At 39.4% G+C, this 144,179-nt stretch overlaps 3 protein-coding genes across 5 annotated transcripts; 2 read left to right on the forward strand and 1 right to left on the reverse strand.

Moving 5' to 3' along the window:
* Window positions 1-1,080: 1,080 nt before the first annotated feature.
* Window positions 1,081-27,840, forward strand: LOC140270359 (uncharacterized). The gene is made up of 5 exons (XM_072365499.1): window positions 1,081-1,609; window positions 12,324-12,405; window positions 12,547-13,061; window positions 19,327-19,380; window positions 26,714-27,840. Exons 1-5 carry the CDS (start codon window positions 1,541-1,543, stop codon window positions 26,837-26,839), a joined length of 846 nt encoding a protein of 281 aa, XP_072221600.1. The 5' UTR covers window positions 1,081-1,540; the 3' UTR covers window positions 26,840-27,840.
* Window positions 27,841-29,630: 1,790 nt separating this feature from the next.
* slc4a1ap (solute carrier family 4 member 1 adaptor protein) lies at window positions 29,631-38,789 on the reverse strand. Its single transcript, XM_072365962.1, has 14 exons — window positions 37,949-38,789; window positions 36,769-36,970; window positions 36,516-36,644; window positions 36,371-36,431; window positions 36,145-36,284; window positions 35,899-36,059; window positions 35,299-35,368; window positions 35,019-35,208; window positions 34,780-34,876; window positions 34,468-34,705; window positions 33,706-33,792; window positions 31,066-31,145; window positions 30,907-30,976; window positions 29,631-30,402 (listed from the first exon to the last, which is right to left on the reverse strand). The coding sequence occupies exons 1-14, from the start codon at window positions 38,768-38,770 to the stop codon at window positions 30,353-30,355; spliced, it is 2,397 nt and encodes a 798-aa protein (XP_072222063.1). The 5' UTR covers window positions 38,771-38,789; the 3' UTR covers window positions 29,631-30,352.
* A 202-nt stretch (window positions 38,790-38,991) lies between these two features.
* On the forward strand, window positions 38,992-43,794 carry supt7l (SPT7 like, STAGA complex subunit gamma). Of its 3 annotated transcripts, XM_072365724.1 has the most exons (5): window positions 38,992-39,073; window positions 39,843-40,314; window positions 40,409-40,733; window positions 40,976-41,213; window positions 43,302-43,794. In XM_072365724.1, exons 2-5 carry the CDS (start codon window positions 39,884-39,886, stop codon window positions 43,586-43,588), a joined length of 1,281 nt encoding a protein of 426 aa, XP_072221825.1. In that variant the 5' UTR covers window positions 38,992-39,073; window positions 39,843-39,883; the 3' UTR covers window positions 43,589-43,794. The 3 variants fall into 3 exon arrangements, with proteins under 3 accessions (XP_072221825.1, XP_072221824.1, XP_072221823.1); XM_072365723.1 differs by lacking the exon at window positions 38,992-39,073 and having other exon boundaries at window positions 39,735-40,314; window positions 40,454-40,733; XM_072365722.1 differs by lacking the exon at window positions 38,992-39,073 and having other exon boundaries at window positions 39,736-40,314.
* The last annotated feature ends 100,385 nt before the right edge of the window (window positions 43,795-144,179 follow it).

The following is a 144,179-nucleotide window of genomic DNA, read 5'->3' on the forward strand; positions in this document are numbered from 1 at the left end:
TTTGGATTGTGTTGCAGGCCTGAAATGCAGACATGGATGTCCCAACTTTCATGAATATGCCTATGACATAAACAAATATGGCTGTGAAGTAAATCTGGAAATGGATTAATTAGAAGAGAACTTTGCATCTAAGCCAAGGGAATTTTATTTAAGAATTCTATGTTTATTCATTCCAGATCCTTCTGAAATAAATAAATGTGCCATTAGGAAATAAAAGTCTCATGGAGTTAACAGAAGCAACATCAGAACAGAAACCCCAGTGAAAGATACATTTGCTAAGTATATTTAATTTGAGCATACTTGAGTATACTTGCAGTCAGAATAATCCTCAGTTTACTTCAAATGTGGTGATGATTAATTAATTTACTGTTGTAGAAAAACTTAAAAAAAGCTTTTAAGTTGTAAAAGCATTGTAGAGAGGCAAATTTTTAAAATGTATTTATTCTGCTTTTTTGTGTTAAAAATGGAACAACTGTTCACTTATTAGTACTTTACAGTAACTTACCAAAAAACGTTGTTATTACTTTATGGGTTGAAATCCAAGAGTACACTTAAAATACAAACTTTAGGTTATCAAATAAAAACATGCTTTCAATGCACTTTTACTTTAAGAATCCTGATAATATAATCTTGAAATAAACAAAGATAAATTTAACACAAAATTTGAATAAATGCACTTTAGCAATTGCAGATAACGTGACCTGAAAGTATCTTTTAATATTTTTCACTAAAGTGCGCTACAATATGACTATTTCAATGTGTGTGAAAAGTGTTATCGGCATACTTCCCATACATTCAATTTATTGTTGAATATGTGAGAATATTTTAAATATGATGATGAATATTTGAGCATACATCATTTTATATTAATATAAACTTTTTAAAGACATTTGTTTTATTTATCCTTTTGTTTATTTATTCAATTGTTTTTAAAACGACATCCCATGTTTATGAGCTGGAAATGTCAACAGGGAGGACAGCAGTGTGGCTTTAACTCTCAGCCCTCCTCCTCGGGAGAGTATGTGACGTCAGCCCGCAACTCAGCCAATCAGAGAGCAGTACGCTCAGGCCGGAGGAGAACTCTCCGTGTTCGTGTGGCCGATGAGCATTTGGTTGTGTGTATGTGTGTGAGTGTGAGTGTGTGCGTGTCTGAATGCGAACAAGTTGACATTATTTTTAATTTTTACACCTTCCAGTGAAAGCGTAAGAGCAGGCGAAGCTGGAAAAGATTAAAGAAAGCCTTTCCGCAACCAATGAACTCGAAGATACCAACTTTGCTCCAGGCAGCCTGTGAAAACAAGCCGCATCTACGCAGTTTAACAAATTTCGGTGCATCATCTTCAACGACTCCGTTCAACCTGGAGTTTAGGCTGCGTGGCCATAGACGGTGTAGTTTTGTCGTATTTGTGGCTGGTGGCACAGTTTAAGACCCGGTGTGCCGTTTGTGCGTTCGCCAATGAAGTTGCAGTAGCCGTCGTTTAGGAGACAGTAACGTTAAAGTCGGTCATTGAAGGGGAAAGCCATAAGCCACTCATTTAAAATGTTAAAGACGCTGACGAAGAAGCTTAGGAGACATTCACTCAATGAGATACATCCTTTCCAACTGAAGGTAAGTTGGACACAGTTGCTGTTGGAGTACACGGCTGTCAGCACACCTACACTGTAGTAACAGCACAGAACAGCTGAGAAAGACATTAATGTGTGTGTGAGAGCAGCGTGGTTTTACTTCTTGTCTTGTGACAAAGCAGCTATGAGTGCTCAGCTTGTAATCTGGCTGAACGGGTTAATAATAACTTCATTAACGCACTTACTCCTCTCTCTCTCTCTCTCTCTCTCTCACACACACACACGCACACACGCACTCAGGTAGTTCCCCATACTGAGCAGTCTCTCTGGAAATATCCCCTGTGTGCTCTGATATGTAAGCAGGCGTTGTTTGGAGTGTTCTGTCCCTATAAGCACCCATTCATTACCACGTTAGAAGGAATTTACTCTTTGTGGCTTTACAGGATGTTGCCAGATGTTTACAAAAAGATCCACGTCGCTACAAGTGCACTTTTCCTACTTGTATTTGAACTCATAAAGCAACAACAAAATATATTAGAAAGTTACTATTACGTACTTACTTAAAACAATATGATTGACCATACGATTAATAGAAAAACATATTAATGGCATACAGCACAGATATTTTCAGTATACTGGTAGACTTCCACTTTAGCACACAAAAGTACAATAAAAACACTTCAAATTCTGTTTTTCTACCATTTAATTACAACTAAAATACACTTAGCCCAAAAACTAGCTGTTCCAAAATTCTTCTTCTAACATTTAATGTACTTAACACATTTGTTTTTCACAGTTCATCTGTTTGTTATTTGAGACAGTAAATCAAGACAATAATGTGTCCACACACGCTGGCTTGAGCTTTTGTGTTAGAGAAAAGAGCCTTTCATAGCTTAATGTGTGAATACATTCAGGGAAGATGATTTGTTCTATACAAAGAGTAGGAAAACAAACATCGTTTCAGAAACTTTATGGTCGCGAGCTGTAATTGTCCCAACATCTACAGTTGTCCACAACTGAACCCACGTACGTGCTCCTCAATTGTTACTGCTCAGTTTGCATAATGCCTCTTTTTGGTGAGTGGAAAAGGGGAATTGTATCCTGCATGGGTCACTAACTTGCTCCGTTCACAACACTATTGTGCATCAACCAAGTGCATAGACGCATGGCAGCCATTTTGTGCCAAAGTGCTCCCCTTCAAAGGCCCAGGCGTGGGTACAGGGGAGAGTGTGCCATCCCTATTGTCTACTTTTGTTTATGTTTGTGTTTCCCTGCTCGGTGAAAGAATCCTTTCTTCTGAAAGCTGTTAGTGTGATGACAAGTTAGCTGTGAGTAATTCTGATACAGGAGATCTCTTGATACTCTAGCTATTGACAAAGCATTTCCACTGGCAACAGTACTGGTTAGAAAATCTGGAATCCAACCAGTTCAGCCTGCTCCAGTACCTGCATCCATGAAGAAACGTGTATTAGATGCAGTGTTTGACCCTCCACAGTGCAGGGAGACAGTTAATCAGTTTCTTATTTTAAAGATGGCTGAATCATTTTGAGCGTTTTTATTTGAAAGTCAGGTCCCCAATTAAAATACAAACACTGTTTAGAAATGGAGCAGCAAGGAAAGAGTAAACTGAGTTGAAAGTTGAGATTATGAATGCTGTTCTATGTGTCAGCAGTCACGATATTAAACAAATATGCAGGAAAATGAGAGGAGCACTGAGCTCATGTTCCTCCACAGCTGCTTCAACCTAATGTCCACATTAAAGTTAAGTTTTTCATTGTTCCCTCTTGAATAAGCAGACTTGTTGCTACACAGGGGGCTTGGTCGAACATTTTGCTTAGGGACCTTCCTAACTGAGTGAAATGACCCAGAAGTATATGAGCAGCAGCCATGATGAGAGCAGTTCTAATTCTCCAAAAGGCTAAGGAAAGGAGCTCCAATGCTTCCTTTAAGATCTCCTTTAGCATAGAATACACCGCACCATCCTTTATGATAGGGAGAGATCCTTCTATCCCACAATTCCTTGCAGCTGCTAACTTTGATTCCTGTGGATGAATATGAAGACATAAGGGTGAGTGTGAGGAGCCTGTGACAACAATATATTTCACTTTTTAAGCTTCAGCATGTATTATAGTGTGATATGTTTGAGAAAACCTTCTTGCAGCAATGTGATAAGTTTGGATTAAACAAAGTATATAAAGCACTTTTTGTTGAATATTTATTAAACATTATGTAGTCTTTATGCGGCAGATCCACATCTTGGCATGTTTGTGTGGTTGAATTAGGATTTCTTCTACAATCTTTCCTTTACACCATGTTTTCTATCAAGGTCAAGGAAAAGACGATTTTTTTAACTATTCGACTGAACCACTGGCTCTGGATTTTTGAGCATGACTGTCACAACAGTTTGGTTAGTCTAAAACTCCACCCTCAGCCTGTTATGTAAGAGTTGGTGCTACTGTAAGTGCAGTTTTCCGGGGCAGGAGTAAATCATTTTGGCAGTCAAAACTGAAAGAACTGGTTCTAAGTTAGGCTCTGGCTCCTAACAAGCTGTATAACCGATTTCCTGGATGTAAAACGCAAGGATGTATTTTTAGTGCTTATACTTACATTGATATTTGTGAGTGTAAACAATATAACGAATTGCCTTGGTTTCTATCTTTGTACAGAATCTTTAGGTTTGTTCAAACTGGTCTGGTGTTTATCGGCCAACATTTTGGCTCTTCTCCATCACCATATGTGGCTTGACTTGAACCAACTTATCAGGTACTTTTTTTAACACTTTGTCAGGGGAGGGTCCAAGCATTGTCGAAACACAGCGGACTACCGATTGGTCAGAGAATTCTCACCTGTGGGCATGACAACAATCTCTATTCTGGAGCATGAAAGTCCTGCACACCGGCACATTTCCTTGTTGTCTGAAGAGAAAAGGGATTAGAAATTAGTGCGCTTGCTTTACAAATCTGTGGGTTTGGTCTGCAAAACATGCAATTTGGATTTCTCACCTGTGTGCACGGATGGTTCATCCATGTGATAGATTCATAAGTCCAAGAGCACGTTTCTAAACCAACAGTAAGGAATTACATCTCTTTTTTTATCTTCTGACCTGAGGTGAGCTTTGTGGTGCACAGTTGTGATGCTCACTGTGAGATGATGTCACATACTGAAAGCTCTACTCATATACAAGGACGTTTTGTGACCCGTGTCACATATACATGTACAGTCTGAGTTTCAGAGAACAGTGAAAAGAAGTTGATCCAGCCCACATTTAGGGGACACTATCTGCAGCTGAGTTGTGTTGACTTGGATAGATGGATGCTCCTAGCTGCCCCTTGTGCACATGCACAGATAACTTGTTAGAGGCTTGGGATTCCTCACTTCCCAAAACAGAGTTGCACTGCAGCGTTTTTAGACCTTCGTGCTTAATAAATATCTGTGTAGTCGTACTTTTTCAGTTAGTAATGCAGGCTATCTGTTAGGAATGTGTCTTGTTTCAATCTTTTAGGAGATTGCTTCAGTGGTTATTTTCCAGGACGTGAAATTACTTCCAGAGCTTTGGAACACATTTTGCAAATGCTTTCACAGACGGGGTTGTGCTCCTAATGACATGTAAACTTGTATGCTTAAACATCATTCATGTGCCTCTTTAAAACGAGTCTGACTAACAGCAGGCACTGTTCCAGCAAAATAAAGTTAGTTTATATCTTATTAGATGACTTTAGTCCTCAGTTTGCTGACTTGTATGAACCCATTTCAGTCCATATTTCCAGTAGTCACCTTTAGTACAAACAGATTTTAGATTCTGGTTTGATTTAGTCTGGTTTGCACATCGCCCTGCTTTTCACCTGTAACACAGATCATATTTGAGTTTGAAGTTTGTGCAGTGGTCAGAGTCACTGGCTGAGTCCAGAATAACAAATTCAGTTCAGATTAAATTGGACTAAAGGTCTCATGAGGTCCTGTTACAGTGCTACTCCCAGGAGCTCACAATGGTCAACACTGCTTAAATCCACACCACGAAGAAAATCCAATCATGTGTGAGAAAAAGAGATTCAGCCATCTCTGACCTTGTGTTGTGTGTTTAATGAGTGGCGGAATGGAGTGTGACAGTGTCCATGTCAGCGTGGAGGGACGAAGCAAAGCAGATATGTGTGTGAACTTGGTGGTGTGTGTACGCTGTGACATTGCCATTGATCCAGCTTAGCAAGCTGCTCAGTGTTGCAAGGGACTGACAAGGATTTCATTCAACTGTTCTTGACACACAAACACACAACTCTTTGTCCATCTTTGCGTGTATGCACAAAAGCAGTTTTCATGCGTAATTCATTCAGTCTTCTATTCACTTTGCTTTTTTGTCTGAGCTCCATGAAGTATTCTTAATAGGTACCGATATAAGATTAGGATAGAATTAAGTGTCCATTGAAATTTATATTTCATATCTGGATTTTCTAATGAGCCTTTCTAGCAAGAGTAGACATGATAAAATCTTAGTTTGACCTCCGAGGAGACTTAACAATCCCTATAAATTGGGGGAAAAATATATGTTCACAGGTCATGGTCACAAATATGGTTTACAGGACTACACATGAGTCAAGGTTCAGATATGTTTTAGAGTACTTTAGTAGAGTAGATAATTCTCAGAATTGAGAACTGGCTTTAATCTGCCGCCAAGGCAGTTTGGTACAGCTCAGCACGTCTGCAGACGCCGTTCAAATCCTCGGCGCCAACATAAATTGAATAGTTGTTTTGTAAAGTAGTGGGTTCCTGTAGATTATCTGGAAAAAATAAGAAAATCACCATCAGTGCTCAAGTTGAAGACAATATTTGAATGATATGTGAGCAGAAAATAATGTATTGTCAGGAAGGGGCTGGCAGTGCTCAGCATTTCCGATACCATCATTGTTGAACTGTGTGATGGCAGTTGAAACTCACGTCCTCCTTTTCACTGGAGATTCATTGCTCTCTGAAGCTCAGACCTGTTTGTGCAGCAGCCAGTCAGTGGACTATTTAGCCTAATCCATGCCCAACCACGACAAAACTATACTCTGAAGCTTATTTGGTTCCCTAACAGGAACTAACAAGAACTTTCTTTCCCTGGGGCTAAAAGTACTCGGATTTGTTGGTTATAATGACGCTATTTTGTGGTTACTCTTTTACACATACACTACCTGACTTGGAAAAAAAATTCACAGCCTGGGTTGAACTAATAGGTAAGAGTCTGCCATTAATTAGCTGTGATCAGTGAACATTCACTAAACGAGCATGTCAGAAGACACATACTGCTGCTGTGGAGAAGACATTACACTCATGGATAGACAAGTAGATAGATAAGATAGATACAATATTTCATTTATTTAGAAGAGTCTAATTATTGATCTGCATCAAGCAATCAAAACAGCTAATGACATGGGTGAAACAACTAAAACTGGGTTAAGAAGTCTCAGACACATTATTAAAACGTGGACAGACAGTGATGAGTCGTCATCTTCAAGGAGGGAAACGGGGTTGGAAAAAGTTATTAATGATTGAAGATCGCTTCAAGGTTTGGTAAAATCAAATAAAAGTAAAAAATCAACTGTAGAACTCAAAGCAGTGTTTGGTAGTGAAAGTAGGGTCATTTCAACACTTCCACATGCACTATGTGAAGAGAACTCAAGGTATTGGGACTAAACAGCTTTGTGGCGTTAAGAATAACCCCGGCATAAAGATGGGACTCTGCAGCAATGGCAAAAGGTCGTGTGTTATGATGAGTCCAGCTGTACTCTGTTCCAGAGGGACAGGGTGAGAAGAGCGGTCCAGTGTCGACTACACAAGGCCGTGAGGGCAGCGCCTGCCTGAATATACTGAATGTCCATTTTTTTATCAATAGATTGTCTTCTCTGGTAGCATGGTCATGTTACAAGATGGCAATGCTGTGATTTACTGGGCTGAGCTAGTGAAAGAATGATTCAGGGAGCATGAGACATCATTTTCACACATGAACTGGTCACTATAGAGCCTAGAATTTAATCCCATTGAGGATCTTTGAGGTGTGCTGGAGAAGATGCAGCGATCTGAGATTCCCATCATCAGTACAAGATGTTGGTGCAGAATTGCTGCTGTTCTGGACAGAAAGTAATGTTGTGACATTGCACAAGCTTATCAAAATGACAGGGAATGTGTGCTATAATCAAAGCTAAAGACAATCCACCAAAATATTCGAGTGAGACTTTTTTTAGCCAGAACATAGATTTAGAAAACTTTAGAAAACAAAAAGGGGCAATTAACTCAAACATTTTGGTTTAAACACGACTCAAGGTGTTTAAAAATAAGTAATTTAAGATGATTGCTGTTATCAGTACTGAAGAGCCTGACAGTCGAAGGAATAAAAGATTTCATATGGATGTTTAGAGCTTTCTGTGGGGAGAACAATGTCGGCCAGGAGGCAGTGAAGAGAATGTGCTGGACAAGATGTGAAAACTAATGATAGTTTTTGTTTTGTGATTCACGGGATTCTCCCAGAGAGATGGCAAGCTGTTTGGTCAAGCTCCAATAATCTTGTAGCAGACTTTAACTGTACTTATAAGACTGTTCTTGTCAGTCAGTTAACCAACAAATAAAGACAAAAAGGTTTTCAGAAGAATAAAAGAATTAAAAAGAGTTACATAAGATAATATTACAGACCTTGGGAAGTGTTATTTTCTCTCTGTGCAGTGATATCTGTCATGTGACCAGTAATCAATTAAATATTCAAAGTAAAACGATGGTGCTGATTCTCCACTTAAGTTCTATTTAACCACAATAATGCCAGTCAAACTTGTAAAAACTGTCAGATTAATCCTGCTGCTGATTTAAAGGTGATTGGAAACGATTATGAGCTCAGTTAATTCAAGCAGCCTCTGTTTCTCATATTAGTGAAAACAAAAGATACTCATTCAGAACAGCTGTTCCCGATACTCCAGCATACAAGACTTCCACATTCTTGTCCATGTGTTGGAGGTTCCGGTATTTTGTTTTCCTATTTCTCACCTGTGCTGTGACTTCACCAAAATGTGGGAACACTGCAGCCACAAGCATTCGAGTTGTGCTGTCCTTCAGCTGAAACTGATACTTTTGGAAAAGTGATATTGATGGTTGTGAATCCAGGCTTAACCACAGAATCTCAGAGGGGCTGGAAATAAATTGTACATTTTCAGCAAATCTGTCAAGCCCTCTTATATTCGGTTGCTGTTAAACTGTTGCTGACTTAATCTTTGAACATAAGGTTAGTGATATATTGTGATTGTTTTAAGATGAAATACCATGAAAACATTCCCAATAAGCACCATATTATGGGAAAGTGGTGCTATAGTAGAGTGTGATGAATAAACCTCCTTAACTCCTATCTAACATAAAACTTTGCCTAACCATAAGCTGAGTATCAGTTTGGCAGGATGTTGTGTTTGTTGCAGCAAGCAATGCCAAACCAGACGCCATATCAGGTGTGGGTGACAGAAGAATGCATGAAACGCTGTGTTGTTGTCTCTCACACTTTAATAACCCCTCACATTATGATTAGATACTGTAACTGTCGAATATACAGTCATAATGTGTTGAGGCAATCCAGTTTTGACCTGATCTCGCTTTGCATAAATTCTAACCTTTCAGATACTGTATATGTTGTTCACGTGGCTGTAATGTGTGAACGTTTTTATGTATCAGGACACAATAAACACAGTCCGCTTCTGAGCAGGTCTTAAAATTAGAAAAATACAACCTCAGATGTTCAACAACATAACGTTCAGCTATCAGTGCCGTCATTTATTTACAAAAACTAAACCAAAATGCAGAAGCAATGCGTGATGAACAAAGTACACCCTCACTGCTTCCACAGGCATTAAGAGAGGAAGTAGCAGCCTGGTGCTCCTAATAAAATGTACTCATGCAATCATCAGAAAGTATGAGCGCCTCTTTGAAAGCAGTCAGTTCAGGTGTGTGTTTAACACAATGCCAAGGAGGAAAGACATCAGCAATGATCTTAGAGAAGCAATAGTTGCTGCCCATCAATCTGGGAAGGGTTATAAGGCCATTTCCAAACTATCTGGAGTCCATCATTCTACAGAGAGAAAGATTATTCACAAGTGGAAAAGATTAAAGACAGTTGTCAAACTTCCCAGGAGTGGACGTCCCAGCAAGTTCACCCCAAGGCAAGCGCACCAAAACATTTAAAGCTGTCAGATTGGACACAAAAACGCGTTTTTAGTTTTTAGCTGGGGTTCAGCATTGAGTGTGTACGATTGTGTAGATATGTGAGCTAAAGCGATTCAGATTCTGAAACACATCATTACTAAGACGTGAATCCACATCCTACATGTACTTTCCAGTCTGTGAACAACAGCCTCTGAGGCACTCCCTGGGGGGAAGGAAATACCAAATCCTTACCGTCAGCTTAACTTCTTGTCAGACAGACAGTGGTCGCTCTGTGGAGAAACTTCTAGAAATTCGGGTCAAAGAAACCCAAAAACAGAAGCTGCTAAATCTGTAGCTGTATGTGGTAAAATAGGAAAAATGAGTAAAGAGTGTGCTGATCTCACTGAGCATGAATACACATTTCAACTCATGTCTGCAGTGAATACAGTCAGGACTAGAATTTTACGAACCACGGACTTCACCTCATTGTTAGCATCCTGCTGCATCCTGACATTTTTTAATAAGTTATCTGATGTTTCATGGATGATTTCCAACAAGAATTCACTGCAGTTTACAGTGTAGCCAAATCCCTGAGCCAAAATACATTTCCTGCACACAGTTATCCCTCAGCATAATTTTCCTACAGAGTTCATGAAGTAATGCTGCACAACTCGAGACCACCACAAGGTTTCATGTCTCGAATGCTGGCGCTGGGCCTCTTCATTGAGAATCTCTCCCACAGCTCATGTGGCTTTGAAAAGCAAGAAGGCTGTACTCGGGCCACTTCCAAATATCTTTTTTGTCTTTAACATACTCTTGGGTTTTGTGCTTGAAGAGTGGTTATATATTACCACTCTTGGTATTATATAAGTTATATATTAACATTTTCTGTGTATTCTCATGCCATAAGTAAGTCATCTTTCTGTGGTGAACATTTACATCAGTCCACTCCATTTAAAGGTAAAGATGTATGTTCTACTAAGAAACCTTTATGTTTCAGTGGAACTAGTTTTAGTTGTAATATATTTAGTATTTTTTCAGTTGATTTTTGACGTTAAAACAGGGAGGTACAGCCATATGACGTAGCAAACAGATTAAGATATAATTATCCTGAACTATCTTTGAAACTAAAAACTGGATTTTCTATTCTATTGTGAAAACTCTCTTTTACTTATTGGCTGCTTTCCCCCCCTTTTCACACTTTTTGAAGAGCTTCAGAGAGAAGAGGAGGCGTGCGTGTGTGTTTTGCAAACTGGATGGGAGGACACTATGTCTGTATGGATGTGTGTAAGCTCACACACATGCACGAGCACAGATGGCAGCTGCTCAGCGAAGCCTCAGAGTGGTAATTACTGAGTGTGAGGCGCATTACTTAACTCTTAGCGTTGCAGACTGCAGGGTATCTGTATTGTTGCTGCTGCTTGTAAAGGAGGAATTGATTTTAAAGGGACAGACTCGTTTAGGTCGTGGGAAAAGAAAAAAGAAATGTACATTCTGACAACAGTGTGGCTTAACATTGTGCCAGGCTTGCTTTGTTTATTGTGGAGTGAAAGAGAGCTTAATTTTTTTTAAACTTTCTTGTGGCATTACCTAATATTTTTTGGGTCAGTTGCTCAAAACACCTTAAATTTTCAGCATAAGTGTGACACTTAAAGCTAAGAGCTTGTGTTTAGCTGATGGGCTCCCTTGAAGTCATTAAGGCATTTATTATGTTTTAAAAGGTTTTACAGTAGAAAAGCTTCATATTTTCCAAACTCAGAGCACTTTGATGGTAAGTCACTCACTAATCAAAGTACTTCATATAAAACTGTTAAAAATATATATATTTTAAGACTCAATAAATGAAGCAGCACACTGTCCAATTACTGACAAGAAAAAAAATCAGTGACATAAAACAGTAGAGCAATCATTGACTGGAAAGTGGGTGGAAAAGCACCACCTTGGAAAGTAACGTGAGCTGAAAGATCATAAATCATCAGTCAGTCAAATCTGAAGTTATGGTTTAAACGAGTACTCAAGGTCCAGGAACATTCTTCTCTGGTTGTGTTCATTTCCTTAATTTTTGGTCATAAACAGCCAAGTCGTGTTTTAGATTAGTTATGAAGTTAGATGAACCTTACATGTCGTTGCTAAATTCTTGAGAGATTACTTCAGTAGAAGATCAGAAGAAAGATTACCATTTCCAGCAAATCAGGAATCTTAAGGACAAGATTCAGGGGCGGAAAACTAAACTGGCTGTAACAAGAGTTTTAATGTAAGGTGTGTATGAATCTCAGTCATGTGCTTGAATGGAAGGCAACTAGACTTCTTTTCTTGGTTCTTGAAGACTTTTTGCTTCCTGTCTGAAAGGGAACTATCAGAATGGAAGAAATTTGTCTGGTGAGAGGTGAAACATCTTCAAGAAGTACAGTTTCCTTTAAGTATTTAGGGTTAAATGTCTGTTGTCTGGCATCCATTCTCTGATTTTAGTTAGAATAGATTAAACTAAAAACACTGCAACATTTATCCAAAGAAAAATGTATTTGACTTGAAAAAGGAGAATGAGGAGAAAGTCAGGGGTTAATTTCTCATGGCATATGTGTGCGTAAGTAAAGGCTGAATCCTTTTCCCAGATTTCTTACCATGGCGGTGGAGAGGGAGTTGAGAGCGATGACTCAGAAGGCGAGAACCAGGAGCTTGCACAAATTGACAGAGGTATGTGCTCAGAACCATCCAAGTTATTTTCTTGTAAATAATGATTCACACATGTTACAATCATGTGTTTTACATCAACATGATAGGTCTGTAAACTGTTTGTCTCAACCTTTTCCTTTGACATTTCTTGGCCTCCTCTAGAGAGACGGAGAAATTGCGCCCTCACCCCTTTGGCCACCAGTCAGCAGCACAACCAGGGTCCCCTCTCACCTGCCCGGTTGCGACGCCTCCGCCTCCTTTTAGATGCCAATCTGGATCGTCACTCATCAGAGGAAGAGCTTGAGCGAATCAGCTGTGGTGATAACAGGAAGTGGGTGTCTGTGCTCCCACAGCGCCACAGCGATCACCACAGCAGCGCCTCCAGCGATGAAGAAGTGCGAGACCTGTGTGGCTGCAGGTCGCCACCTGGCTCTGCCAGGCAGCTGGTAGAACCTGGCACTTGCTTGGCTGCCTCTCCCAGTCCTGTGCTGTTCAGTTCCAGCCCACCACGAAGCCTCAAGGCACCCCCGATGAGATTTCAGCTGCAGGTGGTGCAGCCAGTTGCACGGCCCATCATTTTGACACACTTTGACCAATCAGCACCTTACAGAAAGCATCGGCACAGCTACGGCGGGGAGCCAGGGAGACCCAGCCTGGATCTGGAAAAAATGCAACAGGTTAGTACCAGTTGTGCAAGACAAAACACACTCCGATAGTTGGGAAATTGCATGTTTGCAGAGCACTTTAAAACTATTACAGGTCATAACCAGTTTATTCTCCAACTCACAGTTATATCTGTTAAAGCAAATGATTAGAGGTCTTGGGGCCAAAACTATCTCAACCTGTTCTCAAACTTTAGATGGATAAAAAAACTGCAGAACTGGCACTGTCAGATTAACTGAACGTTGATTAAGACACCCAATGGCGATGCTCATCCATAGTTAATACAATATATTCAAGCCTGAACAAAACTAAGTACGTTTTGATCTCACTAAATCCACATTTTTTCCACTCTGACTAAATCTTTTAAAGGTTTAATCATTTTAACCCTCATAATTTCCTCAAACTCTGCGCTTTCTGCATGGTCCACGAATTCCCAGCTTTACTCCACCTTTGGATGGATTTGTGCTCGGTTGACAGAAACTGCCAGGTCCGAGTCATTTAGAGGTGAAGTAAGTACCAGTACAGTAAAAACCAGTACAGGTCACTGACACAGAGATCAGATGGCAGACGCAGTTGTAAATGACACTGAAACACATCAGAGACTCTCAGCTTTTTCTACATGATTATTTTTATTTAGTTTCAAACTTTAACCTGTCAACGTGGCAGATAGTTTCCTGATAGTTACTTGCCAAATGATAATCTACTTTGGCACTTGACAGGTGTTCGTTTCAGTTTCTAAAAATACCATTGTGAAACATTTTAAATAGCTGTTGTTTGTTTGTCAAGAACTTACATTGATGTGATATCAATGACATCAATGTGATTTTGGCAGAAACTGGAGGTTTGGGTTAAAATTCCCATGAAATAGTTATATATTCCATGAATGTATACGTTTCCCATAAAGCAAATGTAAGGGAAAATCATTCCATGTCAATTCTGTTGAAATTCAAAACTTAAAAAGGTGTTTGATTGGGTGCGTTTCATTAAAAGTCCCATTACTTTTTAAAAAAAATTTTGTTAGTTTTCTAGGAAATGATAAACTCATAAAAACCATTGGATACAAATGCAAAAAAAAAGACTTTTTTTTGTTTTAGATGGGACAGATTCTGGTGTGTTTGTGCTCTGTAAAACAAAGCAGATAAAATAAAAACATTTCAAACTTAAGACGTGTGAGAGCCGTCCAACATAAACAGTAATGGTGTAAGCTGCATTCAACAGCCTCTGCTGTAAGTTGCTCAGAAAAGGAAAACGATGGATGTTATTTCACAAAGTTCAACAAAGATCTGAGGACAAATTTTATTCATACTTTTGTATTAGTATAACATCTGTTTGATAATGTTTTAGAAATAGTAAATTTTACGTTTATAAAGTCTAAATACATGTAGAAAAGTTGGAAGTACAGGATGCCCATTCACATTTGATAAGATTAGAAGTATAAAGTGACATAAGATAGAAATACTCAAGTAAAGTTAAGGAGGGGTTATATTTTACTGCTGCACTTTGGTAAATATGCATTTGGCTGTGCAAGCTGACTTTTTTAATCAGTTAGTATTGCTGGAATTATCTCAAACATTATCTTCTTCTTACCCTCAGTGGGATGCTTAACATGGGGATTCAACTCAATTCTGGATAACCGGGGTACAGAATGAAGTCATTCTGTGTGTTTCATTGTGTTACACATTGTATTAGAAGATTGTGTGGTGACGACACTGAGTAGCCAGATTAATTTTCTTCCTACAAATACTTGGAAACCTCCCCAGGATGTAATTTTCTGCACAAATATCCATTTCACCCAGAGCTGAAGTTTATTTTTCAGTAATAGCAGCGCAGCTGTCACATGTAAATAGATATTTATCCAGACACTATAACAATAATCGAGGCGAAGAGCCAAAATCACAATGACGACTACCTTCAAAACTCAAACTCACACGGCCACACAAAACGCTCGCACAAGCAAACAAAGTCTTCCATTTTCATCGCCGGACGCTCACCAACACGGTGGTCTGGCTGGAGAGGGATGAAGGAGAGGGAGGCTAGGACGGCAGATGTCCGCCCTCATTTCTCACAAAGGCTGGTGAGCGAGGGGAAACGATGGAGGGGTGGAGGCAGAAGGAGAGGATTAAATAAACAACAGAAAATTGACAGCCACTAATGAGTCATGGAGAAGCTGGTCCACTAATCATTAAAATCCAATAGACTTGTTGGCCCACACTGTGGATGGGAAAGGGTGTGTGTATGTGTGTGTGCACAGGGGGAGAAACTGCAGGTTTCAGGGGTCCATATGTCTATGAGGTTTTTAGAGGGAAAGAACAGATGATGAGAGACAGCGGGCAGCACTGAGGGGTGAAAAGAAAAAATGATAAAGAGTGCATGTGTGTGCATCTATCATCCTGCCTGTCTGTTTGTGCCTGCATGTGTACATCCTCCTGTGTGTGTTTTTATCCTATATCAGTGTGTTTATGTATGTGTGAGAGTGTGTGCACACTCAGTCAAGTGGAATGGACGGTGCTGCAGGGAATACAAAAGGGGGCCTACAGAGGTAGCAAGCACACCCAGCCGGAGTCTCCGATTAACCCTTTAGATGAACAGCCTCCACTTACAAAATCGGCTTCAGCTTCTACACAGACTCCATGTAATATCTTTCACAGATGTTCTCCAGGAGGTTAAACCAAAGAAAGAAGTTGTTAAAAATGCAATTTAGAGGTGTCAGAAGAGCCAAGGGAATGATGTGTGAGAGGTATAGGGAGTGAAAGCTGAAATCCTTTTACATATTTGACAGTCAGTTAAATATGAGAAGCTTTTTTGCATCAGAAAACTCTTTAATGTTAGATTCACACTTCTGTGCAAAAGTGTTGATCCAACCCTTATTTCTTTATGTTTTGTTTAAAATCAACCAGACAGTTTAAGACATTGGCTGTTTTTGGCTGACCTACGATTTTTTTTAAAGCATATAAAGGCACCTAACTCAAGGGATGAACCAGTGTTGTGTTCAAACATAACAGACAGCTCATCAGAAAAGGCTGAGCTGTGCCAAATGAAAATCAGTGGCAACAGGTCTTATGGAGGGATGAATCCTCCCCAGAGCCCGGACCTCAACATTATTGAAGCAGTGTGGGATCATCTGACAGAGAACGGAACAAAAGCCAGCCAACATCCAAAGAAGAGCTTTGGTATGTCCTTCAAGAAGCCTGGAGAACTATTCCTGAAGACTACTTAAAAAATGACAGAAAGCTTGTGAAAGAGGGTTCAGACTGTGTTTGAGAATAAATGAGCTCAGACCAAATCGTACCAAATATTGATTTACTTATTTTTTGATGATTTTTCATGATTCAGTAAATCACTGCACTTATTTCCTGTTTTACTGGCAGTATATACAGAAATGAGGGGTGCCTCATAACTTTTGCAAAGAAATGAGACTAAACTCCGATCCAGTGCTTCTTAAGATTAATGGCTGGCAAGTTTGGCTATAGTACCCACGAGAGACCAGATGGGCCTGGAGTTGTACATTTATGCCCCCAGTTTCCCTGAAAGAAAGGGTTAAAGGGTCAGTGAGTTGCTTTCTTTTAGTGTCTGATAATCCCTGTTAATCCACGTCACAGATGAGGCTGCGCCATTTGTTGATGTAATTACCTCGGCAGAGCAACAGTTTGTGAAACAGATGCTGTTTATGGATTGCAAGAGAACAAAATGTGTTAAAAGTACAAGCAAGCAAACACTTGTTGCTCAGGTGTCCAAAGAACTATTTTATGCGGTCAGTCTGTTGGCTAATATATCATCTTATTTCCAAACAGTAGGCTGTGAATGCATTATCATCTACCAACTACACAGCGTTTGCACCATAGAAGACTCACAAAAAAAATATCAGGCTTACTTTAACACAAGCATGCTGAACCTTCCCTTCTTTGTGTTATATTTAGAACTTTATTTGTTGTTACAGTCTACTTTCTTTTCTCCCATCTGGTATTTTCTTTGATTAGAAATCAATTATTTTTTATTGTTCATGCATATGATGCTTGATAGCACAGCATGTGACTGCGATAACCAAACAGAATGCTTACAGCTGTGTAATGTTGCCAGGTTGGTGGGAATTTCCACCCTTTGCAATAAGAATTCATTCAAACAACCAAGCAAAACCACAACTTCCATCGCTGTGCTTACAAGGCTGCCAAAACTGTCAGCTTTGAAGTGTGTGTGTGTGTCTGAGCCATAACATTTCCTGGTTGTAATCTATGCTGTCTCCTACATATGCATAGCTGTTTTTAATATTTTTATTAATGATCTGTATTGGCAGCATTTCCATTAAGGCAGCCACACAAGCTTCATATTACTACTAACAAGTAAAACTACTGTAAAGGATTAAAGCAGACAGAAGTTGTCCCAAAGTATTCATAGTTCTCATGAGCAAGCAGCGGAATGTGTTTTTAATATCAATAAAGTTTAGACTCAACAGCAAAGGTTCGAATGTCTTTCCTGCAGGTTTTTTTATGATAATCTCAGCGATCCTGCTGCGCAAGCATAGGAGAGTCGAATCAGTTTTAGACCTGTCAGGTAAACAAACAGAAAGAACTAGAGGCTGATGTTAGCGGCTCAGCTGTTCACAGCAGGGAAAAACTGAACCCCACATCGAGCCCTTGGGTGCCTCACCTGGATAAAAGGCGATAGCGACGCTGTAGTGCACCAAACAGTGGATACATTTTATGTTTAAATATCTGCACGGCACAGGGGAAAGTCTTATAAAACACTTTTTGCTTCAAAGATAAACATCTAAAAATGACTCTTAACATATAACATATACGGTCAGTACATTAACATAAACAGCTGAGCTGAGACAACTGTTCTTGTTTTAGTATATTTACACCGGCGATGAATTGACTTGTTTACTGAATAAGAACGACAGTCTGGAAATGCTTTAAGTAACTGTGAGTTGACACGTAATTTTAATGGGCTGGTTTTATGTCACAGTTTCTGACACTTCAGCTGTCTGACAAAAGAAAATATGTGAATGAGAGCAGCTTTATTAGGAATTCAGCTGTGTTAACATACAATTACACTTTTTACAAAAAGGTGGAGCTTTGGAGCATGTGTAAAGCGCCTCGGCCCATTTGAGTCTAGTTGAGCATACACATACAGGAGTGATTTAAACCCCAACCACATTATCTGGCTTTATTAGCTGGTTTTGAGTAGCTTGATTTTGTATAATTTCGGTCAAACCAACAAGTTTACATGTATTCTGGTTGGACTAATGCAGTAATTAGTATTCTCTAGTGTCAAAAAAACATGCATAGTGATTAAAGTTTCTATTAAAGATTAGCCTACATAGTTTGAACAACTTTATTTGTTTTGCAGCTTTCAAGTTTATCAGCAGTTAACTGATATTGAAGTTATTGAAACCACTAAATAAACCACCACACAGAGACAAAAGCTATAAAAACCTCCTTTTGTTTTGCATGAATAACAACGATCTTTAGAAGAAATATTCAGTGAGTTTGCTCTGACTGTGCAGCGATAAAGCTGAGGTGTGGGGCTGCATGTGTAGGATGATGCAAGAGGACAAAATTATCCCTCGCTATTGTTTTGGTATAGAGTGAGCGTTATAGTGTTTAAGCAGCCTGCTCTCAGATGGACTTTTGTGGCAATGATACAGACAAGATGAGGGTTGGCAGGAGGTGAGCATGAGGGCAAGTGAACAGCAGCTTTCTCCCACATCACAACAGCAGGAGTCTTGTGTTTCCATTCTTTCCTGTGTTCCTTAGAAGCTGCCTCCCCTACTTGAGACAATTCAGTGATTGTGTGGTCCCTCCACCCCCACTGTTTTTCTTTTTTCTCTGAGAATAGCAAAACTGCGTGGATGTGGAGGGGAGTGGGAGACAGGATATTGCATAAGCTTCATTGACCAACTGTTTAGTTTAGTGAGACAGCTGGATTTGCTTCTCTTCCTCCTTCAGCCTGATTCAGCCTCTTGTCACGTCATATATTGGTATTAAAATAACACATTTAAAACGCCTGAATGTAGTATGATACTGAAATTGAATCAGTACTCACATGCACATAAGCCTGGAGCAGCCTTTACACACACACAAACCACTGCAGTGTGAGGTTTTACATTCGAAAAATGTAACTGTACAAGACAAAGTGTCCAAGTTACATAAGAATGGAGACTTGAAACCATTTGTGGATTGTCACATTCAGCCACAGAGAAGCTGCTGCACAGTTTTCAATGTGTAGACAAAGAAACTTTGCCCTTCCACAGCTGTCATTGAGCATTCCTTTTCTCCACAGAAAATGCTGCTGAAAAAGAACTGTGGAGGGAAAACGCGAACCATGAAGATCCGGGTGAGTTTATTTTTATCCATTATTTACATACTAAACAAACAGACTGCGTCTAACCAAATAAAACCAACATATTATTGTACAGCAACAGGTTTCCCCAAGGGCAGGTCTTAAAACACCCTCAAAAGAAAGTTAAGAGGGGAATGTCTCTATTTTGAAACTCATTCCATTTAGGAGGAACATAAAAGTGAAAGCAGCTTTACACAGTTCATTCAACCGCAACCTCTCGGTGTTAAAACCATGACCTGGTTACTCTAGGACAGCTACAAACTTTGTTGTGTCCAGTCTCAGGTAGGAACTTTTTTTTCTTTTTTTTTTTTCTTTTCCTACCAATCCTAAGCTCTGCCACTGTGAAAAGGTGTGCATCTGCAACGCTGCTGAGAGCATACATGGCTGCAAACGTTAAAGTTGTCGTCCTTCGGTGAGCTGCAATGTTTGCTAAAAATACTACCCTGCTGGTCTCCTTTTCCAGCTGAGTTTTTGAATCTTCTAAAAGCCTCCAGAACCGAACCAATGAGTCAGGAAGTTCCTTTCTTTGGTTCTTCCTCGATGAAGTAACTGCATCACTTTGGATGTTTCCTCAGGATAAAGTCTCTGCACTACAGAGATTCACTTTTAAGACAGCAGTTGCTTGCATTTTTGACAAGATAGTTGTTGATTTCCACCAGTTGACTCAGGTGTGGCTTTCTTCACTGGTTTAGTGGCCACTTTATTCATATGTGTCTGTTTCAGATTAGTATGGCTGAACAAGATCATTTTCAATGCCATCCTGAAGTCTAGCACTGCTGCCATGTTTAGATAATAACGAAGTTGATCCCACAACTTATCCAGTTTTGGTTACATCCTGCCACAGTATCACAAGCACAAGCCTTAAATAGTTTCTAAATTAAATTGATAACAAGGATTTTCTTGAGTAACCAGTTCATGCTTTAAAGGGTCAAGTAAACATCTCTGTCAAACCAAAACAATCTACAGGAAGTATATATATTAAATGTCTTACAGTCGACGAGACACATTCCACTTTTAGTTAGAACCCTAAAGTTGTATCTATAAATGGTTTTAATTTGATTATCAAAACAATTTTAGCTCTACTGTCCGATGCTAATTGACACAACCAAATGTTTATGGCAGGTATGTATCAGAAGTGGAAATTTTTTTCCTATATGAGCAACAGGCAACATGATGACAAAGGTGCGTGCTCAACAAGGGGCCAAAAAGCAGTGCTCGTCAAGGTTTGTCAGGCAGCCAGGCTCCTAAACGGAGATGATAAGGCACTTACCTCACCAGAAGACATGGGTAGAATGACCTTTTTGCTAAGAGCAGAAGAGGATAGTTGATTCAGGCCAGTAAAAGAGTCCCAAAGACAGAGAAGTATCTGCAGCATTTACTTTGTGTCTCAAAGTGCAAAACTCTCTTCTCACAACACCATGAACATCATCATGTGCATCATCATGTGCATTTAGGGGTTCTTATGTTTAAACACTGTGCATGTATATATATCAGTCGATGCAGTTTCTCATCGGGACATACTTAATCACTCTTTGTGCTCAGACGGGGTCATTTCTCCAAATATATCATAACAAATATATTTGTGTGGTCCAAGCTAACAATGTGATCAGCTCCAGTCACTGCCCCAGACTAAACTGGCTGTTGCTCAGGTCTTGTACAGTATCTTCGCAGTAGACTCGGTTTCTGCTAATCGTGGCAGGTTGTAAAGTACAACTCGTGCCGTCATTTATACTTCTCAAAAAGCAGGAAAGATAATTCTGAAAAATCACCAGCTTACATTTTCCATGAAGTTTTTGTTAAACCTCTAAACTATGAGATGATATTCTAGGATTTAGTAATTTCATCATTGGATCAAGAAGAATTTACAAACAGAGAAAATACATGTTGACTAAGTTCATTGCAGTCTCCTGCTGTGGTTTTTGGCTGACACCGTTAATGTTCTGGGGTTGTGAGAACCAAATGTCTGTCTCATGTGTTTCTTTGTGGCACTTTGGTCACTTGCTCTTATAATTTATTTATGCAGGCATGACTGACATGTAGAGGACTCAAGGACTCATGTAATACCATCCCTCAACATCAACAGTGATTAATATTTTTCTTGCTTCTTGACGGGTGAATTAATATACTTTATAAAGGCTACTGGCAGCTTATTTGCTTGTGTAGCATCACTTTTTTTTCTTTAAGTGCTTTATATAACAGAAAAGTCCTCTAAATACAAGATGGACACAGTAAGCAGTAAGTGGTTTGGTTCTAAATAAAATCTTGAAGATTAGTTTGAAGTGTGAAACAATAGCTTTACTTTCTATATCTTTTTGCATCTTTAATAGTAGAGTTTTAATTATAAAATTATAATGGTCAGAGAATATAAACACAGATTGCACACAGAAGCCTCCGTCTTATGCAGGTGGTCCAGGATCAGGGTGTCAATTACAGCAGCGATAAGGTCGCTTGGTTGCCCTGTGAACAGCCAGGCCTGTCCTGTCGCCAACACCTTGATCTCCATCCAACTTCATATTGGGACAGCATCTGGCTTCAGTGTTTGTTCCCATGCCCTGCTAGCTGCAAAGCTGTGCATGAGACGCCTGAAAATCTGATAGCATCATGGAGTTATCTTGCAAATGGCTGAACACTGCAGTGAGAATTAAAACAGAGAAAAAAGAAGAACCTGGTTCAGGTTTGGTTTATCTCACTCAACAACATTTCAAAGCACAGGCCTTGTACCATTAGTGGTCTGGGAAGTGCTGAATAGCTTCGTAACTACAAAACTATTTTCCCAAGATTGAGTCCTGATTGATCCAATAATCATCTACCGGCTCAGCACTGAGCTGTGTGCGTGGTAGTTTTGTTTGAGGGAAGCTTGCAGGAGTGTCGACTGGAACGAGCCTCGACATCTTGGCAGAGCAGGGTACTCCAGAAGGATCCACAGTGTGGTGAGAAAAGTGACGTTATTATCACGTTGTGTGGGATAGTGTGAGTGGAACCTTATCACACACACGCTTATGTGTACACACACATGCACTAACTGTAGCAGCATCTCGTGCTGAAATCTTACAAAAGTTCTGATTCTGCCCTGAGTGTTTTATATTTTGCTTCCAAGCAGTCAGACGTTCTTGTAATCTTTTGAAGTGGTCTTGAGCAATAGTTCTTCAGGCTTTCTGAAGGTCTTTTCTTTGGACATTGGCTACTTTCAGAGGAATGTGTTTTCTTATTAAGGCACTAAAAAAACTATCAACAGCAGAGGATCAGCATCTTAAAGTGACGTCCTTACGAAAAAGCAAAAAATCCAGCAAAGACCTGACAAAGGACCTGAGAGATGCATCTGTTCCTTAAGACTAGTTAAAGAAATGACAGAAAGCTGTGTTGAAGAATAAAGGTGCTCATACCAAATATTGACTTTCAAGTTCGTTAGAATTGTACAAACTGATGCCTTATTAACTATATTTACATTCATGTTTGCACGTTTTAGTTAAAGACTGCACTTCTTCCCTGCTTTCCTGAAAATATATAAAGAAACGAGGCTGGCTCAACACTTTTGTACAGTACTGTTTGCATTGAAGTTTGTATGATGAGCAAAAATGTGAGGAGAAAGGAACTGAGGATGATTTCTAAGTGAGTGGCGATGAGAGGTAGAGCAGAGGAGGAGGAGGAGGTGGAGTGCTTGTGGTTCCCTTGTGGTGTATTTCCAGGGATGGAGTCATTTTCCATTTATAGCCTGGCCGGCTGTTTAGCTTCTCTGAAACATACAAGTATTGCTCATTATCCTCTCTTCTCACTGGTGGAGCTGGTAGTGTTGTCCCTGTCAGTGACGTCTGCGGGCACTGGGTTTGTTCCAGCTCATAGATTTTACTTGAAGTGAGTACACAGTGAGTATTAGAGGCATTTGGAGGCTTGTGTTGACTCTCTACTCTTTGTGTCACTCTGTACTGTGCGGCACTCATCTGTCCCTCACTCTTTATCTGCAAACCCTTGGTTTCCTGGACACGAACCAGAACAGACACTGGATCTGACAGGGCCCCTACATTTCAAGCATTCAAGCATGGGAGTAGTTGCAGGGGTTAAGGAGGTCGATGATGGTTAGTGTGTGTGTGCTTTAAGAGGAGGGGTCATGTGGAAGCAGTTGGGGAAAAAAAAGATTTGGCTGCAGTTTCTGCTGCTGAGGCCTTTTCCCTTCAGGGTTTGGAGTTGAATAGGAGTGTGAGTTGAAGGCTGCAGCAGGCAGGAATGATAGCGTCTGGTTTCAGCCGCCATAAAGAGGAGGTGGCGAGCAGGGCGACGATTGATCGAGGTGACGGAAATGGTGCAGATATGGAAAAAGTGGACAGAGGAAACTGCTGCATGTTCTTTGGTTTTGATTGAGGTTAATTAGATGGGTGTGATGCAAAGATATGTGTGGCTCCTGCAGGACAAACACGATCATGCAATGATTTAACAACTTATCTTGAAGTTGGATGATAGATTAGCCTAGTTTATTTATACTTTTACATAACATTTTATTTCAGTCAGGACCACTTGCATCAAAAAGATAATATATAGCCATTTATAAACCATTTCTACAGGAGAACATGGAATGCTTGAGGTAGAGAGCAAAGAGTATTCAGAGTTCAGAGTGAGCAGACAAACATGACAATCAGTGCGGTTACATGCAGGCAATCGGATCAGATTAATGGCTAAATTACAATAAGATTGAGTCATTCAGCTCATGTAGACAGCTTAATCTGACAAGAAATCGAATCGGATCGGGTTACTTGTGATCGAATTAAGACTCCGAGATAACGATGAACGTGCATGTAGACAACAGTGGATCGGATCGAGCATTCTGCGCAAAGGAACAAACAACGCGATGGAGAATGCGCCGTTGTGCAGCGTGTTTGTGCCATAACCAGCTCATCACAAATGTAGAAGGATGTAGCTTCATCTTGCTCTTCGTTCGCCATATTTCTCGAATGCCTTAATTCTATTGTTGTTGGTGGTGAAGACGTCAACCGGAAGTGGCTCTATTAGCGATAATTGAAATGAGTACAGCGCCACCTATCTACTGTGGTATTGTATGCTTTGTGCCAGTGACTCGATTCATTCCCCGTCATATATCCAAGAATAATTACCCTTGCTCATATAAGGAGCATAACCCAACTATAGCTATAATTGAGTTAATCTCATCATGTAAACCCACTGAATGATACTAAAGAAGAAGCAGATCGAGCAGCTGATGCCCCTAGTGGACTAATGCTGTATTGGATTTCAGTCATGAGGAACAATGACAATATGACAATAACAACTTTATTTTAAACTTTTTAAACTTAAAAAATGAATCAGTTTTTTTATTGTTATTAGTTAAGAGATATTTTTCTCAACTCACATTTGACAAAGAAATAATTTATCGTTTCATATAAACAGCATAAATGTGAAACTCTACAGTCTGTGAGCTTCCACCATAAAGGTGGCAGTCAAATACATAAATGTGAAAAAATGGCAAACATTTTGCATGATTTAAGAATTATAGCTTCTACTTAGATGATCAGCTCACTGATAGTGGGGATGTGGGGCCATGTTTAAACACGTGACTGTTTAATTCAGTGAATTGAGAGAAGCCCGAGTAGCTTAAATTCTCTTCTTAAATCCCCAATATACAGTGTTTATTTACTTTGCCAATTCTAATAATTTCAGGGCTAAATGCAAACATTTTTCCTCTTCTCATAGACCAGGATGCCCACTAAACTTTACCTATTGAACCCAATCTAGGCCTAATTGAGCTTGGATGTCTGTGGACCATTTAGTTGTATTTGGTGTCTTCTTAACCAAAATGTTGTGGCTAGGGCTCTTCCCTTCTTACATGTGAGGAGGAATTGGAGGATTCATACAGTTCCAAGTCTACCTTCTTGATTCTGTGTCCTAAAATACGATGCATGTGACCGTTTCTTTGAAAAGGGTTAAGAAGCCTCTCATCAGGGTACACTTGAAGATACATCTGAAAACACTCACATCTACTTAGTATTGAGGTAACTTGGGTGACGCATTCACATAGGACTTCACCTGCATTTGTTCACAAGCTTAGTTCAGAAGTTTATTGTAGCAAATCACAACAAACGTCGTATAAATTCAATTACAAACCAGTTCATTGTAATGCAATAATGTTAGATTACATTGAAACTCTTCAATTCAATCCCCCATCTTGAGCATCAGTAAGAAAAGGTGCATCATGGGAGGTCCCCCAGCAGTCTAGGCCTATAGCAGCATAACTATGAGATGTTTCAGGGTCACCTGAAACATCTTACTATAAACTTACTATAAGTTTTATTAAAAAGCAAAGTTTTAACCCTGATTCTTAAAGGTAGATCGTGTTACTTTTTCAAATTTAAAACTAACACGTAATACGTGCTTCCTAAAAACAAACCGTGTCGTGTTTTTCTCGGAGGACAGTCTGGAATCCTCTCATCTAAGTCCTGCTAAGTCATTTATCAGCAAAAAGCAAATTATAACACAAAAGCTCAAAGGGGTTTAATTTAAGCCTCCCACTGCTGGTTTTTGTGTCTTGCTTACTTTGGCTCGTATACGTCAGTCATCCTGCAGATGTGAACGCAGGATGACTTAACATTTATTGAGAGCCGTCCTGATGTACGACTTCCCCTCCTGCAGTTGGACTGGCTTGCAGCTACCATATGGAGAAGTTCTTTGCAGAGTTCACATCTTTCATGTTTACTACAACTTCTAACTGGACTGTGATGTTCCTCATGCCTGACTTTTTGCCTGTTTAAATCAACATTAGTGTATGAGACAGCTCTGACTTGTTTTGGGATTTGTTGCTGAGTTACTGCAGCTTGGTCGTCAGTTATGGATCCCTAAAGATGTTGGCTGAAGTCATAGCAACACCTGTGGCCCAAATACATGGGATTTTTTTAAATGCACTGATGTCACTGGAGTCAGGTACAGTGATGCATTTGTCTCACTTAGTCTGCATGTAATCAGCTCATTGCAGCTTCTCACAGACTTCAGCAGCCTCTGGAGAAAGTGCTGCCTCACTGCCAAATCCAACAAAGTCATTTCCTGTCGTTTCCTGTGGGGAGGAAAATGACTCGGGCTAATTTTAGACGGGGGGCCTGTCGAGCCACAAGAGGGGGAGGAGGTGTCTGTGAGTGGAAAAGCATTTATGTCACTAAACCTGCAGTGAGAGTGAAATAAAATCTGTGTGAAAATGTTCTCATGAGGTGTAGTTATTTTCCACAATGACCAGAGAGGTTTTCACTTCTCTCTTAGGTTTTAACCTCGCTGCTCGTTTAAACAGTGACTGAGCAGTACCTCTGACGCCTCTGTCAACTCTTTGTGTCCTCAGAATCTGACCAGCAATCGTCCTCCGCCGAGATACACCTACGACCCCTCCATCTTCGCCTTCCGCTCCTTGAGCACAGCGCCCCCCTGCAGCCCCCTGACTCCATCTGACGATCCTCCCTGCTCGTAAGCCAGACACCGGCCCACACACCCCCGCCTCTTCATTCCCAGACAGCTGCTTTTTTGTGGCTTCTGCAGCAAGATCAAGGAGTGACTGTTCTGAAACTGACCGCTGGAGAGACATTTGTTTGATTGTGGAACTGTTGCTCTCTCAGGTAATCCCTCCCTGTCACTTTGATCATCGCTGAATAAAAATGGCAAAACACTACATTTCTGCAGATACGTCAGGTGTTTTCAGGCGGTCATGAAACAAACATGAACTGCGGACCAAAAAGGGACAAGACCACCCATTCTGAAGCCTGAACTCCGTTTTAGTTTGGATCAATATTCAAGGGAAATAAAGCATGTTAGACAATCAAATGGTTCCAGGGTTTCTTCCTCTAAACAAGGCGAGGTGAGTCATGTGCTATCTTGTATTTGTTGACATGAGACAGTGGTCACATGTATCTGTCTGAAAAACTACTTCTTTGGATGTGTTACTGAATATGCAGGTCATGAGCTGTACCAGACATGTATGACCGTAGTTGAATTGTTGACCTTTGATGATGTCTCTTAATGAATATGACACTTGTAGTCCAGGTCAGTTACTCATACCCTCTTTTCTTGCATGAATATCACAGTTTTGCAGAAAGAGAGATCTGTGAAAGGAAGTATGATAGTTTGCTGCACATTCGTTTGCTAAACGGTGCCGCGTTCTGCATAGCCTACTTGTAGTGTGCCATTTCTTTTTTTTTCAATATTGTACCTCATTACTTTCTAGGTAGAAGAGGACCACTGGTCATAGCTACAACATCCCAGTGTTTCTAAAGATCTCTTAATGCCTTGAAATGACATTCCTGTTGTATGAAATTAAACTTGAGGTACTTCTCAGCCCCTGAAATAAGCTGACGAATCGATTGAACACAATGTCACCACTGTAACTAAGATTCCGCCGAAGTGAATGTAACATTGTGACATGTTTTCGTCCATTGTTGCACAAAAATGAATCAATAAAAGCCTTGTGGCCCCTTGTTTTGGAGGTGATTTTATTTTATTTAGATGGTATGCAGTATGAAATGGAAACACTATGTTGGATAACAGTTTCATTATTCAATATTGAGTTGGACCTAATTTGGCAACAATAACTGCTTTAATATGTCAAAGAACTAAAAAACGTTAAGGACAGTGGTTAACAGAGTTTTAATCCTCAAGCAGAACCTGTTCCAGCTCGTTCAGATATGGTGGAGGATGGAAGTAGTTTTTAAAAAGTAACTAATTAGGTTAATTAGCAACCGGGCATCATCTACAGGCCAAAATATCATCAAAAGATTCAGAGAATCTGGAGAAATCGTTGTGAACAAGGGACACAGCAGAAGAACAATATCAGATGCCATGATCTTCAGGCTCTCAGGCAGCACTAATGCAGAAATGCACAGATGGGGGTTAAAGCTCCGTCATGCAATGAAAAAGACGTATGTGAACATGATCCAGAAATACTGCCATCTTCTCTGGAGCAAATCTCATTTATAACAGACTGAGGCAGTGGGAAACTGTACTGAGGTCAGATGAATCTAGAAATCTTTTTCTTCTTGGAGATCAAGTATGCTGCATCATTCAGACAGAAGAGGAGTGGGACCATCCAGCTTGTTATCAGCGCTCAGTTCCAAAGCCTTCACCTCTGGTGGTATTGGGGTTCATTAGTGTCTATGGAACTGGAAACCTGCACATCTGGAATGGAATAAACAGGTTTTAGAGCAACATGTGCTCCCATCCTGAGCTGCTGAGCAGCTAGAATCAGACAAGAATGGAACAACATCCCTCTCCCAAAGGTCCAGCAGCTGGTCTCATAGATCCCAGATGTTCACAAATGTTAGAAGAAGAGGGGATGCTACACAGTGGGAAACATGGACCTGTCCCAACTTTTTTGAGACCCGTTACTGCTATTTAATTCAAAATGAGCTAATATTTTTTTAATGAAATATTAAAATATGTCACTTGTTCTACAGTGAATAAATATATTGGTTTATCAGATCATAAAATCATTGCATTCTGTTTTTATTAACATTTTTACACGGTACCAACTTTTAGAGTTTGGGTTTGAGCTCATGAAACCAGCTTCCCTTGGAATACTGACGGCGTAGCATTTAATGACAGTTCAACAATGCCTCCCTTCTCTTCAGTAAGAGATGATGATTTCTACGCGCAGGTGCCAGAGACTCACTCAATCCCACAGAAGTTCTGTTTATGCTCCTGCAGTTTGTTGTGGGTTCATGCAGTTGGTTGCAGTTTATAATGTGTACCACTACATGTCCCTATATATACACAGACCCTTCAATAGATCTTTTATTTCATTCAGAAAACGCCACGAAACACTGGAGAAAACGAAAACCTACACTGGATGAAATTAGTGGTGCTGAGAGAAGGAAGCAGAACTACAGCTGCCACTAACGAGTGATATCCATGTGATTTTGATTATACTGTTAAAGGTCATTTTTCTAATCTAATCAGATGAGTGTCATGAGCCATCACACCAGTTAAAATGAGAAAGAAAGCTGCAATAGAAACATTTTGTTCATTTGAAATTGACGTTTTTTTTAAGAGAGCTGGCTTAGGTTTTATCACATTCATCTGCTGAGTGGAGGGACAGGGCTCCACTCAGGTTGGAGACTGGAAGATTGCTTTCTATCACAAATTAGTCGGTCACAGCAAAGACTACGAGACTCTTTGTGCCAGATCACACCTAGAGACACACTCCAAGTGTGAAGGAGCTTCAAAGAGAGAACAAACAAAGTTGTTGGGTGAGACTTTGGCAACAATTTGCATTATGTACAGACAGTTTTATTATACATTTACAAAATACAGTTTACATTTGCTGTTCGTGTTGTGATGAAAGACAACGGGAGCGAGGCTGGGAAGTGTGGCAGCAGACCAAGACGAGCGAGGAATCCTGCTCCGAGCAAACACACCAACCGCTGACTCGCTCATGAAGACAATCTTGTTAAAAAGAGAACTTTGAGAAGGTTGGGTTGAGTGTGTGTCTGCGTGTGCAGAAAGAAACACACACTCCACTTAGCTTGAGTCATTATCAGCTTACGTTTCATCCAGTAAGCCATCCAAGTGTCCAGATGGTCAGAAAAGCTGCTTCAATGCTCTCACTCTCGTTCTCCCTCCCTGCTTCGGACAACAACAAAAAAAAAGGTTACGCCAGTGATCGACTGAAGCCAAACAAGGGAGGGATGCAGATTGGATGTCATGTTGGTTTAACTGCAAGAGGAGCAGCCAAAGACCAGAAAGCTGAATTCAGATCAGTTGCTGCTCCTGCTCTGCCTCCTCCTATTTTCTGCTCGAATTCAAATAAAAGGAATTCAAGCAGTCTCGATTACTGTCGGGGGAGAAGTGCCAGCAGGACGACTGCCCAGAGTCTCGTCTCTCAGAACCGAACCACATGCAAGGACGGGGATGGCTGGATGGGGTTAATGGTCAGAGCTGGGGAAACAGGGGCCTTTGTGCTGCAGGTTGTAGAGGAGATCTCTTATATCCCCCCTCAGTAGCCGTACTTCTCATTTAGGTGGGTGCGACCATCTCCGGTCTGACCTGAGAGAGCAGAGAAGGGATGTTTTGAAAACACACGTCGACTCAAGTGGTGAATCATTCCAGAGCTGCTGACGTGCATGTTTGCATACCACATCAGCAACATAATCGCAGCTCTGCACCATTAAATCTGACCCTGAATAAAAGCCCAGTCTGGCAACTGTTTCAGAGTTGATTTCTTTCAAGCTTATCTCATCTTTCTCAAGTCACTTTGATCTGCATTCCTCAGGGAACAATGAAATTGTCGTTGTGATTTTGGCTGTTCGAATGGACCACGAGAGCCTATTTTTTTTCTCCATCCTGTCAGGAAAATATTTGTTCCTCACTTCATTTCGAGCTCAGCAGCCCGGGAACACTCAAGTTTAAAAGCTTGTTTCTAAGAAATAAAAAAAAAAAAAAAACCTAAACAACTTGAACTTATCAAAGGGTTAAAGACACTGCTGCTTAATAAGCTTGACTGTGATTTAAGGACACGGTCAGCTGATCAGCTGCATGCTGGCTGTTTACCTGCAGGAGGAAGCCACACTGAATAATCAGGGTCATCCTCTGGATACTGCCCTGACAGCTGAGCTGGTGGCTATGGAAACAAACAAAAGGAAATCACTTTAAACTGTACGCCCACTGGATGATACACATACATACTGAATGCTGTGTGGCGGGACCTACCAAGCTGGGGCCCATAACTTTCTTCTTCTTTTTGGGACTGGGGTCTGCTGGTGGCTCTTTTTCACCCTCTGCTGTGGACTCTGTGGAGACACAGTTAAAGTATATTAAAGTTGGTTCAGCAGTACATGAGCTACTGTGTATCACTGCATCAACATGACATCACGTGATGGTTATTTTGGGCTAATTTGTTTTGTCATGCTGTGAGGACTGACCTCTCATCCCATTTCACCTCCATATAACCAAATACTTAACAGATATCCCCACTGCAAGTAAAAATAATAACTACAAATCTCCAATGTCAATGACTTGATCTGAAGCTGAAGGGTTTTGGAATTTTTTATTGCTGGTTTTCTTTCATGAATGGGCCAAAAAACAGCTTTGGATTCAGCATAACAGCAGTTTCACAGTGAGCTCATCTTAGACCAAGCTGCTAAAAAAGAAAGGTCACAGGATTCTCTTTTTAACTGTTTAAAGCTAAAGATGCACCGCTTTTCAAGGCTGATTCCTAATTTTTCTGATTCTGAGCTCTTTATGAACAATCGTTAGCATAAAAAACACTATTTCTAATTTTTTTTTGCACGTCATCAGACATTTATTATTTAACTTTTAGAGTTTCTGCAAAGCAGCAAAAACTGCATCTTCCCTTTGTGAGAGGAAAATAAATTCCCCGTTATACACCAGATCAGAGAAGTTATTTTTCTAAATTACAGCCTTAAAAATAAAGAAAATGGCATTTTTCAACAAAGTCTCCACTTAAATTGAAGCAGCATACACATTTTGGCTCTATTCGAATGCCACTCAGTATTCTATGAAATAAAAAGAAATGTTTCATTTGACCAAATATTTGGTAAAACTTGGGCCATTTGAATATTTGCTAAATATGTCAAATTTACAGCGTGGCTGAGCTTTTACGTTGGGTCTCTGGAGCCGCCTTCTTTCATCTGCATGACACAAAGAGCATCTTGTCTGAAAGCGACACTGAAAAACTGGTCCATGCATGTGTCACGTTGGCTGGAGCACCAGCTGGCTGTCCAAGTCACTCCCTCAGAGGACCGACCGGTACTGCCAAAAAAGATCACATCTAGTTTTGGCCTCTCTACATCGGCTCCCTGTAAAGTTTAGAATAGGATTTATGATCCTTCTCATCACATATGAAGCCTTTAATGGCCTAGCTCCTACAAATGTGAAAGATCCTCCTGCTCTCAGCACTCAGGTCTACTTCTTGTTCCCAGAAACCATCCGACTATAATGGCAGGCAGAGCCTTCAGTTTTCAGGCTCCTCTCCTGTGGAAGCAGCGACCCGTTTGGATGTGGGACACCGACAACATCTCTGCTTTTAAACTGAAGCTGAAAAGTTCTTCTCTTCTCCTATTTGAAAGAGCATCTTCTTAATTCATTGATAGACCTGTGAGCTACATGTTAAAAAGCTTTTGTTTGTCTTTTGTATAGTTTGAATCTATTTTCTTTAAGTCATTGCTTTTATTGCTCCCATGACTGAATTCTCATCTTTGTGCTCTGGCTGGTTCCCCTTGTACTTGAAAGGTGCTACATAAAAGTAATTTAGTGGACATGAGACCGTTTGTGTCTTTTAGAGTTTACTATGAGGTAAATCATGATCATTCATTCATCTATCTGTTCATTTATTGAGGTCTTGTGTGTTCATGTGAGGTATGAGGGCTTTTTTTTGGGTGTCATTCTGCTGCCGTTTGTGTGTTTCTTTGTATAAAATACTCTCACTACTAGTCTAATGAGGACCAGCCATCTGTGAAGTCAACACAATTCTTAATGCATTTTGTCATTTTGACAGGATACGCATTAGCTGAGCACACACTTTGAAACAGGTTCAGGATGTGTGGGTGGGTCTGACAGAGGGGAGCGTTGCTCACGCTGTTCTGAAGCAGAGGCGAATGTTTTTGAATTAAAGCGCGATAGTCTTAACTGTTGTATATAAGTATGACGTCTCCTAAAGCAGACAGCTGGACCTGAACGAGTCATGTGTTTAAGTTGTAGCCTCCTCCACACACATCATTTTCAAACACATAACAAGTGAACATGTAACCGAAAGAAAAAACTGGATTCCTGACAGTCAGAAACTAAAAAAACTGGCCATTTCTGCAGCTGCTGAACAATCAATGCATCACCATTTCATTCTCATCCAAACTGCATTCTCCACCGTCAGCTCCCTTTTCTCTCCCCATCTTCATCAGGTTGGACAGATTCGACTAATGTTTTAGCCAAACAGATGGTTACCATGGTAATATCTGCTGGTAACGGTGGGCAGACCTCAGTGTAAGGTGAATGAAAGGTGCCAACATTTCACCTGTGGAGCAGTCGGTTCCCAACGAGTGAAGCGTAGATTTTAATGGAATCATAATTCATTTCCTGAGTATCAAAAGCACATGAGAGCATGAAGCAAATACTGCTGGTTTGGGTTTTTTGGGGATTAAAATGACCTCACAGTCACATTCATGTCTCTTTCAAGACAACTTCAGGGGCTTCATAGAAAAATGTTCGGGCTGCTGCTTCATGCATGGCTCACATGTTGATCTCATGACTTTTGCTAAAACCACACCTTTACAGGAACTTCTACTTGTGGTAGAAAATCGCTTCAAATATTGAAAGCAAGAAAATAAGACACACCTGGACTCCTGGGGGCTGCTGACTTCCTGCTACGCAGAGGAAGCTGCCGCACGGCTTCATCGCTCCTCCTCGGTTTGTGGCTATGAACTAATACGAGGTCAAGCAAGCAAACACAAAATAAGTAATGATAAAACCACCCAGAAGTGTTCAATTTTCAAACATTGTGTTAAGAACTCAACTTGGAGCCATAAATCTAATATCAGCAAATTGGAAGTTTGGCCTGTAAGTAAGATTTTTTTGGTCTCCTGTTTTGCCATTCCTTGTTGTAACGGCTGTTGATTAGCAGCTTTGGTGTATTTTTGGGAGTCCTGAACACGTTCCTTTGTGTCTCTGTTATTCTGTGTAATGTTGGCAACAATGTCACATATGTTTTACTGTCAAGAGTTAAATACGAATATAAAAAGAGCAAACAAATGTGAGTTGTGGACATTATATCAGAGCAAAGAGTGACAACATTAAGGTTGCTATGAGCATTTTTAAATCATATGCTTTAGTATAAATAACTTCATCTGGAAAGCTTATTAGTTTAAATGTCCTGAAAGCTGAAAATTCAAGACCACAATTCCTTTATGGAGCGTCAACAGTTTCAGTTTGGCTCCATCTAAAATAAGTGTAAAATCACCATCTGTGCTGCTTGTGTGTGTTATTTACTGCCCCCGAGTAAAATGTAAAATGCTTCTGAAAGTGTCTGTATGTACTTTGAAAATGAAAAATCAAAGCAGCATCCTACAGATTCTATCAGGCATAAAGAGCCATTTTTACCTTTGGGCTCCTCTGACTCATCTTTCAGACGCCCCAAAGCTGCAGCTTCTTTAGATGTGGATGCAACAGAGTCTTCAGATTCAGGTTTGGACTCAGCAATTCCACATTCATCACCATCACCCTCCTTTTTCTCTGCTGCATCCACCTCTTCCTCCTCCTCCTCCTCCTCCCCACACGGCGGAAGCTCTTTCATGTTGAAGAGCCCTGCTGGAAGGTTTGGCCGCTTAGGAGGCAACTTCTGCAGGGAAGAAAAGAGCGTCAGCTGCAGGTAACCGAGGCAAAAAGGTTATTTCAGGTTTCTGGAGCACCCACCCCGATGGTTCCAGTTTTAAGTTTGAATTTGCTCCCTCCCTTCATGGCTCCAAACAACGGTAAGGTCTTCTTAGGCTTCTCAGGCTCTGAGCTTCCACTGTCACAGAAACACAGCTTTAAGCATGGCTTTATATGAAATGAGATAAACAACTCCCAACAGGGATCAAATTTACAGGAAATAAAATGCACAAATAAACTCTGATTTTAAGGAGAACTGTGTAGCTCTGCTGCTGTCTAACCCAGGCTGTAGTGAGGGCATCTGAGCCGGCCGCGTCAGCTCCACCAGTTTACGAAGCTTCTGAGCATCTTTACGCAAGTCTGCCAAGTGCACGTGGAGCTTCCTGCGCTCCACAGCATCCATCGCTTCCTCGCTTCTAACTGCGGTCATGAAGGCGTCCAGTGAGTCCTCAGCAGAAGAGCCCGAAGAGTCTGTGAGGAATGAAAGTTACGCATGCCGACCAGTTGGAGCCAAGACTTTTTACGTGCTGCGGTATCTGTCAGCAGGTGACAGTGACTCACCTCCTTTACCAGCATTGAGCTTTGTCTGAGTCTCTGCCAGCTCCTTCTCCACCGCAGACAGTTTGGCAACCTGCAGAGCAATGAACAACCATCCAGACATCTAAACAAGCTTTAAAAGTCAAATTACTCATATTTGGACACTCTTCAAGAAAGGAATTCCAAGAAAATCTGAGTATCTTGTTTTTCAGATGATTAAATCTGCAGCAACAGAAAGATGCAGAAATAAGCATAAGATGCACTCGACTGGACTGATTTAGTCTTTTAACAGACTGAGTTGTCTCAGCAACATTTCTGTACGCTTTCAAAGTTCTGCACCCCACTACAGGTGTGGTGTGGTGAGTTTAGTGGTACCAGTTACAGGTTTAGTGACTGGGTCACAACAGCTTTGTTGGACCGTACCTCCCACTTCACATTTTAACAGTTCTTTACTTCAAGGTGGAGCAGCTTGTGCAGTAATGTGAGGAGAGAAAAAGGGAATATTAAAGTATCCTAGAGTCAAATGAATGTCTGCTTAAAGACATTTTTTTCTTATCGATTAGTGTCTTTAGTATCTTTCTTTTGGACAACCCTAGTTTAAGGTTAAAAGGCACAGATGTTTACCAATGACTCGTAGGTCTCGGGCCGCTCTTCGATCTTTCCCGCCTTCTTCATCCGTTCCTGCCTCTTCCGCTCCACGGTGCCGGTCCGATCCAGGAAGGTGTCATCATCACTATCGTAATAGTCTTCATCTTCCCAGTTCTTCTTCTTACGCTTGCGTGACACTGAAAATAAAACACACAACACTTAGTGAAATCTACACAATCAGTTCTGGCCTTCTTGGAGGTCGTCCGCGGGCTGAGTCCTCACCAGCTTCCTGCCGCAGCAGCCCTCTGGCTTCCAGCATGCGACAAGCCTCAAGGCAGCACTGGATGGCTGCTTCCTTCTTCTTCCCAGTGTGGGTGACCTCGGCCACCAGCTGACGACCCGATGCATCATCCACCGGCAGCCTGTAAGCAGAATGAACATGAACTCTGCTGACACTTTGGAATCTTTTAGAAGGAAACTCATAAAGAAGACACTTCAGGTCCCTTACTTTATCCTGCAGAGCCAGGAGCCGTGACTTTTATCTTCATACTCAAACTCCAGCTCCTCCCCTGAGAAACAGAACATCCAGGTTAGAACGTCAGTGGAAATTCAAAAGCAAGAAGAAAAAAAACAGCAAGTCTGCAGAGCTTCACCTTCTCGGTCATAGAATCCCTGCAAAGCCTTCTTTGGATCTTTCAGGTATGCTGCTTCCTGGTCTTCTTGGAACTCTGTTGAAAAAGGGTTTTCCTCATTCTCATCTTCCTCTGGAGCTGCATCTTCATCTGCAGGATGGATTTATGGACACAGCGGGGGGGGGAAGAAAGAACAGGGGGATTAACTTGTGCTTCATCTAAAGAGAAGTCTGACACAAACATCCTGCCAGGAGAGCACAGTGGAACAGCTCACCCATCCCCCATGTGCACCCGGAGTCATCATTTGACACTTTCTTGTGGTCCTTGCTGTCTTCGCCTTCCTTTTCCTCCCCCTCTTCTTCATCAGAGTAGTCTCCCATCATCTTCTTCTCCAGCTCTGCTTTCTGTTTACGGGCTCGTTCCCTCAGCTCCGTCACAGTCAGGTCAGACTCCTCTTCCTCGTCGAACTCTGGGCCCTGTGGAAAAAAAGCAAAGCTGAAACATCCTGACGTACTTTGATTTTTAGGAAGTCTATTTTTAAGCCAAACATCGAACAAATTCAAGCAGTGACTAATTTTCCATCACTTCAGCACCGATTTTAAACTTTTTTTTTTTAAACCTTTACTTATAATACTCAAAATACTCATCCAATCAAACATTTATTAAACACATACATTTATAAACATATGTATCAGCAACATTATTAGGCAGCAAACAGAAGAAGTTCCTGACATGGTTTCATGTGCCTTCAAAAAAAAGAAAAAAAGAAGTGACTGAGTTAACTGAAACTCTTGTTCCACCCAACTGGTATCGACCCTTCTTAAGCCGTTTGGTAAAAATGAGCTAAACAAGATTCAATTCAAGTAACATAAGTGAAAGAAACAATAATTCCCATCATGACAAATATGTGGGTTGAAATTGTTTGACCCTCATTCAGTATTTTCCTTCAGTATAATCATTTTTCTGAGGTGACAACAAGTGGACCTTCCTCTTCAACACATCACACCGAGTTTCAGTAACATTTAAGCTCAGTAAGCCTTTATAAGAGCCGCTTGAATTCTTTAAATACTACAGACAGGTGCTCCAGTGCTTTCTTTAACATACCATTTAACACATTCTTTATGCAAGAAAAGACTAGATTCAGTCCCACAATTTGCTGGTGGTGCTCAATTAAACTGAACTAATTGTGATTTGTGTCCATGCATAAGATGGGTGAGCAGGCTGCAACAACATCTTTCATGTTTTTTGTCTTTTCCGTTCTTTCTTAAATAACCAACTTTTACAATCAAGTAATGTAAATTATACTATATTACACTCACGTTATATATCTTATAGCCTCTGTATAAGGTCAAGATTACACAAGAAGAGGTTTTTAAAGAGTACAGTAGTTTCTTTTAAATGGAGGCCCATTCAATTAGGACTTAGTATCTCAAAAGATGAAGTAAACCTTTTACCTGGAGAACAAACAGCCTGGTGCTCCCCCCAAACTTCAGCACGTGCCCCACACGCAGTCTAATGTAGGTTTTCGGGGGGATCTTATTCTTGTTCACCACCGTGCCGTGTGTGCTGCCCAGGTCGTGGACGTAAAAGCCTCTCTCCTCCCCGACACAGCCCTCTTCTCCGGTCTGGCCGCGGTACTGGATCACCGCGTGGTACCTGGAGATGGACGGGTGCTCCAGGGAGACGTCGCACACCGGTAGACGACCAACCACGAAGTAGCTACTGTGAGTGAGGGGCACCGTGTCCACTATGGCACCGTTTTTCAGGATCTCAAGAGCATAAGGGATCTCTGATGGAGTGCCGCCCCAGGGAGGCTCTGTGTATGGGACGGGGGGGAACTTTCCTACTGGGGGCCCTTTGACAGGACGCACCTTCGACTTGGCTTCTACTTTGGGTTTAACTGGAGCTTCGGTTTTGTCTCGTTCGCCGTTTTTGTCCTCTTCTTGGCCTTTTTCTGGTGATTTACCTTCAGAAGCTGCATCAGAAGAGGCGTCACTGGTTGCCTCCACAACATGACTTCTATTGTTATCGTTCACGCTTCTTATTTCAGCTGATGAAGGTTTCGACGGAGCTGCAACGTTGCTACGTTTATTGACAGAAGGCGCCGAGAAAAGGGCAGGTTTCTTGAAAGGTTCCTCGGTCTCTGTTTTATGTAGTTCTTTCTCGGTTTGTTCGCCTCCATTTTTTGGCGCCGAACACTCGTCGCTTCTCACTGTAGAGCTTATTTCTTCATCTTTATTTTTCACGCTCACGTCTGTTGGCGGGGAGGCAGCCATGTTTATTTGGTGCAACTCTTAAATTTGTTCGGGTCTTGTAACCCTTTAAAAATTTACAAAAGCAACTGATAAAGAAAAAAATACTAAAAAAAAATAAAACGGACATATTTAAATCCCTCTAGTCTATATTAATAAGAAGCTTCCACAGTCTAGATAAAAATATTGATGCGGAACTAAATGTCGAATTCAAATGTTTAATGGGGTTTTTTGTAACAAGGACGAAAACGGTTAGTTTCCGTTCAGCTTCCTTTAAACATACAGAAGTGAGTGGCATTAAGTAACCGCAGTTTCATCCATCTCAGGGTAAATCATGCGTTTCAGTCAATGTGTGTATTTAGCTAGCCAAATGTGCATATTAGAAAGTTAACTTGCCATTTGATAGCTTAGCTGCTACTCCCTTCTGAGTTGTTTCCGTTCATGCTTTTGTATGCTCACGCAGCACGAAGTTTCATTCAGGCACATGACATTTTATCTGTTTTCTTGTCATTCGACAAACAGATAAACTTCGTACGCCTTTATTTCAAATATGAAACAAATCAGTGTGGTTAACTCAATTCGGCAAACATAGGACACATTATATATCCATCCGTTTTGTTTTCCAGTAATCTGTTAGATAATGATTAAGATGTCTTGTTTAATCACTAGATCAGTCGAAATGAACTGAATGCAGTTTTTTTTTGAGGAATCGATCACATATATGTGGGAATCATCAGGAAATTACAGATTTTAAAATGGAGAACATCGATTTGGGTCCGTTTTCCATAGTATAATTTTTGATCAATTGCGCGGGGATTGTTTAGTTTTTGGCATATTTTGCTCTTAAATCAACCAGGGACTCGTCAGCGTGCCCTCAAATATAACAAGAAATGTGGATTTGAAATGGTTGAATGTGTTGAAGGGATTGTACGGTTTGTTGTTCGAATTGCATGGAAAGCAGTTTACCCACTTTTATAACAGAAAGAACAGTAATCTAAGTGAGAAGATTCTTGTATCAGTGTTTTTCTGGGAAAAAGAAATGTTGTCCTTGTGATTACTGTCACTTATACATTTTGTCCCCTTCGCATGTTTTCAGCTTCTGATCCAAGTCTGAAACCAACCTGTGTCTTAGTCATTATGATGCGCTACTGGGGTGAGATCCCAGGACCTGCAGGAGCTCCCCCCAGTCGCAGCTCCTTCGACTTGCTCCAGCGAGAGTTTCGCTCCGTGGAGATGCAGGACCCTCCTCTGCACCAGCCTTCAGCCCAGCGTCCAAGGCCCACCACGATGCTTGACGTCCCCTCAGAGCCGTGCAGTCTCACAATCCACACTGTGCAGCTGTGTCAGCACGCCCGCCGCCTCCGTGCTCTTCTGGCAGCAGCCCAAGCTCAGGGTCAGAGCTCTGCATCTTCTGAAGGTGGCAGCCGAATGGAGGAGGCTGATGCCAACCTGCCCCTTCGTCCTCCCACCCCACCTGTTATGCCAGATGATCTCCTACCCGTGGACAGCAAAGTCCCGCGCCAGCCCTTTAAGCTCTGCCATAGTGACCCTGAGAGTGACTTCTATAAGTAAGTCTGTCTACAGTAGCTGCTAAATTGTTTCAGAGATTAAGGTAATTTATCAACCAGTTTATTTTTTCATCTGTTCTATTTCCCTCATCAGAGGTAAAGGTGAACCGGTCACAGAACTGAGTGGGCCCTCTTGCAGGCAGCTCCTCTACCAGTCCGTTGCGACAGTGTTGGCCCATGCTGGTTTTGAGTGTGCTCAGGAGAGTGTCCTGGAGACCCTGACTGACCTGGTCCATGAGCATTACCTGCGACTCACTCGTCTGCTGCGGGTGGCGGTGGACCGCGAGGCTCGGCTGGGAGCCAGTCCCTTTCCAGATGTCGTGGAGCAAGTGTTCCATGAGGTGGGCATTGGCAGCGTGCTCGCCTTGCAGCGGTTCTGGCAAGTGAGGATCAAGGACTATCACAGCTACATGCTGCAGGTAAGGCTCAGAGATTTATCCATGTATTTATTATCTCTAGTTTTATCAGTTACTTCCCTCACTGGTTTGGTACTTTACACTTCAATTCTTAACTAGTCTACAGTTCAATTTTGTTTTTGTGGATTCATCTAAAAAAAAAAAAAAAAAAAAGTAGCTCTTAACACTTACTCAGCACCATCAATGCTCAGATTTTGCACTTTAGTACCGCAGAAAAGCAGGATTAACAAACCTCCCTCTTCCAGGTCTGTAAGGATCTGTCGGAGGAATATGAGCGGCTGGTGAATCCAGAGAAGGCTCTGGAGGACTCCAAGCCCCCAAGGATAAAAGAGGAGCCCATGAGTGACATCTCCTTCCCTGTTAGCGAGGAACCAGAGGCCGACCTAGCCTCTGGGGACCAGGCTTTGCCTATGGGGGTCCTCGGGGCCCATGCCGAGAGGCTGGCTGCAGGCCTGGATAGTGACCATTCTCCTCATACTTCAGGTGAGGCTATTAGTACAAATCGCTGGGATTCCTGTATAGAAATTGTAAATATGTTTCATACAGGGATCAGTTAATGGGGCACCTTCCAGATGAATTTTGCAGCCTGTTTTCACAGGCACATTATTTGATCTGTGCAGTTAGTTAATTTATTCACCATTATTTTATCCGAGACTAATATGAGACCAATAACCCGTTTCTGTACAGTAAATATTCTCTGAAAACCAGGAGACAGTTTAACATGGAAAAATACTGAATGGAGGAGAAACTGATTTGTTTCCCCACACACAAACATGGAATACTTGCGGGCCGTCATGTTTTTTTGCTGCAGCCACTTTTGATTGTTTTTATGTTCACTTTTATTTGAAATTAGCAGAAAAACTGTTAAATTACCTCATCCTTTCATTCTTTATTTTAGGATTAAAATGTTAGGCAAAACAATATTTGAGCATAAGTAAGAAATGCAAATATTTGTAGTGCAGATAATCACAATTATGTAAAAGTGTACTACATGAGTAACTTTCATCAAAGTATGCTGGGAAGTATTAAGACTCATTTATGCTCCCTTTATGTACGTAAATAGGTACGTCTGATTCAGACTTTGGCAATTGTCACTGCCCACATGCGCCCATGGTTGCTTTATGTCGGCACAGTTGTTAGATAATACATCCACCAGAGGGCAGTGCAGAGTTCACTTCCAAGTTCCTTTGCTGTCTTCAAACTCGCACCCAATTCACATCCAATCTCCTCCACTCTGTTTAGAAGTTCTCTGTCCCTGTGCCCAGGTGAGTAAACATCATAGATGCGTTTGTAGCTCCCAACACATTCACCACATCACCCCATAAAACCCTCTGAGGTCACATCAGGTTTGAAGGGGAAAACGTGTGTGTGTTACATCGGGTCTTAATGGGTTAAAGGCGATGTTGAATATGGAAAGTGTTCCGTGGGAGTTAGTCTGGTAACATGCAACTACATTTCTTTTAGTGATTTCTCAGGTCAATTAGAGAACTTGTTTTCTCAGATTAAATTCAAGGCTGTTAAAACTCAAAAGTCAGTGATTGATTTTTTTTTTTTTTTTTTTGAGTCCTCGCCAGTATAGATTGACCTAATGTTGTCTTGTTCTGCTGTAAATTTGTCATTCAGCAGGCCGAGCCAGCGAGTGATTTTAGCTAATGATAAGCTGTTGGTGGTAAATGAGAGACCAGCAGGATCTCCTCCTTATCTCACTGACTTAGCTTTTCATTCAGCCAGCAGTTCCCACGCCGCGGTGTGCTGGATGTGTCAACGATTCTGATAATCCTGCATACCTGGGGCAAACTACCACCTAATCTGATTTTAATGTGCATGTCAGTCCTTTTATATAAGAAAATGAAATACATGTTTTAATAATGACTAAAAGTCCATTTTTTTGTGTGTCAGGAGCTACACACTTGCTGTACTTGCTGTTTTGAGTGATTCGGTGTGTTAACACTGATGGGTATAATGAGTACCTGTATGATGTAATCAACAGTCTAAATGCTGAACACCTCTGTGGTCATCACCTTGTAGTGGAAGATGACTATGCAATCACTATACAGCCCTCCATCATTTCAACGCCAACGTTGGCTAAATGCAACCATGAGGTTTTAACTTGAGTGGGTTAAAAATGTAGTAATCACTTTAAATGTTAAGCGAGTGGTTTGTTAGCCTGTTTGGTTCCTTTTTTATTCTGACTTCCTGGCACACTCCGAAATCCATTACAAAAGTTGAAAAAGGTAAGGCTGAATTTTGCAGACCTGCTGGAGAGTGAGTCCCACAGGAGGGAACGGGCTTGGTTGGCTCACATATATGCACATGCACATATGTGCATGACCAGGTTGATCAGTGAAGTTTGACAAATGGAGCCAGTGAGTGAATAGAAGTCTTTACTGACTCAGTAAGAGGCTAAATTCTGCTGATAGCTCTGAAGTTTTGTGTTTAAAACCTGGCGTGATGGATTCTCACGTGATTGTGGCTCCTCGAGTTGGTCCTCCTGCAGGCTTTCAGGGGTCACATTTCTAGGTGGTCATGTTTTTTTTAAAATCACCATTTTTATTTTGCCTCTTTCTCAAGGTGGAGGCGTGGCCAATATCTCCCCTCTGTGGCCCCAGGTAAAAATGGAGCCGCAGGATGGTGAGGAAGGCCAGGGTGCGGGCCACCATCACCATCACGGGGTCCTGGGTGGAGACGTGTTCGAGGAGGGGGGGCCCATGTCCACCATGAGTGAGTCCGGAGCCATGGCACCCTCACCGGGAGGGGCAGTGTCTGAGGGCAGCTACGCCTCACACTCACCCGACTCCCTGATGGGAGCCTCTCCCGTCTTCAACCAGAGGCCCAAAAAACGGATGAAGAAGATGTGAAGACGTGTAAAAAGCTCGAGAGACTGACTCTGAACTTTTCGTCCACAAGAATCAGAGCAAAGAAACTCAGATGTACAGTAAGGACTGAAATGATGGTGTGGGAGGGAATTTTGTAGCTTCTCTTCAAGAATCTGCTTTCAAATAGCTGTTTGTACTGAATATATTCATGGAGTTTATCATCAAGTAAATAAACATGTTTTTAGAAACTGATTCTGATGTTTTGAGGCAGTGATTGTTTTTACTCAACTATGCAAGGAGTATTAGCCTAATGAACTGAAGAACAGAAAAGAATTGGGTCCAGAAACAAATAATTTAGTCAAAAAATAGATAATTTTTCTGTTTTCCTGAACAACTAAGGCTCCTGCTCTTCCCGTACCAATTATCGCAGGTTCAATTCATTATCGTTTAAAGACGCTTCATCAAAAATGAAAAATATTCCTTCCTCATGCCTCCGCATATTATGATGTACTTCCAGCTTCTCATTTCCCCACCTCAGTACTCTTTAGGTGCAGCTCAACACAGTGGAACCATCCACACACCTGTCAACCTGAAGCTGCTCTGCCAAATTAGCATCTGTTTCAGTAATGAGGCAAAGCTGTGAATTCAACACCAGAGGCAATTATGGCTTGGTCGTCTGCATCAGGAAGGCAACATCTATCCAGCCATAATGGCAAATTAATTATGCCATGCATAACTTTGCATCCTGAACGCACGCCTGTTTGAATACAAGTGATTTTCTCTGTGTGGATTTCATTTTCACTCATTTTCTATGCCTATGGTGCATAGTGCTGTTAGGCATCATGTATTGATATTCAGTTAACTGTATTGATTTTTTATTTTATTTTGAGTGGTGTGAGCAAGTTACAGGTGAAGAGCATCTGATAAACAACATTAGCATTCAAGACTCATGAGTGAGGCTTTTCCATGCTAATGCTAGTAGCTGTAAGTAATGTCACGTGGAATATTTTCCTCTCTGCAGGTAAACTTTAACAGGACCATCAGTCAAGTGTATGATTTTGTGGGCATGCTAAAGGCTTGGCTCTAGATTGCAATGTCAGTCCACAACTTTGACCTTTTTTGAAACCGCTGTAGTCACAGTTTGTCTCTTACGGTGATCACAAACTATATTCTGTGTAAGAAGTTCCACATGTGGTTGCTGCTGGTCCTTTTGGAGCCAAAAGTGAACATATTTGGACAAGAGGGTGGAACTGGATGGCTATTTAAAACAAAAATGACTTTTTAGTGCTAACATGGCCCAACAAAACAAATGTAAATAAATCTTGTAATTTTCGGGACAAAGTCAACACAACAGGACTTGGGGTCCTGGAAAATAATCAAGGCCTAATGTACGATTTTACAGTGCAACTGTCATTGTCATGGATGTCATCTTTACAGCTGCTCTTATGACCACTACAGGTTGCAAATTATAGGTTGTTTTGGTCTGTATGAGCAAAAGGTTTCCTGCTTTAAAATCCTTTCAGGAGGCGAAACCACAGTGGAACTGATTACATCGTTAGCCTGGAGCATAAATTAGTTATCAAATACATTGAGAGGTCATAGTAAAATGTGATATGCATGTCGCTGTGAAGCTGCTTGCATAAGAATCCTAAGGTAGTATAGATGTTATCGGTCTAGTTAGATGTATTGCTACACAGGTAAACCCCATTTAAAAAAAAAAAAAAAAAAAAAAAAAAAAAAAAAAAAAAAAAATCTGTTTCATTTTGGTTATCCATAGAGTTGAGGATTTAGAAAAAAAGAAAAGAATATTTGTTGAAACTTTAAAAGTCGAGTAATCCCAGCCTGATGTGATATTGTTCCAAGGACCTCTTGTCATGTCAGGAATCTGTGGGTGGTTGAGGTCAGGTGACTGTGGAGGAAAGTCTGAGAAAGTCTGCTCTTCTTGGTGGTTCGAATTCAAAGTTTTGAGATGTGTCTGACTTAATTATCCTGCTGCACAAAGACGCAAAACAGCTGGAGTGAGTCGGTGTGAAGTCACTGCAGGTGTCCCACTCCAGACTGGAATACCCCCCCACTGTGTTTTAAGCTTGTTTTGATCCACTGCTGCTGCTCTAGACTTGTTTTTTTCCAATCATAATCTGAGTATTCCCTCCTGAGATGCGACAGAGATGCAACACATCCTTAGACACGACAAGATGAGCTTCTATTGACAGAACATTCGCTGATTGGGCTCTTATCTTCTGATGACATCTCATTTTAGGCCTGCCTGATCTTTTAGTCTTTCACATCTCCATGCACTGCCCCCTTTGAAACCTCTGAGTCTTTGTATGACTTAATGCTAAGAAGGCCCATCATCCCTGTGATTTTTGGCACTTCCTGACAATTCCCATGCAAACCTGACACTTTGCAGTCACTGAGACTACTCTAGAGTCAAATGTGAGGCCATCTGTCTGACAGATAAAGCTGGGCTGAAACTGGCTCATCAACAGGACAATGATCCCAAACACAGCAGCAGATCTACAGCAGAATGTGTGAAAAAGAAAAGAATCAAGATGTTGCAATGGTCCAGTAAGAGTCCAGACCTCAGCCTGACTGAAATGCTGTGGTGGGACCTTAAGAGAGCTGTGCAGAAACCAATGCTGCAAACCTCTGTGAGCTGAAGCAACGCTGGAGATAAGAGTGGCTCCACAACCATGTGAGAGACTGATAACATCACACAGAAAACCATTACTTCAACTTATTGCTGCTAAAGCTGCTTCTACAAGCTGCTGGATCATGAGGTGGACTTAGTTTTTGTTAAAAAAGAAAAAAGAAATATTGGCAATATATGTCACGTGTTGTCATTTTAAGGCCATAATACATTTTTCATCATGTTGTGACACCTTAACCTGGATAACTGAGCGAGGTTATACTTTGATTTGACACGACTATCAATGAGGGATTAGATAAGTTTTAAGGTAAAACATCACTACAAGTACCACAGAAAACCTTTTAAACAAAATCTAACTGATAAAACAGGGAATGAAGACATTGCTTTGAGCTTTTATCACTGATTCAAAGTGCACCACGGAAATAACAGCCGGTGTGCTCATGAGGCACAGGAGACTAAACCTGTTGTCTCAAGCTCATATCTTAAATATCTAAAAAAAAAAAAGTACTTAGAAAACTATAATTTTATGTACAAGTCACTTCTGAGACTGGTGGAAGTGAAATACAGCCCTTTGCATTCCAATGTGACCCCCCTCGGTTTGTCAACAGCTCTTTAGTTGCTTTGCACTGTGGACAAAAGGGTGTAATTACAAAAATGTCAAGATGTTTTTTTTCTTTTCTATTTTTTTTTAAACAGGGGTCTCCGAGGGGGGCGGACTGAAAGCCAAAGAGAGGACTCAACAAATGATTAATTACCTGCCTACGTGCAAAGCCATTGATTTAACACAAAATTTAATCTCTCCAGCTGAGATGTGAGTTTGTGAGCAGAATGAGGATTATGTTTAATTTTTACCCAATGGGCTCAGAGAGTCCTTGAGGGCAACAGATTCTAAACAGAGAGAGTTACAAGAAAATATTAAATAAGAATGAACCTTAAGTAATGTCATCATAGAGTTTTTCTCTTATTTATTCTAATCACGTAAGAGATACTGTACTTGTGCAGTGGAGGCGAATAATAACTAATGAGATGATGGTATTAACGGAAAGATGAATTGCCAGACATATGGGATGTGACGGGTACAAAGGGTCCCACACTACTCATGCCACGACTACAGCCATTTCACCGCACCCGAGAGATGAGAGAATTGATTGCACTGCGTCAAGAGACAGTCTGAATCAATCAATAGATATTTTCTAGTGGGTGATGTGGCTAAAAATGAAAAATCAAGCAAGAACTGCTGTAGACACATCAAAGTTGAAATCTGTTGACTGGTTCAATTATTTGTTTGGAAAAATATCATTAAGAGAAGAATCAAAAAAGCAAATCAGAGTAACACAGGCTGCACCTTCACTGAAAAATTAAACTTTTTGATACAAGGTCAACGTTGATTAGCACATTTACTCATTCAATGCAATTTCTAAGGTATTCAAGTGTTTCCATGTTCTGCTGCTACTGAAGATTTTTCAATCTCACAATAACAAAAGATCTAGTCAAATAACAAAAAGTCAATTTGAGCTGAGGGACATAAATCGTGAATGTTTTCGAGAAGTATCTTTCATGTCTGGACCACATTTATGTCTTTTGCTGATGGGACTAGTAGCTCATCAATACCCCAGAAAAAGGGAGAGTAAGCAGTGGACATTAGAGGGTCTTTTTTTAAAACAAGACACCCTGGCCAAGTAGTTGTTAAAGCCTAGAGAATCACACAGCTGTTCTAAGTGTAGAAAATACTGCCATGCACGGGGCAGACGTGGGCTTCGGGTCTAACAGTTGTGTACAACTCTGACACGAAACCCCTCCAGCCTTTAAATACAGACATTGTCAACTGTTCAAGCTGATAATCACTCCTTTCATGGCAGTTTCACAAAATGCCATGACACTTGCTTTCTTCTTCTTTTGCCTCAGAAGTAGGATGTTTGAGCTGTGAATGAAGTCACACCAGAGTTAAATGTTCCGGTTGCTCGTCAGATTTGCTTACTGACCAGGCTTGCTTTGTACTTTGCACGAGACGCTAACTTTGAAATCCTAGTCCTAGAAGCAGTTTTCTTCTACACCCATCACTACTTTTATGTGTCTGGATTGGAACTTTTGAGGGTCCTCCGACTTTCTGCGTTGGAAGTAATAGCAACTTCTTGTTGTTTTCAAGATGAATTTTCCCTCTGGAACTTAGAAATTCTGACTAAACTTAAGATCAAACCGCCATGTACTCTTACTTGGTGTCATTTTTGTGCCAAACCCAAAAAAACAACAGTGCTTATCTTCTAATCAGAAGATCAGTGTTTTGATCCCTGCAGCTCCATGTGTCAAACTGTCCTTATTCAATCTCCACATTCAGTTCAGTAATGCTCATCTAAAATGGCCCTATTCAAAACTAAAGTCACATCAACTCACTTCAACGAGAAAGTAATCCAATCCAATAAAGTGAACGCCAGACCAAAACAATTTATGCAGTAAAGAAAATCAATGATCGCATCAAGTCTTTATTTCTGTTTAATCCCCCATTATAAGCATGTTCAAATGACAGTGAAAAAGTAAAATCAGAAAGTTGTTTAGCCTTTAACTCTTAAATGAATCTCACAGTCTGTTACACTCACCAACTTTGTTTTTAGGAGTTGCAAAGTCAAGCAGTCTAATAACTACCCACCTTTATATCAGCAGAATGGAAACAGTATCTAGAAAAATTCACCCTTTGAACTGATCAAAGCAAAGGTGTTGTTTTATTTAAAGAGGACTTTTCAAGAGCATACGACAGAAAGTGCTTCACAGCAACAAAAATGATAAGAAAACAATAACCCGACACAAATATGTCATGACTAAATCAAATAAAGAAAGCTTTACAAAATTGGTCACAAATTTGAGTCTCCTTTTATTCTGAGCCAAGATCGAAGAGCGACCAACAAAGCCTGACCGGAGGACTTGTGGGGCTGCAGTAAGCCTTTCACACATGAAGAGGCTTGAACATACAGGTCTGTATGTAACAAGAAATAGATTCAGAAGCTGATGGGGAACCAGTGTATGTAGGAATGGGGAATGTGAGACTTCCTGGATGTATTTGTCTGCAGTCTGGCAGCTGCTTTCTGGACATCTTGTATGTGCTTCAAATATCAACTGCTTGGATGTGTGTAAAAGGGAAATGCAGGGATCATGATTGGAATAAAAAGCACTGACAATTATCTGAAAGATATTCACAAATAACAAATACATGTCAAAATATTCTAATGGTGGTGGGCAGGCAGTATCCATTGTGGTCAGTTTCCATTTAGCTGCCATTAATGTCCATTACACGAGCACTTTAATCTTTACAGAAGAAGAACTCTATAGTAAATCAGATTTATTGGAAACTACATTGGTCTTTTGAAACGTTTTGACTCTGTGGTAGTTATTTTTTTTATTCAGTGGCAACTCCTCATCCTGCCACTGGAGGACAGTATTATGCCACACACTAACTGCAGCTGGACTAGACTCATGCTCTTCAGATGCAGGATTTTGCATTTATCTACTCACTACAGAGACTGGGGCACACCCAAACCTTCTGAGCATGCAAGACTTCATAGCATCACAATTCTGCTAAGATGTTGCCGAGCGAAAACACGTCTTCAACATGCCGGAATAATTAGCTCGCTGTTGCTGGTATGTCCGTGTTTCTGCACATCCAGGCTAGGAGGCACTATAACACCAAACAAAACGTGAGAACATTGCACAATCAGTAGGATATGCTCCTCATTATATACATATATGTATGCATCTGCAGGCCTGTCTTTTTTTTAAGGATTTTATTCACTGTGATGCCAGTGGGATCCACCTTTAATTCTCTCTTTTATATGACTAATCGCCTGTCAGTCATGACTGCTGTGTGTTTTCTCACATTTGCCTTTGCAGACACAAGAATTAAAGTTAATGGATTGTGCCTGTAAACTTTGAGCAGCACACAAAAGAGCGATGACATTTTCTCATTTCTTTCCATCTTAGCTGATATGGCTGTGCGTAATGTAGTCAAATCAGGTACTGAAAGCACTTTAGATGGTGGTACTGATGCCAAAAAAAGCTCTCAACCCACCCAGCACCATTAACTGTACAGTACCCGCTCTAGTGTTCACACTCATTTAACTGACTCAAATGCCTGACTTAAATATGCCTGAAATAGCAGATTGCTGGAAGATGAGTAACAGGGCTGAAATGCTGTAGTGCACTTTTCATTCATCCTGTATAAAGTGTTTTTGTTCTTTATCTTTATGAGCCATGGCTTTGCAAGACAGAACACTTTTTGAGCAAACTCCACACACATAAAAGAGACTAAAACTGTCAATTGCTGGCCATAGAGGGGGCTTTTCACAGTCAGACTGAAGGAAGACTAATTTATTTTATAAGCAAGAAGCTCCACAAGAAGATTTGTTGATCTTTGGATGATTTCCAAAATATTGACTGCCTGGCATATCCATCTCCACATATCTTAAACATCCGAACTTGGCAAATGGACAAGCGTTATACATTCTGGGAAATTGGTATAAAAGGAAAGCCAAAATACTTATGTGCATTGTACCCATGAATGTCGAGTCAGGTGTCAATATGTTGCTTTCATACAAAAGAAAACTTTAGAAGTGAATTTATACAATCAATTTGGAAGCAGTCAGCGATGAAGATCATCCCTTTTCAATCCAAATCTAAATAAATGAGCATCAAATCAGTGTGTCTGATGAGCGAGAACAATTTTGCTGCATATTGTGCATTTATGGTTGGAAAAGATCTCAACTGCCTCTTCGAGCTGTGTGTCAGAGCTGATTGAGCTGCTGCAGGTGCAGATGGTGGTGATGATCAGGTCAAATCTGAACCACAGCATGCGTGCATCACTCAACTCACTTGCTGCCTTCACCTCTGTCTTTCTTCTGACACATTTTCAAATCACCTATATGTGGCTGGATTAATCAATTCTTACAAAGTGCTGTAGTGTCAGTCTAACAGGCTGGAGCACTGTGAGGAATTGTTAAGAGCCATGCAGTGTTCAAACCACAAATGTCCTCGAGAAAACAGGTTAGCCGGTTGGTGCAGCTTCATTTTGTTGAGCAGCTGGGTGGAATGTGAGCCTACATCAGTGTGTCACACTGTGGTTGTGAAGCTGTGACACTGTGATTAGTCCTCAGTGTCGGCTTGTTGGTAGCAAGTAGGTGACGCTGTCCCCGTCTGTTACACTTTGGCACATTCTCTGGAACTGTCAAAACACTTTCCAGATTGTGCAAAAGTTGAGAGCTGACAGGACAGTGCTGAGGCTCAAAATGAAGGTATTTGCTTTTGATAAACATCACTCCATTCAGTGATGATAGTTATTTGTTGGCACCCTCTCCAAAGCGACCGAGCGCAGATGAGCAGAGGAACGCCTGACAGAGAGGTGGTTTGTTTGTTTAAAATCACCTCAGAACACAATTTGTGCGAAGCAGCCAGGTTAATTTTACAAGTGGAAGATGAAAAACATGGCAGAGAAAAGAGTTTGTATAATTCATGCAAAGCAACTCTCTTCCTCCTCTTACTCCTGCTTTGTATTCATCTCCCACGCAAAATGAGTCATCAAATTACTTTGTTTAAAGCAATCAATTCTAACGTTGTCATGTGTTGTCTTTAGTATTTTTCAAACTGTCTTACATGATTTTCTAATACTAAATACTGTCTCTATCTCTTTTTCATACACACACGCAGACACACCGACAGACAGAAGGAGGCATCAAATAAAACTCATGCTGAGAACTTGGTGCTGCTTCTGTTGTCAGGTGTAAAAAGGAACACGGTAGCACTTCATAACCGTCTGTTGGAAACATTCACATTTATGTTGCTAGGTCTTTGCCTTTGTTATCACTTCTGAACTCAAGCTCTTGCTCAGATCTTGTAGATTTTTTTTGTAGATTTGACTGTAATAAACAGCAACAAAAGGATTTCCAGCTAGTCAAGTAAACCTTTTCGATGTGTCGTCTTCTTTCATGGCTGAATCACACGTCAGTTGCCCCACACTGAGAAAGCCTTCCTCCCTGTCTCTAACTAGTGCTTCCAGGAAAAAAATGCAGTGGCTCCCTCTGCTTTCTGAAAAATTTAGGTGAAAGAGAATTCATCCTCCTGGCAAGAATTGCCTCTGAAATGAAAATTGACTGGAAAAATACAGCCTGCTTTGTCTGCTTGCTGCACTATTGTGAAGCAATAAAACAGCAGGGCAGAGCCTGACTGTGCTGAGGGTATGTAGAATAGCTGAAGGAATGATTCGACATTTCAGGAGATTCACTCATTCGCTCTGCCGCAAGACAGACAGGAAGATCGACACTATTTCATGCCTTCATGGCAAATGTGTTGGGGGGGATGGTATCATTACTTTTAACACATAATACTCAGCAAAAGTGAGTAAAATACTCAATACTAGGGGTTAAACTGGTGTTTGAGAGGGTGTATAGCCCGTGGGTACAGTTGTGGCAGTTGTCAGGCACAGTGATAATGAAGGTGACTGTTGCATGGTCTGTTTGAGAGTCTGAGTCAAAAAGATGCAGTCACATCCAAATCATTTGGTCTCTGCTCTTTGTGAAATGTCCAGAGCAAACAGCCCGAAATCTGGTCTGACAAGAAAAAAATTATATATAAAAAGATGAGCTCTGTTTGGAAAATAACCATAGTTCAGTTTTTTCTGGTGTGAAATTTATTTTTGGTGGCTTGAACATTTGAACCAATTATCAGAGGCTATCGGAAACCAGAAAGAGGAAAATTAGACCGCAGCACAATTGGCAAGGAAGGTTTTCTTATCTTCAGTAATTGACTCTCTAAGCTATCTCTTCTGAGTTGCCAAAGCCCACAGGATGGTTCACAGTTGATGTCTTTCCAGTTGGTTGCAGTGCTGTTTCTGTATAATGCAGGTATTTATCTTAGTGAGCTCCAGCCTTGACTATTGTTCTTGAAGTTGGTGCATCAGGTAGTGATTACATTGATTGGTTTGGAGACAGGTTTGGAGACAGGTGTTTGTTTCAGGTTTGAGGTGCACATCGCTCTGACAAAAACAGGATGTGGGTATGTAATTTGAATTAGTTGATTGTACTTGGACAAAGTCCAGTGTGAAAACAAACCAAACATGACCAAGTCTGAACATTTTAACACAGACATGAACCTTAGTTCAGACCAGGGTGTTGCTTTTCAGTTGTAAAAATGCCCCAAGGTGTCTGGTCAGCCATGTCTGCTCAAAAGGTTCCCAGCTGAATAAAATGACTGGTGAGTCTAACTGGCAGGAGAAACTGAGGAAAGGAGCATCCGTTAGTCCCTTACAAGCCAATTTAACACAAGAAACATCGGAATTAAGTTTTGGTGAAAATTCAGTAAGAGAAATTGGATCCATTTTGTTCACTCGTTCTTGCCACTTGGGTATTCCCTCTGCTTCCCTGCCACTCCCTCCTTTTCCACGCAGTCAAACCTTCCAAATTAATTATGACATCACTGCTTTTGTCAAATTATCTTCTAGCTTCCTTTCTCACCCAACCAATCAGTCAATTTTGCTGCTTTTTTCAATATTAGTTCTGCTGTTATTCTCCTTCTTGACAATGCATCGCCCATCCCACCTTCTCGATTTTCCCAAGATGGAGCCTCAACAGAAGCCCACTACAAGCATTTAGACTCCAGGCCTTTCCTATCATCCATCATGTCAAGTTCTGTCTTGATGCAGCATCAGAGCGTAACCAGCTGTTTTCTAATTCTTTGTACAACAATCTTTTTCTAATTATTGTACACCAATGAATTTCTGTCAACCAGTCATTTGATCTGTCCTTATTGAACCATCCTTTGAGAAAATAAGGGAGAAAATATCATTCCACAAGTCACTTTTTCCAAAAATCCACTGCTTCTCAGATTTTGTGTTTTAACTGTCCTCTTAGAACAGATTTGGTCACTATATATATTGTAGTAACAATCACAAGATCAGACACATGCTCAATCAGGAGACTTGATTGGCTGGCACCTGGTGCTGCCCTTTAGCCTGACAACTGACTGGAACTTCTCAATTCATATGAGGTACCGACGTTCACATCGAAATGGATAACTGAACTTCAAATACTCCTAATATGCTCTACTTCTTGCAGCTACAACGTTCAAACCAAAGGTCAGTAAAGTTATTACAGTCATTGGAAATCATAAATATAAAAACAGAAGGTTTGTGAAGAGCGTGAGCAGCTTGTTGCTAGAGTCCAGTTTACTTGAATGCCTTTTTCTTTTACTGTTTTTAATTAAGAGCTTTGGTAATAAAGCATTATTTTCACTGGATTGTCCACAAAGTGGAACACTGAGGGAAAAGTCGTAAAAGAACAGTACAGTAAGTACAGCTGTAAAACCGTTTTCACACATGAATGTACAATAAGGTTGTGAATTAGTGCAAAAAGAGGCTTTTTGTTGTGTTGTCGTCAAAAGCACATGTAATTTCACATATCAACAATAACGAGGAGAGAATGGAAAGCAGAATACAGGTCATCAGAAAGGTGTAAACCTCTTGTCAGCACACACACTCACTCACAAACAGGCTGTAAATACACCAGAATATTTGCTGGTACATATACACATACTATCACCTGCTGATGTTCCAGATATTTTACCTGTGGGCCGGAAGAAAAACCTTTGTTAATATATTTACTGAAGTGTTTAGAAAGAATGTTAGATACTTGTAGGAATGCTCCAACTGAAAATATTTTGGCATTATAACAGTAATCCTAAAAACTGGTGATTTTCGTATATGGAACATAATTCAGATAAATATTTAAGTATTCCAACAGCTCTGGTGGTCATTTAAGTGGTGGCTGAACCTGTGTGCAGCAGCTCACCTATGTATAAGTTAAAGAGGATATCAAATTACATGCCAGGAGATTTGAATAATAACTCACCACATCAGTTTATAGCCACCTTTGCTTTAATGTGTGGATCAGGAGGCTGTGTAATGATCACAGCACTTGAAAGCTGATGTCTGGTCAGCCAGAAACAGTGGCTGAGAGCAGTTGGCAACACTACTGACAGGGTTGGGTAGTAAAGCACATAAAATGTATTGCAAAAATAAGTAACCATAATCAATCCAGCTTGCACTTGAAAAAGATTTTCAGATTATAGTTAAATTGTAAAACACTACTTGATGAAATTAGATGTTTCACGAGTTTGTGCCACTATGTTCTTTGTCAGTACAGTTTCATTTTAACAATTTTTTTATTTACAAGATAGAAAATACATTTGATTTGCATTAAATTAAAAGTTTGGAGAAGTTTAAAGAGAGGACAGCATGTATAGTCGTTAACGTCACAAAAAACAAAAAACATCCGACCCTTACCAGGTCTTAAAATTATTTATTAAACAAAATTAGATTATTTATTGAACAAAGTCTTAGACAAAAGGCAGAAGCAGTGTGTGGTAAACTAAGTCTATCCTTACAGCTTTAATTGGAATTAAGAGGTAAGTAGCAGCCAAGTGCTACTAATCAAATGCACTGATTAATTTATCATCAGCAAGTGTGAAAACCTCAGTTTGCTGGTCTGGAGCATTCAAGTGTGTTTTAACACAATGCCAAAGAGGAAAGACATCAGGAAAGATCTTAGAGAAGCAGTTGTTCCTTCCCATCAGTCTGGGAAGGGTTATAAAGTCATTTCCAAACTATTTGAAGTCCATCATTCTGCAGTATTAAAGATTATTCACAAACAGGAGAGGATGTCCCAGCAAGGTCGGACCATACAAAGCTCAGACAAACTGCTATAAAAAGAGCCCAAGAGCTACATCTCAGACTCTACAGGCCTCAGTTAGCACGTTAAATGTTAAAGTTCATGACAGCACAATTAGAAAAAGACTGAACAAATATGGCTTGTTTGGAAGGGCTGCAGGAGAAAGCTTCTTCTCTCCAAAAAGAAAATGCAAAGTTGCGTCTGTACAAACCACAAGACTTCTGGAACAGTGTCCTTGTGGACAGATGTGACCAACCCAGGAAAAACTTAGATCTCTTAAAAAATTTATTTAGTAAATTTATTTTGTTTGTTTGTTTCTCTGTTGCTAACAAAAATGATGACTGACAAAAAACTTCTAAAAACATAAAACTTTAATACAGTTGAACTAGCTTACGCTTTAGCCCTGACTGCAGATGGGTAGAAAGAGAGAGATACTTCTTTATTGTCTCAGATGATCTTTAATGTGCAGCAAACGGCAGAATAATCACAGCAGACGGTTGATGATAATGAGAAATACGATACCTTTTGGTGAACAAACTGCTTGGATTATAACTACAATGTTAAAACTTTTTTTTTTTAAAAATCACTAAAATATTACAGATGAAAACTGAAAAAAGGAGAAGCCAAACGTAATTGCTTAACACATTTTATCCCTTCAAAAGAAGCTTATTGAAAACCTGTGTTTCTCAGAGGTTCCTCCAACACGCTTTTTGGTTTAAAATGTGTGGCCTTCAAATGCCTCCGCTACACAAATGATTCAATTACCCCTCCTTCTAAATGTGCAAGCAGAGATAACGTTTTGCTGCCAGAGAGGGAGGAGAGAATGAAATTAACCTCAGCTAACTCCCTATGCCCTCAACACTTGTATTATGATTTTCTATTAAAACCCCTATCTTTCCCATAATGAATTCAGTCCCTTTACAAGAGAAGCATCACAGCATTCGCGCACACTAATTTTTTGTTTGCGTTCAGGTGAACTCTCAGATGAAATGTGTTGGCGGTGTGGTGTTAAATGGCATGAGAGTCCTTAACTTATTTCGAAAGTAAAATAAAGGTGTTTTTACACCAATGAGATAGCATTTTCTTTTTGGATAAGCCTTTTTTCCCCATTGTTCAGGTCGTGTGCTGTGACACTTTTAATTTTGAATAAAATAATGAACGCAATTGACATGGAAAATCTGAGCTTTAATTAAAGCAGGTTTCCATAAGTATTGGACGATGTAGAGACTGACATGCTTGGAAACACACACCCATTCAAGAGTTTTCTTTAATTTCTGCTTTGAAGATCCAGCTAAAAAAAAATCCAAACTAGCATAGTTTGGATTGGCAGACTCAGATTATAATTCTAAAAGTCTGACACTGTTGAAACGAACCTGCCGAGACACACCTTTCCGTTTACATTTGGCTTCTTTTGGTCTTGGCCCTTTTTCATGCACCTGTGCCATTTGCGCTGCAGAACACATTATTTGAAGAACTGACATTGATTGTAATCAGACTCTACAGTTTTTGTTACTGTTCCTAACCCCAGACACAAAGAGAACTTATTTATTCCCACATGCCAGAGCTGAATCTTTAGCCAGTTTTATTTAGTGAATTTATATTAAAGTCAACTTGGGGGATTTACGGAAAAAGTAAAGAAGCTCTTTTCAAGTCTAATTCATTATAATTCCAAGGTCATCACATTTATTTAAATCCATTTCATGAAAAGTAGCCGAGGTATAAAAAAATAGCTAATGATATGGAATCTTCTGCTTGACAAAATCCTCCAACCTGAGCATGCATGGGGCGACACTGAGGAGGGAAAAACTGCCTTTTAAACAGGAAGAGACCTTCGTAGGACCAGACTCAAATGGTTGGAGGTCTCATAGGGACAAAATAAGTAGATGAATAAATAAATACATGGGATACCTGCTTTGTAGAAGGGAACAAGCAAACAGAGTTAATGATTCGATACCATCTACGAGGCTCAACCTGGACCTCTCAAACCCCATCTTTAAATAGGTAAAAGACATTCTGACAAACCCCACCTCTCTGTTTCCATCTCACTCAACACTGGAGCCTCTCAAAGTTGTGTACTGAGTCCACTGCTTTACTTCTTTTACTCCTATGACTGTACTCAAGCTCACCAGAGAGACATGTTTATCAAATTTGCACAATACATTCACCCTCCTCTGGCATTCATACCGACACATAAAGTCAAATCAAGAATCAGCTTCCTATACTGCAACAAAACATCTTTTATAGCACACCCTGGTAAAAATGACAATCCTCCTCATTCTAGATTATGGTGATATAATCTACAGGTCTGCCTCCAAAAGCCCTGGATGTTACAGATCATGCTGCATTCAACGCTCATCACTGTAATCTGTACTCACTTGTTAACTAGCCAGCTCTCCATTCCCATGGGTTTTTGCACCCCTCTGTATCTTTGGTCACTACTCAACATTTCCAACAACAATCGGTACTTATGCTCGAGTAACTTTATCACCACGATTGATAGAACTTCCAAAAGTCCTTTGGTCGTACCTCATTCCACTTTGCTGCCTCTAACGACTGGAATCAGTTGCACCTGCATCCCACTATCTAACTTCAATAATTTATTACGAACTATAGTTTCTGATCAGTGTACCTGTTTTCTTTGTTAAACAAAATGTATATATTGTGTGTGAGAATGGTCATGTTTTTAAATGTTTAATGAGAATGTATCATGATTGTTATTTGTATGGTTTGCCCATTGCTGCCTTTGGTTCTCAACCTACCTGGTTAAATAAAGGTTCAATAAATAAAAAGAATACATAGGGATGCTATCATCCTGACTATACTGACTGACCTATACTGACTGTGTGGTGTCTAAAAAAATAATCTGTAACTGATCACAAAAACCAAGGAACTTCTCCTGGATTCTGCACCACTGCTGATTAATGGTGTCCACTCTTAAATTCATGGGGGTGACCCTACAAAAAAACCTGCATCATGTCATCCGTTCTGCTGAAAAGATCAATGGCTGTTCACTGAACACACTGGATGACATTACCACACATTCCTACCACAGTACAAGCAGGATTTCTGTAAAGGACTCACACCCTGCCCATAATCACTTCCAGCTGCTACCATCAGACAGGCATTACAGGACTACTAAAAGCTGCACATCCAAACTCAGAGTCGGTTTCTTTTCCCAGAGCCATCATGACTCTCACATCCACTCATAGTCACTGAGCCACCTTATCAGATTTTGACACTACTGTACATTTTACAAAGTGCATTTTAACAGAAGCTCATTTCATTAGGCTGGCTATTCATTTATTCATTATGTCAGTTTGTGTTTGCCTGAATGATGTGTGGGATAGTTTTTTTTTTTTTTTTAAATGCACCAGATGGTGGAGTGTCACTCCCTAATTTCATTGCAAGCTCTGCTTCAATGATAATAAAGGCAGTCTATTCTATTCCATAATGTCACATAAATGCATTGGCAGCAATTAAACTCTTAGAGCTAAAAGTTGTAGCTGCTAAAGCTTTGCAGCCAAATCTAACCTGTATCACATGAGGAAGGAGGACCAGAGACAACAAGGACACATCCTTTACACCTAGCAGCTTTCTTAGTTAAAAAAGTTACACTGAATGTCTATTTCTATCTGCACCTTCATTAACAAAAAAGTCCTAGTTTGTAGTATATGTCACAATAATGTGCATAGTGTAGCACACCTGAGCTTGGAAGCTACATTTAAGATTTATGCACTGATTCAGACCATCTTAATTTTGCAAAGTATTTCATCTTCGTTGTTGAGGTGGGAGACTGTTGCTGCTTTGGATGGTTTAAAACAATACAAATGATTGTAAAAGTTAGAGGGAGATTGGGTATAGGTCTGCAGTTAGCCTATCAATGAAGACTGACTGATCAAATCCAGGATGGAAGTATTAGAAGAAAAACCTCAAACAGTCAGATTGGGGATAGGTCGTAGCAAGTTGACTGTTTAGAAGGAAACCATCATTCATACTCAGATGATGCATTTTAATTTGATGGCTATCATTAGTTGTTCAAGACAGGGTATTAGGTTAACTACTGATGTTTTCCTGCATGGCAGATGTTACAATGATAATGGAAACTATAGAAAATGTGAAGATAGGTCACATAGTGTTGTACTAAGGGATGTTAGCCCATCTTGTGATGAACGCTCTCCCATTACCTTAATGGTTTAGGACCATTGTTGAAATGTTCAAATTTATTGAAGAAGAGAAGGAGAAAACAAAATGGAAGAAGATGGACCTCACCAGGAGTAACTGAATTGGACCACTGAATGCAAGATCTGTGGATTAACAAACCGGTATAATACTGGAATCTGATCCCCTCGCAAAACTCAACCCCAGTTTTTTGGCTTTTTCATCAAAGTAAACAAACTACAACTTCTACCACTACATTCAGCAATGGGGTTTTCTGTACAAGGTGATGTATATTGGAATTTTATGAGCCACTATATTAATGATAAAAATGTGTCTTTAATATTGAAACTCATTCCAAAAAAGTTAGTTTGTACATACATTCAGAGCAAACAATTAGTACAGGGATATTTCCTCCAATTTTGATTTATACATCAAATAAGGTCAAAGTAGTTTGTGCTCATCATGTGAGGGAACTTTAGAGGTAAACGTAGGAAAAACATAATAAAACACCAAATTCAAAACCCATTCAGAAATACTTTAGACAAGAAAAGGCAATGAAGCTGGAAAAGGGACCACAGCCAGGATTTTTAGAACAGAAGACGAAGCAATTAACATTTGAGGCTTAAATACAACTGAGGTTGATCAGGTAAGTGCAAACAGGTGTGCTGATTGGAAACAGGGAACAGGTGTTGAGTGGTAAAAAACACAGATTTGTTTGTCACCTGTTGGACGGGACCAATGTTTTTCTGGGTAGTAAATGATCAAGCTACTTGTAACAAATCTACTTAACCGATTTATCATAAATAAGCAAATAAAACTGTGCTATCTTTTATTAAACCGTTGGGTAGTTTACGAAATCTGCAATTTCTGTAATTCTGTAATTTCCTATGAGAATTCCTTTGTTTTTTTTTCTCAGATTCCCTGTTCAGATCGTACACCTTTGGGATATACTAATATAGACTGAGCCATATGTCCTTACCTCGTCATAATCCCTTAATCTGAATCTCCTAAAATTAATTGTTAACAGCAAGCAGAAACCGTCCCAACACCTAACATGCCATGTGCTGGGAAACGTGTTTGCAACTATTCCAGCACAAACACATGCTGTGCAGAAAGCTATTTAAAACCTTACACACACACACACACGCAAGTATCCCCAGTGTGACCTTCAGCGCAGTTGGCAAAATGACCATCCTGAGTGGCTCATTTCTGACTGGAGAGTAAACTGCTTCATATAAAATTCATGCTTTGAGCCACTTGCAGATACATACACAGTTGTGTGTAACTCATGTTTCCATAATTCACAAATAGGAGGGGAGTGCAAAGTAAGCAGGACCCTTAACAGACACATTGCACCATGATTTCCCATTTTGGAAATGGGACAAGACTCGCGGTATGTTAAGCCACGTGACAGCTTGTATTTTTAAGACAAGCCACAAAGTTTTAAAAACTCAAACACATCAAAGCCTAAACCTTACCAGAATGTGACTGAAAACAAAAATATTGTTTCACACAAAAAATTTAATTTCTATGTTATATGAGAATAACTGGGGCTTCCTGGCTAACAATTACAACTACTCTTAGAAGTCTAGACAGGAGGATGTTGTCAGAGTAAATAGGCTGAATTAAAGTAGGAAGAGATCATCTGTTGGTCTCCAACGCGTGTCTCCATTTAAAGCAAATTACTTTTGTCAAAAAAAGCATGCAGACAAATTTGCTTAGTTGCCAATAATGAGAAGAAATTGTAGGCAAACTTGCACCTCAGTGTCTTACTAATATGGGGGAGCAGGGTCATGGATGTGCTGAGTGATGGAGAAATACACAGGGAAACGGGTTATCTCATGCAACATCAGACTACATTGCTCTGAAGAGCACTGCCTGATTTTATTTCTCCTTGAAACAATATCAATATACCGTCCAGGCCTTGTCGGACAGGAGACAAAGTCAGACAAATTAGTCCAACCTCACAAATGCTGACTTTTTCGGCTATTCCTGCAATAAATCCTTTCGCAATAGTTTCACAAAATGTTGTGACACTGCATGTCTCTATGCACTTTGTTTCCATGTACATAGAAAGAAAGGGAAATTATTTCACAAACTTCTATAAGACCGTTGGAATGCTTCCTCCTCATCACATCCTCTTCGAGCGTGTCAGGGAACATCAGTGTTTTGTTGGTGCTTTCTTGTCCACTGTGGAAGGATGAGATTGCAACATGGAAGAGGACTGTCACAGTTCAGGGAGACGGGAGATGACACACAAATAAAACCACAATTCTGAGGACTGGTTTTTAATTCTACAAATAGATCCTTCCCCTAATTCAACATGCCGGGCTTATGAATGATGGAAATTTTAATCCTTTTGTGATCAGTTTCTGTCTGATCCGAATCTGTTCTTTTGAGGCGTGGGGAGTTATTTCTATGCTGCTGCTCCGATGAAGAGCAGAGCTCAGTAAACAAGATCAAATTGCAGAGACAGACAGAGGATGAGCTGTTGCTATGGAAACCCCTAACACCATTTCTCCATGAAATCAAAATCCCTCATTCTACATGCCATAGATGCAGCAAACTCTGACCCAGCAAGACTTAGGGATTGACAGACAAACAAGCCGCTAGTAAAGGGAGTAATCCGGGATGGGTGTCATGACCCGATGGGATCTTCACTGTATTTTCTCTGAAAGCTGTCATAGCTGTCACAAAGGCATTTGATTAGGGAGAGCAATGAGGAAAGCACAGGTTTTTGCTTGCCTTTCAGACAAGCAAATGTTGGGTAGACAAGAACAGACATCTGTATACATATCCTCAGTTCTTTGCCACAACTGCTGTAACTGAGATGTTCACATTTTACTTGCATTTGAGTTTTCAGAAACATCATGTATATACCTCATCTTGTTGTTAGTCCTCCATTTTTATTTAAAATAAAAGCTGTTTCAAATGTATGTCCTAAAAACATGAAGGGATTGGAGTCAGATCTAATCTATTAAATGTGTTAGATGACAGCCATATTTAAACATGGTAACTACATACATCATTTTCTGTTTGGTAACAACTCGTAGATTGACTTTATAAACCAGATGTATGGCATTCCGAGCTGTTCTATTCCCAGTTTTTCAAATATCTTCTCAGCACATATCAGGAGGACTTTTATTAATATGAATAAGGAAGTTACTTGCTGTTGAACTTTGCTTTTACACAGACAATCGGTTGCTTTGTCGGCATCATTGTTCACATACTTACCTTTTACAGGAGGATTCTACTTGGGGGCTTTAGGTTGTGGATTTTCTTCTTAGTTAAACTCACACTTTATTATATTTATTGTATTTGTGAGAGGCTTGACGAAAAGACAATCTTACATTGTGACACTTTTGGTTTGTTGAAATTTAAACCTTTCTGAGACATGGTTGCAAACCTGAGAAACTACAAAGGTCATAGAATAGAAGGGACTTATTGGCTATTTTACAGGGAGTTTTTGTGTTGTGTGCAAACAGCCCACTTAAGGTTGATGGTATTTTCACGTGATCAACATTACAAAAACATGCCTTTTCCAGTAATTAGACTACTGTAATGCCCTTTCTTAGCCAAGATCCTGCTACCAACGTACATTTTACTGGTTTTCATGTCCCCACACAGGCGCAAGCTTCAAATCCAATTAAGAATTATTTTAGAGATTTCAATCTTAATTCTTTTGGTAACTAGGCAACAGATGAAAAGTTGTATTTGATACCTATATAATGTCTGTCTGTCTATATATGATTAATTTTCAACCTTACATCTGCATGTGTTCTAGTTTGCCACAGAAAAGTTGTTTATCTTTGCACTACGTCTTTTAACTTTAATTCTTTAACTTTAAATCTTAACCTTGGCACAGTGAGTCTAAAGTGCAGCTCAAGATACACTCCACTGTGTGTTGTACTTGTATAACCACAAATAAGAAATCTGAATCTGAATGCATCAGCAAAACTTTAAAGCTTTATGTTACTCTTGAATTGCAGATATTCTGTTCATGGTCTACGAGCTGTACCTTGCTCTTGACTGAGAAGAAAAGAGGACTACTTGTTGTTTTGGGTCCTTGACTGTGGAACAATCTTCTTGTGGGAATCAGAATCGCAAATTTGCTCTGGTGCTTTAAACCACAGCTGAAATGACCATGTCTTTTCACAGTGCTTCTTGTTTTTAACATATTTTTCCACTTATTTGTTTTTGCCTGCATGCTTATGTAAAACACCTCATAATGCAAGTTTTAAAAAAGTGTTATATGAGTAAAAGATAAACCATTCCAAACAACCACGTGGTCTTCAACTGTTTTGTGCAGAGAAACAGTTTATCCTGATGCAGCTCAGAGTACCCAGCTTCACGTGATCTCAGGTGTTTGGAAGCTGCCAACACATCTGGAGGGAAATTTCGCAATGCACAAACATCTGTGCACGATTACAAATCTAAATCCACAATCTGTTTCTGAACCTCGATGAATCTGTTGCTTACTTCCTAAATCATGACGAAAAGTATTTTCATTTGCATAATTTTTTGTCATCAATGTATCTCCCATGCTTCTCTATTCTGTCCATCCTTCACAACTTTCTCTCTTTCAAACCTGTTTGTCTGTAGACAAGCGCTGAGCATATAAGGAAGGATTCAGCATCAATAGATAAAGCGGTTGTGGTGTCTGGCTGCCAGCATAGCTGACTGCCTGTAATTTTGCTGCACACAGAGAGGTGGACGCTTGTGGACACAACAGGATATATGTCTTCTGTAATGACAAATAGAATTATGGGTGTTTTCAGCGGCTTGCAAGTTATTTCTATTCATGAACAAAACACTTATGGTGTTTCCGCATTTTCCTCTAAAAAAGAAAAATCTGTTGCAAACATTGGCCATGTGGATCAGTGACATTACTGAAAATAGAATAGAATAGAATACAACAGAATAGCCGCTTCATTGTCATTCAGAACATACACTGCACATTGAGAATGAAATTAAGATGTATTCACTTGCCATCGGACCAAAATATAAACAGTATGAAACTCTAGTTTTATTAGTAAGTATTAAATGTTGGATAAATGGTGTATTGCATAGTAATGTAGCAAAATATTAAAGGTTCTCAAAACCTTCAAAACATTTTAAACAGAGATTTCACAAAGCGGTAGGTAGGCATCAGCTGTATCATGGATAATGTTGGGCAATCAGTGATATTTACGTCAAAGCAGAGAATGGGAGATATAATAGATTTAATGCGGGTTCAGATTCACCCTGTGGAGGCTATTGGGAACATACATCATGCTTTTCTCCAACATCTGTCACTTGGATTCTGCTAAAAATCAGGCATGTGTGCAACAGCACGGCAATAAGAGCTGGAACGAGCGCTCGCCTGCTCTCTATAGTTCAGACTGAATGAATGTGAGACCAAGTCCATCTTTATACTAACAACCAACTGTGAGATGGATCATCAGTCAACCCCCCTCCCACCCACAGGGCACCACTGCTCTCCTTCACTTTGTCCTCTGTATTTTCTCGTCTCAAGGAGGAGATGTGGCCGGGATGCACAAGTGGGGGAGAACAGAACCGTTTTGAATTATATGCTGGATGGTGGAGACAAACAAATGCATGAGGTGGAACTGTGAGTGGAACTGTGTTGCACTATAACCAGGGGAGAGTCACCTGAGCAAACTGCTGCTTACGTAATATATGCTTTAAACAAGAGACACGAGCACTGTATGGGAAGAAAAACAAGTAAAAGCTGAGGTAACGCAAGATACTTCTACTCAATCTGCTGTAATATCTGTAAGAAAAACAAAGATGTAGAATTTTTCTCCTTTATTTTTAAGCTGCATTTCTCGACTAAAATGAACATGTTAAATTTTGTTCAGTTTTGCTTCAACTACAAGGCACCACTGAAATAAACTTACATAATAAAAAAAGAAAACCGATATGACATAACAGTATCTAGATATATTTATGGTTCACTAGATGGAATTGTAAAATAATCAGCAATATTTATATCCTTTAAGATTATGCTTCCCTCCCCCTACAAAAAAATGCCATCTGATTTCCATTTCCTTTTGTTCTAATTGTTTGAATCTCTTTTAAACCCTCACCTTTAGTTTCGTATGACTAACCCATGGATTCAAATGTTAATAATAAAATCATGAAACTTTTATCAATCAATATTTAGTCACAGATTTTCCAAGAGTGCAATTGTTCATTTGAGGTTTTACTTCATATTTATTGTCTTGACAAACATGTTTAGAGTCTATGATTTGCAGCTGGTTCTGGTGCACAAGCACCAATTTTACATATGACAGATATGACACATGCAGGCTTTAGAGTATTCCCTGCTAATACATGACATTTCCCCTGATAAACAGCCCAGCTCAAATTCAAAACCACAATTACCTGCGAGCCTACACACACACATATGTATATAATATATATATATATATATTTGCTCTTCAACTTATTTGGGTCTTGTTACCAGCATTAGGCTACTTGGGCTTTGGAAAGCTCAATCAGCTGCTCCCACATACAAACAACTTCCCCACTGTTATCTCAGGAGGATACAAAGAGGACACAACATGTTCAGAGCTCCTGTCGCAGGCTGCAGTGCCACTGTGGAACATAAAGTAGAATGAACAGTATCTACTTAATAAGCAGCCTATTGCTGGTTAAATTGAATCTCTTTGTTGAGTTTTTTCAAATTCTGCTCTCAGTTATGTTTTGATGTTTTGGAACAGCACGGTCCAAACTTTTTCTCTTTACTTCAGCTTGATACACTATAAATACAGTCAATAGTACCATCAGATATACAGTATTTTGTCAAAGTTTGCCGTGTACATCCACAGTTTTCATAGACAAACAAGAATTCTACATGAAAAGAAAAACACTTTTAGTTGAAATAGTTATGAAGCACTCAGTAAAACTGATACAGTTCCTACGGGCTGTCTTTTCATTATTTTAGAGTAGATTAACAGCAGACCAAGGATCTCACTACAAACATCAGAGAAACAGTTTGTTTTATCAGCGTTTAGTCCACGTTGGGTACTAAAACTCTTACTAAATGTGGATGTGAATAAACAAAGATGACACAGAAAATCAAGTGCCATGCTAATAAATTTGAGGATGAGAATAAGAATTTATATGGTATTTAAAAAGGTGGCTCAGTTCTTAATTAACTCCTATTTTCATTCCATTTTTAATGTTTATGATATAATCAGGCTGCAGAAGATGTTACTGAGTCTGACTGTCTCAGTACTAGAATGGTGATTACAACCAAGTTCACATTCTTTACTCTAATACAGACTTTGCTATGTGGATACTATGATTCAAACTTAAGAAAAAGAACACTGCAGGGCATTCATATTTATACTGAAACTAAATATTTATCACACCGAAGGTGAGAAAACTATTTTGAAAGCCTAATGCATCAAACTGCACAAATTACAGCCAATTTATTTTCCCTCCTGACATTTTCCAATGAAAATAATCACAACTTGGCATTTGAAAATGTGAATCTTAACTCTCGCTGGGTAAATGCTCTTCTATCCTCTTTTGGCGCAGACAGCCTGACTCACAACATCAGGGCAGCTGAATGGGGGGAGTCAACACAGCATGTGTGCCCTGTTCACCTCCGAGGTTTCTGGACACCACATTCAATGCCTCTGTTTGTAATGTTAGATTTAAACCTAATTTGTATATAGTTTCACAACCGAGTAACACCAGTGCCAGTTTTTGTACTGTTCTACATCAAATCTAACACATTTTAAAAGGAAACTATAAACAAACCATCAGGTAGTACAAAAGACTCAAGTAAAGGGAGCCACAAAAACCACAGGCTTTGTCACGTTTGTGCCAGCACAAAGAAGACTTTTTATCTTTTTCTTTAAGAACACATTGTTTTTTATACAAGTCTGCATTATTTGTGAATTTGATTTGGTTTATTTGTTAAATGACATGAATGAATTAGGCAAATAAGTGCCAGTTTAACATTAATGTGTGAGTTCTGTTGGCATTGATTAAGATTCTCTTCTCTCGAATTTCAATCAGCTTTACATTTTCTTCCTGTGTTACTTTAAAAAAATACGTCTGTGTATACATTTTGGTGAATTTTGCTTCCTGTGTTTGCTTATTTAGATGCTTGATATAAATAGCTGTTGTTTCCTGTCATTAGACAGCTTTAGGAACCCTTCTCATTTCAAACTTGCCTTCTCATCACCTGCTCCTCATTTCTAATTAGCTCACATGCTTTCACTCACCTATCACCTTACCTGATATAAACTTGGTTTTCTCAGTTGTTAGTTGGATCCTCATTAGTGTTACCTTTTATGATCATGGTGGCCAAGCTTGTTTGGGGCTGTTTCAAACCATTTTTGTTGTCTGAAATAAAGTTTTTAGTTCATCACCCCCCTGTTAGATAGCCTGCATTTGAGTCTTCCATCTACATACTACTTTATCATATTTAAGGCTCAAACAGTGCTAAGATTTATTAGCTGATCTTTACCTTAAACTGCTCAGTGCAAGACAGACAGTACAAACTGGGTATGTTTAATGATGCAGTGGAGTCCAACATCTAATGTTATAATGTTTAAGTGCCTTGGCAGGGTTAGCACCTAAATTAATAACTACAGCATACATTAAACATCTACTATATATTTGCAGTGCACCTGATTTTGACAGTTTGGCTCCTTTTTAATGATGTAAAAAATGGTACCACATGTAAAAGTGCAATGAACATACTCATAACTGGAATCACTTGTACTGCTCCCAGTGCATTGATATTTTAAGAGCTATTTTGATGGAAAAGGGATTTACATTGAGAGCAAGATGCATTGTCTGCTTAGTTTATAATAGTGGGTAACTTTCTATGCAGTGATATACATTTTCTATGTATGGTGAAAGTTTGTTTGTCCAGGGTCTAACTTCCAGATTAAAAAAATCCCGACATCTAGCAGACTCTCATGGCTGCATGCACGTGCTGAGGTACACAAACTTGACGAAAACTAACAAACAAACTGCTACTCATTTTAAAAAGTTGATAAGTTAAGTGCAAATGTGAGAGCTGACAATCGGCTTTCATAGTGTAAGCACGTGGGGTTTCAACAGTTTACTCTGTTGGGAATAATATTTTGACCGAAATTGCAGACAGACAGAGAGGTAACAGTAAAAGAGGGGGATTACAGAGATTGTTCACAACCGATGGTGTAATCTTGAATAAGTCACTGAGAAGTGATATCTACACCCAAGTTGTTGTTCTGTTTGACAATTTTTGTCAGATGGAATTTCTTTTTAAAGTGGAAAGCACACACAATACAGACTTTATGTGCTAATAGGTTTAGTTTTGTCACCATCCTCAGAAAACATGTGCTGTACGACACAATGCACATCTTTGACATTCTTTATGCATTGACATTAATGACATTAATGCATTAAACGTGCATTATTTCTCCTCCCCTGGCTGTGAGGCTGCAGTAGCAAGAGAGTTGATCTGAGATTAGTTTTTTCTGAAGCCTAATACATTGACCTGCCCTGAACCCCATCGAAACAATGTATTTTTTTGCAGGGGTACATGTAGATGAAGCACTGTTTTTAATCTCCAGAAGCTTTTATTTAATTTTTTTTTGTTTGTTTTTGTAGCCACTTCAGTGACGAGTTGCAAGACTTACCATTAAAGTCGGTGTGCAAAGAAAGTCTTAACACACTTTTTTTGAAAAAGTCTTTGGTATTTAAAGCAATCATTTCACTAAACGATAACAATTCATAGCTTCTACTTCCCTGGTTTTATCTGTTGTATTTTACTGTTGTATTGTATTCCAAGATAATTTTTTGGAGGCAATCTTTTACCCTGCTGATATTCAAAAAGCAGCTGAAAAAGTGAAACCTGTTGTACTGTAAATTGTACAAAAATTAATCATGGGATCAGCGTTATGAAAATATCTGCAGATTTATATATGTAAATAACCATTTGAGGGGTTCTATAAATTAGGACTGGCACCAGAATCAGGATACAGTCAGTAGTTAAGAGGATTACCACCTAAGTATGTAAATTAAACCTTTCTACAATAATCCAGGGGTGAGGTGGATTTTCATCAGATAGCCAACTGTTATGAATCACCAAATTAAAGCTGAAGGCCAAAAGGAAAATCTAATAAAAGCCAAAAAGTTTGTGGAACAGCCAGAGTTGAAGCCTTGAGGTTAGATGTGTCAAAAGTAATTTTAGAAAGTATTTTAAGCTTTCAGAACAGCCTCAGAGATGCTTGTACTTGTCTGTCAAAGCATGTCGAGCTATGCTGAAGGGATGGACATCATCTTTTTATTGTATGTTTCCTGCATTCGTGCTTTGTCAATGTTGAAGGAAATTATAATAAGGACCAGTGCGTTTCCAGTCATTTTCACTAATGAAACCACCTAATACATCCTCATGCCCTGTAGATAGAGCCTTTGATCTCTTTGACTGTTTTCATAAAGATGATTCATCATAAAGGAAAAGATCACTGAGAAAACCCAGGCCAGTAACATTCTCTGGGTCAGCACAGTATTATGGGGAAATGGGTATGAAATTATGTGCAGATGAAAATGAATTGTGCATTTCCTATATAACAAAAAGCAAAATTTTTGAAGTAATTTATTTCCATTGGATGTTTCAGTAGGAATGCAGGAAACATATATATTTAACACTTGATTCCTTTGATGAATATGGGCTAACATCAATAAAATGGAAGACTTTTCCATTCAAAGTATGGGGAAACATCCCATCTCTTTTGATACAACTCTGTTGTATACAATTCACCGTTGCTAACAACACCAGTGCTAGGGTCAGCTAATAATGTCTCCCCAAATTTAGCCATGTCTGGATCACAATGCAAGATGGCAACGACCAAATGCAAAATTAAAAGCTTCAAAATGCCAGTCAATAAACCAATCGATGACGCTATCGTGGCAACACTCACTGAACCTCTGCTGGAGAGCTAGACGATGTCTACATATGCAGCCACATAGAGGGCTGAAACTGAGAATCCACCATCAGAAATGTCTAGAGCATCTGTTAACATGTCTCTTTTGTCATTTACATCTATAATGTAGACTGAAATGGAGTTGGCTCTGTCAGATCTTGTGTAGGCTTTTTTTCAGTTGATTCAACATGTGAAATTACAGCTGGGGCAGGCAGTGATAGAGGTCACTCTGAATGGCTCTATATAATTTGTTAGTTTGAAATTAAATGCAGGTTTTATTTTGTCTAAATACATTAAAACAGCCTATTATTGTGCTTGAACCCATTTTTATAATAAAAACTGAAGTATTTATGACATTGTACCAACTTTACTTAGATTTTTAGGGACTGGATAGTGTAGTGGTATTATCGCCACCTTTCGTGTGGGAGACCTGGGTTTAAAACCCCGGCATGAAAGGTACTACCTCCAGTAGGGGTCCTTAGGCAAGACCCCCTTACCCTATCTACCTACCTGTAAGTTGCTTTGGATAAAAGCATCTGCTAAATGCATAAACATTTAAAAAAAAAAGTTTTCTACCTTCCTGAATAATTCAGCAGTAGCAATAAAAGTCCTGCTCCATTCTGCATGTGGAAGTTGTGTCCACTTTTGCAAATGCACGTTGTACGTCTGACATTATCTTTGCAGTGTGTTCAAAGTATAATTGTTTTTCCCTCATACTGTGCATGAGGAGGCGCAGCAGGGGATCTGCCACAGCCCCCTGTTCTTGGCATCAGTTTGATATATACAAGCCCATTATTGGTATTACAGCAACAGCTCTGGCACGGAATTGGCTGGTGAATGGAAAATGAACAAGGCAGCTGGTCAATTCAAATGAATGCATCTGTATGAAAATTCTGAAACTTTTGGCAAAATGTTGAACAAAATGCTGTGTAAAAGAATAATTAAAAACACTAAGTTTGTGGAGATGATATGCTGCATTGAATCCACAACTTGGTCACAAATCAAGGTGCTTTTGAAGTTGGGCCAGCCTTGTTACACCTGTGGCCTTGAAATTTAAGGATTCGGCCCTGAATTAGGACACAGCTATGGTGTGTTGTAGGAAAAAACGAGGGTTGACCATGAGTATTCTCTGAAAAATTACCGTAAAAGCATGTTTGCGAGTATTTAAACATATGTCAGTGCTTGAAAAACCTTGCTAACTGCCCATGCTAAGGTCCCTTAAAGAAATGTCCCCTCAGTCTTCTGTAGAACTGCAATCACAGCTGATGTGCCACCTGATGGCATTCACACACCAAAAATGATCCATTCATGGAGTTGTCATGCTTCACATCTCTCCCCTGACTTGCCAGTATGTCACGGTCGCAGCCGGCCACACACGGATGGTTCGGGTCTCTGCAGAGCTGATAAGGATTCAGTGCTGACGAGGTGAAGGGTATCTAGATTCACTTTGGCTTCAAATAGAAAATAAGTTACTTTGTGGGTGACATTATACTGCCATTGATAGATGTAAAGAAATTAAAAACAGAAGCTCTTTCTCTTTCTTACTTAATGGCTAAACTAATTTCAGTATTGACAAAACTGGATGGCTTCAATGACTCTCTGAGGCAAATCACACTCACCGACCACTTTATTAGGCACATCTTGCTAGTAAAAGGTTGGACCACCTTTTGCCTTCAGAACTGCTTTAATTCTTCAACAAGATGTTGGAAACATTCCTCAGAGATTTTGATCCATATTGACATGATAGCATTGCACAGTTGCTGTAGATTTGTCGGCTGCACATCTATGATGCCAATCTCCCGTTCCACCACATCCCAAAGCTGCTCTATTGGACTGAGATCTGGTGACTGGAGGCCATTGAAGTGCAGTGAACTCACAATGTTCAAGAAACCAGTTTGAGAAGATATGAGCTTTGTGACTTGGTGCATTATCCTGCTGGAAGTAGCCATCAGAAGATGGTACGCTGTGGTCATAAAAGGGATGTGTGTGTGTATCTGTCAAAATTAATTAATTGTAAATATGTATACACACACACATACATGTATATATCTATTGATATATATTTGTTAATGCGTTAAATGTGACCTATTTATAAAATGTGTGCACGTAAATCTTGCCTTAATCTTAATCTAAAAAGCTAATTTTGCATTAAAAAGTTAAATTTCAGTTAACTTGCCATTCACTTAAGTTAGCCCAGTAACTGAACTAGCGGAAATTTAAATTAAATTCCACCACTAATGCGACTGAAATCGTGACTCGTTTTTCCAGTCTTCTATTGTGCAGTTCTGGTGAGCCTGTGCGAATTGTAGCCTCAGTTTACTGTTGTTAGCTGACAGGAGTGGCACCCGGTGTGGTCTTCTGCTGCTGTAGCCCATCTTCTTCAAGGTTCCTCGTGTTGTTCGTTCAGAGATTGTATTCTGCATTCATTGGTTGGAATTATTTGAGTTCCTGTTGTATATAATATAACTGTATATTGGACTTAGTTTTGTAACAGAATCAAACCGAAATGCAGAAGCAATATGTGAAAAACTAACTCTGTAACACATCATGTGGTGTTCATCTGAGGTCATTGATCTAATTTTCAGACCACGTAAGGACCGATATGATTGAAACTTTATTTTTTTTATAAAGTCCTGATAAATGAAACCTGAGAATTGAAAGAGGGTATACTTTCTTTTACAATCTTTATACAATCTTTGTCCTATGTTTATTTATTTTTTAATGAAAATGATGATGTGTTGAAGAAGTGTTCATAAATTTACACATTACATCATAAAAGCCTGGTTATTCATCAAGTAGCTTTCTTTGGGGATCACTTACTCATATGCACGTTCAGAAACAGCACTTTCTTCATAAAAAGTAAAAAAATATAAATGCTTATTATACATTCCTCTGCAATAGGTGACGCATGCCTTCAACAGCTGCAGAAAAGAAGTGGTGTGTGCAGTCTCCAGTCTTTACAGAGGTATTGTTCACAAGAAGATGTATCCTTTTTTTTCTTACCCTATTGATGCATCTACATGGCAAGCACTGGCAAGTATACTGATCCTCACAACTTATCTATCAATACTATTTCAGTCATATCTTAACTTCTACTACTATGTTTAAAATCCTTTACATTCAGTTTATAACAGATCTGCAGTGTGAATGGTTTTCTGATATCAACCGAAGATCTGTTCCATGTTTCACAAAGTGTTTTTGCATGTTTGATTTATATCTCATATAATTTTCTGTTACTCGCTTGCCGCTTTGAAAATGTTTTAAAGCAGAATCATGCAAACATGGTGAGTTCCACAGTGGTCCGTTGCCAAAATGAAAAAAAAACTCAAAACGAGTGAGAAAAACCACAAGTTGTAAGAGACAAATCACACTTAATGTTTAAAGAGGTGGTTATTTGTGCTAATGTTAGAATTTAACACCAATAAGTTGGTCAAAGTATCTTTCCAGAAAGAAAAGAGAAATTGTGTTTTCTTACTGTAAAGAAACGCAGACAGGAACTGATCCTCATTAACAAGTATGAAAGCTGTGAAAGAAAGCCAAGTAGTTTTATCTTAGTGACAAAATGTGTTTAATCACAAGAGTGCATCACAAGATCTGAAACCCTGCCTCCTGCTATTACCAAAAAACTACACATTTGATGTGCAATTTTAACAGCACAAAAAGACATGCCAATGATGTAAAATGGGTTTAAATTATGCAAAAAAGACCCCAAAATGGTGTTATTTCTGAGCAGTACCATGACTTCATGGTTATTTGAAAATATTAACAAAATGTGACATACTGCACTGGGATGAAGATAACAAAAGAGGCTGGAAGAAACTGTCTTTAGAGGTCAGTATTCTTTAATACTGTGGATACAGGTTCATACGGTTTTCACGCTAATGATGTGAGAAAAAGAACAAAGTAGTCAGTTCCTTTTCATACTAAAATGGATATATAGAACAACATGTTTATGTTCTGGTTCTCAACACATGCTTTCTTTAAAGTTCTCCCTGTCTTCCTGGTGCCTGGCTGACATATATCAACCCTTAAAATAACTATTATAAATGTCTCAGCATTAGACCATCTCAGTGTTACACAAATTATTAATCATGTTTGGCTTCTCCAAACATACTATCATTGACCTTACACGTCTTTAAGACACAGACATAGCTTAATTAACTTGCTACAATGATATATTTTCTACTGGCGTCACCAGAGGAACTCTGTAGAACAATTCAAGGCATCTGTGGTTTCTGGAACATATTTATTTCTTGACTGTGCTGACTGAGCAGTATCAAGCAGCAACCAAACTGCAATTGCTTGAATCGCCTCTTGAAACTGAGGTACAAAAACTGTTTTTGTCCTCTATAGACTCTTTTGGCTTTTGTGATAGATGTACAAGTGTTAGATTTGAAGTTACCTTTGCTGATTTTCAACAAATGTGCATAGCTCCATCTCATTCAGACAGATCCGCCTTCTGCACGTCACTTTTGGCTGGAAAAATGTGACATGGTGAGGGGCAAATGCAAACTCCATTGTACCTGCTACAACTGAGCTGGGGACAAAGGTCAACTTCAATGTTACATTCACAACAACAATTCATGATACCTTTCAAACCGCATCATAGCGAAGACATACTTTGGCAATATGTCTGACTACAAGGATTGTACATAGAATGTGGTAGAAAGAAAATGATTCAGTAAAGAAAATGACTCACTTAAAAGAAAAATCAATCCAACAGCAGCACAGTCCTGTTTGGATAAACTGAGCTGTGTTTGCTGTCATCTTCTTTACTGTCTGTGGTTGCTTTGACCTTTGCTTTTCTTTAAGGTGCACTGCTCATCGACATAAGACGCATGAACTTGACTGGTGCTACTTCTCATGTCACAAAGAAATTGAATTCACATGCTGCACGGTATGTCAAAAGTGCACATCCACCTACCACGATGTCACAAAAAGTCATTGAGCTTGAAGACTGAGAGTCGGTGAGTAAAATGAAAGAACACCCGTGACTATAAACCAGAGCTGAAGCTGCAGTTTTCTTCTAATCTCATAGATAGACTCTTTATTAGACTCAGATGAAAGGCAAAATAGGTATCATTAACAAGGTATTAATATGTAGCACAAAGCCTTTGCAGGGCTTGCTGCAACATAGACACCTCCTCTCCGAGGCAAAATAGCTCAGCAAACAGCCGGGATTAAAGATATCGGATGTTTTATTTTTATTTTTCTCCTGTGAACTCCACTGAATCACTAAAACAGAGATTTCCTTTGGGAAATGCACTTCTTTGTGTGTCTGTAGTTGCTGATGAGTGCTGTACAACAACTGGAAATGTGCTGTGCACATAAAAGCGTGTCAGATTTAATGCGGCGCTGCATGCAGGCAGGTTGGGGCTGTAGAGGATAAGCCTTCAGAGAAGCGTGTCTTCTACTGTGTCTATTTATCTTAATGGGTTGAAGCCTCAGGGGGGGGGATTTGCAGGGCTTTCCTGCAGCAGCTATGCAGAGGATGTGACAACGTGGTGAGGAATTGGGCATTTGGAAGGGGACAGACAGGAGGTTAACACCAGGTCAGGAACCAAGGTCCCTCTCATGCCCCACAGACTAATGACAGGCACTGTTTGAACTGAGTTAGTCAGTTTATTTCTGTCCTTGTTGTATCAAGCAGTGATATTGTCATATATATCCACATTCAACTGCTATTTATATGATTTCTCTGAATGTATGGATCTCATGTCACCCTCATAATAAGTTACATGTCAGAGGTTCGGGCACATCAGTTTTTTGTCTCAGTGCTGACGGTATGATTTATTCTGGAACAGACAAACTTGTTTTTTGTTCACTACAATAACCACAAATCCTCTAAGGGGATGTCTGTAACGTGCCCGTAGAATAACCATTATAAACCATGACCAATCAATTATGTCTCGTGGCCTTCAAAGACACAGACAAATAAAGGTTTTGGTAGTTTTCTTTTTTGTTCATTATTGAATAAAAGAAAAAAAATGTTAAGGATTTTCAGCAGGTCGTCCCTCACTGACCATCAGGGAAATGTTTATCGTTTTCATCGGACTGAAAAATGAACAAAAAAGGAAAATCCAATTTTAAGATAGGGTTGTTTTTGTCTGTGGAGATTTCTCTTTTGATACTGCTTGATAATCAGTGTCTTGAATCTATGCTGACATATCTGCAAAAACAGACTTTTAGTATATCTAAAGGACAAATTGCGCCACAAATGGTTGTTGCAGTTTCGTCTAACCCAACTAATTGAAACAGTCTGATGCAAATGTGGGATGAGGTAAACAATCAAACAATATACAACAGAACAATGGGTATCAAACAGCAATATTCATCTTCTTACCCTAAAGTTCTCTAAATCTAGTGGAAGCTGAAAGTTGTGTTTTTTCTGCTTGGTTAACGCTCCTAAAATTGTGACATACCATCAAAGCTGCACAGTCTGCTTTCCAATTTCTTGAAAATAAAATAAAATAGATAAAATCCTCTTTTTCATTTAACCAAGTATCCTTTCTGACAAATGCATGTCTGGCATCAAAATGCATCTAAAGGTGGTACTAAATTCTCAGAGAGAGGAGGTTCTCCTGCTCAGGAATGAAAGGGTCAGTGACAAGAGGTCAGCCTTAATATGATGGCACTTTTGCAAAGCCAACACTATCAATATGAGCAATAATTATTGTTAAAAAAGGTATCTTTGTGATGTTACATTAAAAACAACTGCTTGTAATCATTTGGTATCATTACTGTGACAGTAGGTGGAACTTTAAACTGAATCAAGCAGTAATAGTAATACATTATTATTGTATAGCACTTAACTTTACAAAGTGCTTCATGAGAAGGGTATTTATGATAAGATGAATGGTCACAAAAACACAACAATGAAATATGTGCTAAATATATAAGATGTTGCAAAGACATTTTTCTGGATGCTGGTGGATCAGTATGTGGTATGGATGATAGACAGAGCACACATTTAGCTGTAGATGACCACTGTTTATGTTTATGGGACACACCAACTGCTGGTGTGAATGGGCAGAACAAAGGAAGAGGGTTAAGTTAAGACCAAGTATCTGCCAATGTGCAGCTTCTTCTTATTGCCTTTATTATTTTATTTCAATAGCAGGAAAGTTTAGCAGGAAATGGGAAAGAACAAAAATGTGATGAAATGAAACAAAGCTTGCAGGGTTGATGTGATTACATGGTGCACATCTTGCACCTCTCCGGGACCTGGATGACCTATTGTACTGATTTGTAAGTTTTAATTTCATATCTTGTGGTAAAGGACATTCAAGCCATCAGGGTGCATCTGCGCTCTCTGAAGCCACACTGATGGAATGCACCTTCTCCACTTTAACCCCAAATTATATAATTGTGTAGCCTAAAGCCACATTTAACAGGTAGATTAGCTCCTTTGAGTCTAATTAATGTATTTTGGGTTGCAGTTGCAGAGCATTTTACCACTTATTTGTTTTTTTTGTCCATTCCAGGTAGTGATTGTTTTTCGAGATTTGAATGTTGGCTGATTGAGGTTAATCTCATAGCTGACCTTTTAATAGTCACAGTTAACACGTCTTATGCAAGGACTTCACAAGATCCTTAAACCTGCTCAAGCTTGCAAACAGAAATCTGTGAGTGAGACTCGACTTGGAGCCCTTGAAACCTGAAAATTAATTTAGTAAAGACTGCAAAACTAGACAGGTTGTCACAACATGGTAGCTTGAATAAAAGCTTTCTATCTTCTGCTCTCCACTGGGTTAAATGCAGCTTTTAATGATATCAACCCTCAAGAGTGAGTTTAAAGTCTTGAACTGGAGTCCTAAAGAACTGATTACTTCCATTGTTCTACACAAATGCAATTTGTTTGTTTGGACAGACAATGACATAGAGGAGTCTACTATGCAGATCTATTGGTGATGTTTCAAGAAAAGCTTCCTTATAAAGTGGGGAAAGAGTTCACCAGCCACTCTCTTTGATAGTCTAATAAATCCCTATTTATGTGCAGCTTTTTTAAAAAGTTATGCTTGGTTGAAGTTCATGCATTTCTTGTTGTTCTGTTGAAGAACAAACTTAAAGGATACAGATGCGACAACCCAAATAGAAAGCCTCCCATGAAGAAAACACAGCCTTGGAAGACTGAGAGAAAAATCCTGGAACTCAGGGGGAGGACAAACACAAAAAACATGGAAAATCTTTTAAAGAAATGACCTCCAACACTGCACAGCTCAAAGCTTGTTTATGAAAGGTTTTCACTTCTGAGGCAAATGATTCAACATCCTGTCAACAACTTGTCAACATATTACGTACAACCCCATCATGCACTTGTTTTTATCCACAAATGCGTACACTAAATTCAACTCCACCACCACCAAAATTCAACAGCACAACATCCTGCTCAGTTCTCCTACCACCAGACTCTGTTAGAAGATAACATTGAGCTATTGAAGTAAAAACCGATGTGAAATGCAGTTTACTGTTATTTCATATGACATGAATATGTCAACTTTGCTTCCTTTCTTGTTGCATTGCAGTGGTAACTAATGCTGCACAGAGAATTATATAATTTATGTATTTTGCAGTTAAAACCGTTATTTCATGTCATATTTGACTACACTGACAATTGTATGCCAGACTTTTATCTTAAAATAAAGAATAAAGTCAAAGAAGAAGTGTTACGCCCCTCTGCATCTACACGGGCACGGTGGCAGTGCAAGAGTCTTTGGATGGTGCATGGCTGCACCTGCAAATGTGTTCATGAAGCATGCATGGTCTGGCTCTAAGAAGGGTCACCACTCTTGCTGCTTGTAGTGTGTGTCGAGATCCAGGAACCCAAGTTATGGAGCTTCAGAGCCAGCTTGCAGTATTAAACGCCGAACTGAAGTCAACAGAAGTGTTAGAGTGCTGCAGGTGGGTCAGGGCTTTGGGAAGCTCCATTGAGACTGCATCTTCTGTTGATTGAGGCACTGAGACAGGTACAATGATGGAGGATTTGAGGCAGACAGGGACCATCTCAAGCCACAGGTTGAAAATATCCAGAACTCCTGCCAGTTGGTCAGCACATCATTTTTGGCTCTGACCTGACACCTTATCTGGACCTGCAGCACTACTGGTGTTGATCTTCTTCAGGGTTGAAGTCACTTGGTGTAGCTACAGGACAAGAGGCTGATGCTGCTCCTCCAGCCGGGGAAGATGTACAGTCTCTGGTGCTCAATGTATCGTGCAAGGGAGCTATTCAAGGTGGTAGGCGGAGTGGGGTCGTGGCTGACCTGATGGTCATTGTGTTTGTAATCAGTTCAATCCTAATCTTAATCAATCCTAATGCCTCTCCACATACTACATGGGCTGTTGTCGTCCATATAAGAACTAAAATAGCACAAAACACCAAACAGACTGCAGATTCAATTAATATCTTACCCCATGCATCAAGGTATGTATTGGATAATCTTATAAGAGAGTGATACCTTGTGAAGTAGCTGGATTCTTGTGAAATTTACAAGCATATGACTACAAGAAAATCAATCTTGTAAGTCTCCAAGCTATGAGTTTTGTGGCTTGGATGCAAATGTTTGTAGCAGTGTCCCGTTTTGATAGCAACAGAGAAGCTAAAGGTTTAAAGACCATAAAAAATGTAGGCTACTATACACAGATCGCATCCCTGTGGTTCTGCTTTGCTCATCCAGTGGCTGAAGTTTTTGCAGACAGATGCTTCCATCAGTCATGTGTATGTCCTTTTTTTTAAAAATTCTTTTATTACGCTCTTATAAAAACTGTTTCTAAGGAGAACTTCCCATATGGTTCTATCAACCATCTGGAGCATCAGGTTAGATACAATTGTGTATTCAGGATTTATAAAACACATGAATCCTGATACGAGGTGGACAGCTGGAAGCACAGTCTGCCGTTAAGACTGCTCCACTCTAAAAACCTTAAAGTGAGAATAAATCTCAAAAATGTCCACCACCAAATTCAAACTGATTCCTGAAACAACCTAAAGGCTGCTCTTTCAGTGTCTGAGGTCAGTGATTGCCTATAATCATCTGCCAGCTAGTAATAGACTCAAATGTCATGAGGAGGCTGGCTTTGTTACTCTCTTACAACTGCACCAAGGATATGAATGATTTGCCAAAATCAATACGATTATAGTTATGAAAACACTTTGCGCCTGCAGAAAAAAGAATGATTTGTAAAGGATATATTTCTCTTATTTCTTACACAGCAGTGAAACAAACACCATCATAAAAGGTCAATAGAAAATTCATGATACTTTAAATTGTGTTACAGCAGCAAGAGTAACACAAAAGTCCATGCATCACATATGGCTAGAAAAACACGCCCCAAGGCTGGAAAACATATTAACTCGTAATAGATCAGAAATAAAGAATGATAACCCACTTAATGGTCGACACTTCGCCGGGTGTGTGAGCGGCAGCTGCAGCCAGAGAGAGTGTGCTAAAAACAGGCTTTGTCTCATTGATGACAGTTATATTGTTTACTGCCAGGCAAAACCAATTACTAAAACGTTAATGTCATGTTCATGTCTAAGTGGTTGGTTTAATAACGTGGAACCACGTTTAAGGCTGAGGCTGCACAGGGTTACCTTTTATTTCTCACTTTGGTTCTCATCTGTCCCTGCACACTGGGATTTAATGGTAGTTTTAAGTTCTACGCAGGTGACCTTTATCTGAAAGTCTGTACACTGATCCGCTTCCATTATCAGGACCACAGATGTGTGGATTTAATCATTTGAAAGAAAAAGCGATTGAATAGATTTTAACTACCTTACATGCTGTTAATCTATTTATCTATTTTGTCATCTATTATCATTTTCTCTGTTTGTAATTTACAGAAAAGAACCTGAATGTTTAAACTATAACTCATGAAGATTCTTTGACAACAACAGGACATTGACTCTATATGTTATGGAGACAATAGCCACATTTGCACTATCACACCAAAAGTGTCTCTTTGAGGGCCTAAAGTCTCATAACTTTGTAAATATCTCCATGATATGTTTTCATATTTTACAAGACATACTATGATTAAAATCAGCCATTAACAATATTTCTGCTTTAAATCTGCACAACCTACAAGGTCAGACAGCCTTTATAATGTGTAGAAAATTCCATCCTGACTGGGACAGAATCCTGACTTCTGGGCTGCACAGTTGTTTTACTTGTGCTGTGAGGGAGAGACAAAATGAGAAGCTAGTGCAAGGTATGAGGAGAAGTTAGCCAGGCTGATTGAGCAGGTGCGATTTAGTCCCAGACTAACTTCTCCTTGATGCTTATACCACATTCTCACTTTATCGCAAGCCGAGATGTGGGCAAGGATAGATTATCATATTCACAGACTCCATTTACTGAATAGGGAAGAAGGCATATACAGTCTCACTCCAAGCTGTTTAAAGGCCATGGAACATTTTTTCATGGGAAAAACTACTAAATGTACAATTTTGAGGAACACTGATTCATTTTCAGTTGAGTAGGACATGACGCATAAGCACTAGGGACCAGGGCCAGGGCTAACTCTGATAGGAGATGTTGTCAAGGTGACGAGTGGGGTTCACCTGTGGGTTGAGTTGGGAGGACTGGGAGCTTAAGAACAACTTTTGGCAGCTCCTCCTCTTCTTTCAGCTACAAAGCTGTTTGAAATAGATAGTAGATTGTATCTGCTGTATTACATTAATGGTACACAGCTGAAGAGCTTGACATCCAAGACTGCACAAGCAACTGCACAAGCCAGGTACACCATGGATTCAGATTCAGTCTGTTAAGGGTTTTTTCCTTTAATGCCAATAATTAGATTTGCAAACAAAACAGTTAAATAATTCAACTAACAGTAATTTTGTTAATGTCACTGGTGAGATGACACAGCATTTAGAGAACAATAATCTGTTGAATCTTCATGATCGCCGTTCAACCGAAATAGATTTTATGTCAAAACCAATGCAGATCCTTCATTATTTTATCTCTGCTTTGTTAGTATGATTTCCACAAAGAAGCAACCATCCAGGCAGGCTACAACCATCAAATTGGTAAATATGGCAGCATACTGTGGATGGGGCAAAGTGGGTAATTGTCCAGAAGTACTAAAAATACCAGATTTACTCAATGCTAATTGAGCAATAAACTTTCTTTCTTTTGTCTCTCTGATAATAGCATGTATGCTGGCAGTAGCCTCATGTGTAGAAACAGCCCGGTTCTTGCTAAGACATCAGTACAAATCTGTTTGTCCCTTACTTTATGTTCTCTGTATCTCTAGTATTACAGAAAAAAAATTCCAAATAATTATCAATAATGTGATTTTGGCTTGAAAATAATGAATAAAACACTTGAAAATTGTTGAGTTGTGGTATCATAATGTAAGCAGGTGACTTGGTTCAGGATTTATCAACAGTGAAACGAGTGCATCACGCTTGAATTATCAGCATATATTAATAATCATGGATGAAACATCACTGTACAGCTGGTATCACATCCTGCTCTTCCCATCTGTCTGACTTTTAGATTCCAGTGCTGTTATGAATCCATCCATCTTATTAGCATTTGTGCTATAAACTCCATCCACGGTAAGTCACTGCTGAGAGAACACAGCTTTACAGAGTGAGATTAGATTCACTCTTCTCACTGAATCTATTTCATAAGTTCTACAAATGGCTTCTGGCACTGATAGGCTCACAGTTTTCCGAATAGACTAAATATTTCCAGAGGTACAACTGGTTTTGGCCTGTACGATTAAGTGGAAGGATCTACAAAACAAGGCAAAAGACTGATCTTTAAGACTGAGTGATTCTACATCTTCTAAATCCAAACAATATATACCCTGCAATCCCAAAGCAGGGTCTGTCACATCTGCTTGGCTCTGGCTTTCTGAAACTATTCGTCAACCGTTTGTTGCCCAGTTCATCATGAGTCTGCTTTGGCAGCTTCAGGAAAATCGAAAGTGTCCCCATATGTTCCTGCAGATTTATTAAGAGTGTGTAAAAAGCTGACATGCTGTCTGCAACAGGGGTGAAAAATAGAAAGGTTGAAACATTCTGGAAAAGATGAAGCAGTTATTGAAAATTGCTGATGTTGGCAGCAGTAGTGAAGCTTTGGGACAAGAATAATGTGTTGAGGGCACACAGGGAACGATTACCTACCCCAGAATGTGGATTGTTTGCCTTGTTGAAATAGTAGGAGTGGATGATGTGTTACATTAACAGCCCATTTAAACTTTGGAACAGCAATGTATCTTGTGTAAACCACTGTTTTTCACTGCTGTGACCGTAAAACTTCAGCAAGACTAAATATCTGTCAGGGTGTAAATGCTGCAGTGCTCATTAAACAAGTCTGTTTAATTCCTGTGAGTTGGCTGTTTTTTTTAAATCCAGACTTATCCTGTTAGCTGCTTTAACGGGGACTGAACCAGAGGTTATGCCTCTTTGTTGTAAATCTGACTTTTGCTTGGGTTTGGTCACTACCGTATGACCCAAGGTATGAGGAGGTAGTTTTCAACAATATGACAGAACTAATTTTAGAAGTATCTTGGCAAAATCTGAATTTTTCCAACCTTTTTTGGATTCTAAATGAAAGACTCGAGCCTGTAACCTTGGTATTCATCACTGGGAAGTAAAATAATTTGATGCTCAGATTCTTTTTTTTCAAGGCTACTGTTTGGCCAGACCAACAGGCCGACCGAATCCACCGTAATACAAGCAGTGCAATTATTTTTACACCAGAACAATAACTGAAAAATCAGGTCGGTCCAACCTTTTAGAAACACACGAAATGTGACTAAACCTCAGGAGTGCAACACTTTATTCAGAGCCTCAACACAAGAGTCTGCGAGGTTCTTCAAAAAGCCTCTTTTGCCTCTCATCACTGACGTATTGTGGAGACAGTGAGAGATTTTATGCACAGTCAGTTCGGATGATTGTCCTGCTCATTGCTGCTGTCTGTGGGACTGAAATGACAGCATCATTATTGTCTCTTTGAGCACAGTGGTGACATCGTCTCGTTCCCCCTGGCCTGATGAAATTTGAGCTTTAAGAGGAGGCAGCTGTGGCAGCTATGATTGCTCTCATGCTCTTTCTGATTTCAGACTCACCTATAACTCATGGTTTCCCTTTTTGCATACATGTGCTTTCACTTGGAAAAAAATGCAATTTACAGAAGCGCAAACTTCTCTGACAGAAAATCAAAGAAAAACATATTACAATGCCACTTTTATTAACAGCAGACCAGAACTCATACATCACACAAATGACCTTTTAATCAAATTCCCCATCATGAAAATCTATTTTTGATGGGTGCATTTCTTTGAAATAGCATTGTCAGTGTGTATTTATTTATTAAAGCTGTTGGCAAGTGTACTCTGGTATGATAAATGTCATTTAGATGAAAGACACAAAGTTCACTGATGGTGTTACTCAGAAAAGCAAATCCGACTGATCCATTTTTCCAGGTTCATTGCAAAAAATCATCAAACTTAATTTTGAACACTTATCTTATTTAAGACTTAAAATTTATTCACTGACCATCAAAATAGGGATACTGACCAATTCATTTATATCTTCAGATTTTCTGGTGTTAGTTTCATCAAGAATACATTTTTTTTTCTCTTTTTTTCAGCACTGAATCTCTTTTGTCTAAAATCCATGAAATAATCTAAATAAGTCGTAGCAGTTTCCTGTGATCCAGAACTGGAAACAGCAGGTAAAGAAAATGGATGGATGGATAGAAGTTAAAGCATTTACTATGTTTATGGCAATTGATAGGTTGTGAAAAAATAGGTTGTGAACATAAATGTCAAAGACATTGTATGTAAACCTGATGGCAATAACCAGCTACAAACACACCTCTGACATTTTGAGTTGACAAGGCAGAGTTGTTAGCTAAGCATCAAGAGTTGCAGACTGATGTTTTGTTTGGGTCAGAAAACATCTGGTAATGGGTAGAAGGCTACATTTGTTTTAGTTATTTAGTTAAAATAACTGCCATTATTCCGGCTGCAAAAATTCTGCAGATTCAATTCAATAATGCTTTATTAATCTCAGAAAGGAAAACAAATTATTGCTACATTATAAATTATTGAGGAGTGGCTATTGTTAACAAAATAAAAATAACAAAATAAAAATTAGATGACAAACAGAGGTATGGTAGAAATCTTCAGAGATTGCTGTGAATGCCACGATTTGAGCTTTTGTTTTCTTTGGTTTCCTTGTTTACCTTTTGCTCTTTAATTTCCTTACTTCCTGTTTTTTTGTCCCGTGTGTTCAGTTGGGTTTACTTACCTGTCACACCTGGTTTCTGTTGCTGTTTTGCCTCACCGGCAGCTCTTTTGTAATCACTCTCTCAGTATATATTCTCTTAGTTTTCCTTTACTCCTGCCAGTTCTTGTTATTTTATTTCCCTGTCATACCCAGTTGGTCTTTCAGTCTGTTAGTCAGTCCATTTGTTTGTCCAACTTTCAGTCAGTAAGTCTGTTCTTCTCTCTTTTGTTCTGTTTTTGTAACTACCGTCCATGGTTTTTGCTTATCCTGCCTTGGCAGCACCTGGAGTTGATTTTATCACATCAGTGATGATGTCACTCAGAGCATCGGGCTGTAACACAGGTGAACTCTCTCTGTAGACAACATGGACAGGAATTCCCAGCCAATGATTAAACCCGGTTGTTATCAAGCTCTACAATCCCTTCTTCTGTTGTCTCTCTGTCTTCGGTCTCGGTCTGCCCTTATAGCCTTGAAGCTTAGTCGAGTTGTTCCTGCAGCCAAACAAACAATACTACTTTCCTGACATTCCTGCTGTATTAATCAAAGTAATGCCTGGAATAAGACCCCAAAACCAGACAACCAGAGCAGGAGCAAAGCAGAAAAACTGGAGGTGGAAGTTTGAATATTTCACACATATATCATGGGAAGTCTGAGATTGCAGGCCGATGGGATGAATGAGCCTGGATCCCTGAAGATAGCAGTAAAGGAACATTTTGAACCAGTGGATCGTTTCTTTCATTGCCTTTCTTAGTGCATCATCAACCAGAGCATTGTCACTCAGGCTGCATTATATTCTGCTGCTTTTACAAGAATTTAATGTTACAAATAAACCTTAGCATAGTGAGATTGTGTATTCAATTGACTTGCCTAATGCAATGTCATTTTGTTCTGCTAAACTAAACAGTGAGACGGAAAATGAAATAGCAAGTTAAAGAAACAAGGAAGCTCATAAAAGTTGGTTTTAAAAGCTTCTCTCAAAATCTTTAAGTCCCGTAACATTTTATATTCTGCTAGTTTAGCAGATATGGACACCTATCTCAGATCTTCATGGCTTGGATAGGACAATTGATGGAACTGATGGAACAGTCACTAATAGCCCTGACTTTGTGTATAATATGATGTCTTTTTTTGTGTCCAGCAAGTTACAAATGAAGATATTTTCACAGTTGGTGTAGAAATGTTTTGATGAAATGCTATTTTATCAAAGACTGCAACACTGTGTTATAGTTAGTTTCATGTGCAGAAGCCTGACAAAAACAGACAAAATTGCATCTGTGGGCATGTATCAATAGATGAAGTTTTACTTTTTGCTGCAAAACTCGGACTGGAGGGTGGTCTTCCAATCAGAAGATTGTTGGATCAATTCTCAGCCCCAAAGAGGCATGAACTTAGAGAAAAAATGCAACATAATGGAAAGAGAATGTACAAAACCCACATTTCAGCAGACATCAGGCTGGATACAGATAGTTTGCAAGTCCGCCTCTATTTAATTTGGAATATGTGTGAAAAAAGATATCATATTTTATTATCTATTTACAGTAGCTAACCAATGGCACATAGATAGAAATAACTTGATTTAATTGAGAATGAAAAATCAAGGAGCCTCTCCTCATATTAATATATTAATCACACGCATTCAACTGCAATACTTCAAACAAAACCATTGTGTATTAAAAGAAAATCGACATATTATTCCTTAACTGTATCATTGTATCGTTTTTTTTTTCCTGTCATGTCTTGGGTTTATTTTTACCCAGTCGTTTTTGCCATGTATTGTCACGTCATTAGGTTAATTCAAGTCCCCTGTCTTTGTTTTCACAGCTGCACTTCATCCCCAATCACCTCCCATTGCATTTAGTTTCCTCAGTTCAGTACAAAATCCTTACCTTACCTTACCTCACCCCACTTCATGGCACGAGTTCCACGTTATTCAGGTTTTCGCCTCTCGTTTTTCCACAGCCATAGCTTTTGTTGTTTTGTCACAGTTTAGTTTTATTGTTATCTGTCTCAGACATGCCTTTTGTTTCTTGTGAAAATAAATCAAGTTTTTCTTTCAATAATCTGCATCTGGGTCCTCTCTCCACCACGCCACGCACAACCCCCTTCAACCGGTTGTGACAATCATATCCCACGTAAATAGATCCATAAAGAATAGTCTTCTAAGTTAGGGATAAGCGCATATTACAAATCTGTAAATAAAGAAATACATAACTCTGAAAGTTGTGCCATCACAAAAAAAGGAGAAAATGTGGGTTAGGGTCTATCAACACATATACAGGAATTTTAATTTGTTCTTATTTCATGTTTAACTATAAGACATGGTGTATTTTGCAATAATTGTTTTTTTTTGTTTTGTTTTTTTTTTGGGTGCACTTTACAGCATCAGATATCCAAACATTTATATGATCATATTGCTCTACAAAACGATCCCCTTCTTTGCTGCGATCTTATTAACTTGTTATAGCCACTAGAGGGCACTATCCTAATTAAATAAAGTATTCTTTTACAAAAATGTTTGCACAGACACCTTTTGCTCCTCTTTCTATATTGCAGGAGAGTCTTTGAGGCTAGCAATGGTAATAAAAATAGGAAAACTATCAATGTTTGTGGATTTTAACATGCCCCACTTTATAACTTTTCCCAAAACAACAAAGTTAAACTAAACAAAGCATCATCTGAAAATGCAGTTTCTCTTAATGTCTCTACTACAGTGAGTGAAAGTGCTCAGCATAAAAAAGGTTAAACATTTTTCCTCTTATATCGCTGGACTTTTGCAGTGCCGCTTTCATGATCGCAGTTTCAGTTTTTAATGAGATCTTTGGGCTATGCTCTGGTGACTGTGAACCTGCTGCTTTGCTTTTTGTCTGCTGGCAGACAACAGTGGTTCCGCCCACACACACCTGAAGGAATCCGAGATCTTCATTAAAATGAGGAGAGGGCTCCGGTTTCTTACATCACTGCACCTCATTGCCACCTCCTCTTCTCTCATCACTGGCAACAGGTTTGTGTGAATATGTCCAATAAATTGGATTTCTGGCCTGCAGGGAGTGACAGGCAGAAATGGGAGATTGAACCGGGAAAGAGGGATGATGTGCATTTTGGGGGTGACGGGAAAACTGTCCCTGTTGTAATAAAATGCCTATTTTGCCTGTTTAGGCCCCAATTTCCACAGTCCAAACCACTGATGTGTTTCAGACACAGTCAATTTGGAGGATGGCTGATCACAATAAAGCAGACATCAGGCCTGTCCAGTTTGGAGTAGAAAATTCATCCAGGAGTAATTTGTTTTGCAAACTAAGAAGACCATTTTTTTTTGTACAGCAATGTATCAAGGGTGTAACTCCCTTCTGTTGTTGTTATTTTACATTTTAACTGGTTTCATTATAATTTGGTGGCTGCACTGTTGTCTCTCCTTTCTTCTAGTCCCAATCAAGCAGATCAACGAGCATTATGGCAACAGAAATGCCGTTGAGAGGTTCCCGTGCCAGAATCAGTCAGTGGTTCACAGTGATATTAGTCACCTCATGCATCCTCAGACCTTAACAGATGAGGTCCCTGCAGTCCATTAGCTCCCAATTAAAAAATATCTCAAAACGATTTGAACGTTCATTTTACGACTGCTTTGGCAGAAGGCAATGGAATTGTTGTCTCTGTGGGAAAGAGACGACACTACTGCAAGACAGAATGGGCATCGTGTTTGGACTTAAGCATAAAAAAAGGCATCTGTTTCATGAAGTTCTTGCTCACCTGATGAGTGGATACAAGTCAGTGAGTCATGTATCAAATATTTATCATTTACATCAAAGATGACAGTCCAGAAAATTGCACTTTGGTGTTCCACTCTGTTAGCAAAATTATAATTGTTGACAACAATGGGAGAATTTGACATTGTAGGAAATAGTAGGTTTTGTTTCCATCTGTAGCTGATGCCAGAGGTGAAAGGTATATTTAAGCTTTTCTTTTGTGAGCTTAACAAAAAAAAACACAAGATAAAAATATCATATCTTGATCTAATGAAATCTGTATATTAACCTACTGTTAAAATTTTTTTTAGACTTAAAGCTGTTTAAATTCTTTAAGAGGCCACGTTGTTTTCTTGTCCAGGATTTGCGGTGGAGTGAGCAGCTAGCTCACTCCACCATTATTGATCAATCAGCTGACCAATCAGAGCAGACTTTTGGGAGGAGCGCATTAAAGATACGAGAGCTAAAATCAAGCATTGCATACAGACAGTGGAAAGAGGTGGTGCTGCATTGTGCAGTTTGAAAAAAGTAAGGTGTTTTCTGACTATTAAAGCATGACAGCTAATGTAGTTCACCCCACAGAAAATAATACATACATTTATGTTTTGATATCATTGAAACTAGTTGGTGGACTAAACTATTGTTGCACCGGTCTATAAATGCCTTTTCCTAAGCTCTTTTCTTTGATCTTGTTGGAAAATAGTGGTATGAGAAACTAGTACGTAATTGACTACGCCTTTACTAATCTGTGATGGTTGTGCAGAAAAATGTAAAAAAGGGAAATGTTTCTGTCACAGGCTGCTCACTCTCACACTCCTGTGCTCATATTTAGCTTAATGAATCATAATTAGAACAATGTGATGAAAATAACTGAGTATTGCTAAGAAAGTTGCAGCCAGAAGGAACAGAATTATCTCTTTTTCATACAGGTCCAGCTTATGCTAAAGAAGCTCTTATCATTTGGAGAATTTGAACAGCTCTTGTCATGGCTGCCACTTGGGTACTTCCAATTTATTTAATTCAGTTGGGTATCAAAACAGACTATTTGACTGGAATTATAATAACTTCTGGAGCCAGACTCAAGTGGCAATTCAAAGAGCAGCAGTGTTTTGGCTTCCTCTGAGGTTGCTACTTGTTTGGCACCAAACTTCTGAAATTTGAGCATTGCATGAATCAGAAAACACAGAGGGGCCAACCTATCAAAACTATCAAAGCCAACCAACAATATGTTCTTGCACAGACACAGCCTGTGTGCAGAGGACTGCTCTATGAATCACCACACATTAGTCTCTTTTATTTTGCAATGGATAGTTTTTGAGAAGTTGGTGTCAGTGTCAATTGTGAGTCACCAAAATATATTAGACTCAGTGGACTCAGACCAACTGGGACATGATCAAATAGCCTTGTGCCTCAACTGCTTCAAAACAATCTGAGATAAAACAGTGGATGTAGTTCATGTGGCTCTAATTGTAGCTTTATATCCATTATGCAGATGTGTCAGTCTTCTCATCTGGCTCCCAACAAAAATCAAGCACAAGATGAAAGATGAAACATGAGATGACTGGTCTGCTACGATAGCTTTACATGGCAAAGCTCACACACAATGCCACACTATTGCTTCATCCTGATGTGATTCCAGCACTCCTCTAGTCACTGCAAAGCTTCCAGCCAGTATCTTCCCTGTTATGTTTATATCTTATGATACAGCCTGGCCCTTGTGGGATTTACAGACAGAGAGCAGCAGAAGGTTTTTGAGAGGATGTAGCTGCCCCTTTGTCTTGCATTCACACAGAGGCATGACATGAACCAGTGTGAAAGTTGTCATTTTTACAATATCCATAGTGATTCAGGGCAGTGGATAAAGCTGTGAGGCTGCTCAGGAAAGTCATAAAAGCATTTATGGGAAGAATTATGCTTTATGTCGGCATCATAATCTGAGCAGATCAAGCTGAAAAGGCAAACAAATGCTGGGATAAAAAATGTAATATGTGGATGCTGCTTTGACGTAAACATGCTAAAATGCTCACATATGTAGTATTACAATATTATTACACAATTGTGCAACCCTCATAAACCAAACCCTAAACTCTTTAGCTCTTAGCTTCGGAAAATGAAGGGACCAGGTTTTTTAAAGAAATGTGGAAAAAATGGAAAAAAAGAAACTATAAAACAAGCTTTGAGAGAATGTGCAGCAAAATCCAAAGATGCCATGGGAAAAATAGGTGAGAAGACCAATAAGAAGGATCAATGTCCTCTTTTATGACAAGCTAGATAGCAGTCCAGACACTCATCCAACAAGCTCACCATATAGGTTTCAGTAAAGACCATAACAAAGTATCACTCACCTCAGCAGTCTCTCCTGTAATGGAGTTGCCTAGGCTCACAGGACTGCTCTGAGTTTTAGAGGGATGTTTTGGAGCAGATCCAGAGAGGCTATGGCAGATTGGAATTGGAGGGTGGGTGAAAGTGAGGGCAAAGAAGAGCACCACTAACTGAGCGGCAATGTCTTAGGGGCAGATGTAACACTGTGGCTTTGTTCAGACTGTCACAATGGATCCATTTGTAAAGCAAACCTGATTTCCCTGCAGTATTAACATCAGCCTTGTTAAGCGTTCAGACATTTAACTTTAGAATATGTCTAAAGCAATAGTTTGAGTTTGGTCAGCGCTGCCTTTGTTCTCATCAGAATAATTTTTTTATAGGAACACATGGATGTGCTGTATAAGACTGACAATAAAGCTGCATACTGCATTTTGTCATTATCTGTTCCAATATGAAGAGATGAAATGGATAGGTGCCTGAAATATGAAATTATCTGGATTAAAGCAGTTTTCTGCTTGTCAATGCAAATCAAACAGCTTTGTCTTTATTATTGTTTGAAGTTTGATTATCCCTTTCAGAATTATTATATAACTAAGGATTTCAGTTCTAAACATCACACATATTTCTCAGTCAGTTATCACAGTAGATTTCTGGGTTTTTAAATAGTATATTTGTTTTATGGCACAGTAAAAGGTACACATGTAAAATAATTTAGAAGCTGTTGAAGTCTATATAATCTTAAAAAGCTTAGTAACTTATCAGCCAGCTACAGACAGATGATGACCTAATTTTTTATCCAGGTAGCAACTTTTGTGTTTAAGGGTTCTTATACATCAAACCAAGGTCAAGAACCAGGAGGAACAAAAGGACTCTCTGCGGGGTCACCTCACATTGGGTGGACCAAAACAAAAAAAGCGACCAATTTCCAGCTTGGGTGGACCTGCTCTCCATTACCAAAAGGTTGATTATCTATTTATGGTATTCTGCAAGGGAAACTGGATATGGCCAGTTAGAACTTTGCTATAGGAGCAGTGTTGGCAACGCTAGGCTTGTTGGTTGTGCCAACATGCAACAAACAACCAAACAGGAAATGGACAGGCTGGTGTCAAACGCATGTTGAAATATACAGGCTGTAGGTCAAGGTTGTGAAGCTTTGGCCTCCCTGACTGATGCTACGGATGAGTGAATCGTGGTTTTATCCACTACTGCAGAATATTAGCAGTCTTCATCAGTGGATGGCCTCAGAGCCTGCTCAGACTGGACTGTTATGTGCCTTTGCTGCGTAGAAAAGGAGCTTTACAGCAGGATGCTGTAAAATGCTTAGAAGCTCCTAAGTCCAACTCACAAACAGAAAAGCAAGTGACAGGAACAGACCCACTAAATTAGGCTTACAGATGCAACTGACAAGTCCATTTTAGCAGAGAGTGATTTCACTGCTGAAGAGAGCTGGCTGTCAACTGGGAGCTTTGGTCTCATTTCACTAATGGAGAGATGAGTGCACTGTTCTAGCTGAGGCGATAACAAAGCAACAAATACAAAGGATTTGTACTACACTGAAAGTGGTGTGACCCATGAGACAGCTTCAATAGTTCTAAAAGGAAAGGTCAGATTGATGCGGCTGTTTTCGATGCCTGAAAGCAGTAATCTCCAGGGTTCTTCATAAACACGGGTTATTTATTCAACAGGACTTAATTAAATGCCTGACTCAGTATACCGTGTTAGCAGTGATTTCTCGAAGGAGGTTGCAGCGTAATTCACATTAATTCGTCATGCAGAAGATAATCCTCAGGTGCACGCTGTCGTTCGTGGCAAAATAAGACCATCTGTTCATTTTTAATCCAACTTCAACTGAAATGACAGCCTTCTGATGAAGATTTATAAAATAAAATGATCTCTGAAAGAAGATTTCAAGTTTTGGGCGCAAGTAAGGGTTTAATGGAAGTTGCAGGAAAAAGTTTGTCTAGCAAAGCAGAGAGTAAACACGACTTCAATGACAATTTTCCCTGAAGTTTCACAGAACTGATGTTGCCTCTAACTTCTCTTCAAAGTAGTTGTGGGCTCTCACCATGACTCCTTTCTTTTTCCACCACTGTTGTTTTTCTCCCTCTCTGCACCCTGCAGAAATCATACATGGTGCATGTGGAGACACTCTTGAGGACTAAATAATCTATTTAAATCATGGCTTGTGTTTATCATCCATATTCAGATTTTAATATCTCCATCTTGACTGATTTAAAAGCTTTGATGTTTCCAGAAATGTGTATGTGTGTGTGTGAAGGCAGTGGGTGTGTGAGACGACAACAAGCCGAAAACTTTTCATTAATTTAATTTCCGCTGTGCAAAGACGAGACATAACATACAACAGCTCAAGTTGATGTCAACACCAAGGGCACAGATTACTTCCAAATAGAAGACGGCAGCAACAAAACAATATGGATTTAGAAGGTTGTAGTTATGGCAAGCTCTTGATAAGTTCATTCATAAATTCAATTGCTGTACCTGCTTTATCCTGTTCAACGTCACAAGGGTGGGGCTGGAGACTTTCCCAGCTGCCATTTGGCTTGAGGTGGGAGTGATTTAATAAGTTCAAAAGGTATCTGTAATTATTGTGATTGTATCTTAACTTAATTTGGACTTGCCTAAATTACAATGTGACCAATACAAATGTTACGTGCATTCAGTCTTGCTGCCATTCAAAATAGGCCGTTATTTTGGATGGAAATCATAGAGGGTTTTGTAATTTCCTGTTTAGACCCACGATGGCAGCATCCTGTCACTGTTACGTTGTTTAAAGTGAGAGAACGCAGCTGTGTTTTCATCAAATTATCAAGTTAATTTGATGCAAAGTTTCACAGAAAGTGCATTTCCATTACTTACTTTGGAGGGAATAAACTGTTGTCGCATTATGCGTGGCTAAAACAATTACAGCAGTTGTCACTAAAGGAAGCACGGAAAGTGCTCTTCAGGTGAGAAGAACTAAGGCAGAACTGATATGCAGTATGTACGTGCTTCCATTCCCTCCTTATGCATATGCACTCTTTTTCTAAATTTTACCATTTCCTCCAACATTGTCGAATTCCCAACTTGAAATATAGTTTAAAAATGTTTATGCCACCTCAACTACTGATAGAGAAGTTTTGGTTTTTGGTTAACTGTCACATTGGCAAAACAGACAGGGTCAGAACAGCATTTAGTTTGTTTTGGGAGGATTTTGATGTTAACAGCTCTGCATAAGAAGATTGACTTGAGGCTGCTGCTGATGAATTTGCATCTGTGCCAGCCATAACAGAATTAAAACATCAAAACATGTCCAATTTGTGGTTCAAAGAGATGTTGCCAGTGATGACTTCTAGATTTATCCCAACTGATTATTCCAAGAGAAAAACTCTGTTCAGATATGTGCAAAGTTCAAACAATTAGATTAACCATATAGAGTGACATGCAATGAATAGGAGCCGCCATTTTAGATTGTTGTTAAAAGTAAAATCCGCTCTCTTGTGACTGTCATCTGAATCTAAAGAATCCACTTGTTCCAGTGTGGGGCTCGGTAACTTGCCCAAGTATATTCATACATATAGACTGAGGAAGCTGAATTAAACCAGTAAATATCCAGCTAAAGGATGACCTCTACCTCCTGAGCTTCAGCTGACCCACCGACACATGAGAGGAAATACAGAACTAAAGCAAAGAAAGTGAAAATATATCCAGGAAAAAAACATTGAATCTTTGACTTGAGGATGGTTTCTACAATTGGGAGTTAAGGGTCTATCCCCTTCCTTCCCCTTCCTTACCTCTGACGGTTTTACTCAAAGCTTTCTGATTATTATTGCCACTGCTAGTGTGTCTCTTACCACTGCAGAGGAATAACCTGCAGCATGTGGCTGTAGAGCCTTTCCTTGTGCTTTAAAATGGGAACACTGCATGTGTTGAAATTTGATTATCAGTAGTTAAAAATAATAAAGAATTAATACAGAGTATAGGGCAGAAATTTAAAGTAAAGATCAACAAGTCAACATTGATTAAGAGTGAGCTGTGTCTCTGCAGGAGAACTTACCAAACTGAAGGGCTGTAGTGAGACTTGTGGAAAAGGTCAGGCTATTCTGATATGTGCACTGAGAGCACACTTTCATATCCAGGCCCCTCGGATGGCACGCCCCTGCCAATGGACATGTGTGGCTCTCGGTATCCAGCCAGCCATGTAGAAATGATGAGGTCCCTGTGTGTCCTGGCAGCTGTCACAACCAATAAATCTTGCCCAGTGAGAGTCAGGGGCTAGGATGTACTAATTGCTTTATTGATTTGGAGTTTTGCTCCAAGACAGCACCTGATAAACACATCAGAGAGACAGGGACGTAACCATATGAGCCTTCAGAGCTTTAGTACCCACCTTTATCGTATAAATTCAGGGAAATTAAGCTCTGGAGGGGTGACTGGCCTTATGAGGAGCTTTTTTTTTTTTTAAATTGCCTAAACACACGACATTGGCTATCAATTTTCCCATAGAGAAAACATGCTGTCAGCACATCTGCTGATGTGTTTCTCCAGGTGATGCTGAAGGGGGCGGGAGAGAATAGGAGAGCAGCTGTAAACGATATCACAGGGATGTTTGTTTCTCACATGCCTCATTCTGCTCGCTTGTTGTAACAACGGTGCAGAGTTCCAGCAATGTGATTTAATTAAAATGAGGCTTTGGCATCATTTATCTGCCACTATTTAGTTATGCATCACTGACTATGTTTAAAGCAAGGTAGAACAGCTAAAGCACTGTGGCCTGTCAAGCACAGCCTCAAACTTAATTACAATATCTTACAGACTTTACTTTTAATGAGCCACAGAAGCTAAGTGAAAGTCTTTAGAACAATTTGCTTAGACAGCGATCACATACCTATAAGACAGCACCAGCTTTGACTTTGCACAAATTTAATCTAATTTAAATCAGGCCAGTCCATCTAACTTTATATGTCAAACATTAGATTTTTCCTACTTACTGGACTCCACTTACAGGTTTTCATGCTTTATTGTTCTGTGTTAACAACTCTCTAAATGGCACGACCACAGCTATCGTTGCTTTAGATTGCAAAAGCAAATTCCCAAAAATATGCTGATAAGAGAACATTTGAATTGATCTAAATTGTACTGCCATTGAGATTTTTTTCTGGGTCCAAGCTTTGAGAGTCTGAGTGAGGGATTTTTCTGGGGCAGCATACTATCATTTGAAGGCCAGTGTTGCTAGGAAACAGTGTTCATAAGCAGCACGGCTCCAGCCTGACACAAGACATTTTAACCCCTTTTCATCAAACCTATCTACAATTAGCCATAGTGGTCATTAGGATCCATCATACCTAAGCTGACAACATCTATCCATCCATTTTCTATACCCGCTTAATCCGTTGGTCGGTTCGCGGGGGGGCTGGAGCCTATCCCAGCGGCCATCAGGCGAGAGACGGGGTACACCCTGGACAGGTCGCCAGTCCATCACAAGGCCACACAGATACAAACGAGACAAACAACAACACACATGCTCACACTCACTCCTAAGGACAATTTCAGAGTCACCAATTAACCTAACATGCATGTTTTTGGACAGTGGGAGGAAGCCGGAGTACCTGGAGAGAACTCAAACATACACAGGGAGAACATACAAACTCCACACAGAAAGGCCCTAGCCGGGAATCGCTATGAGGCGATGGTGCTAACCACCACACCACCGTGCAGGCTGACAAGATCAATAATCATTTACCATTTTTATTTGAGTGTATCAGGCTCTTTGTCCCTTTGCAACATTTTGGAACGCTATGCTCAAGAAACCGGTACAAAAGCAGTCATGACCAAAAAGCTGTGACCTGGCGAGAAAGTGTATTGTGGATCACAGCTGATGTCACATTTTGGACACCAGATTCACTTTTATCATTATGTTTTAATAATAAGTCCCATTGAGGTAAAATGTGTATTTTGGAAGAGAAATCAGGAAACAATCAGTTTCCTGTGGGTAGAAACCACAGACTGAAGTGAAAGACCAAGTCAACAGTTGGTGGCAGCAGCATACCTCACAATCTCCTGTTTTGTTTTTTCTTACTTCCATTTCAAAAAACTATTTGAAATGGAAGAAAATAAAAAGATGAGCAAACTCATCAGCTAATACAGTTTGCGTTGGTATGCTATTAAATAAATAGATCAATAAAAGCAAATAATATGTGAAATACATGAAAGTTAATGATTTAGTAGGTTGTCAGACTGGGTATGATGATTGCAAGTCCATAAATGCTAACAGCCAGCCTCTCCATACTAATGCACAGCTGAGACACTGGATGATCCGGTAAATAGCTGGGTTCGATGAGCATCCAGATTGAATGAATAGCTGCCTTCTCTTTGCCATCATCAGCTGCTCGGTTAACAGTGGCAGCTTATCATTGGTTGGATCAATAGCTGGCTTCAGTGGGTGTATAGCCTCCTGCTACAACTACGTAACCTCTGCCAACTGCTCTATGTGTTGTATGCCATCTTGTGAGGAATGCTCTCCCATTACCTCTATTTAAGGTTAGATTTTGTTTTGTTTGCCTGAAAATTGTTAAATCTTGTGAAGATGGGAGGAGAAGGAGAAAGGAAAAAGAAGAAGGAGAAGATTAGCCTTACTGGGAGTCACTGCATAGCACTGCTGGTTGCAACTTCTGCTAATTAACAAGTGAGTATTGTGTTTCAGTCTGATCCCCCACACAATTCAACTAGGTTTTTGGCTTATTTAACAAAGTAAACAAATTACAATACTATCAAAAAGATGTTTGGTTTATAAGCATTAAAATTTTGTTAAAATTGAATTGAATTGAAGAAGCTGATACTTCAGTTTTGGAAAATGAAAACTATCCTGAATGTTGAATTCAGTTTCTGTGCTACAACTTTGATCATGAAATGGTACATTTGAACACAGAATACTTGTAATAACCCTTGAAGCACAAGAGAGCAAATGGTATTAACAGAGGCAGCAAGGTGAAGCCAGACAACCAAACACTAAACTTGATCAAATAAAATTAACTAGAAATACTTGACTGAGACTTTTACTGTTAAATAAAGCTTTCTTGAATTGTTGCTTACGTAGGCAAAGTCTCCTTTTTTGTAGTGCTGGTTCTTGAGCTGCATCCTACAACAAACCAGAACTCAGAAATTCCAACTTTGACTGAAAAAACAACTAAGAAATCCGTTTCCACACAAAGTACAGGCATTGATTTATGAGTTAAAATGTTTCTAAGTTGGATACGGATACCATATGGAAGTTGGAGGTGGAGATAAAGATGGGGAATCTGGATAATTCAACTCCGAGTTTGCAATGTGACTTAAGCTAACCCTGCAAGTCTGGACACTGAATAAGAGTCTTTGAGTTGGTCACTTTAAGCACCTAAATATATGTATATAAAGTTTTCTTCCATAATGTTGACCCAGAAGGTTTGGGTTTGAGTCTTGTGTCTGGTATTTTTTGAAAGTTTTGATTATAGTTTGGATTAAAATAGCAACTTTTTCAGGTCTTCCACATATGTTGGCGATTTCAACTCATAAAACAAAGAAATTCCTGTAGTTTTCCCTAGAAAAGTTATTTGTGTGAAGGTAGAGAAATAAAATCTCAAGTTTGGCCTTAGACCAGTGACATGAGTGACCTGTAGGTGGTCATCTAGGTTTTCCAGCCCTTTTAAATATAATTTCCCTCTCATATCTGTTATTTTAGGAGCAATATAACTCACACAGATACACGAACATGAGAAGTTGCTCTTTTCTTTTATGACTGATGACAGTCACTTTTCACAAGTACACAGCTTTAGCCTTCCAAGTTTTAATATGTTTTCATATTCCCACCTGCCAAAGCTATTTGTATCTATACATATGCAGCTGTGACAGAAGATGAAGAAAACTCAAAATAGTGCTGCCTACACAGCCCCAATAATTCCCACCACAAGAAACTAACTGATATTCTGATGAAGACAGCATGACTTTTTTTGCAAGACCTCCAAGCATAATCATTCTGAAGTTTTGGCCTGAGACGTTTCAATGAAACAAACATTTCTTGAACTGAGCGAATACTCATATTTCTTTGATTTCAAAAGCTCTTGTAATGTGTTATGATTTTAAATGTACATTCCCGTTGTCTCTTATGTATGCATATCATCATGGGTCATGGATTAAGTTTTAAAATGGGAAAGCAAATCTGGAAAGATACATAACCTGCTGGAGCTCTGGGGGTTCTCCCCAACCCAAAGTATCCTTTTAGAGATAATTTCTGCATATTTGCACCTCCTGACCTCTTGTATTATGTAACACAAGTGTTGATTAGTTTAAGTGAAGATGTTATGAAACCCAAAGATGTAGCAAGAGCAGTGAATAACTGAATGAGGATTGCAGGTGACAGGCTTCAAGAGAATTTTTAAGGTTAAACTACTTTGTGAAACAACCTTATGGAACATCACAATATGATCTGGATCATTTAAACATGGCTAAGCAAAGCTAAATGCAATGATTTCTTTTTTTTGTTTGTTTTCAGACTGCCAAGTCGAACAATAAAGCACCAACAATTTGGATTCCAGTTAATTTCACCTACAGATTCTAGTGGTGTCTATACTTTAGTAAAAACAAAACCCACTCCTGTCACTTGGTGTTCATCCACCTGCACCTTGAACAGCATCTGGTTGAATAATTAAATCAACCTTGAATCATGTAAGAGTTGAACAGTGGTGCGGTGGTTCGAATCTCAACTGGGGCCTGTCTGTGTGGAAGCTGCATGTTTTACCTGTTCATGTGTGTCTTCTATCCGGGTGCTCTGGCTTCCTTCCACAGTTTGCTATTCCTCTCACAAACTTTGCTCCTGTGGTGAAATTTCCAGTTCAAAACCCCTTGTCTTTATCTCCCAGAAACTTCAGGAGGGGACACCACCTTCTCTCTAACCCTCCACAGTGGGATTTATTTTTTTGATCCAGCTGCACTGCCAGCAAGTTTTGTCTCTGTGAAACCCATGATGTCACCAAGTCCCCTTCACACTCAGAGATGTTTTCGGACCGCTTTTCAATCTGCATTTTTAGTGTTGGATCTGAAAAATCATCGAGTCATACGTTTTGATCGCACAACCGCTGAAGTTGAAAGCATTCAACTAACATTCTGACCTATTCTTCCAGACACCTGGATGTGCTATCCTACAGCTTTTCTCTCTGTTCTTTGAGATTTGACCTTTGAAATACATACATTCATGATTTTTGACATATTTTTGTTTTTCCCCAGGAATTGAACACAGAAGCTTTACAACTTCAAGCAGTTTCCCAACCACCTGAGCAATCTTTGCACTCTTTTCACTGACATTCTGATCACATTTGATTCTTCCTTTTGGATGTTGTACTTTAGAATATATATTTTGTCATGAGTTTCACTCCCCAGTCTTCCAAGCATCCCCTTAATGCTGTAACTAGAAGAGTTCTAATCCTTTGTCTTCCAAAGCTAAGAGTCAAACCCATCCCCTCTGGAGCTATAAGACACACCCTATCAGCCTGAGCTATCTTGCCACACAGGTAAAGAACCTTTTGAGTAGATATTTTACCCAACTGTATGCGACTGAGCTTCAAAACTCTTTGGGCTGATCGGGGATTGATCCCAAGACATCAAAACACCAGAGAAGTGATCTAACACCTGGGGGTAACACGTAACATGTGACAACTCCTAAAGTTTCATAAAGTTCATAAAAGCTTCCAAGGTTCAAACCGGTGCCCTCATAGGCTTCAGAGAAACATTAACCCCTTCAGCCACAGAACCACAGATAATGAAGGAGATATTTTAATATTTTTTTCCTCTTTCAACGGGGTGCTGGTCTTCAAACTTTATTGAACTATACATGAATTAAACTTATGCCTGGGAATTAACTAAAGAGCTCAGTTTTATATGATTTATTTGAATGCTGTATTTCTTAAAGACTCCCATTCAAAAACCAACTCCTCTGATGAAATGGTCCAAACCTTTTCTCTCACTCATCACATTTGTCCAATTATAGTCACTACAAAGACCAACACAGTGATGTCTGGATGCCAACCCAGAGGCTTTAAAACCACAGTTTACAAGTCACTGGGTGACATCCAGGTGGTGACTTCCATTTCTGATCGTAGCTACAAAGAGGATTTCAGTGTTCTCAGCAGTGGGCTGTATTGTGACTTTTCTGTGAGTTGGGACCATGCAGACCAGCCTTTAATCCCCTTCCACAAATGGGAGCCTTTGGTATCCATGCTGTTGTTGTCGGCTTACCTTTTATTCTTCCTGGTAACCCCTTTCACAAACATGTTGAGCATGTTACATTTATGTTTATCTATTCAATTCAATTCAATTTTATTTATATAGCGCCAAATTACAACAAATATCATCTCAAACACTTCAAAGATACAATCGAATTCAAGCTAATTAGAATCTAAGTCATTGTAATCCAATTGTTCACCTGCCACAAGTAAAAAAAATAAAAGTAATGTCGCTTAAATTCAACAATTATTTTCAAAGCGCTACATAATTTTAAAAAGACTGATAAACTTCCTGCCCTGTGGTTATAAACTACACCGAAACATCAAAACATGGAGATCTTCCATCTTGAGAAGTGGATACAGACAATATCTGTCCAAATCAGCTGCTTTCCCTTCATGCTTTAGTTCTGATCATCTGAATGAGAAACAATAACTGAACCTGATAGATCAGTGGATATGTCTGATCATCGAAAGAGCTCTTGGAGCCATCAAAGACAGAGCAACCAATCACATGCCAGGACTGTGTTGAATCATCTGTATTGATACAGTATGGGTTGTTATGCTTGTTGCACTTGAAAAGGACAAGCTCCTATCAGCTTTCAGCAGATTACTATGACTGTTCTGCTACGTGTTACAGCAGCAGAGATAAGAAATAACTCCCACAGTAGATCAGAGCTTCTGTGACTGGCACACTAATTTATCTAAGCGTGGAATTTCACTCTTCATAACGGATATGCAAACTGGTTTGCCGTCATTATTACACCAAATCAGATCGCCATCAATAAGAAGGTCCTGAATATTAATGAGGAAGCTGAAATCATTGTTAGTAACTGCACATTTCACTGTATTGTGATGTCAGCATAACACATCTTGTGAAATGTAGAAACCAAAAATGTCCCTGAGGTGCAAAAGGAAATGAGAAAAATCACCTCATTTATGGACTTTCAGGTGAAAGAGATTCAAGTATTTTCATTATGTTATTATATTTCAAAAGGCTCTCACTCTACGCGAATATAGCGGATAATGACTCACAGATAAAGATTTAAGAGGAATGTTGTCCCATTCTGGTCTGATATAAGATTCTAGCTGTTCTACAGTCCTGGGTCTTCTCTGTCGTATTTTCCATTTCATGATGCTACAAATGTTTTCAGTTGGTGAAAGGTCTGGACTGCACCTGGAGTCATCCCCTACAAAGCCACTGTGTTGTAATAGATGCAGTGTGTTGTTTAGTCTTGCTGAAATATGCAACACCTTCCCTGAAAAAGACGTCATCTTTAAGGGAGCGTAATACTTCAGTGTGATATATCCAATCCCCCGTCCTGAGCGTGCACCAGGCAACTGTGGATAAAGTCTGCAATTCTTCGTAATATATGTAAAATGAAGGTAAATCTTCAGAGAGCTGCAGCGTTGTTGAAGGAAAAACACTCATCTTTTAAGGGTTTAGATTGCAATTTATGTACAGGCGACAAGGTGACTTAAAGAACTTTCTTTGTTACTCCTGAACATTCGTACCTTGAACTTAAAACTTCCACACCCTCTTAAAGATGTCAGAATGCGACACAACCACACTCCAGATGTCAAAGCGCCGTTTTGTTCTTTTAGCAGAAATGCATATTTACACAAATAAGATTGTTGACATCTGCTTTAATTTTCTTGTCATTTCTCCACGTGAATAAATTGTAGTTGTAGCAGTGCCTGACAATTGCTTATTGCCACATTTATTGCCTTCTGCTTGTACCAGTGACAATGTTATTAGTCCATCCATGTAAAAGTAGTTTCAATGAATAATAGAAGGACAAGTGGTATTCCTTCATAGAAAGACTAATGAATTTCATGACAGCAGAAACTGTGTAGGACAGCATCTCTAAATCATCAAAGATTCATAATGTTTGCCACATTTGTGTAAATAAAATGTTCAGAATAGGAAAATGGAGACATTTCGTATTATTGAAGTAATCTTTTATACACGCTTATAAATCCCACTTCAAAGTATAAATGACCTGTGCAAGCACAGAATGTTAATTAACATAAAATAACATAATGGAATTGCTTCACAAACTCTATAATCATCTGGACCAAAGAGATGGTTAAAAGAAGAATTAAGAGTTCCTGGGAGAAAAGAAAATGTGTTGGGAGAGATCATGATGCAGTTTAATACCATTTCGTTGTCCCAGAGAACAGTGGAGGAAAGGTAAAAGTGCTCAGTAGATGGTACATTTCAGCCAGCTGGGAGAAGGGAAGGGTCTGGGCAGAAGACCGTGGGCGTACGCTCTCACTGGAGACATGTCAGTTGCAAGCTCTGATCCAAATGAGGACTGCAGCATAATCCTCAGTGCTGAAGTTATATAGCTGCTGAGCTGACTGGTACAATGGAGCAGACCCCACTGAACTGCAGTTTCATTTCAACTCTCTCATTTCTTCCTGCAACACGAGAGGCTTCTGTGTTCAGAGCCAAAGCCTTTAGTCAATCAGAGCATTTATTTAAATTCAGTCTAGTTAGTTAGTTGGTTAGCACCATGGAACAAATAAAGACTTAATTAATTAATGAGATAGATATCACTAACTTATATACAAAGTGTTGGTAAAATAGGATGTTATGATTCACGTATTATTCAATTCTTGTAGTTTCCTTCAAATGAATGCAGATACAAGATATAGAATGGTGAAACTGATAAATTTGACTTTCATCTCTCTCTGTTCCTTGGCTGTTTTTATTATTATTTTCGGCTCTCCCTGCACACCTGGATCTTACAAGCAAATTACCACACCTGCTCTTTGTTTGTCATTTGCCCCCTCTGTTTAAAAACTCCCTGGTTTCCTGTGTTCAGTGCCAGATCTTTGTCATAGCCTCCATCATGTCAATAATTCTTGTGGTCTCACCTCTGCTCAGTTTCTTGTTTGTTTTAGGTTTATTGGATTTCCAGCCTCACCATTGTCTTTGTTTTAGTTGTAATAAAGTTTTGGCTCACTGCCTCCTGTCTGCTGAGTTGTTTGAGTCCACAATCACCATAGAACATGACATGTTATCTATTTCTAAATATGGGGCTGTTTAGATTTTATACGTTTCAACAAAAGTTGGGACAGGAGCATGTTCACCACTGTCTTACACTTCAGTTAACATCACTCTGTAAAGAATATAGGGCACTGAACAACACACATAAAACAGCCACCTCTGTCATTTTTTATTTTAACACCCCCCCAACACCAAAGGCAGCTGATATCATGCCATAATCTTCCACCTAAATGCAGCTGCTCATACACTGGAGGACAATCACGCAATCCATTGTACCTCAACTGTAAAGGTCTAAAGGGATAATGGTCACCTGACAGGCAGGTGGAAAAAGCTGAACGAGGCACCTGTCATAACCAAACAGCATTCAACATTCTTAAATTCAAGTTCTGCCTGCTCTGATGCTGCGATCTGTATTTCTGTTTTATGACCTGGTGGACTAGCACAATATGTAGAGAATAAGGCCAAGAGATGCTGTTTGCCAGGCCTTTTAGACCATTTAGATCGGACTTTGAGAGCTGTTAAATCTCAGAATTCCAGGTCCACTGCCTGAGATGTTTCAGTCATGCAAGTGCACATCAATCATCGAGGCAACTGAGACGTCACAAGCCTGGCCAAGTCAGCAGGGGGTCTTGAAGAGGGGTCTCCAATCAACAACTGTCTTTACAAGAAATAATGTATAAGCAAATAAAGCAAAAAAAGTCAGATATTCAGCTACTTTTAGTTGGCTTTTTGGGAGAATTTTTTATTTTAGCTTTGTCATCAGTAATTTCAGTTCGAGATATTAAAGGTCCTTCTCTCTTTCAGCCTCCACCGGCTCTTCAGGTCTGAGGCAGCAAGTGCTCCAATGCAGCAGCACTCTGTATACCCCTTACAACTTTCAAAGAGGGCAGACGCTTGGTGTCCTCTGAAGGATCCTTCTACGGAGGCTCTTGGTATGAGTACTGACTCTTATGGCTGTGCTGACATTACTTCAGTTACTTTGCTGGTCTCTAGATGTTAAGAAGTCTTAACCTACCGTGGTCAAGAGCAACCTCTGTCAAGGCAGGAATTAAATGTAGTCAGTGTTTTAAGACTCAAATGAAGAGTCACAACACATAAAACAAGAAGTGTTTTAAACAACTCTCATCTCATGAAGTAGCTGAATAGTAGCACGGCAGAGGACTTTTCTTAAATTTATTGTGTAACACTCCCAGCTAAGTCTCACCTCTGGTGTTGTGCAGCATCTTTTACTCGCTTATATCGTTAGCGTATTTTTCACCTTTCTTCTAACCCGGCTGATAGAATGTATCCCTTATATATCAAACCTCTTTCATAAAACACACTCTTGTTTCAGAAGAAATGCCTTTTCATCAAGTAGGATAGACGGAAGGTCATTTTTTTTGTTTTATTTCTGTAAAGAAATACAGACACAGCCACATCGACTTACCAACTGCTTCAGATGAAATTGCCTGGAAACAGACAGTTGACTGGAAGAAGCCGTTTTAAATTGCAGCATCTGTCAGAATTGACAAGACTGAACTGCCATTTTACTTCATTTTGAGCTGTGTTTTATTTAATAGATGCACATACCTTGCTTGGACTCCTGACTTCCGCAGCAGTAGGGCCTCAGGATTGTTGGAGTCAAGGCGGTTTGGGACCGGGTTTGGGCCTGAAAGGTGGAGGCCAGACAGCAACAGTTGGAGTTATCAGTCCAGTGCTGGTGCTCTGGGGTTGGAACACAAGAGACAGGGCATTCCAGCAGTCATAGCATGAAACTGTCACAGTTTAAGGTTCCTCCTGTTGTCTTTTAAAATAGTTGTATTTGATCATAAGTTTTGGAAACGTTTGAACATCATCAGCTCAGATTCTTCTTCTATTTGACTGAAATTCACAAAAGTTCTTAAATTCTTATTTTGATTCTGAAATTATGATAAATGGTCTAACATAAACATTTCTATTCTGTACATTCAAACTCGAAAATTTAAACAACCCCCCCCCCTTCCCAACATAATAACAGTTATTCTGTTATCCGCTTCTTCATCTTGGAACTTTTGTTACCTCTGGGCCAAAGGAACATGTGCAGAGCACCACGCCAGTTTGAGTTCAATCAAATTCATACATGAAAGAGATTCGACTCCCATTCACATTATGCCGGTGTGTACATCTGACTTTGAGAAGCTTATAGGTGGTCAAACATATCAAACATTTAAAAATCGGATTATATTTCACCAGACTAAAACAATGATTGAAATGTTCTAATGTCACTGACGTTCATATCATTAACAATGAAAACATTTACAAGATCTGTAGAAAATGTTTTAACACTGAAAGGACAGTGAGTCTGAAAATTGTGGTTAGTGGCTGTGACTGAACATCGCCCACATTCACCTCTGGCTTGTTTATTCATGCCTAAAGAGAAGTGAAGAGGTGTCACATGCACTTACATGTGGAGAATCTCTGAAGTACTTGACTATAATTGCCAATAAACAGTACTTTTTGAAATTGACTGAATTCGTTTTTCTCGCCTCTTCAAGCATTGTTCTCTGGACTCTTTCCTCCATCTGGAGAACTCATCCACTTTCACTTTTGCTTTTTCCTCTTTTATCTCATGGATTAAAGGCTTCAGCAGACATACAGCACATCTCCTTCATCACATCTCTTCATTATGGCTTTAAAGATTAATATTTGAAATAACTCGGTATGTCTGGGTTAAGATAATTAAATGGCAGTTTGAAAACACAAAATGACAAAAAGAAAATGCAATGCTTCTGCCAGGACGAGGGTAAAAAAAATACTGCTGGAATTCAGTAAGACTTATCAGCAGCAGAGGGGTGCATGTGTGTATTTTGTGATACTCATTATCTCTGTGGCTGCTGATTATTACCATCAAGGCTCCAAGGAGAGTAAAACAGCATTTTGAGAAAAACAAAATGACAACAATTCTCACTAAAAATTTGCATTTGTCATGCAAAACACAAATATTCTCCAGAAGCCAGAGTACAATGTTCTTTCCCATAAAACAAGCCTCAGTGACATTATTGAAACTGAAGAAATGTGAAGATTTCTTTGTTTTTTGGCTGTTTTGATGGCGTTGCATCCTTTGGTTAGTTTGGAAAGCCTGATAAATGTTCATTTAAACAACGAAAATACACAAACAAGATGAAGTCATCCTCTGTGTCAGGAAACATCACAAAGCAGGAAGGAAAGATGACAAAAAAAAAGAATGCCAACTATGACCATCAGTTTTTGTTATGTTTAAGATCCGTACTTTCTATAAAGAAAAGGTTACAACATGTCAGTGGGGGGAAAAATTGCCTAGATCTGATTATTAGTCCTATGTTAGGGTTTCTCAAGCTGTATTTTACATTAACGTCTAAACTTGAACTCATCTCCATTATCAAGGGCCTCGAAATGACATTTTTTGTGATTTGTTGTTATATAAATAAACTGAGTTGAATCTAATTGAATTATAGAGATTCAGGGGGGAAATGTGATGTGATGTGATGTTTAGAGAGGTGAAAGGTGTCATTTTTACATGAACTCATTTAAAGTTTTACATCTCAAAAACACAGCAATTAGCTGCCTGGAATGGCCATCTTGCTAAGAAATATCCATCTGGGGAATGCTAATGAAATGATCTAATCAACCTTGTCGATATGTACACGTGAGGCCGTTCATATAAACCAAGAATTATCAAGTCTGGCATTTTAATTGAATGCTTTTAATGTGAACTACAAGCAGCTTGGATACAGGTGTAACTGTAAACCGTGAATTGTGAAGCTGATAATGCTAAGTGAAGAAAGTACCAGTGGATTACATGCATGCATCATTTTCTCTTAATCAACAGACAGTGAGTCCTGTGCAAAAACAGCAGATTCAGCCATTGAGAGTAACGGCTGCTATTGAGAGGAGATTACAGAGTTGCTACTGCTGAAAAATGCAGAAATACAGCATGATCTGTCATAAATGGCAATTTATGTAATGAAAATCCGCATTTGATGTTTTTTCCTTTATTCATTTTTTTCCTTTATTCCTTTATTTATTTAATACTAACTAAAGTTTAAATGCAGTTGAGAGGAAAGATTAAATAAACATGAGACTTGCAGCAGCTTTTGTTCTAAACTGGTACTTCATTGCACTCTTTGTTAATTGAATTGTATTTTTGTCTGAAGAAGAACTTTGTATAGGGCTATTTAAAACAAAGTACAAATATATTAATAGATGCATATTTCTGCTCAAGAAGGATTCATAGTTTCCTTATGAATATATCTATTATTCATGGGAGCTTAAATTGGGGCACAGAAGAAAGCTTTCCCTTTCTTGAAAGTAGCACTATATTTCCACGTTACTCATAACTTACCAGGTGCATTTCCTCAGGTGTTAATGGAAGACTTTGGTAAGCAAAAGTGCAGTCGAGACTTGCTCTGCAAAAGTTGGAATGATCAACTTTTTTTCCGCAGACATATCATGAATTTCATAAACTGGAGTACAATGAAGTCGCTTTGTGCACCTTCTGAGGAGACTTGCCTGTGGGATAAGAAGGCTGGGGGCAGGTTTTTGTTTCCCAACGTCTCTGACTGAGAGCCTGCAACAACTACACTAACAAGCAGAACTTGTTTACCAGCCTTGGGGAAGGCCTTCTCAGTGCACAGAGAAGACAATTTAGTCCCAAAGCTTGGCCTGTGAGTGCATGGTTGACTGTGAGGTGTGTGATGTAGCATATCAAATACAGGCGAAGCCCAGGGGGGACAGGAATCGGCATGCTGCCACTTTAGGCACCTATCCAAATGCCTGGCGCAGACTCTCAGTTTAGAGCACTCCTGATATGCCTGGAATAGATAAAGAGTGCCAAGAAACCAGAGATGAGAATGGCACCACTCTCAGGGAAATTCCACCTGTATTTGATATCATGCCGTAAAGAAGAGGCTACAAGTAAGTGAGAAACATCTTCATAAATCACAAGCAGAAAAAGCTTCATCAGTTACACTGAGGTGTTGAGTTTACCACTTTCATGCGTGTTCACAATTTGGGCCTTGAAGTAAATTTAGTTTTTGGTAATCCGCCAGGTGCAGCATGTCAGAAATAAGCCAAAGATCTGTTCAGTTGCACTCATCAGAAACATAAAACTGTAGTATCGAGAAAAGAAACAAGTCATTGATCTAATTCCTCATCTTTAAAACAGGAGGGAAAAAAAGGCTGAATGTTTTAAGTGTTTGACCTTGTCCACATGAGCTTTTATCTTTTTATCTTTTTTTTCCTGGACTATGTTGTGGGGAGTGGGCAGGAGTTCTCTGTGATATGTCTTTGGTTTTATAAGTACATGATGGGAGAACCCTTTCCTTGATTTTCAGGATGCAGTGCTGAGTTACATGATGACATTAGGTCCACACCACTGATAGCCCCCTTCCCGATCTGTCTGTTGTGTTCTACAAGGGCACCTTGAATAAGATTTATTGGTGAGGTTATCCTTCCTTTAAATTAGTAATTAAATTAGTTTTTGTGCTGTGTCTCGACTCAATCGGGACATTTCCATGCATAGTTAAGCTGAGCTGTTGCTGTTATTTGCTTTAGCCATTTAAATGGACTATTGTCAAGCATAGGAAGGGAATATATTGGCTGAAGCGTGTCTCGGTCTGCTACATTAGATGGCAATATGCTCCCTTTCAGTTTGCCAGTAATGAGCTTTTTCTGATTAATCTATTATGCAATACACTAAAACAGTTGGCAAACTATTTAGCTGGCAGCAAATTATTTCTAGATCAACAGGTGAATTGGATTGCTTTACAGAACTGTGCATTTCATATGTTCAGTACACTACTTGTTCATACAAATTAGATGCACATTATCCTTTGTGGTTATTCTTTTTTTTTGTTACTTCTGGTTAAAAGACCTGCAGAATTGTAGAGTTTGAGTCCAGTTCAGTGCATACATGCAAAAGAAATTCAACTCCCAATTGCAGTATGTGTTAGTCCAACTGCAACAAATTACATTTGGTGTGATTTCAATCGGTGTATATTTATTTAAAGTACCTTTTTTAAGTTAGACTAATGCTAATTGCACTGCTGAAGAAGAGCTATTATGTGTAGAAGTAACATTGGTACCTGGAGCCAATGCTTCCAAGCAGAACAGTTCACAGTTACAAGATAATTGTTGTTCAAGTCACCAGACTATAATCCCCTGTGTACTGCAGTATTATTACACGATTCAGTGGCAGTGTATGGAAATACAACTGCAATATGACTAATAAAGTGTCAGAATACATTATCGGTAAATGTATGTAAAATAGTGCCAAAACATCAAAATGAGCCTTAGACTTGAATGCTGTAGATTTGAGTAGAATGCTGTAGATTTGAGTTCACATAGTTTAAATTATGAGTAGTATGAATTATGAGTAGTACCAGGTCCGTAAATATTATATATATATATATATATTTCTTCATATTTTATATGATGCTCTGATGCTCATGCTATCAAATTTAGAGATGGAATGCTTTTAAGTCTTTGAAGCTTACTGACAGGATGACGCAGACTGAATATTACATTTTGTCTTAAGCCTTTGCCATATGTAGAAGAGTGGGGTAAGCTAATGGAGAAACCTGCCCTCAAATGAATCCCTTAACTTACAGATAACCAAAGCAGGTGAAAAGAGATGTTTGACTGGTACAGTCTTTATAGCATATTTATATCAGTTTACCCTTTCTATTGGTTTGATAAACCACCATTTCCATGTAATATTTATGTATATTAATATGTTTTGCTTGTTTCTTTTATCTATTTGGATAGATTGGATTATTCTAGTTTGTTCCTTGTTAGTCTTGACCTCAGTTTCTTAAGGTCAGGACTAACAAGCTCTTGTCAACTTTAATGGGATATTGGTTTTCCCTTTGCATATTACCCAGCTGTCATTCTTGTTTTATTTCATAAAGCTTGCCTCCTTGTGTATTCTGTTGAGTCTTGCTTACTGCCTTTGTTTCACAACAGGTTCCAGTTAACAATTACTGCACTCCTGCTTTGTATTAGCCATCACTTCCCTCAGTGTATGCTCCTCGGTTTTCTTTGTTCTATGTAAGATCTTTGCCTCTGCCACCTGTCCTGCTCCTGTGGATGAACTGTCATTGTGGTTGTCCTGCTTCTTCACAGTTTCCAGCTTTGTTTTGTGCAGCCTGCTTTGTTTTCCTTTTAACTTTATCTTGGGACAACTATCTTGGTGCTTTAAGTCTGTTCAATAAATTTTTTTCTCTTTCTTTTTCCTCCTTTTCACATAAAATGTATTTACAATATGTCATCAAGATTCAATTGCAGCCAATAACTGTCTGAAGCCTGGAACCCACGGGCATCCCAAAATACTTGGTTTCCTCCACTGTGAAGCTCTGTTAGACCTTTTCTTTACTGCAACTGTCATAAGTTGTTTGATATTTCTTTAGTTTTATCTCCAAATCAAATACAGCTCAATCAGGTTAAGACTCATTTCAGAATGTCAATTTCAGCAATGAGTACAAAACCTCCTTCTGTCTCCCACATTATGCTTTACGTTATTGTCCATTTGTACAAGGAAGCTCTGTCCAATCAGCTTTGCTTCAGCAGGTTGAATCTGAGCAGACAGTTTATCTCCATACATTTTAGATTTTCTTGCTTTTTCTATAGTTTGTCACATCATTACAGTCCCTCCTGTCGAACTGATTATGTTAACTATTCCAAACCCCCTTCATAATTTTCTTTCAATCATTGCAGTGCAAATTAGTCTTAGTTTCTGTTTTAATATGTTTGTCCTCCATATGTTGGGGTTTATGACCTCATAGTTTATGACCACTGTGGTTCAGTAAAATCTCTCAACTTTAATATCTTCCTTATTGAGTGTTTTTTACTTGCCTGCGTGTTGAAGAGGGTATCCATCACTCTTACATTTTGTTCTTTATTTTCTCAGAACCAACCAAATATTATAAGTCTATGGGTTTTTGTAATGATTTTGGTTCTGTTTTATTACAACTTTGTCACCTGATTTCCATGTTTTCTATGATAGGCTTCGTCAAGTTCATGTTGGGGTTTCTGATTTGTTTCTTGGGTCATCTCAGTCATGTTTTCTGCTCCCTGCACACCTGGATTCTACTAACCAAGTACCAAACCCCTTGTTATTTGCTGCCTCTTTACAAATATTTTTGGTAAGAATCGGTTTCCTTTGTTCAGAGCCATATTCTTCCTGTTGCTCCACTTTCACCTCTAATGACCTTATTTGTTTCAGGTTTAATTCATCACTTGCTTGCCTCATGCTTGCTGAGTCCAGCGTTTGGATCACCATTAAAAACACTTAAGTTTAACAGTTAGTGTAGCCTCTTCTAATGCTCCTGCTACCTCTGTGATGGTTTTTGTTTTTGCAGACCATGGATGGCCTGTTTCACTTGCACTGAGAGCGTCTTTAGCTGCAGGCTGTGGGTTCATAGCACCAGCTGCTAAATGTAAATGCCACACTTGAAATTGGAATAACCCACACTTGTCCATCTGAGCCTTTAAAGAAAGCTACACATTAGAGAGCTGTATTCTTTAACCCTGTGTCCAACGTGGATGTGAGTTCCCTCAAATTAAAATGAAGTGTCTGAGCTGTCTATAATGAATAGCATACAATAATTGTGTCAGGCTTTGCAAATAAAAAAGCACACATAATAACTGTAAGGTGGAGAAAATGTAGGAGCACCAATATCAGCTGGTGGAGTCGAGCCGGAGCTGATGAATCCATGACAATATATTTGTAACATATATATAACATAACAAGTCTGACAATAAGGCTGTATCAAGTTTAGTTTGGTTAATGAATAAATTAGGTAAATTACACCAGTGGGAAGCTTGTTTGTGTCTTATATAGGATGTAAAAAGAAACCTTAACATTAGATTTCAGTTAATTAATTGGACTGAAACACATTCACTCCTTCTGTCTTGGACAGCAGTAATGTGCTCATTTCCAGCTTCAGATGTCTGCAGTTTTGATAAAATATCACACAAAAAAGTTGTGAATCCATTATAAGTACATTTGTGATCACAACTTAACTAACAAATTAACACATATTCCAAATAACATCTGAGAGCTGGCTAATTACTTTACTTTTACAAAGAAAAGATGAGGTTACTCTGAGAGAAAAACTTTGGCTTTCATAAACTGGAAAAAAAACTTTGGCTTCAGGTCACTTTATGAAGTGATTTCTGTTTGGTGAGTATGTGAATGTGCAATCAAGCAGAATAAGCAGTCTTTTTTTATTGATCAAGGTAACCATGGGAACAGTTATCCAACCACACCTGGACAAAATGAGGACAGGTTTTTTTAATCATTAACAACATATTTTCCACTTTATTTACAACAGAAGTCTAAAATAAAGAGACTGAAAATGTGGTTTTAATCCAAATGCACAAAACCAGTATGTCGAAAAGATATCAGAGACTGAAATTTTTGTCTTTCTTTACAAAATCTGAAGTTTGACTGCTCCAATTGTATTGTGTATTGTTACCAGAGGGCACAGACACACGAGGTGCAAAGAAGTCCACATTATTAAAATGTTTTTAGGCTTGTTTTGTCAGATACAAATCCCATTCCAAGTTTTCTTAAATAGAACAAAAACCTAAATATGTAATTTGTTCTCTTGTATAAACTTTTGCCAGACAAGAAATGATTTTCATTGTGTCCACTGAACAACTTAATTGTATTTGGAAAATAAGAAAATCTAGAATTTGTTGCTGCAACACACTCAGTGAAAGTTGTTATGGAGTCGTGGTTACCATTGTGTTCCATCAGATACCTTTTAATTACCCTTTTTAATGGTTTGGGAACTAAGGATACACGTTTTTGCTGCTTTTCAGAGGAATATGTGTCCATTCTTGCTGTCAGTCTGTGGTTGTTGTTGTCTGATTCTCCTCTTTATGATGCTCTATGCATTTTTAATAGAATCGTCCTGCTGAAATAACCATGGACCTCCCAGGAAAAGAAGAGCAAGATGGTCGCACGTGTCACTCCAAAACTCCAATATACACCTTTGCATCAATGCCACCTTCACAAATTTAAAATCCTCCAAGCCATGGACACTGATGCCCCCCCATACCATCAATAGACACTGGCTTTTGCACTTTTCTTTGCTAACAGCCTGGATGGTCTTTCTCATCTTTGGCACATAGAACCAGATGTCAGTTTATCCCAAAAGCAGCTGAAACATGAACTCATCTGACCACAGAGCACATGACCACTGTCTCTCAGTCGATCTAAGATCAGCTCGTGTTCAGATAACTCAGCTGTGTTTCTGAGCACTTGCACCTTTAATTGCACCCCCCATCCTGTCTGAAAACATTCCATGTATGTAGCAGGCAGCCTGCTTTGTGCTGATATTAATCATTTTCTTTTTATGCCAACACAGACTCCACTCAACTTGGAACAAGAACACTTTTGGCAGATTAGAGATCAAGACAGTGAAGCAACTAGCATGACCTCAGCCAAATCTGCACCCTCTAAGCTGATATGGAGCTCAGGTGCACTAGTGATGGTGATGATAAACTCAAGAGCTTTAAGATCAGGCAATCTTTTTCAGACTAGCCACTCCAATCAACGAGCTTTCATTCTCAAGGAGCAGTGGGCCAGTCTTCTAGATCAAGGCTAACGGCATACTCCTTATGAAAAAACTGAGAGAAAGAGGAGGGTTTGGAGTGCGAGTGACTCAGTTGTGACAAAAATCAGCACCCCATGCTGTAAACCAACTGGAAGCTGCAGTAAAACCCTGCTGGTTGTTCTATGTATCTCTCTAGGGTAGAAGCAATGGTAGATCGCTGTGCTGATGTGCCTGGAGCCCTGCTGGTTTTCAGTCCTGAATATCTGCCATGTGGGACCTGCAGTCTAATTGGTATGCAGGTGATGCATGAGCTCAGCGTTACAGAGAAAGGGTTTGGCTGGCGTTTGTGTGTGAAGGGTTGATGCGGAGGGGAGAACATTGCTCAATCATTCCTCAGCAGGTGGAGGAAGACAGCGGCAGGGAGTCTGAGAAGACTGTGAGGGAAATCAAAGAATAAAGGAATTCGCAGAAATTCAGGGGACAACGAATGCAGACTTCTCCACTGTATATGGCATAACTTTGATAACACAGCAGAAGTCTTTTGTTTCTCACACTTTTTGAGCTGACATACTTTACAGCATGTCAAGACAAATTTGTGTGAATATTTTTTGGTGGGGAGGCTGCACACTGCAGGTAATGCTGTGGTATCTGCTTTATGTACGCAACTCTGTAATTATCTGCAACAAACAATAATTTATATAAAACCGTTTAGATACGAACGACGTGTTATACATAAAACTTAATGTAGAAATGATGTAGTTTTGTTGTAAATGCTATTTTTCCCCCAAAGCTGGAGCCTGGCTCAGCTTTAAGACTGGAATTAGAAAAGCTTTTCCATCATTCTCCAATTTGTAGAAAAAAATAATACCCAAACAACCGTAATGACTTTTACACACTATACAAAAATCAGTATTTATCAATTAATGTTATACTAAGCTTGTTTTAAACACATTTTTGAAAGATTAGTTGTATAAATGCATATTCAGACCATCAGTCAGAAGTTGGCTTGAAGCTTCGGCAGCAATGGCAGCCTCAGTTCTTCTTGGGAAAGATCCTATAAGTGTGGCACATATTTTCTTTGGTAGTTTCCTCCATTTTGGGCTCTATCTCTGATGGAATTAATTTACAGTCACTAAAAACATGCTCTGATGGTTCAGCCTGGGGGGGATCAATTCAGGAGTAGATCAGAAGTAGATTATTCCCATAGAAGTTAACCTACAGTACCTGGCCTAAGAGCTCACACCAACACACACAGTAAGCCAATCTCAGGCTACCACACACCAAACTGAGAGGGAGACACTTGACTGTCAATGTTATTCTTCAATGCATATACACAATTCTCTCATTTACAGCTTGACCCAAACAATCGTGCTGATTCCTCTTTTTGGCACAAATTTCTCTTAAGTCGTACTATGGACTGGAGCAGTTTGATAAAACATCGCACCACAGAGTAATGTAATGACAAGCCAGAAGTTTAATGCTCGAGTCAAAAATAATTTAGTAATTCATGTGTAACATTAGCTTGATTAAACCCTGGACTGTGACCCCTCCTCTGTGGTTTTATTTTTTATTTCTAACATTACAAAACCTCTGCTTCTATGAACAAATTTATGTTTCTAATGCAGGTTCCAGAAAGGTGCTGCATTCAGAGACAAATGGGTAATCTGAATTTCCTTCTTTAAACTAGGAAAATTGGTCATTGGCAGTGACTTCAGGCACCCAAATATAGGCCCCAAAACATTAGAAATAGTTTAGTCTGCCCCCCAGATATGTATACAGTGAGGAAAAATTATTATATTGTGTAGAGGTCAGATTGCCCCCTTTAATGTGGGTGACCTGGGTTCAAATCCCCTGCATGAAAGGTACTACCTCCAGTAGGGGTCCTTACCCTATCTTCCTACCAGTGTAAGTTGCATTGGATAAAAGCATCTGCCAAATGCATAAACATTTAAAAGCAGGATAATGTAACTGCAGCCCTACTTTCTTTTACGTGAAGTAATGACCCAATGAGGCAACAGATATGGGACTACTTACTTCATGTGACAGTGAATTAAATATGCCACCGCTGCTTTTCAAGCACTTAAGTCACAGGGTCTCGGTCATAAGAGAAAGCGAGCAATAATTCACAAAATGTACCCTGTTTTTTATTTCCTTTTTTAACCTCTACACTCACTCCTTGGGAGTTTTTGTTACCTGATGTAAGTAGGTCATGTAAATTGCAACAACTGCCTCCTATTTTAAGTGTTGTGTACTTTGTACACACAGTAGCACTGTGAAAAAATCCAAGTGTCAACTTCAGCTGTTCCAGTTTGGACAGAAATGAAAGGATGGATTAAAAAAAGGGGCTAAATGGTGCATCTCGCCTGTTGGTTTTATGCAGACACAGATGTGCCCCAAATACCTAATGCAGACCATACATGCATCGTATTTCTCAGAGAAACTGCCCACAGTCTCACTTCTTCTCCCTTCACCACTTCCTCACATGCCGACAACCTTTAAAAGAAACACTCGACTGACGCTCAAACAAGCAGACATTATGGCCAACTGTCAGACCCACACAGCTTACTGTTATAAAAACTATGCAATTATCTGCCATCAGGAGCTCAGAGTTGCTTTGAAAACTGCCCTTTAGGATGTGATCTCTCGTTGAGACTTAGAGTCTACGTGAATTGGGAAATATTATACTAATATACCTAGCAGCTCCAGAGAAAATACACACAATGGCCCTTCAGACCAATGAAGCCTCACTCTTCAACAGGGTCCCCTTGACTCCAGCAGAGGGGTTAATATAATGTGAAGTCACAGTTCTCACACAGGCAGATTTCATGTTAGAGATGGAGGAAAACTGTAAAACGTTAGATAACAGTGACCCAGCTGCATTGAAAACCAAGAATGCTCATGCTGTCATACTGGGTCTTAGCAGCCTCATTATCATGACTAAACATGAAATAATTATTAACCAAAGCAAACAAAAGTGAAACTAATCTAATCATAATATGAAAAGAATGAGATGGATTGTGTTTATACACATGATGTTCACATGTTCTCAGCTGACAAGAATCAAAACTTTGAGTGATTGTTACTTTGGTTTGCAGGGTTTGTTATGTTCATGGGTTTTTGGTCATTTATTTCATTCTTTTCCTTTTAGTCTCTTGGTTTCCTTTGTTATTTTCACCCAAGTTATCGGACTATCATCATTGCTTTGGTTTTTGTTCTACACTCTGGTTTAGTTATTCTTGGTGCCTTGGTTTAGTCTCTGTTTTGGTTAAGTAGTTTGGTGTTATAATTAGCATATTCTGACTTTAGTTTTCAGTCCTCTTTATTAGATTCTGTTTTTGTATTCTATTTATGTCTTGTTTAGTTACCAGCTTTTGTTTCTGAGCTAATAGCTTAAAGCCATGAAGTGTTTTACTCATGTTTATTCATGTTTCTCTTGAGTTTGTATTCAACATATGTTGTGTTTAGTTTCTAATTACTTCCAGTCCTTGGTTTAGTTTAAGTTTCTCTCTTCTTGTCTCTAAATGTCCTCAGTTATCTTGGCCTTCATGCACACTTGTTTCCTATTGATCACTCACCTGTTTTTACTTCACTCATCAAACCTCCGGTCAAGTCAAGTCACTTTTATTTATGTAGCACATTTAAAAACAACTAAAGTTGACCAATGTGCCAAATAAAAATACAATAATCATAAAAGGACCAACACAAAATTCATCATTCGGATACACTAACTTTTAATAAACAAATAAAGACATATTTGTGTCCCAGAATAACCAGAGAGTGCTGTGTCTGACTGTTTCAGACTTTAGTGATGCTGTAATGATTTCACATGAGTTTCCTTTTGATCATAAACTGTTTCCAGCCTTCTTTCCATCTTTCTTCTTCACTTTGATGACAGTGTCATTGATCCAAAGACTGCCGTCCCAGAACTTCACTGGCTTTTTGATATAATCTGTCATTTCTATTCTAGAGCTTTATGAATGGTTTGCGCCTGGTGGTGAACCCTCTTGTTAAGGCTTTTCTACATGGTACACCCAGTTAGTGAAACATCAGGCCCCTTGAGAGTCTTCACTTAGCTGGCTGTAGTAAAGAGATTTTTCTTTTCTTTGGAAAACATCCTGTGACCACTCTCCTCTGTTGCTACCTGATGTTGCTACCTTACCAGTGTGCCATTTTGCTGACTGTGACTTTTTTCTGCTATCCTTTCCTCTGAGTTTTCATATAATAAAGCAAATGCAATTAAATATATCCAGACCCCTTTGAATCCAGATCATTGAAAGGTTTTGCAGGTGCTGGACCATGAACTAAACTGACAGCAAAATGCAATAATATTCAGTAAATTCACAGTGATCCCACTAAAATCTTCATCTGATATTGTAAAAAAGCAGAGCAGAGTAGGATAACTGTCTGATGCTCTATCGAAGCCATGAAAGGGTAAAATTGATCAGAATTACCAAACACTTCAGATGCCTTAAAACTGCTTTCACGCCGAGAGTAGATGTCTTCAAGCTGTCACATCAACTAGTTGGGTCATGTTGACCACTAATCTGGGAAAAGGGAACATGCCTATCAAGGACTTGGACATGTGGTTCTTGTGCTATGGTTGAACATTTTGTTTAGATTTTATAATAAATGGTGTACGGACGGATGTTTTCTTGCTATTCTGTATTTGTTCAGGTACATCCAAGAAAATTAAGATGTATTATGCAGCTTTTATTGCATCTCTTCACAGCCTCACAGCAGGCAGTACCCTCCATAATGAGGGTAATGATTACATACATTTGGTTTAATAACATACAGTTGAGTATACAGAATACAAACACCAATTTGTAACAGAAGAGTGTAATACAGCACAAGGCCAAATGCAACTGACACCAAAACTGTGACTCCTTAACCGTTAGCTTTAGAGTATTTTTGTCTAATAGTTATTTTAACTTTGAAAGCAATTTAACAGCTTCAAAAGAGTTAACAGTCAAAACGGCTTTCATGTGCTGCCATAATGCACAAATTAAAAAATTACAATAAGAAATCATCTAAAAAGTCTGACTTCCCTGCCAGATTTTCAAATGTTCTTCAAAAACATTTAAAAAAATTTTTCCAAGAAACAAGGCATTTATAGTTCTGTGACAAGTGCAGAAAAGAACTCACCCAGCATCAGCTCACAGTAGCAGACTCCCACAGAGGGAGGCCGGGGGTAACTTCCTCTGCAGCGGATATGTTTCTCTTTTTATCTAGTTCCTGTGAATGAGTTTTAACTGTTGCTCAGCTGATTCCTCAACTCAATGACACATTTAACTGATGTGTGTGCATCAACTGTCAATAAACTCTCTAAGTAGCAGCAGACATGGTAGATTTTTTGTTTTATAGACAAATGGGTACAGGTGCAAGATCTTTGGTTCTTTGTGTTTATATTCATCATCAGATGGATGGAAGCGTGATTCTTCAGCACGTAACCGTCACTGTGAAACCGGGTGTTTTTCTTCAGGCAAAGTTGAACCAACATGGGCATCATTCCATGTCACAGAGTCTTGCCATACCTTTAGCAATTTGTTAGCTCTCCATTCCATCATGCCACGAGGCAATGACCTTGAACACAAAGTCTGAGTTTTGCAAAAAAAGAAGAGAAGAAAAGATGTCATGACAACCTCAGTCACCTGACCTGGACTCCTCAGATTTAGTTTGAGATAAGCTCCACAACAAGGTTCAAATCCTACGAATGTGGAGCTACTTACTACAAGGATGGTCAGAGTTTGAATGAAGCCAAACGTGGCAACCTTAAGGAATCAAAGATCTAACAGACATTACATTGACCTTTAAACCTTTAACTTGATGTTGAGTTCAGAATCGGATTTACTTTTACAAGAACGACGCAACAATACCTCAGCAATAATTGATTAAATGTTTCTTTAATGTATCTGTGGGCAGCAAAGCAAACTATTAAGACAGACATTTAATCACTTCTGAAGTTGCAGCTCAGTCTCATGGATAAACCTGAATTAATCACATAACAGAAAGCTATGCATTTTTTTTATGTGTGCCATCCACCAGAACTTTCAAAGTATTATATTTCATAGGGAGGTCTGGTTTGTGTGTACAGTACGTTTTGTGTGTTTAGCTACAAAGTGGGACTCAGCAGCTAGTTATCCAGGAAATGGATATTTTGGTGCGATACAAGCCAGTGACAATCTTAAACCTCCCATTTTCAATCCCTAACCTCAAAACAAGTATTATAATGTGTAAAATGGTGTCGAAAAAGCAAGTGAAAGCAGAAGGAAACAGTGACTTAATGCTGAAACAACTTTTAAAAGCAATTTGCAGGTGCCAGCAGTGAAGAAGGGACTCGAGCTTCACAAACCCTCTTGCCCTCTGTGACCTGAAAGTGGACTTTTCAGCCTATAAAAAAATAGGCTATAAAATCGATCAATCAATCAATGGTCAGCATGTTTTGCCATGAGACTGGTTGGAAGTTTACAAGGTGAGCTTGTCAGTGAACAGAAAAATTACTCGACGAAGCTCACGCGTCAGTCATCAACTTTTCCCATTAGCTACTGTTTTGCATCACACGCACAGCAGCCACACCACCTGCCACCATTTCTTTCTTCTTTTTGCCTTCAATTTTGATGGTGAGTTTTTCTTAAAGCCGAGCAATGTCTAGACATGCTAGGTGGGCAACTTTTGCTCACTTTGCCGTGTTGTTACATATTCTAGTGAATGGTGCTGCTGTTGCGCTGCAGCTGCTCCTTGCAGAAATCTTAGGATGTGGAGAAAAACAAAGTGCTTGGTCCAGACACCAGACTGATGAGGAAATGACATGTATAACCGTCCTACCATTGTGGACAATGTAAAATCACTTTTTTTAACTGTATGTTGAATAGATAACAGTGTATCAGTAATTCCCCATGGATAATGAAACTTGCTTCCCTGCAGGCATGTAGTAAAGATCTGGACGCTAGCGATTGGCAACACTTATTCATTATCTGGCCGCCTCCTCCCCTCAAACCCCGCCAGCCACCTGCAGTGATACACATGCAGCACTTTCGCCCAAAACCAATCCCAATGATTTGTCAGCCATGTGCAGCCAAGTGAGGTCTAATCTGCTGTATCTGACAGCTGACAACAGTGACTAAGTGCCCAAACACTTGGTATCGACTGTTTCCTCAGGGCAGCTGCCACTGATGAACTGGAAAAGGTAACAATGTTGTCCTCCAGGGAGAGACACCCACCAATGCTCTGCATCTGGTCATGCTGTGTGGCCGGTGAATCAGAGTGAGGCAACTTGTTAGCTGTCATGCTGCCCACGTGAACGTTTCACAACATGCAATCAATATACGAATAAATTCCCTGAAGGGAATTCCACAGATTACGTATTTTGTGTGAGCTTTATTGTTATATTTTTGCGGTTTAGTTCTCTTTCTTCTTCCGTCATAGTTTACACTGAGAGCTTGAGTAAGTTTATGTGTGCAGCCTTTTCAGCTGAGAGGGCGCTCCTCTTCCAGCCTAGTACAAACCAGATTAGTGGGATTATCCTGATTTAACAGGTTTTGTTATCTTTTATTCAGGAGAAACTCTCTCCATTGAGTTTTAGCCTCATGAGACTGATGCATTGTTGAAAAAATCTTTGACTGAAAAGAGGCCTAATTTGATTCAAACTGTCAAAGTTGGCTTTTGAGAGCAGGCTTTAAGGTGGCCTCACCTGTGGGAAAACCACAGCGGTGCATTTTGATTTAAGGATTCATCAGCTTTGAGTTAATTGGGTATGTGTGTGCAAATGATTTAATTACCATAATTCTATTCTCCCTGGTTGAGAGACTCTTTACGGGTGGAAGGGATGGTGTGCTGGGATGGTACTGATTGCAGTGCAGTTGAGAACAAATTGATTTTCCTCACCTTGCAATGCACTATATTGATTAGTCACTGTTTTGCTGGAGGGTTCAAGGAAATTAGAGAGGTTGGTAACCAGCGGTAATTCCACATTACCATAGTGCTGTTCTGTAAGATAAAACCTCTGTGCACATGAGATCATACCAAGTTATCAGGAGTCAGTTAATGCTGGATGACAATATTGCTTAGCATATGTCTCAGTATTTTTTTTTTTTTTTTTTCATGAAGCAAAACAGATTGTAGTGTCTTATCATCCATCCTTGCCAGCTCAAATACCCCTTAAATACCACAGAGGTGTGACACAAAATTGCATCATTTTTGCAAGGATTTGCAGTTCCCTTGATAACATTAAAGAAGTTGCTGCTGTCACAAGTAAATATGCATGTCACATTCCCTTGTCATCATACCTAATCTTCTTGACAAGTGGATCAAATATGACCACCCAATCCACTACAGTGGGCAATAAATCACCCCCACCTCCATCTGTCTTCAAACGGGGGACTTCTTCCATCTTGATGCTGACATTCATGGTCAGTTATGGCAGTTTATGGTCACTAACCCACTCCTACTACATGCTGTCGTGGAGCCTATGGAAGACTTTATCGACAAGTGTGCTCATAAGTCAGGCCGTTGGAGCCGTCATCTGTTATCGCTTCATCTGTCCCCTCCATGGAACCCGGCGGGTGACCTGCAGATAAATCGCAGGTGGGGCCTTGTGACTGTCTCCAAGGGCAAAATTAGATCGGTATGTACCTGTCAGCCTCATGAAATATGAGAAGGGCTGGTTCTTAGACACAGCAGGCCAAGCAAAGGCCTCATCTTATACTGAAGCCAGAGGACAGCTCTGCTCAACAGCACAACTCGATAAGATAACAGTTCTGGGGTCCAGTTCTTCTAAGACAACATACCACTATATCTTTTTAATTAGGCTTCAGTCATCACTGTACATACAATAACAGCAGCTGGACAACAAATGCTCATAGCAGCTCCTCATCAATTCACTCTCAGCAGTAGACAACTTCAGCTATTTAAATATAACAGCAGGAAACTGCAGACACGGAGAAGAGCTGCTGGCACACATCCCAAGTGTACACAGCCTCCGGCAGTTTCTGCTGGAGGCGAGTGGTGTTTGTTTACTTTAAACCACTCCATACCGAGGCCTCCACACTGATTCACTGTAGTAGCTGGTGTACAGACCACGATTAGCAAACAGTGTGGCAAGTTGCACTCCTTTTGATGGCTGTCTCCTCACATGACTACCTCCCTCTGTTCTCTCTGCTGAGGGCTGCAGCACACAGAGAGGAGGAGGCAAGCATCCGCCTATACATCAGTGCATCTATCAACATGGCAGGAAAAGGCATTACTACTCCAACCCTGTGAAGCAGCCAGCCTTTGGAGAAAGACACCTTTTTTGTCCTTATCAGTTCTGGACCTCGACTCTGGAGACTAGGTTTGGCTCTACAACTGAAGACAGGGTTTTAATGAAATGGTTTCCTGTTCTCTCACACCATTGAGATTAGCACAGAGTATCAAAAGTATCTCATAAAGACAGAGTTAGATTCCATTGTTGAGGAAAAGTAGCACCGCTGATCTTGAAATTAGTGGAACAGAAGAAATGGGGTCTAATAAGACACCGACGGGGGATAGAAATCATTGCAGTAAATTTGAAATATGCAGTTCCTGTGGTACAGTGCCATTGTTTTGTCAATACAATTCAATAACCCTGTGGAACTGGCCTTTTGGCTCTTTGAAAGCCAACAAACAATCTCTTAAATTGTGTAGAATAAACCCTGATGGCAAGCAATCGATTTATCACATAGGTGTGGAAGTCCATATTGTTGAATTACTTCTCAGCTCTCCACCACACCCTGTCCTTGTTATACAGTATGTGGCACGTTGCAAATTTGCATCAGTGCTGCCACTATCAGTTGTATGTCATCGTTTGTAGTATTTTGCTGACAGATCCAACTTTAAACACCCAAATTAGGTCAAACACCTGTTCATTCAAAGCAAATTTTCAGCCTTTCTGCAAGATGTCTTGTTAAATGTTGTTAAATTATGTTTTTTTTTTTGTTTAGCAATATTCCCAACTGAAAGTGTCTCAGTGAAATGTAACTGTGTCAGGAAGCATTGTCTTTACAACTGTCAAAACAACTGTCTAGTTTAGCACCTCATGGCCCATTTATACTTGCATAGAGGTTATCTTTTGAGTCACTCTCAGCCATGGCAGACTGGTATATTTTCAACAAAGATGGACAGACATGCAGTCCTCCAGAAGCTAATACAGATAAAGAGATGACTACACATTAATCAAATGCTGATTGGCTGAAAGTTAGCTTGAGCTGGAAGAGACGGACAGCGACAGATTTTATAGCAAAGAGGATAAAAAGCCAGAAATTATTAAATAGAAAAGAAACAAGTGAAAAGCACTGACAAGAGCTGCACTCCATCACAAAGCAGATCTTTCAATCGTGTATTTTCCAAAGCAGAGCAAAGCTAATGGCCCAGCTAGCTAAGAGCAGCCCATAGCTCAGATTGTTCCACATATTTATGATTCTGCCCTTAAATGGTAAGATGTGGTAAGAATGCAAGAGATTATGGGATGAGGTTTGTAGTTAATTTATGGTAAAGTTGTGGTTTTAAAAACAGGTCCACTTTGTAGTGTGGTTTAAACTTGCAGCATTAATATTTTATTTAAGTCCTTCAGTCCAAATCATTCTTCAACCTCATGACATTTTCCATTAAAGTCAAGAAAACGTTTTAGAACAATAAATAGATTTCATGGATTTGTGCCCCGATCTTTGGGTTTTGTTTTGTTATTGTTGTATTGTCTTGTCTGTGGTATTTACCTTACTTCCTGTTTTATGTTGTAAAACTTGTCCCCTCGAATGTTCTGCTGAGTTAGCTTTTCTTGTCTCAGCAGGTCACACCTGCATCTCTTCAAACATTATTTCACCTCAGGATATATACTCTGCTAGATGCTTTTCTTTGTTTCCACAGTTTCTTTCTCAGTCTCATGCTTAATATATTTTTTTGCTCTCTCTATCCTCTGTATTGTGGATACATCCTTTAAAATGCTGCAGTTACACGTAATCTGTAGTTTGTTATGAAAATTATTTTCCTTACATGCCTCCCTCCAGCCTGTTAGGCTGTATTTGGGTCCTCCACAACACAAATCAAATTAGTTATTTTGACTGTGTGACTGTACCTAAAGTCTGCACCTGCAGCACAGCAGATAACCAACATCTGTGACGCTAAAGCACTGGAACAGACTCCCATGAAAGTTCATGTAAAGAAAAAACAACAGACATAAGTTATCAAATTATTGGATACTTACTATGGTTGGAAACAATCACCTACAAAGCTTGGATTATTAACACTACACAATTACATCTGTTTAAAATGGTTTCTTTTGACATTAAATAAAACGGAAGGGTCAAAATTGTAAACCAGACACCACCAGAAATGGTAAAGGATACAGAAATATGTAATTTCAATGTTCTAAAGAAAGAGATTTTACAGGACGAGTATAAACATTTACCTGGTGACAACGAAGGAAAACGTCAGAGAAGCAGCAGAGATTCATCCTCTGAATGTTAAAATACTTTAGTTTGGACCAAAATAACTGATTGATGATGACAATAGTTTTAGTCCCTCACCAAACATCAAGAACCTGAAAATATGCTAAACTTAAATACTTTAATATTAGCACAACAGTTTCTTAGTTTCTGCAGTATTGAGGTGGACTTTTTTCCTTTTATGTTCTCAAAATAAAATGAACATCCAACTCAAGTTAACTAAAACTAGTAAAATTAATCTAATCTTCAATAAACAATTAAAAAGTTGTTCATAAAATGGCAAAAAAGAAAAGTTGGAGCAAAAAACGTTTGTGTTTCTTCATTCTTTTTGTACATCACCTGCATTTAACAGTCTTCATAAAACTCAGTATTCCTTCCATCATGCAGACAAGTGTAGGAAACTGCTTCATAAAGACATGCTTTTCCCTAAGATGTGTCCCCAACCAGGAATGAAGCAGCAAATTGATGTTCTTGAACAAAAGCTATTCATTAATTCAACTACCCACTCCTGAGACATTGACGGTCACAACAGAGAAGGGCAAGAAGCTATTATTCTCATATGGATGAACCTAACAGATGCAGAGGCTAAAATATCATGATATGTGGCCAACAAAGCATGGGCAAGAAGCTGAATGAATGTTCCACTGGGTTGGGGATGTTAAAATGTGCCAGGAATAACAAATGAGGCAGTTATTTTTAAGATACCTCTGAAGATGTGTGCCTACTGGTAAAAGCTTGAATACTGTAAAATAAAAGATGCTACCTATGCTAGCTTTTCAGATTTAAAAAACTGACTTTTATAAATGATTAAAAATCTATCTTGGAAGTTTTACGTTTGAATCACTTAAAGAGAATATTTCTGTGTTATAGCATCACTGCTGGAGGTGAGATGCTGTTGATGCGATTGAATCTGTGAAAAGCCGGTGGGCTAGCTTTTCGACCGCCTCACTGAACAAGCCACAGTCCTATAGTCTGTCTCAGTGCATGCGACAGGGACTTGCTCATGCTGACATGAAAACAAGCTTCACAGCCTTAAGAAAAGGTTTGACCTCAGGAACACTTAACATCACTGGGGAACGCTAAGTGCTTTAAGCACAACAGAGGTCACCACGGACAGTATGACAGAATGAAACTTAGCTCAAAGGCACTTCCCTGTGAGGAGCTTGGCTTACATGGAAATACACATTTTATGACACAGATCTTAGAGGTGTTTGTCTTACGGTCTTCTGATTTGGGCTTTAAAAGTAAAATCTACATCTGGGTGGATATGTAGCTCAGGAGCTTAAATGGCTGTTCGTCACTAAGGAGGTTGCTGGATCAGTCCTTAACTTCCCATGTCTACATATCAGTGCATGTTGTGGTAAGATACTGAACCCTGTATGGTCCCCCAATTTGTTTGACGCATTGGATAAAAGGTGTAAAATCTCTTAATAAATGAATGGACTCATACTTAATCAATGTAGAGTTTCATCAGAATATGAAGATGGTGGTAGTGATAAAGGGGGAGAACACAGAACTCAAGGAAACCATTTTAAAACATGCAAATTCGATGCATGTCACAAGAACATAAAATATGGCTTAACACTAAAACAGAGAGGTTTGAACTGTGTGGTTCTGTCTATTCCTGTGGTCTTGGGGTGCTATTTTTTATCAGCGCCACCTACTGTTTTGGAAGAAACCTGCAGTGAGTCGAGCACTCCTGAAGCACTGGTGTAGACAGTTTTATTGCTGTGTTGAGCAATGCGATGAGTATTTTGTATTTGTTTCATGCAAACAAAAAACTCAAACTGTTCGCTTTTTTTAAAGATAATTGTTATATTTCTGTTTTGAATAATGCTAAAAACATCTACATCTTCATATTGTCCAACATGAGCACAGCGTCAGGCTGAAAAAGACAAAATGGATTCTGGAAAAAAAGTCAGCTGCAAAAATCCTCTGAATGGCTTTTGAGGAAAATTAAACCTGGTCATCGTGCAGGATCCTTCTTAATAGCTCAGATATTTCATGTTTGAATGGGAAATTTCAAAAGTAGGTGAAGCTGCAGAATAGACCCAGATGGTGCTGTGAAGGGTCACTAAACTCCTCTTCCTCTGCACTTCAAAAGGAGGAGGAGGCAGATGAATAGGGTGAACATGTTAACATTCAGATTTGAACATCCAAATGCTTCAATGCACAGCACAAGCGAAATGAGTAAAGCTGCATTATTTATCATTAATTCCCAAGTATTTTGTGATATGAAGATGCTATCCTGTTTGGAACTGTTGGACAGCATCTTTCAGCACATGGTCTCTGAATATTAATTTTGGAAATAGATTCAAGCTGTGGATATTTGTGAGAGGCAATCTTTGAAGTCATTCCAGAAACCCAACAGGGACTCGCAACACATGGCTCCTAAAAACAACGAGAAGAGCAGAGACTACAATATTGTTCTACTTTGTAAGCTCTTCTCATCTGTAGTTATTTCTTTATCCTACTTGGATGAACTTCAAAGAATTCTTAAGTCAACACGAATTCAGCCGTTTATTCTTCCTCCTGTGGGAGACAGCAGCAAAAAAGTGGAGGAGCTGAAAACATACATTAACATTGCAAATGTCTGATTTACTGATGCTTTGTGAGCATTTCACATAAAACATCCTCTATTTCTTGAATGAGAAAATAAAGAGTGAGGATTAAGTTGCAGCGAGACATGAATATTTGATTCAATTACCTTTCAAACAGGAGATAACCGTGACCTTTAACCTTAACTTGTTGAGGAGCAAAGGCAGCAGTTATTTTTCCTCTGCTTGATATGCTGCACAGTTTACGACGAGGCACGGTTTACTACGTAGGGTGCTTCACAAATCTTCATGGGGCCAAAAGGTGCTCACACATCAAGGTCACCTGTGATCAAAGGCAGCTCATTGGATGGGTAAGTCACGACAAACATAAAGGAAGATGACAGCTAGCAAACTCTGCTGAGCCCACTAGACATCCCTGTGGAAGTCTCCAGCTTTTCTGAACTTGTGCTTTCAGTAAGCATTGGCTTTTACCCAGCATGAGGATCACAGGTAAAACACACCAGTGCATAGATCATAAACATCTTTAGAGCTGGGCGTCCGGGGCAGCCCCACCAAATGTTTTCTGAATAGCCCTGGATTCCAAACATGTATCAAACTCCAAACTAATAAAAAAATCCAATATTTCATTTAAGACACAAGCATGTTTCATTCTGTGTTTTTCATAAAAGCAGCATCTGCTTCACACTACCTGCCACTAACTGTTCATGCTTGACGTGACAGAAAGAAAATGGAAAGAGGGTGCACTGTGCTGGTTGTCTTGTGGCTATTATTATTATGATTGCAGTTCAAAAGAGAGTCTGCGAAGCTGAACAAACAGCACGAGTTGAGTTATCAGAGCAGAAATCAAACTTATTTTAAGCACACTTCAGCATATATAGAATGAATTTATAGATAATGTGTCTTTAGCCAAATCATTGGACTAAAAGAAATGACAGGATTAATGCAATTTATATGTGACTGGAGAGAGGAAATAGAGCAAAGTTAATTCTGTTTTTTACAGTTCACAACTGAAGTAGAAACACTGAGACACAAGTTGATTAGATAAAAATGCAATAAATTGTTAACAACATGAGATTTATTATATGGCTGTTATCAGTATCGAAGCTCTAATTTGACCTTTTCATTCCTGCTGCGAACAACAGAAATAATGATGAAGTTTAATGAGAACTTAGACTGTTCATTTATTTTATAAAAGCCAGCCAACAAATGAGTAGATTAATACACTTTAAATCAAGTTCATGATAAAACTGTAAAATCTTAAAAACACACCTTTCACAGATCATTATTTCAGTTGTATTTTTTAATCTCGCTTCATTTTCACTTTGATCTGAACAAGCCAGCAGATTATTTAGAGCTCCTGTAAATGTTACAGAAGAGCTCAATTTGACAATTTTTTTTTTTTTGCAAATTTATTGATAGCTGACAGGATGTGAACAGAAATTCAAACACCAACACGTCTGACAAAGATAGGATTCAGCCAATGCTGGATACAATTGCTGTCCATTTTCAAATCTAGTAAGTCACCTTGTCCCTATTACACAGTTAGAGTGAGTTTTAAAACAGCCATTTTCACCTCTACCCAAGCAAACTGTAGAGTAAATAACAACCCCACAACACAATGATAGTGACAGTGATTAATTCAGCTCAAGTCGGTTTATTCATATTGTTCCAAAAGGCAACATATGTCATCTCAGAGTAATTGTAATAAGAAGTCAAGACCTTGTTTTACCACAGAGAGAAACCCAACAGGAAGAAACCTTCAGCATATCCAGACTCACGGAGGGCGGCCATCTGCCTCGACCAGTTGGCATGAGGGAAGAGATGAGCGGTGAGACAACTTTATAACTGTAAACCCTGGGCAGCTCTGGAGTCAGAAAGTTATGCAGGAAGAGGGATGGAAATAGAAAAAGTCAAACTCCTGGAACGTCATAAGTATAAATGTATTTGATAGTGAAAGACAAGAGGTGTTCATTGCATTATGGGAGCTCCTCCATAAGCCCAGACATATAGCAGCATAACAGTGTCAGCTGAGCCAGCACTAACTATGAGCTTTATCAAAAGGTAAAGTTTTGAGTCTAATCTTAAAAGCAGAGAGGCCGTCTGCCTCCTGAACCGAAACTGGGAGCTGGTTCCACAAGAGCAGATAGCTGAAGCCTCTGCCTCCCAGTGAGGTAAACAGAAACAGCGTGTTCCTGTTGGACTTGTTCTAAAAATTCTCTGCTGCAACTCTGCTACATTAATGCTACAAAAAAGGCAAAACCAATGCTACATCAGTTTTAGTAAACAGAAGTCTTTGGGCCAGAAGTCATTACTGAATGTGCCAAATAAGACAAAATTAAGTTCAGAAAGTACAGGGTGGAAAAGAACAACTGTTGGCTCTCAGGATTGGGACTTTAGCCTTTAAATCTAGCAATTGAGGCTTTTGTGACAATTTAACGAACTGCTGAGAGACTGCATTAAGTATAAAAGAAACAATTGTTTTACTGTAGCAGTAGCAGAACCAGTCCACTGTTACTTCTTCCATAGCAATCAAGAGGGTAAGTAGCAGCCATGAGCAGCCACGAGCTGCTAATCAAACGTACTTGAGTACATCATTTAGTCATCATTTAGTAGGTTTTGTCAGTTTGCTGGTCTGGAGCATTCAGGTGTGTGTTAACACGATACCAAGGAGCAAGGATATCAGTGACAATCTTAGAGAAGCAATTGTTGCTGCCCATCAATCTGAGAAAGGTTATAAAGTAATTTATTTCCAAACTATTTGGAGTCCATCATTCTACAGAGAGAAAGATTATTCACAAGTGGAAAACATTCAAGACAGCTGTCAATCTTCCCAGGAGTGGACGTCCCACCCAAGGTCAAAAACCCAAGAGCTACATCTCAGTATCAAATATCCTGACAGTACAATTTGAAAAAGACTGAACAAGTATGGCTTGTTTGGAAGGGTTGCAGAGAAAGCCTCTTCTCTCTAAAAAGAACATGGCAGCACAGCTTAGGTTTGCAAAGCTGCATCTGAACAAAGCACAAGACTTCTGGAACAATGTCCTTTGGACAGACCAGACCAAAGTGGAGATGTTTGGTCATAATGCACAGCAGCATGTTTGGAGGACACCAAACACAGCATATCAGCACAAACACCTCATACCAACTGTCAAGCACGGTGGTGGAGGGCTGATGATCTGGGCTTGTTCTGCAGCCACAGGACCTGGGCACCTTGCAGTCATTGAGTCCACCATGAACTCCTCTGGATACCAAAGTATTCTAGAGTCAAATGTGAGGCCATCTGTCCCACAGCTAAAGCTGGGCTGAAACTGGCTCATCAAAAGGACAATGATCCCAAACACAGCAGCAAATCTACAACAGAATGTGTGAAAAAGAAAAGAATCAAGGTGTTGCAATGGTCCAGTCAAAGTCCAGACCTCAGCCTGACTGAAATGCATGAACCAATGCTGCAAACCTCAATGAGCTGAAGCAATGTTGGAAAGAAGAGTGGGCCAAGATTCCTCCACAACCATTTGAGAGACTGATAACGTCACACAGAAAACCATTACTTCAACTTATTGCTGCTAAAGCTGCTTCTACAAGCTGGTGAATCATGGGGTTCACTTAGTTTTTCACACATTGCTTCTGTGTATTCGTTTAGTCTTTGTTAAATAAATAATGACACAGTGTATATGTCATCTCAGGTTGTTTTCATCTCATTTTAAGACCTGGTAAGAATTAGATATTTTTCATTATATCCTGATATATTATATGATTATATCCTGATTTTATTATACCCTGATATGTCAAAATGTTTGAAGTGATAGAAGTTTAGTTTCCTTTTCACAGTTGTATGTACTGATTTTGCTGCAAAAATACTATACAATCTTTTTTATTATAACTCCCAATTTTCTGTAATTGTAAAAAAACCAAACATTTTTATTAAACAGACACTCAGACAAACAACAAAACCTCCTTATTTTTCTTCTTTAGCTTGCATTCACAGCTCAGCTCTGAGGCGGAGATGACATCCAAACCTGCATAACCTCCATTAATTCTCAGTACAGATGGCGAGGGGTAGAAGAAAAGCAGGCTATTACTCTTCCATCATATCCTTTTGTGCTTGTTGTATTCTTTTCATTGTTTATGCATGAAGCCCAAATAAAAGAAATCTTTCAGGGTGTTGTCAGGTTTTCTTTGACATTAGTTAGCACTATTATGGAACAACACTGAGTGGGATCAGTACAACATTGAATAATTGACTGCCACTAAAAGACGCAGGCATTGCTATGCATTATTCAAATTGATACCTATTACTGTCTCTACTTTTTCACCGTAAATAAAACAATAGAGGGGAGAAAAGCTGCATGTCTTTCCTTTAGTTCTTTAGCCGTTTTGGACAGAAGGCTGGAGCTAATTTTGCAGACAGTGTCCAGTTCTCGCTCCTTAGAGGAGGATGGTCTACCCCAATGATGCGAAATGAGGCTCTGTGCAAAGCTGTTAAAATTGTACCATATCATGACTTTCACAGACATCTGGCATCTGTGATGATTTAAAACATTAATAACAAAGGATATGAACACTCAGACATATTGAAGTGCATGCTGCTTATTTAATCCTCAGCAGAGGATTTAGGACGCTGCACTGTTCCTCAAAACTGCTTTAACAAAAGGATGGAAGTGTCTGTTCAGTCAGACTTTCTATTGATTATATTTCCCTTTCTTCTTGTTTCAGTTTTTATTGTCCTGTCCTCTGTGGGTTGTTACAAATCATCATTCCACTGACCCCTCTGACTTCAGAATCAGAGGTTGTTGATAAAATACAACATTGAAAAATATACATTGAGCACATTTTGACCATAAATGAAGGCGTCAGAGGTTTGACAGGAGGGCAGGTCTCAGAGCAGCACATGGCCGGTTTATGCCTGAACGGCTGCATCTGCTGCTGACATTCATCCTCAGAGCTTTCCAGTGATGCATTTTGGAAAAATGCCGCTGCAGCCAGGCAGTGACGTGTGTTCAATGACCGAGACATGCTCATGTTAGGGTGAGAGCACAGCAGGCGTTTGTCTTTTTTCTTCTGCAGATGTCATGACAGCATGAGGGAGGGATGCTTTTTCCTCTCAGCAAATCTGTCAAGACACTTGAGGAGTTTTTTCTTTTGTTTGTTTGTTCTATTTTTTCCTGGAACAAATTCAGAGGGACAACGGTCTTAAAAGTACAACCCATGTGAAATGTAAAATATCTGGCTGCTCATCCAACAAAACCTGACACCTCTTTCTTAAAGCTGATAGACACTTTAATCAGGGAAGTTTTTATTGTCAGAAGTTTCAATATAATGGGGCCTCAGTATCTTCCAGCTCTGTCTCACCACATAAATCATGTAATTAATGTAAAAATAATCTTTAGATTTCTGCTGATGAATGAAAATGATGTTTTTGTGTACAACACAATTTTCAAAGTATTTCATTGGGAGGTCTGGTTTATGTCTCCTACATGCAAACAAAAATTAAGTTTCAAGTTAAGGTATAAAGTGTAAAGCACCCTGTGGTAGATGTCAAACTTAGATATTCCTCTAGACAAACCAAGGTGAAGCTCCACCAAACCCTACCACCTCCAATGTGGACTTTTCCTGGTGTTTAATGTTCCCTTAACTTTACTCAGTGGTCCATAGTGCTGGCTCTACATGATGCATGTCTTAGAGTCTGCAGTTTCCCACTGCCTTTCTCCTTCCCTTTCCCCATGGTTTTCTGTGGTGCTCTCTTTTCTGTCTCATTTTGCTTCATAGGTGTTGTAGTTAAATCTACTCCACCTGTGACTCTGGTTCAAATTCCCTGGTCTGTGATCCACTCCTTGGCACTCTGTCAGTTTATCTTCATGGTAATGTACGGGCCACATGTCTGTCTCCTGCTCAGTGGATCTCTGTTTGTTTCAGGGAAAAAGCCACTTCTATCAGATCAGTCTCCTTTTGGATCAATACTCAATCTGGATTATTGCAGCCTCACACCTGCACAATCACACGCCCGGAGAAATCAGGTAAAGACAATCACAACTTAGTTTACTCATCAGTTACTCACCAAATACTTACTGCTGGATACTTACCTGCCCTTTCTCTCTTAGAGAGCTGAGCCCTGAGAAGTCTGTCTACTGGTTATTGTGATTACCTGCAGAGAAAAAACCCAGAAATACCTGTTCATAATAAACTTTGGTAAAGCTTCATTTCAGTCTCGGCCTCTGTTTAAGCGTCTTGTCTAGTATCACAACAATATATCGGTACTGAAGTTTCTTTTCTGATTGTCACTGTTACCAGAGAACTGTGTCACAAGAACGTTAAAAGCTTGTGGAAGTGAGGCGGTGGCAATCGGGATCAGGTGCTGCTCCGGCTGAGAAGCACCTCTGTGATGACACAACACTGCCCTGATTGACTGAAGTCTTTGCTATAAGGCATAACATGATATGTTTTTATCCTGAGATTTGTTACTTTTTATGGTTATCTCTTTGAAAACACATGTAATGTGTCAAATATCTGTTTCTAGCAGCTCATTATCTACAAAAGGACAGCATATACAGTGGTTTTCATTTCCAGGAGGAAACTATATAATAGTTTGAGAGTGAATGCAGCAGAAAACTTGAGAGTCAAACCTTTTATTCTTTGGATTTACTATTTTCACCCTCCTGGCTTACAATTTGAAGGCACTGTTAAGTAAGAAATAGAAGAATGCTTTTAGAGAGAAGACTTTCTTTTTTTAAATCTTTTTTTCTGTTAGATCAGCTACTGTTGTGTGCGCAATTATGCTAGTAAACTTTTTATACTGCACCTTATTGGTCATTGAAAATGGCTATGTGTACATGCACAGCAACACTGTGACTATTGACCTTACTCTATACATGACAATATTCTTGTGATGTTGTTTACATGAGCTGCATATGGGATTTTTCATTGATATCCCTGTTTACATGTTACAGAACATAGTCTGATTAATGAGTTACACCTACATTATGTTTCCCAGCACTGCTGTTGTGGTCAAAACAACCAAGTCGAGACAGAGACAAGATCAAGACTTTAGGAGGTCAAGGACATATCAAACCAGCACCAGAGCAATTAAATGTTGAACTTGGAAACCATACGCACTCATCAAACTCATCTTGGATATCTACCTTACAATATAATACCCACAAAGAAAAGAGACGCTTGCTCATTTGCCTGCTCAGCTGCCCTCCACAGGATAGGCTCATTTTTGCATTGCACCATGAGAAATGTCTGGATCAGATAAAGGTATTACAGAACGTCTGAGAATCTCCCTCAGAGCAGAAATTATCTTTGCCATCTTTATTCTCGGTAACGCTTTAAAATACACAACCAAGTTAAACTCAAATTTGCACTTTTCAATGAAATCTGCGAACAGCCTCTTTATTTGATAAGCATGTTTTCCATATAATGGGAGGTATGTTACTTTTTTGTCACATTTCTGCTTTGTTGAATAGCAGTTTGTGTTGAACTTGACATTACCTAACACTGATGTTAAACTGAATTTACACATTTACTACTTTTGCTTTGTGTGGCCTGTTTTTATTTTGGTTTCTCACAAGCAGGTTTCAGTTTCTCTCAGTTTCATGCTGTTATTTTAAAGTTTTTATTCATGTATTTCATTTGTTTTTGTAATGTGTGTGTATGAAATACTTCGTAGTTTGCGTCTTGCCTTCAGTAAATAGCAATGAATAGCAATACAAAGACCTGGATGACTGAGAATCTGAGACATGACTGAAACATTGTTTCATGGCCTTTAGCAAACCGATTGTTGCGTTCCTTTTATTTTGTGGTGATAGTCATGCATTACTAACGGGAGTGGGTTAAAACAAAATGGTCCCAAACTATCTGCTTTCTCATCTTAAATGATCGTCCTCAAGCAGCCAAAGACGCACACTAAAACACTCCTTTTGTTACAAATGTATTTAGATTTATTGCATTTTAGTTCAAGAGCATGCGTGTGTGTTGTATCTACATTTATGTATCTACATGTATTTACATAAAACAGTGCAAAAGCCTGACAATGTGTTGACTGGACATACTGGATGTTTTCAAAAGTTGTGTGCAGTCTTTATTAGCATGCATCTTGAAGATAATACAGACATAAATATTTGTCTGGTACCACATATCACATCACTGCCACTTAATGCCATGTGATTTCAGCCAAGACACAATGTCAAATTTAACCTGGTGATGACTGCTGACGTGATGCCCTGGAACGATGCGAGCAAGCATGACACAGACTGCTCTGAGATCATAATCCCCCAGGTACAGCCAGAGACTTTACCCTCTCCTTAACTCAATTTTGACTGGAAAATTAATTGAGATAAGGGCCTTACAGCACAGCTGTCTGAATAAACACAGTATGAGGGGACAAAACAAATGACTAATGCTGGAGAAGGCTGAGGATGTGGGGGGGGGGGGTGCATTTCAGAGCTGAAACTCACAGATGAAGGAGTGATACGGTGAGCACAGAAAAGGCAGAATGAATGAATCCCACCCGGGTTGTAAGGCAACCTAATTGGGTGGGAAAGACTGAAATCGAAGAAAATAGCACTGAAGGGGATTTGTGATGAGCCTGACTACCGCCTTCCTGAACTACCTTGAGGCTCCAATAAGTCGTGTTTATGTCACATCCATCAAACCCCAGTTTTTCCCATTCAGAGGAAAACAAATATGAAATTGATATAGTGACAGGTGGAGGACCCCAAAAGTTGTCAAAGATCCAAAAACACTCAAAAACATACAAAAAAGATTGACACGAAATTCAAGGACAATCAAGTAAATAAGAAGTGAAAACTGGGGAGTGTCCTGCAATGTGAGGGGTGACAGAGACTGTAGGTGTGGAGTAACTCAAAAAAGGTGTGGAAGAGGTGGAGGAATGAACTAAAACACATAAGAGAAAATGGAAGAATGCAACAAGGAGATCCAGAAGTTTCTTTATCAACATCAGGCAGCAGTACATACCGGTACATTTTTCTAAACTGTGCTGCTTACCATCACCACATTAACCTGAAATCCTAGCTCAACTTCTCAGAGAGCTTCCTAGCCATTTCTGATTGTTAGATACAGCTTCCTTTGTTACCCAAAGACCAGAGTCAGCAAAAATTCAGAAAAAAGACTACTCATTCTCATTTTATCTAGATTTATTCTTCCATACTACCACACTTTTTAAAGAATAGTGCTATAGCTGTTGATAGAGAATAGACGTAAATGTGTAAAATTATTATTTGTAGAAGTAGTATAACTTTGGCCCATGGACAAGCTGACAATCGAGCCATGAATCGTCCATTTGGAGTACAACCGCTCTTCCATCTGACATCGACCTCCCCATAAATGATGGTCCAATCAGCAGTAAATTGGCTTCTGCAGTCTTTTCAAACATTCTCCATGATTCATTTAAATTTTTCTCCTCCACTTAATTTTAACTCCAGTAAATACATAAGCTTGATTTCTGTCAAGCAAAACCTTACGGCATCCTAAAGAAAATACCTATGATAACTAATTAACAGAGTTTGCACCAGAGGCAAACCCTAAGGGGCAGATTTACTGTCACTGTTGTGGCATCAAAAAAAGCAGGGCCGCAGCAGAGAGGCAAGTAGTGTGAAGACAAACATCTGTGAAGTAGCAAAGCGCTAACTACTCACATGCTACGCTCCCGATGTGTCCAGACTTAGTTCATATGAATATTTCCCAAGGATCTCATATTCTATTTTGTAAAACAGTTGATTGTGTAACAGAGGTTATACAAGTATGATTTAGTCCTCTAATGCTGACTCTGAAAATCCCCTTTCAGTATTCTTTTTTTCCAGGAAAAGTCTTCACAATGCCATCCATTTTTCTTCTTAAAACCTTACATATACATTTTGAGACATAACTTTAGCACCATGAGTAGGCTTGATGCTGTGAGCCAGCCTTGTAAAGACACAGCTCAACTGGGCTAAAGGACTTTACAAATCTAGTGAATAATGGTAACATGACATGTTTTCAAACCAAACTCAATATTTTGTTTTTACGTGGTTATTAAAGGGACACAAATCCTCATTGTGGCTCCCTGTGGTAGTTATTTTTGAGTGATTAGGATGTGGATTAGTGTGGGTACCCTGGCATTGTGAAGAGGCTTTATTGCTCAGGCCACATCAAGCGCTGTTTTATGTTTAGCTGACACAGTCCTCCTACTCCCGGCAGTTGTGTTTGTGTGCACCAGTGTTACTAAACTCATTTTGGCAGCAGTGACCTACCTCTGAAAGAGTATTCAGGCCTTACACTAACAGACAGAAGGAGGAAGACTTGCTTCGGCAGGTTGCTGATATTCCAAGAGTGTGTACCAGGTGATTTAGGTTGCACCTAAATCCCTTTTAATTCAGAGGGGAGATCATTGTTATCACCTCTGAACAGATTCCCTGACAAATGTGGTTGTCTGCTGCACCCTAAATTTAATACATCAATCCTTTATCTGCAAAGTTAGTTGAGTCATGTTTTGGATGTTGCACAGGAAAGCTGCTTCAGTCGAGTTTTATGTTTCTGAAATTAAACTTGTCCTCAGATGACATTGATGAAGGATGCCTGATCAGCCAAAAGATGCTGATAAGGTGAGATTAATTTGGTTAAAAGCTGCAATTATTCATTCCAACACACTGACTTTGTGCAACTGTTAGGCCTTTCAAATTAATTGTGGAGCCTTCAAACATGCAATGCAAGGACTTCTCGCTGAGAAAAGATGGCTTGGTGATTTATGAGGCTCCAAAACGTGGGTATAACCAGCTGAAAAAACACTTTCTGTGAGCTTTCTAAATAAAACCACCAAGGTTTTGTTCAATCAGAATACAGCAATGGGGACTCAAATCTATTTTCACTTACAATAGATGAAAGAAATCGTAAAAAAGAGGTTTCATATTTATTTTTGTTGCCAGCATGTGTATTGAAATTAGAATTCTGTTATTAAAAATGCATGTTCTGCACACGCAAGGTAAAGCAAATGGCCACGTCTCGCTACATTTCAGGAGTACTTGTGCCACAGATGGTTTTTCGCTTGAGTGACAGTCCGGAATTGATTTTCTGACGGCGACATTTTAGCAGAGACCCGTCTCCGACACCCTGCGCGCTGTCACGTACACATGCACACACCGGCTTTATTGCTCTGGTGATTTTTCCAGCTATAGGCTTTCCCCAGCAGGCGTGAAGGTCGCCGGCCTTTTCTCCACATGGAAGTACTGACCATGTGTCAGGGAGTCTGCCTCGTTGGATGACTAGTGCAGAAGATTCTCCACAGGAGACGTTTTTAAATGACACAAACACACAGGAGAACTGATGAAGTGCCAGGAAGATAATTTTAACTGGGATGGGTCAAAGTGCACATGGATAATGAACTGTCACTTATCGTTTAGCAGTGCCCTGCAGCCACAAGTTGATACGTGGAGGACAGTCATGTGAGAAGGAAGTACAACTTTAAGATTTGACATAGTATCTGGTCCTTACAAGGTCCTACAATTAGGTAAATACAACACCAATATTGTTTATTTCACAAAAACTAAGACAGAATTCAGAGGCAGTGTGTAAAAATAACTAAGTTGAACCACCTAATTTAAGCTTTTACCACCTGTTAATGCTGCCATTCCTTCTCACAGCACTCAGAAAGCATTTCCTCTTATCTTTGATATGCATTCTCTTTTGGGCACAGGTCAGGGCTGCAGACAGGCCATACCCATACCCTCTTCTTCCACAACCAAGCCTTTGCATTTTCATATTAAAATAGTTATATATCTTGAAGGTAGCATATGTTGAACTTTCTGCATTACCCTTACCATAACAGAAGTGTAAATGAGCTTTGTTAAGGATACTGATGCAACCCCATACCATCACAGAACCTGGCTTTTTGGTCTTGTTGCTGATAACAGTCTGATTACTCCTTTTGGTCTTTGATCCGGAGCACATGACATGCATTTCTTGAACAAAGGTGTGGAATAATGATTGGTCTGACCACAATATATGTTCCCAGAGTGTGATAGTCCATCGAAGATGCCCCCAAGTTCAGAGAGGTCGATGCCGTCTCTGATCACATGTGTCCAGCTTAGGCTTGCTACCAAATCATGATTACAATCATCTGTTTGAAATAACTTCTTTAATTCTTTTTTCAACTCTATCACTACTCTAAATTAAACAAATCAAACATGAAACATTTCCTGATATCAGGTTGCAGTGATGACGTGTTCTTCATCACCTCATATCCTATTGAACTGATTACTAAAAGCAATGAATCTATTACATTTAAGTATACCATCTAAAGTCTTCTTTCATATTGAATCACAGAGAGGAACAAAGGAACTTGTCACTCAGAGTAAATGTTAAAAGTTGTGCACCTGTTGTGTGCTTTATTCTTTCAACTCTACTTTGCAGATTAAATATGATGAAATAATGTATGAAAGTTAGACTTCTGAGCAGATTGCTTAAGAAGCAATTAATTTAGCCTCTTCAATGGCATGTTATGAATTTTTAAAGCTGGAAGCTGAGAATAATTAAAGCTCTTAAAAAGCCCAGAAGTTCATTCAAAGAGCAGTGTTGTTCAGGCTGTGGCTGCATATCCAGCGAAGACCCATCTGTGGCACGGGTCCTCCCGAAATACACGAAGATGTGACCCTTTGATTTACCTTGTGTGTGCAGAACATGTATTTTTAATAACAGAATTCTAACATCAATATACATGCTGTCAACAAAAGTAAATACGAAACATCAGCTTTCTAATTTCATTCATCTTATGCCTTAGCTCGCTGAGCAGCCGAAAGGTAAGGAAGGTCAGCATTATTATGGTGCAAGACCAACAGCCTGTGTGGAGCTGATTAATCTGGTTCATCGGCAGAGGTCGCAGAAGCTGTATGTAATGAGAAGATAATTGGAGTAAGGCATCTGCATTGTTCTCTGAGACTAATCCAAAACTATTGAGAATATTAAAAGTAGATCCCTCTCATTACAACCAGGAGCAACTGCAGCTTTTAGCAAGAATCTGTTTAATATGCAGTTGGTATGAAGCTTACTGATGAGCTGAAGACTCTAATGAATGGTAATCCTTTGAATTTTTGTGCTCCTCTTTGCGTCTGTGTCCTCTCCCTCCTGCTCGATCCCTCTGGTGAATTTATTCAAGGATTTACTGCTCTCCACCTACCTGCAGCACCTTATGATCTGTGGACATATTTGGTGCAGGACACTTCAAAAGTGACTTTAAAACACTGATCCGTTTCTTCTGCAAATGAGTCAAATGTGTGCTAAAACTCAACATACGTGCTATTTGTGTAATGGGGACACAGCTTGCAGACCTGTGAATAATTTGTCTTAAGTGTGTCAGATGGAGACGTTACCATGTCTTCTAATAACAGCAGTGGAAACTGGGTTAACTGTGTGCTAATGAATTAATCCTCAAGTGAAATATAACAACTGTGGACAAATTTCAGGATGTGTGATATGCAGTTTAATTGAAAATATATATTGTTGTTGATGGGTGAAACTTTTTCTGAATTCATCTGTACTGTTTTCTTTTTATACTGTCAGGAAAACGGGAAATATGTTCAATAATTTACTGAAACGTGAGCAAAAAAATGTAGATACAATATATAAGAACCCTCTTAGACAAGCTTTCTGTCATTTCTTTAAGTAGTCTTCAGGAATAGTTCTCCAGGCTTCTTGAAGGACATCCCAAAGCTCTTCTTTGGATGTCGGCTGCCTTTTGTTCCGTTCTCTGTCAGATGATCCCACACTGCTTCAATAATGTTGAGGTCAGGGCTCTGGGGAGGATTCATCCCTCCATAAGACCTGTTGCCACTGATTTTCAGTCCACTTCTTGTGTCATTTGGCATAGCTCAGCCTTTTCTCCCTGTTTGCCTTCCTTAAGAATGGCTTCTTGATAGCCACCCTTCCATGGAGACCATTTCTGATGAGGCTTGGGCCAACAGTAGATGGATCAGCTGAAGGTCCAGATGCATCTCTCAGGTCCTGTCAGGTCTTTGCTGGATTTTTTCCTCTTTCTTAAGGACATCACTTTC

The sequence above is a fragment of the Leuresthes tenuis genome, unplaced genomic scaffold, assembly GCF_036924035.1.
Source record: "Leuresthes tenuis unplaced genomic scaffold, fLeuTen1.0.hap1 SCAF_15, whole genome shotgun sequence".
NCBI classification, from domain to species: domain Eukaryota; kingdom Metazoa; phylum Chordata; class Actinopteri; order Atheriniformes; family Atherinopsidae; genus Leuresthes; species Leuresthes tenuis.

Excerpts from the sequence above, each read along its gene's own strand:
- LOC140270359 (XM_072365499.1), top strand. The coding sequence starts at position 1,541 with ATGTTAAAGACGCTGACGAAGAAGCTTAGGAGACATTCACTCAATGAG. Across the intron at positions 1,610-12,323 it reads TACATCCTTTCCAACTGAAG|ATTTCTTACCATGGCGGTGG; the intron begins GTAAGTTGGACA and ends TCCTTTTCCCAG. Across the intron at positions 19,381-26,713 it reads CGCGAACCATGAAGATCCGG|AATCTGACCAGCAATCGTCC; the intron begins GTGAGTTTATTT and ends TTGTGTCCTCAG.
- slc4a1ap (XM_072365962.1), bottom strand. The coding sequence starts at position 38,770 with ATGGCTGCCTCCCCGCCAACAGACGTGAGCGTGAAAAATAAAGATGAA. Across the intron at positions 36,285-36,370 it reads TCCTGGCTCTGCAGGATAAA|GCTGCCGGTGGATGATGCAT; the intron begins GTAAGGGACCTG and ends TTCTGCTTACAG. Across the intron at positions 34,706-34,779 it reads TTAAAACTGGAACCATCGGG|AAGTTGCCTCCTAAGCGGCC; the intron begins GTGGGTGCTCCA and ends TCTTCCCTGCAG.
- supt7l (XM_072365722.1), top strand. The coding sequence starts at position 39,833 with ATGTTTTCAGCTTCTGATCCAAGTCTGAAACCAACCTGTGTCTTAGTC. Across the intron at positions 40,315-40,408 it reads CCTGAGAGTGACTTCTATAA|AGGTAAAGGTGAACCGGTCA; the intron begins GTAAGTCTGTCT and ends TTCCCTCATCAG. Across the intron at positions 41,214-43,301 it reads CCATTCTCCTCATACTTCAG|GTGGAGGCGTGGCCAATATC; the intron begins GTGAGGCTATTA and ends CTCTTTCTCAAG.